At 37.3% G+C, this 144179-nt stretch overlaps 2 protein-coding genes across 7 annotated transcripts; both read left to right on the top strand.

The window, feature by feature from the left end:
• The first annotated feature begins 55506 nt into the window (after positions 1-55506).
• IL1RL1 (interleukin 1 receptor like 1) lies at positions 55507-90633 on the top strand. The gene is made up of 11 exons (XM_028516791.2): positions 55507-55612; positions 68425-68634; positions 69165-69375; positions 70383-70557; positions 70653-70815; positions 72145-72216; positions 73697-73838; positions 73922-74067; positions 76951-77097; positions 86026-86193; positions 88611-90633. Exons 2-11 carry the CDS (start codon positions 68574-68576, stop codon positions 88994-88996), a joined length of 1671 nt encoding a protein of 556 aa, XP_028372592.1. The 5' UTR covers positions 55507-55612; positions 68425-68573; the 3' UTR covers positions 88997-90633.
• A 5659-nt stretch (positions 90634-96292) lies between these two features.
• Positions 96293-142398, top strand: IL18R1 (interleukin 18 receptor 1). Of its 6 annotated transcripts, none has more exons than XM_028516197.2 (11): positions 96293-96840; positions 104544-104629; positions 107660-107903; positions 110658-110826; positions 114087-114237; positions 119736-119798; positions 126597-126717; positions 129352-129491; positions 133352-133510; positions 138136-138294; positions 140115-142398. In XM_028516197.2, exons 2-11 carry the CDS (start codon positions 104572-104574, stop codon positions 140468-140470), a joined length of 1620 nt encoding a protein of 539 aa, XP_028371998.1. In that variant the 5' UTR covers positions 96293-96840; positions 104544-104571; the 3' UTR covers positions 140471-142398. The 6 variants fall into 6 exon arrangements, with proteins under 6 accessions (XP_028371998.1, XP_035884241.1, XP_035884239.1 ...); XM_036028346.1 differs by having other exon boundaries at positions 96295-96633; positions 133349-133510; XM_028516196.2 differs by having other exon boundaries at positions 96295-96840; positions 133349-133510.
• The last annotated feature ends 1781 nt before the right edge of the window (positions 142399-144179 follow it).

Genomic DNA, 144179 nt, shown 5'->3' with positions numbered 1-144179 from the left:
CACATGGACAAAAACTAAGGGTGGGGGGTAATGGGGGGAAGGGGGGAGGGTTGGGTGGAGGGGCTGGAACGGGAGTAGGGGGGAGAAAACTGTACTTGAACAATGATTGAAATAAAAAAAAAACAAAACCCCCCCCCCAAAAAACAGTATGTTATCTTGTGTTCAGTAAAGTCAAGCAGTTGTAGGAAAGATATGCCAGAGTCACAAGGGACACTGTAAGCTACTACTTTGTTTCTCAGCCCCTGGCTCACAGGGCTGCTTAGTTGGGTCCTTTCTGGCCCAGTTTGGACTCAGGGCTGCACTGGCTTCCAGGCCCATCCAGAGGCTGGCAGTGCATGGGCACTTTGGCCTCATGTCCAGATACAATGTCCTGTCAGCCCCATGTGTGTCTTCCAAGTCCTGCCACTCCAGGTCTGGGCCCAGGGGCACTCCAAAACTCTGGCTTTCTGTTCTCCCTGCCCTAGGGTGGCCATTTCCTAAGCTCTAAGGTGCTTCATTGCCCCAGGCCTTGGCTGATACTTGTTACTGTCACTCTGTTTGTAGTTTCATAAAAGCTAGCTAAGGGTATAGACACAATTCACCCAATAAAATCTTTATGGGGATATAAAGAAATTCACTTGCTCTTAAATAAAAATACAACCCAGAGTCTCTCCTTGGTACTAGAGGAATGGTTTCCAAATGTGGGTGTAGGGAAGAATTAAGCACCTGTATGTCTTTTTCATTCTTCCCATATCCACATCTTGATGTAGGGGGTCGGGTGGATCTTGGTTCTTACAAAAGCTTAAGAATTATTGTTCCTGAGAGAGACCATCCACAGGAAACAGAGAGGAGGGCAGGATTGCAGAGTTGGGCTATTTTGGGATCCATACTGCTCTGGGGTGTCTTGATTGAGGCACCTCTTTGAGAAGTCCAAGTGAGCACTGTCCCCTGATCCTGTGGTCAGGCTTCCACTCTCTCCCCATCATTCATGCTCAGTTTTTCAAAGGCCACACCTTGCTGAGCATCACACCCTAGAGCTCTTGCTCACCCAAACTGTCTTAATTCAGAGCCATACTATGCCCATCCAACTAGTTACAGATTGTAAGGTCCATGGCAATCTCCAGTTGCCTTCTCTTAATCTGTCTTATCCCTATGTGTAAATCTCTTTATGCTTCCTGATGCTGTTGGTTTTGCAAAATAATGCACATTTTCCTTACTTATCTTTTGGACTGGGTAACCTGGTTAGGATTGCTAACAGCATTACTACTTTGGGGGCATTTTAGAAGGCTGAATTTGGAACTGATGTCTAAATGCTGCCCCTGTGGCCCTGATAGTACCTGTACAGCATGCAGAATAGCCTTTACAGGCCTCCCAGACCCATGATCTCCCTGGGTCAGGACCCATTACCTCAATGAAAGAACACTTTCTCAGGCCTATTGACCTAGTTTGTCAGGGGTGAAGAGAGAGCCTGTGTCCTTGGAGTAGTGTGGTCACTTCTCCACTTCCATGCTTCCAGTGTGGCCCAGATCCCCTTTTCTAGTCCTCCTACCTAATATGGGCACTTCATCTGCCTGTATGCTGGCAGTGAGGCCCAGTTCCTTACACTTCAGTTTGTAAGCTTATTACTACTTTATCATGGCCTGTGTCAGTCACTGGAACACCACATACCCCAGATTTCCACCCCCACAAATGATATGTTACCTATGCTTTTCTGAATCTCTAATTCTTGTTCTAATTCTCATTCAACCCAACTCTTGAAAACCTTGAAATCCTGGTTTCTCTGAAATTCATCCTTCATCTTTGGTAAAGACAAAACATGAATGGCATTTTTCAAAGAAGTTGAGGCTGACTTTATTCAAAACTATCACTGTAAGTATAGAGACCACTGCAATGGGGTTTTGCAATAGGGTAGAGAGATTGGGCTCAACTCTGAATATAGCCTGGGTAAGTAGAAGTTTATTGCCAAGGAAAAAGGTGGGGTCGATGGATGCAATAAGCATCAGGGGTTAGGGAGGTTCTAGATAAATCAGTGTAATAGAATTCTTGCTGGAGAGAGGCCAGGGTGATCAGGATTGGCTGGAGGGTGTGAAGGATCAAGAGCCTGGAATATGAAGGTGATCATGCATTGAGTGTAGGGTTCCTGTTGCAATGACTTCATGGGCCTCTTCCTGAAATGGATTTTGCAGGAAATTGCACACATGGGCCTGAAGATGTTTTGGGAGACTGACTGATGTTTGGCTAAGCAGAAAATCTGTCTTGTTTTCAACAAAATCCCCTGGATCTGAAATACCTCTGTGAATAGTTTGTTACCTTTTTGCTGCATCTTCTCTGGGACACTGCTTCCCCTGACTCCCTTCCATGGCCTAGAGCTTTTCTCCCATAACCTTCATTTCTTTGGGCTTAAAGATGTGGTTGAGCCCTCCTTGCTTATTCTGGTCCTTTCTGGATCATTCCCTATCCTTCTTCCTAAGGGATGCCTTAGGAAGGCTATGTCACCCCTTCCCCTACTCTGCCCATTGTTTCCTTGATCACTCCCTTAGCTCTCCAAAATTCTGTCTCCTGAGTCTTGGAAATTCCACTTACCACTGGTCCTGCCTCAGCCACTCATTGGACCTCTACTAGACCAATTACTGCAACTTGATCATAATCTTATTTTCAAGTCTTTCTTTCTCCTACCTTCTGCCCCTTTTCTTTCCAGCTCTTTCTTCTGACAGTCAAAATAAAATCTATTGATCTTAGCATGTCTTGAGTGCCACTAAGCCCCTTGTTTCCAGCCAAAATTCCATCTTTCTAAATCCCCCTACCTTGAGCACATCCCAATTCCTTTATTCCTTCCTTGCTTTGTTGCTCCTCCTTGGTTAGATCTAAACCTGATAATGTCCAAAGCTTGCTTCTGTGTCTACAACTGCATAGCTGATGTGTCTGATGGAAAATATACATCCAAGGTGACTTCTTTCACACAAACCTCCATAATGTCCCTATATTGCTTATTGTCCTACTCTGTTTCCTGAGTTCTTTGTCTCTCCCACTGTCCAGAAGGATGATTTTACTGTCTCTCCTTCTCTCACCCCAAACCTCTCATACTCACTCAGCTTAAGACCTGCTTCCTATTCCCCAGAGAAAATTAAAAACTGTAGACATAAACTACTGGATATGGGTATACCATATCCACCCACTCTCCAAGCATCTGGACCTCCTTTCTTTGCTTTCCCTTCTGTTATTGTGTATGGATCCATATTTCTATCAAATGTCAGCTCTCCCCTTATGTACTAGATTGGGCCCCTGTTCATCTCCTCAAGGACATTTCTTCAGCAATTCCTCCCCTGATAATGGACCGTCCTCATGGGAATATACGTGTGTGTGTGTGTGTGTGTGTGTGTGTGTAAACAAACTTTCTTCCATAAAAAAGACACTTGTCTTCTCTCTGCATGTTGCTTGCAGTTTTTCTCCATTTTATTCTTATTTATAGCAAAATTCTGAAACAGTTCTACACATTCCCCTTTAATTCCTTTTCTCCCACTCTTTCTTAAAACTGTTATAATCAGGCTGTCACACCTACTGTTCCACAAACCCCAGGTTCTCGATGTTCCCATGATTTCTGTGTTGCTAAATCCAGTGATTTATTCCAGTCTGCATCCTTTTGAAAGTTCAGCATCCTAGAGTGGTTAATCATTCTTTCTCACTTGGCTTCCAGACTCTGCAGACTCCTGATTTTCTTCCTGTCTAACTGATCTCTATTTTTCTGTTTCCAGTACTAGTTACTGTTCTTCTGTTCAACTTGTTAGTAGTTGAACTCCAAGGCTCATTCTGCCTTTTTTTCTATATTGGTGATCTCATCTATTTTAATGAATTTGTTTTTTCTCTCCCTCACTCTTTCCCTCTCTCCCTCCTTCCTCCCTTCCTTCCTCCTTCCATTTTCCTTTTTTATTTTCAGTAGTAAGAACACTTAACAAGAGATCTACCTTCTTAAACATTTAAGTGCACAATGTTGTAGAGTAGATCTCTACAACTTACACATCTTTTATAACTAAAACTTTATACCCATTGAAGAACAATGCCCCATTTTCCTATCTCCAACCACCATTCTACTTTTTGTTTCTATAAGTTTCACTATATGATCATATATATATGTGTATACATATACATACATACATATAAATATATATATATATATAACATGTATGTAATTTTGTAGAATAATGCAGTACATGTCCTTCTGCGATTGTTTTATTTCATTTGGCATAATTTCCTCCAGGTTTATTCATGTTATCATATTATCATATATGGCAAGATTTCCTTTTTTTTTGAGAGAGAGAGAGTAGGAGGAAAAGGGAGGGAGAAAAGGAGGGAGAGAAACATTGATGTGAGAGAGAAACATCAACTAGTTACCTCTCATACATGCTCCGACCTAGGACCAAATCCTCAACCTAAGCATGTGCTTTGACTGGGGATTGAACTGGTTACCTTTAGTTTTGCAGGGCGGTGCTCAACCAACTAAGCCTCACCGACCAGGGCAGGATTTTCTTTTTATTTGAAGCTGAATAATATTCCATTGTACGTATATACTGCATTTTAGCTATTGATTTATTAATAAATATTTAGGTTGTTTTATATCTTGGCTATTATGGATAATGCTGCAGTGGACACAGGAATGCAGATATATTTTTGAGATCCTAATTCTGATATTTTTGGCTATGTAAATAGCCAAAAGTGATCCAGTGGGATTGCTGGACCATATGGTAGGCATGGGACTGCATCAAGTTAAAAACCTTCTGCACAGCAAAATAAGCAATCGACAAAGTGAAAAAATGACCTATGGAATAAGAGAAAACATTTGCACACCATATATCTGGTAAGGAGTTAATATCCAAAATATATAAGGGACTCTTACAAATCAATAGTAAAACAAACAAACTTGATTTAAAAACTGGCAAAGGACTTGAATAGGTATTTCTCCAAAGAGGTATGTAAAAATCTCACTAATCATCAAGGATTGCAAGGAAATGCAATCAAGGAAATGCACATTGAAAAAGAAAAACTAGATTGAGATCATATCATACCTATTAGGATAGCTACTATCAAAACACAAATAAAAACAAAAACAAGGTGTTGTCAAGGATGTGCAGAAATTGAAACCCTGTATGCCACTAGGTAAAAATGTAAAATAGTGTAGGCACTATAAAAAATAGTATGGAAGATCCTCAATTAAAAATAGTTTCATGACTTTAGACTTTTGGCCAAGATGGAGGCATAGGCAGACAGACAGTGCCTCTTCGCACAACCAAAATAAGGACAACAGCAAATTTAAAATAAAAAAACAACCAGAATTGACCGAAAATTGAACTGTATGGAAGTCCAACAACCAAGGAGTTAAAGAAACATTCATCCAGACTGGTAGGAGGGGTGGAGACAGGCAGCCAGGCAGAGAGAACTTGCAGCAAGGCAGAGGCTGGAGGACCGGGGCAGGCAAGGCAGTGGCTAGTGAACACAGTGAGGTGGTGGCTGGGAGACAGTTCTGTCCCACATTCATATGCAGATAAATTGGGAGGAACAACTGGGGAATGAGACAGACTGCACAACCCAGGGTTCCAGCACAGGGAAATAATGCCTCAAAGCCTCTGACTGAAAACACCTGTGGGGGTTGAGGCAGCAGTGGGAGAAAATCCCAGCCTCACAGGAGGGTTCACTGGAAAGACCCACAGGGTCCTAGAATGTATACAAACATACCCACCTAGGAATCAGCACCAGAAGGGCCCAATTTGATTGTGGGTAATAGGGGAAGTGACTGAAAACGATCAGAGAGCAGAGCAAGTGGCATTTTTCCCTGTCAGACCCCTCCCTAACATACAGCATCACAACATGGCAATGGGGGTTGCCCTGCCTGGTGAACAGCTAAGTCTCTGCCCCTTACTATGTAACAGGTGCACTGAGACAAAAAAAAAATGGCCCAAATGAAAGAACAGATCAAAGCTTCAGAAAAAATATATAACTAAGTGACAAAGAGGTAGCCAATCTATCAGATGCACAGTTCAAAACACTGGTAATCAGGATGCTCACAGAATTGGTTGAATATGGTCTCAAAATAAAGGGAAAAATGACAGCTATGCTAAGTGAAATAAATGAAAATGTACAGGAACGAACAGTGACAGGAAGGAAACTGGGACTCAAATCAATGTTGTGGACCAGAGGGAAGAAAGAAATATTCAACCAGAACAGAATGAAGAAACAAGAATTCAAAAAAATGAGGAGAGGCTTAGGAACCTTCAGGGCATCTTTAAGTGTTCCAACATCCAAATCATAGGGGTTCCAGAAGGAGAAGAGGAAGAGCAAGAAATTGAAAACTTATTTGTACAAATAATAAAGGAGAACTTCTCCAATCTGGCAAAGGAAATAGACTTCCAGGAAGTCCAGGAAGCTCTGAGAGTCACAAAGAAGTTGGTCCCAAGAAGGAACACACCAAAGCACATCATAATTACATTAGCCAAGATTAAAGATAAGGGGAGAACCTAAAAAGCAGCAAGAGAAAAGGAGACACTTACTTACAAAGAAGTGCCCATAAGAATGTCAGTTGATTTCTCAAAAGAGACCTTGCAGGCAAGAAGGGGCTGGAAAGAAGTATTCCAAGTCTTGAAAGGCAAGGATCTACATCCAAGATTACTCTATCCAGCAAAGCTATCTTTTAGAATGGAAGGGCAGATAAAGTGCTTCCCAGACAAGGTCAAATTAAAGGAGTTCATCATCACCAAGCCCTTAATGTATGAAATGTTTAAGGGACTTATCTAAGAAAAAGAAGATAAAAATTATGAACAGTAAAATGACAACAAACTGACAGTTATTAACAACTAAACCTTAAAAAAAAAAACAGAAACAAAAACAAACTAAACAAACAACTAGAACAGGAACAGAATCCTAGAAATGGAGACCACATGGAGGCTTATCAACAGGGGAGTTGGAGGGAGAGAGAGGGGGAAAAGGTACAGAGAATAAGTACGAGAAATGGTAGGTAGAAAATAGACAGGGAGAGGTTAACAGTAGTATAGGAAATGTAGAAGCCAAAGAACTTATATGTACAACCCATGGACATTAACTAAAGGGGGTGAATGGGACCGTGAGGAGGTATGCAGGGTGGTGGGGGAATAAAGGGAGGAAAATGTGATAGCTGTAATAGCATAATCAATAAAATATACTTAAAAAAGTAAAAAAAATAGTTTCATGACTTTAAATAAAATGAAAATATTGATACACTCCTAAATTCATATCTCTGACATAGACCTCTCTCTTGAGCTCCAAACTGCCTCCCTAATTTTGGCAATTGAATATTTAATAAATATCTTAGGCTTAATATATTTAAAAGATACTTCCCCAAACTATCCCTACCTACACCCTTTTTTATCTCAGTTAATATCAGTTCCATCTTTTCGGGCAACCAGGATAAACTTGGGTTCTTCCCTTCTTCCTTTTTGCCCTTACATTTAAATCCAATCTAATGGCAAATTCAGTTGGCTTTACCTTCAAATCCTATTCAAAATGCAACCACTTCTCATAACCCCACCACTACCACTCTGTTTCCAATCTGGCATTTAGATGTCCCCAAATGCTCCCCCTGCTCTGCCTTTGCTTCCTTCCCCACTGTCTATCAACCAGGGTACCTTTTAATGACTGTTTAAGGTTTTGGGTCACACTCTTCAATCCTCTAAAAGCTCACTATCTCAACCAGAGCAATAGCTGAATAAAGTCCTTACAATAGCCAACATAACCTTTCCATTGAGCCCCATTCAGTTATAAAGCATTTCCTATATTTTTCTCCCTTTTCTTCCTCCCTCTCTGCTGTAGTCTCCCTGGATTCCACCCTGTGACTGGAAAATTCCAGTCACACTGCATCAAAGGTTTTGCACTGACTATTTATCCTACCTGATGGCTCTTACCCCAGCTATCTTTATGGCTTGCTCCCTTACTTTTGTTTTTGGCTCTACTCAAATGTTATCTTCCCAGTGAGGTCTTCTCTGGTTCTTTCATCTAAAATATATTACTTCCCCTGTAGGTTCAACACCCATACACATACATCCTTTCCTCACTTTTACTTTTACTGTTAATGATTCTCCTTAGTACTCTTCACCTTCCAATGTTCCATTTATTCCACTTATTTCCTTTTCACCAATCCACAAGGGCAGAGACTTTTAGTCTTTTGTTCACTAGTGTGCCTTCAGACCCTAGAATAGTGTCTGATCCTCAATAAGTTTTAATAAATGGAAAAGTAGAGGGTCTGAAATTAATCACATATATTCTATTTGGAAATCTGATTAAAGGCCTAGGTTGCTGTCTGCACCATGATTAGTGAACATCATCTTACCTTGGATGCTATTTGGAAAATATCAAAACAGAAATCTATTTAGACTGGGATTATAGGCAGAGTTCTGAAACTACTCAGTACCTTTGTGCCTCTTATCCAAGTCCTCCTTCAACACAAACTCAGCTCCAAATCCCTCTGAGTCATCTGCTTTCTTTTACTCTCTCATTCTAATATCTCCACTTGCTTTTTCTCCTACTGCTGCCTTCTGAACTAACCCTTTTCACTGACCTCTGGAATCTCTGTAGATTGATGGACTCATTCAGTCATTTCACAAATTATTTTTTGAGCTCCTATTACATTAGGATATAAAACTCAACACAGTAAATACACTTTCTGGCCTCTTGGAGCTCTTGGTCTATAAGAAAATTAAACAAATTGCATATATGAAGAGTGGCACAGTAGAAAAAATATCCTGAGCCATGGAAAATAAAAAGGGAAGTAGTTTGAGTTAAGGATTTCTGAGGAAGTCATTTAAGGTGAACTCTGAGGAAGTAACTAGGCATGGGATACTGGGAAAGTGAGAAAGGGCAGAAAGTTAAGTTTACTGTTCCAATATTAATAGAGGTTTTTGCTCTAAATTCTTCAGAGAAGATTCTTTATAGCTCCCGAACTTACCTGGGACCTGATTCTCCTCTGAGGACACCATGCCTCATTTGAAGGCTTCTTCGTGTCCCCCTTTGCATATGACTGAGGAGGGAGAGAAGACAGGGGTCATTTTCATTCCATTGCCATTTCCCAACAACCATGCCTGTTGAACTTCCACAATTTCTTTTCAACACACTGTGCTCTGTCCATGCCACCCTCAACATCTCTGAAGTCACTTTCAGTAAGTTCACTCATGACTACACTGGTTTCAGATGGAAACTTCTCTGTCCTTCTCTATAATAACATTGTGGTAGCACTTACTATGACCACCTCCTCTTTGTGAAAGTTCTCTGTCTCCACCCCCTGGCTTCTGATAGTAAGCTCTCTCCTGCTTTCCCTCCTATCACTCTTGCAATGCTTTTATTTTCCTTTGGGTGCCATCTCCACTCTTGCCCATCAGGAATTCAAAGTGCCTTTCCCAATAAGAACAAAAAGCTTTCTCTTTTTTTTCTTGTTTTTGGAATGCATACATAATGAAATTCCTATACTTGAAGGGGCTAATAATATAGCTTAAGAAATTTCTGGTTACATTTTCTTCCTTCTACGTTTTGTGCTAAAACATACAAGCCTTCCTAGAGTTACTTTGTAGAGAGACACTTTCAGGGACAGTGATATCATCTGTGCAGCATTCTCTTGCCTACTTGCTCTGCTTCCCCATTGGGGGTTCTCTTTATAATCTCTGGATCCTCCCTTGCAGACTTTGCCTCATAGTTTTTTTAGCATGTTCCCTCAGAGAACATACAATGACTGTTTTGCATTCTCTGCTATTGTGAAACCCATCCAAGGGCATTTAAAAGTTTCTACTCTGATCCTCTGGATCTAAATGTCTATAAACCACCTCATGTGTCTTTGAATGAGGATTTCCTAAACATATAATATTCCCCATCTTGAATTTAGGAGAGAGAGCAACCCCTGGCAGTTCTTTTTTTATTTAAATTTTTTAATTTTAAAAATTACTTTATTATTGTTCAATTACAGTTGTCTGCATTTTTCCCCTACCACTATCCCCCACCCCAGCCAAACCCAACTCCCTCCCTTGCTTTCATGCTCCCTCCTGGTTTTGTCCATGGGTTCTTTATAGTAGTTCCTGAAAAGCCTTCTCCCCACTGTCCCTCTGGCTATTGTGAGATTGTTCTTAATTTCAGTGTCTCTGGTTATATTTTGTTTGCTTTTTTCTTTTGTTGATTATGTTCCAGTTAAAGGTGAGATCATATGGTCTTTGTCCCTCACTGTCTGGCTTATTTCACTTAGCATAATGCTCTTCCATCCATGCAGTTCCATCCATGCAGTCGCAAAGGATAGAGTTGTCTTCCCAGTTCACTCTTGTCTTCCATTTCTCCCTTTCTTAGTTATATTCTGGGCCAAGAGCCTATCATGATTTTTTGGAACAGTTAGGTCCAGTACATTGCCCTATTCCTTTTTATAAAGGTCTATTATCCTTCAGGATTGTAACCTTTTTACTAACAAAATCACTTCCTTTTGCAGCTCAATATCAGGAGGATATTCATGTATCCTCTTTAATTTGAGAAACAAAATTTCTAACACTATACCACTTCTGACAACAAGCCAACACTTGCTCTTTTTGTTTTGTTTTGATTCATTTTTTAAATGAAATTCATTTCTTCTTTAGTATCCAAGTCAACAGCATTCTTAGACAGTGCAATTCTTTTAGAATTTCCTTTACATTTTTGAGGTTTTGTTTTGCCTTATTTTTGCTTTGTTTTAATCTCAAGCCAAAAGGGTAGCAGACCAGTAGGTCACCTATATGATAAGATTACCTATCCTCTTTATAAAGATCTTCTAATAACCCTAGAGGTTGAACCCACATGTTGTGTTTCTAAAAATCACAAACTTTAGCAGAAATTATGCAATTAATGATCCAGATTTAATATAAAGCTTCAGAGCAAAGAATCTTTCTTTGTGCTTGAGGGCTTGTGTACAGGCCTCCTGCACCCAAAAGGTAGTTCTATGAACAGTAAGTCCCTTCTGTACTGTATAAAGGGGAACAGAGTGTGGGCATCTAACTTAGTGCTGTCCCTCTACCTCTGCACCCCATGGTAATGATACCAGAACAAAAAGCTTTGTATGCACATGTGCCCTGTAGCTTTTACAATCCATACTTCTAGATAAGAAACAAATAAAGGAGAGAAAAATGGATGAGGTTTCTGCCTAAAATCTCACGATCTTCTACTCTGCTTTCCATCCTTTCAGGGATTCTACAGTCTTAGGGTACTTAAAGATCCACTAGAGGTGACACTTGCTAAAAGATTTGATTCCCAGGAATCTACTTACCCAGAGTACTGAGTACAGCTCAGATGAGTGCTGAAGCCAGTGGCTGCTGCCATGATGTCACAAGGTTTGGTATCTTCATGTTGGACATTGTCTCTCAGATGTCATTATTGTCACTAGCCTAACAATGTTCCAAATAACAGTGTGTATTGGACATTTGGGAATGTAATCCAATAGTCCTCCCACATAAGTTCTGCATGATTGATAGTAAAACCCCCAAAGTTTCAAACCTTCCTAAATGAGAAGATAGGGTACAGAGGGGAATTTTTTTTCCCTTCTAGTGTCACAATTACCTTTTAGAGGAAAGATTCCATCTAATGTGAGGAAGTTCAGTGGCAAGGATGCTGAGAAGGAGTCATAGACTAGTTGGCATGTTGACAAGGCTAATAGAAGAATTTCCCTTTTCTTTGCATTTCCTCATCAGTGCTCCTTCTTCTGTCGTCTTTAGAAGGTAGTACAATATGTGTCTAGAATGTACTCTGTTTTAACTCTGAGAATATATAGCTTATTTTCTGTATCACATTTCCAGGTTGATGAATTTGCTTACTCACTAAAACTGATTTGTAACTCCTCCCAGATCAATACTTATAGTGCTTCTCCAGTCATCCATGAACATGTACAGAGGAGCAAAAAAATGTGGGTTGTCCAATGTGCACACTCCTGGTTGCAAAATGAAGTCATGCTCTACTTTCTTATTGCACCTCTCATATTGTAAATAGGGCCCTTTTCATGGTCTATTTAGTGCTAAGATTTTTACATTTTTGTGTTTTAAGTTGGTTATTTTGCTGTTTAAGTAGGCCCCAAGGCTAATGCCAAAATGCTGTCCAGTGTTCCCAAGCACAAGAGGGCTGTGGTGTGCTTTATGGAGAAAATACATCTGTTCAATAAGCTTTATTCAGATATGACATATAGTCATATAGTCATATAGTCACAGCTGTTGGCTGTGAGTTCAATGTTATTGAGTCAGTAATCTATAGCAAGTAAAGTATCTTTTGACAGGAACACATATAAAACACAATATGTATTGATTGGTTCATGAAAATGTTATGAGCAGTGGCTTACAGAATCCTGACACTGGATATCCCCTAGGAGCAATAATTCAGTATTTGCAAATCAGTGTTTGTTGTGACTTTATAAAACAGAGCTCTTGTGAATAATGACAAGCAACTGTATTTGATTAGAATGACAGTTGTAAAGGCTGGAATTTGTTTTCTAAATTTTGTGGTATTGATGGGGTTGGTAATGCAACAATGCTACAGGCTTGGACATTCAAGGAAAATACAGTGATGACAAATATGACTGGATGAAATAATATTTTGAAGGGTTTCTAGTAGAAAAGGACCAAACTGACACTAAAAATTGCACGGATCCTCTGGTTGAGTATCAGAAGTAAAAAAGTGAGTAGAAAATGATTTGGAACTTTTGTCTTTAATTCAAGTGAATTGACTTGGAAACTTAATTTCTCCTTAAGCTTTCAGTACTAAGGGACAACTTAATTTTTGTTGTTCAAATTTGAATATTATTATATTGTCATTTGGATTTATTTTTCAATTTCTATTGATCTATATAGATATTGTATTTAGGTGTGACTTAAGACTATAAGGAGATTAAGCCATGATTTTGGGGGGCTCAGTTGCAGAAATGTATTTAATATCCTTTGCTCACCCACTCATTATAGAGAAATTTGGGGACCCAAACTGAACTGTTCTCTCCTTGGAATGGAGAAGTAGTTGGTATTTTTCTGAACAGCCTCGAAACATGAAACCAGGACTTCCTCCAATCAACCAAAGGAGGAAGTGTGTATCTCCAAAGGAGATAGTCACACCCAGGTAAGTCACAGGGCTTGACTACTAAGCCCCAAAAGTTAAGAGAACTAACAACTGGGGAATGTCAGAAAGTGCTTTATTTTCCCTTTTCATGTTTCCCAAGGGGTCTTTTATTATTGGTGAAATTGGGTGGGGTCTAACTTTCAAGCAGTTCCTCACTGAGGGGATATAGTTATTGCCCTAAAATTCTGTCAGGGTGGGCATCTTCTCAGCTCCTTTTGATCCATCCCTCTTTTCCCTGCTATCTCCCCACCTGTATATAGCAGACACAGGCTTACCTTGTCCATATGATTAGGAAGGTGAATCAGAGTCTTGTGGTTCCAAGGCATGTGCTCAAGGAAGGAGGTAGAAGGATCTGCTTCCCACCATCCAATCCAGCTTTACTGTTACAGTTGATTATATACCTTGTTCCATAACAGATGTCTTGTATTCATCACTAGCTAGAACTCAGGAGCAGAGGATTGATGTCAGAGCTTTAATAGAGCTTTAATGTCAGAGGAATGACTTTGAATGTGGTCTGAGGAGTCCAGTATCACTAGTCACAACGTATGGGGCAAACTAAGTTCGATCTGCACAAACTAAGTTCTTTAGTATCCAAAGATATTAAGTGATATCTTTGGATATCTCTGACCTGCAGGGAAGGTGGAACAACTTCACACCTTCTCCTTATCTGCTTTAATTGGCATCTGATTTAGTGCTTAATAGATACCTGAGAATTAGGACCCAACACTAGAGAAGGGAGAAGACAATGAGATGAGGCTCAGACCCCTTGGCCTTATAGGTGGGGTTGGAGTTCAGTGTGAAGGGGGAACCTGCGGAGGTCAGGTTCCCCCATTGTGAGGGAGCAGTGAGGAGTCTTATAGGACTGCAATCTGACATGTACATACACAAGAAACTGCTCCCATGGGCAAACTCACTGTGCATGAGAGCAGAGGAAATTTCTAGATTCTTGTTTTTAGGGAAGAGAAGGTTTTCCACAGACAAGAGTCTCACCATCTCACTCCCTCTTCAGGGCTGAGTGCATAAAGTGACAGACTTCTAACTCTTAGCAGAGGCTGAGATGGGGCATATAGACTACGATTTCATAATCGAGTTCTTCCTAAACATTTGTTAACATGTGGCAGGGTGGTAGGTAATTTTGATTTTTTGTTTGAGTTTTCCATTTACATATATTTGATTTGTTATGTTACAGATTATAGACATTAATGTATTACAATGTGTGCTATATATTTTACTATGTATTATGACATTTTATGGTTTATATTCATTCTTTTTATTATTATATATATCATTTTATATTCAGAGAAAAATGTTTAATTTTTAAATAAGTAGGATATAACATCTAGGATTCTGCAAAATGTAGCATTTCCATGAAGTTCTGAAAGTTTTCATATCTAACAGAAATTTAAAATTAATGAACTGAAGTTTTCAGAGAGTGATAAATGTTGGTTTCTGGGTGCCTCCACTGAAATCAAGCTAGAACTGAGCAAAGTCCTGTTCTCCAGTAATGTGGGAATCACTTATCATTATCACTTGTTTTCACACAGATGGACTCAATCATTGGACTTGAAGTTGAACCTTGGATCTCCAAATCAGTTTCTTTGTCCCTGTAGTTGCAGAGTAACTTTAATACCTTTCATCCCCATCCCCCCAAAATTACAAAGTTACTGGCTTTTACTGAAACTATCTTTTTGTATGTATTGCACTTGAAACAACAAATACTTGAGCCATGTATAAGGTAGTTCCATAACATCCTCATTCTAGATAACACTGGAACATATCAGAACCTTCTAAGGAATGATGCCTTTAAAAGGGCAGACCAGGAGTTTTCTACCATTCTTCCCTCAAATAATACTGATTTGACAACCACTCAAGGATAGGAGTGTCTTTGTGAAAGTCTGTGAGTCCAGTGGAGAAGTTCTAACACACACACACACACACACACACACACACCTGAAATTAGACACATTGAAGAACGTAAGAAGAACAGCTTTACTTTACCCACATCATGCCAGGATGTCATGGCACAGTACTAAGAGATGCCTTCTTGGCCCATGATTTTCCCCTGGGGAAAAATAAGAGAGTGTGTGTGTGTATATATATATATATATGAGAAAGCCTCAGAATCTCTAAGAGGGATGTCGGAAAATATTCTCCTTGAGAAGCCAGTCAGTAGACTGGAAGAGGTGACCAATTCTTCACATATAAAGACAATAATGCAGGATTTCAAAGATCATAAACTATCAAAAAAACACATGATACCACCAAAAGAACATGATAATTTTTCAGTTCCTGACCCCAAAGAAGTAGAGGTTTGCAATTTTCTTGATAAATAACAAAAAACTGATGTTTTAAGGAAGCTCGGTGAGCTATAAAAGACACAAAAGGATAATTCTACAAAATCAGGAAAATATGAAGTTTAACACAGAGACATAAATCATAAAAAGAATCAAATAGAATTTCTGGAGCTGAACAATACAATGTATATTATGAAAAAATGAAATAGAGAACATCAACAATAGACTTTCTAAAGGATCTGTGAAATAGAAGAAATTATCCAGTCAGAGGAGAACAAAATATAAGGAGTAAAGGAGGCCTGTGTGAACTATGAAATACCATTAAAAGAAACAATGTATGCATTATTGAAGTCCATAAAGAGAAGAGAAAGAGGAACAGGCACAAAGCTTATTTAAAAAATAATGGCTGAGAGCATTTCAAATCTAGGTAGAGATCTGGACAATGCAATTTATGAAAATAATAAATCCGAAATCTAAGATGGTGTCAGAGTAGGAAGGAGCAGATTCAGCTTCTCTCTGCTCAGGGGAGAAAATCCTGACTGATCTATGGAGTAGAGAAGCAAGCAACCAACATACTTCAGCATATGTGAAAATAAGGGACCAAGGATTGTGGCAGAACCAAAAAACCGGACCCTAAGAAGAGTGCTGCAACAAGGTAGGGTCCCGGGGACCAGCGTGTGGTCCGGGGGCTGCAGCCCCAGACCCAGTGCCCGCTGCTTGGTTTGTCACAGAGTCCTTGGGAGAGAGCTGGGACAACTGCTCCTTCCCCAGCCAAACAGGGTCTGAGTGGCACTGGGAGGAATCCAGGTGCTAGCAAACACACAAGGGCTGTGAGCACCTTTGGAGGCTGTGGACATTGGAGGGGCTGGGTCACTCAGCAGGCCCTGATCCCCGCAGTCACTGGTCTGGCTGGAGAGTTTGGTGGCGGGAAGAGCCAGGCCACTGTGTGGAGAAGCAGGCTTGAACAGGAGGAATCTCTCAAGAGGAAGGAATGAATAGACAGACACTGTTTGGGGAATTCTCCTAAAGTGATCAATTGCTCTAGCCTCCTTGCCACCCAGCCAAGGGCACACAGGCATGGGCACACAGGGAGAGCAGCCCCCCACCCCAGTCCACAGCAGTAACCCTGTGGAGAGGCCTGATTCCCAAACCCAGGGTGCTGGGCTGAGGAGCCACATTAGCTTTCCAGGCAGTGCGCACTGCTGACCCAGGAAGAAAAGCCATACCAATCACCCTCCAGTCTGCCTCAGCCAGCAAGAGCATAAAAACGAGTTTGGCCACTTTGAAACCAAGAGACTTTTTAAATTGATTCTATTTTTTAAACAATTCTTAATTTTTAAATTTTTATTGTTTTTATTCTCTTTTAATTTCTTTTTCCTCTCTTTCCTGCTTTCTTGTTTTATTCCTTCCTCCTTTCTTTCCTCCAATTTTATCTCTTCTTCCTTCCTTTGTCTGCCTTTTTTATTTTTATTTTTTAAAAATACCTACAAGTGAGACAAAACCCTGGATCTGTGAAAAGACCAAAGTTGAACCCAAAGAAGGGGCATCACAACAGCTGGGACACTGAGACAAATTTCACTCTGCTATTACAGAGAACCTGCAAGTTACTGCATATTTGTATTATTATTATTTTTCCAGTATTCTTACATCTTTTTTGATAGTATTTTTGTATCCTTCTTCTTTTTGTATAGTCTTCTTTGCTAGGCTAGATATATTGTATGACCTGACAGCTTTCCCCTGCTATCTCTTTCCATAGTGTATTGCTAATCTACTGTCTTTTAACTCACCTGTATCCCATTAGCACCCTACTTGAGGTTCTGTACTCCCTATTCTTTTACCTAGATCTCATAGATTCTGTCATATGATTGTTAACCTAATATTATTGTAAATAATTGCTGTTCTATGCAATTGTAATTACTTCACAACACCCCTCCCAGAACTTAGCTCATTTCTAAGTTTCCTGAACTCTAATACTGTAGTGGTTAACTCTATTCTCTCACACACTACACCTATTTACTATCCTTTACTCTCACCTTACCTCAGAATATGACCTGCCACAACCTCCCTGCTTTATAGATCCAACTCACAATCCTTCCTTCCCCAACAAGACACTTATGTTCTTTCCATCCTTTCTAAAAAATCAGCTAGCTGGGTGGAAGATCATGGTTAACACTATACATAGTGAAAGGATCTCCTATCTCTTCTCTACTGGTTGCTACTGTAAATATCATAGAATACGCTCTTGCTGTCGTAAACAATTTTGCCTTCCCCCTCCAACTGATGACAAAAAAGAATAGGTGGAGGCGGTGAACACCAGGATAACCCACTGGAAGAGGAAACCCAACAACAAAGGAACCACTAACAGATAACAAAAAAAGAAGGTGAAGGAGGGAGTGGTAACCACACAAACCTCAATCTAGGACCTATCTGGAAATACAACTAAACAGTAGAGACACTATCCAATACAAACACTGAACAAGAGTAAGAGAGAATTCATTAAACCTTATACACAAGGAAGAACAAGCTTCAACACAACCTGCCCTCACCAGCACAACAAAATACAAGAGGTGGTGGACAGAGTGACCCTCATTTAACCAGCTGGTGGGAAGGAACCACCAAAGAAAGACCCAACAACAATCAAAACCCAAAGGCAAACACAAAGCCAACTTAAATGACAGCCCAAGACCAGTGAGCTTGGGAGATCAAGGAAACAGCACCACTGAAACTCACTGCTATTCTACTAAAGAAGTTCACACCACAAACCCAGGGAGCCAGAAGAGAAAAATTTAAGAAGCTGAGGCTAACAAGAAGAGTATCACAAACAATGCGAAGACAAAGAAACAATCCCAAAATGAAAGGAAAGGAGGAAGCCTCAGAAAGAATGCTAAATAAAATAGAGGCAATTCAACTATCAGATATTGAATTCAAAGCAATGATCGTCAGGAAACTCAATGAGCTCACAATGAGCTACCAGAAACTACAGGGAAGCTACAATTAGCTCACTGAAAACTACACAAACAAGAAAAAGGAAATAGAAACTCACAACAAGGGCCAAGAAGAAATGAATATAATTTCTGAACTGAAGAACAGAGTAGAAGGAATGAAGAGCAGGATCAATGAAGCAGAAGATCAGATCAGCGAACTAGAGGACAAAGTAGAAGACAACACCCAGAAGACCAAGAAAAGGAAAAGAGGCTCAGAAAGAATGAAAAGGGATTAAGAGAAATGCCAGACAATATGAAATGTAATAATATCCATATACTATGGATAACAGAACAAGAAGAAGAGCAAGGGATAGAAAACCTGTTTGAAAAAGTAATAATGGAAAACTTCCCTAATCTGATGAGAGAAAAAGTCACACAGATCCAGGAAACACAGAGAGTCCCAAACAAGAGGAACCCAAAGAGGCCCACCTCAAGACACATCATAATTAAAATGGCAAAATTTCAAGATAGAGAGAGAATCTTAAAGGCAGCAAGGGAGAAACAGGAAGTAACATACAAGGGAGCCCCAGTAAGGCTAACAGCTGACTTCACTCAACGCCAGAAGAGACTTGCAAGAAATATTCCAAGTAATGAGAACCAGAGGTCTGCAACCAAGGCTACTTTACCCAGCCAGACTCTCAATCAAGATAGAAGGCCAAATAAGAAGCTTCTCAGAAAAAAAGAAGTCAAAAAGAATACACCTCCAACAAAACCAGCTTTGCAAGAGATGCTAAAGGGACTGCTTTAAGGAAGGAAAGGAAAAGAGAGAGAGAGAGAGGAACACACGTACATAAAAGGCAAAGAATAATTACCTATCAATAATAACCTTAAATGTAAACAGGTTAAATGCTCCAATCAAAAGACATAGAATAGCTGATTGGATAAGAAAACATGACCCACACGTATGCTGCCTACAACAGACCCACCTCAGGATAAAAGACCTGAACAGGCTGAAAGTGAAGGGCTGGAAACAAATCTTCCAAGCAAATGGACAGGAAAAAAAAGCTGGGGTAACAATACTCATATCAGACAAAATAGACTTCCAAAAAAGGTCCATAAAGAGAGACCCAGAAGGACATTTATAATACACAAGGGAAGAATCCACCAAGAAGACATAAATACTGTAAATATATGTGCACCCAACATAGGAGTGCCCAAATACATAAAGAAAATCTTAGAGGACTTCAACAAAGACATTGACAACAACATAACTATTGTAGGGGATTTTAACACCCCACTATCAAAAACAGACAGATCTTCTAAACAAAATATCAACAAAGATATTGTGGCATTGAACAATACCCTAGATGAAATGGGTTTTACTGATATATACAGAGCCCTCCATCCCAAAGAAGCTAAATACACATTCTTTTCAAATGTACATGGAACATTTTCAAAGATAGGCCACATGACAGGACACAAAACAAGCCTCAAGAATCTCGAAGCAATTGAAATCATACCAAGCATTTTCTCAGATCACAAGGGACTGAAGCTAGAAATCAACCCCAAGGAAAAGAACTCAAAACACTCAAGATCATGGAGATTAAATAGCATGCTATTAAACAATGAATGGGTCAAGAATGATATTAGGGAAGTAATCAAAAGGTTTCTGGAAAAAAATGAAAATGAACTCACAACAACCCAAAACTTAGGGGACACAGCCAAGGCAGTCCTGAGAGGGAAGTTCATAGCGATACAGGCCCACCTAAAAAACTTAGAAACACTTCAAACAAACAACCTAACCCTACATCTACAAGAACTCAAGGAACAACAACAAAGGCACCCCAGAGCAAGCAGAAGGAAGGAAATAACCAAGATCAGAGCAGAATTAAATGACATAGAGGCTAAAAGCAAAATTCTAAGGATCAATAAATCCAAGAGCTGGTTCTTTGAAAAGATAAATAAAATTGGCAAGCCTTCAAGCAGACTGATCAAGAAAAAAAGAGAGAAAATCCAAATAAACACAATCAGAAATGAAAGAGGAGAGATTACAACACATACCACAGAAATACAAAGCATTGTAAGCAATTACTACGAAGAACTGTATGCCAAGAAATGTGAAAACCTAGATGAAATGGACAAATTTCTAGAAAAATATAATCTTCCAAAACTCAATGGAAAAGAAGCAGAAAGCCTGAACAAACCAATAACAGCAAAAGTAATTGAAGCAGTAATCAAAAAGCTCCCAGCACACAAAAGCCCTGGACCAGATGGTTTTACAGGAGAATTCTACAAAGCATTTAAGGAAGAGCTAACCCCTATCCTCCACAGACTATCCCAAAAAATCCCAAAAGATGGGACACTCCCAAACTCTTTTCATGAGGCCATCATCATCCGAATTCCAAAACCAGATAAAGACACAACAAAGAAAGAGAACTTCAGGCCAATATCACTGATGAACATTGATGCTAAAATCCTCAACAAAATACTGGCAAACCGCAGCCAACAGTACATTAAAAATATCATACACTATGACCAAGTGGGATGCATTCCAAGGATGCAAGAATGGTACAATATTCACAAATCAGTAAATGTAATACATCACATAAACAAAAGCAAAGACAAAAACCACATGATCATATCAATAGATGCAGAAAAAGCATTTGATAACGTACAGCACCCATTCATGATAAAAACACTCAGCAAAGTGGGAATAGAGGGAGCATTCCTCAACATAATAAAGGCCATATATGAGAGACCTACAGCCAACATCAAACTCAATGGGCAAAAATTAAAATCTTTTCCACTAAGATCAGGAACAAGACAAGGCTGTCCACTTTCACCACTTCTATTCAATATAGTACTGGAAGTTTTAGCCACAACAATCAGACAAGAAAAAGAAATAAAAGGCATCCAAATCGGAAAGAAGGAAACAAAACTTGTCACTGTTTGCTGATGACATGATAGTGTACACAGAAAGTCCTATAGACTCCACCAAAAAACTGCTTGACCTAATAAATGAATTTGGCAAAACAGTGGGATTCAAAGTTAATATCCAGAAATCAAAGGCATTTCTGTACACCAACAATGAAACAGCAGAAGCAGAAATCAAGAAACAAATCCCATTTGAAATAGCAAAAAGAAAAATAAAGTACTTCAGAATAAACCTAACCAAAGAGGTAAAAGACCTGTATTCAGAAAACTACATAACACTCAGGAAAGAAATCAAGGAAGACACAAACAAATGGAAACATATACCATGTTCATGGATTGGAAGAATTAATATCATTAAAATGTCCCTACTACCCAAAGCAATTTACACATTCAATGGAATACCTATTAAAGTACCAATGGCTTATTTCACAGACATAGAACAAACACTTCAGAAATTTATTTGGAACCATAAATGACCCCGAATAGCTGCTGCAGTTTTGAGAAAGAAGAGTAAAGTAGGAGGGATCACAATACCTGACACTAAACTATACTACAAGGCCACTGTAATCAAAACAGCCTGGTACTGGCATAAAAACAGGCACATGGACCAATGGAACTGAACAGAGTGCCCAGAAGTAAACCGAAGTCTCTATGGTCAATTAATATTTGATAAAGGGGGCAGCAACATAAAATGGAATAAAAATAGTCTCTTCAACAAATGGTGTTGAGAGAAGTGGAGAGCTACATGGAAAAAAATGAAACTCGAGCACCAAGTTACACCTTATACAAAAATAAATTCAAGGTGGATAAAAGACTTAAATATAAACCGTGACACCATTAAAGTCCTAGAGGAGAACGTAGGTGGGAAAATCTCAGATGTTTCATGCAGAAACTTTTTTACTGACATGTCCCCTAAAGCAAGGGACATAAAGGAAAGAATAAACAAATGGGACCTCATCAAAATAAAAAGCTTTTGCAGAGCTAAAGAAAACAGTATCAAAATAAAAAGAGAATCAACTGTATGGGAAAACATATTTGCCAATGTACCTCAGACAAGGGTTTAATCTCCAAAATATATAAAGAACTTACACGATTATAGTCTAAGAAGACAAGGAACCCAATTATAAAATGGGCAAAGGACTTGAACAGACACTTCTCCAAGGAGGACATACAGAGGACCTGGAGAAACATGAAAAGATGCTCAGTATTGCTAGCTATCAGAGAGATGCAAATTAAAACCACAATGAGATACTACTTCACACCAGTCAGAATGGCCATCATAAACAAAGCAACAAAGAGCAAGTGTTGGAGAGGTTGTGGAGAAAAGGAAACCCTAGTGTACTGTTGGTTGGGATTGCAGACTGGTGCAACCATTATGGAAGACAGTATGGAATTTCCTCAGAAAACTAAAAATGTCCTTGCCTTTTGACCTAGCAATTCCATTGCTGGGACTATATCCTAAGAACCCTGAAACACCAATCCAAAAGAACCTATGCACCCCGATGTTCATAGCAGCACAGTTTACAATAGCTAAGTGCTGGAAGCAACCTAGGTGCCCATCAGTAAATGAATGGATCAAAAAACTATGGTACATTTGCACAATGGAATTCTATGCAGCAGAAAGAAAGAAGGAGCTCCTACTCTTTGCAACAGCGTGGATGGAGCTGGAAAGAATTATGCTAAGCGAAATAAGCCAGGCAGTGAAAGACAAATGCCATATGATCTCACCTTTAACAGGAACCTAAACAACAAAACAAAGAAACAAGCAAAATATAACCAAAGACACTGGAATAGGGAACAAGCTGACAGTGATCAGAGGGGAGAGGGGAGGGAATTTTAGGGGAAAAGGGGAAGGGTTTACAGGAAGAAGTATAAAGGACACATAGACAAAAACTAGGGTGGGCTGGAAATGGGAGGGAGATGGGGAGGGTTGTGGGTGGGTGGGGATGGGAGTAAAAGACAAAAAACTGTACTTGAACAACAATTAAAACTTTTAAAAAAGAATATTTTTCTGCACATCTATTTTAAGTACCTACTATATGCCAGACAACATGTTGTTGTTAAAGATTTCATACAACATTTGAGGAAATCTGTTGAAAGTTTACAAAGGAAAACCATTCTCATGGGATTACTGGCCAGTGGATCAAATGAAGAGATGATGTTTTACCAAAGAAGCCATTGCTGCACTGGCAAAAGCACTGAGTTGTTTTCTGTACAATGAAAAACTGTACATTAGTATCATTAACCTTGAATATAAATCTTGAAAATTTTTGTGGGATGTTTTTGTAACCAGTTTTGGGTGTCTCATATCATTGTACCTTACTATCTATCATGCATTCACAGTGATACTGTAAACATGACATCACCAGAAACATAATTCCCAGAATCATCTAACTGCCAAATCCTTGTCTCGACTGTTTTGCACAAGGACATGATCGCCTGTTGAAGTGTCAGGAGCTATAAAGAGAGTTCCCAGATTTCAAAGGGTGCATTTTCTCAAAGTGGTCCTTCTTTTGACAGAGTCTATATTTTTATATTGTTGAATGTACATGGTTACTTGTCACAATCTGAAGAGGTATTGATGGGTCTTAATTGATTATAGATTAAAATTTTCTGGATCAGCATTTTAAAAATAACTTTTTGTAACAAATAATTCTCTAAAAGATAACTGTAGCTATATAAAGGATACTAATAATTTAAAAGGAGCTAAAGAGTATGTTTGAATTATATCACCTTCTAATATAATTAGCAAAATCATATTTAATAGAATTTTTGGAATTTGTATGCAATATCTCAACACTTTCCTTCAGATTAAAATATAGATCTACTTATATTTATTACAATGCTTTTGCCAAGGATTGCATTTGACCTTCAGTTTGGGTAGCCAGTTTTTTCCCCTAATGTTGCAAATAGCACTTATCAATCATGACTCTTGCATCAGTCCTCCTCAATACAGTGACTCTAAGAAACTACTGCCAAAGGGTCAGAGGTGCCAAAAAATTGAATCTATTAGTCATTCTTAATTTTTGTCTTCCCCTTTCTTTTTTAATCAACTGATCATGTTGTAGTACAAGAACGTGTTAAGATGGTAACTTGTGAAAATATTTATTAAGGAGCTTCATGTGTGACCCTTAGAGCCATATACCTGTAACATTGGATATGGCTTATTGCTGTGAAGATGGAGATGAATGAAAATCCAGGAAAAGGCAGGAGATTGCCCTGGATATGTGTGCACATGAGAGTCTGGGGGCCAGAGTTGAGTGCCAGAAGCAGGGAGGTAGCAAGAAGTAAGATGACATCAGACTTTAAAATATGAGGAACTAGAAATAGAGAAGAAAAATAGCAAGGAAAGTTTATAGGAATAATTTAATTTAACTTTGGATGTGGTAAATTGCTTGAGCAAAAACCTCATCTGCATTTGACCTTCAAACCGCCAGAAATAAAAGCTTGGGCAGAGGAAGAAAGACCTGAAATGGAGATGTGCACCTGAAAGCCATGTACTGGGCAGGTGTAAAACCAAAAGGTAAGTGAGACCATGAGTGGGGACAGCAAGGCTGTGAAAAAAAGAACTTAGATGGAGAAAGTATATATGGTGCTCTGACTAAGGTAGGACTAGTGACCACAGGTAAATGGTGGGTAGAAAATAGTAGCAAAATGAAACACAGAGGAGAGTTTTCTGAGAAGTATGTGGTTTCTGAGAAATATAAAATGTAAGGACAGAGTTAGTCTCTTTAGAAAAGAGAGATTATAGAGTTAGACTAATAGCAGAAGAAAGAGATCTGACAAATTGCTCACTAAATTTGAGGTCATTGATGACTATAGAATGAAAACCTCGGGTTTCTTTCCGCCTTTCTTTTAGAAAAGCTTCTCATTTTTCATTATGCACCAATAACTCTATGGAAACAAATCGCATGGTAGACAATGATTATCTCCCCAAACTTCTTCTCATCTAGTGTTTCATTAGCATTTGACAATGTTGACCACTTTCCTTCAGTTCCTCTTGTTTTGGGGATTTTGAGGAGAAGCCAGTCTTGGTTTTTCTGTTAATCTTTTGTCTGCTTTTCTAGGAATCTTTAGCCTCTTTCCCCCTTCCATGCCTGTTAAATGTTAAAGTTTCCCAAAGCTCTATGCTCATCCTTTTTTACTTCTCACTTTATATGCTCTCTCTGATCCCATCTACATCTGTGGTTTAAACAATAACTTAAATACTAACAACTCTCAAGTCCATATACCCAGCCTTAATTTTTCCTTTGAGTTCATAAATTCAGTTGCCTACTTAATTTTCACTCTTACATCTCAAAGTCCCTCCCAACTCAACATTTCCAAAACCAATTCAATTTATCTTCCCCACAAAACAAACAAGCATGCCCAGGTCATCTTTTTGTGCTCCGTAGCTTAATACATGGTATATTGTTTTGCACAATCTGGATACCTCTTTTTTTTTTTTCTCACATCAATTCAAGTTTTGCTGATTTTAACTCTCAAATACTTTTTTCTTCACCTCTACTACTACCACTTAGTTCAAGCTATCCTCGGCTATCACCATCTCTATTAAAATAGGCTTATTACTGATTTTTCTATTTTGTATTAAACATTGTATTAAACATTGTATTAAAGTTCTTTGATATGTATCCCATTGAGAAGTGAGTTTTTACGTTCTGGCCACTTCAATATGGGTGCACTTGAAACTACATTGCTCTATATAGCATCATAAAAGTAACACTATGTGACTTTGGAGCTGGGTTATAAATGACAATACCACTTCACTTTGCTTGCTGGAACACTGATGCTGAAGCCCTAAAATGATGAAGTCACCATGTTGTTATGACAAGTCACATGAAGATGTCACATGCAGACATTTTGGTTGGCGCTTCTAGTCTGCGTGTTATCTTAGTCAATGCCCAGACAAGTGAGTAAACAAGACTTTTAGATGATTCCAGGTTCTGGGTGTCAATTCACCCTTGGTTTTTGAGCCTTCCCAGCTAAGACCCCAGACATTGAAAAGAAGCAGCAAACCATGCCTTTTCTCTGTCATCCACCCCAATCCACTTTTCCACACCCCAAGACTTGTCCAAGTTCTAGAGGCACTATGTCAGTCAGTATAATAAAAATGTTCTAAGCCCATAAATTTTGGGGGTAATTTTTAATGCAGCTATAGTAACTGAAACACTGACAAATTCCATTTATCTTCACATTTCTAATTTGTTCTTGACACTGCATAGCCAGAGTGACCTCTCAACTTAAAACTCTTCAATTGTGTCCCACTGCTCTTAGACAGATTAGCATTGTTAGCATGACCTCGACAAGGCATGTCCATCCTCATTTTGTAGCATGCAGCCTTAGCCCTCTGTTTTCCAGTGATACTGCCCTTTTTTTTTTTAGCTCTGTATTTCTGTGGTTCTCTTGCCATGGCCTTTTACACAGTGCCTTTAACTACAATGCTTGCCCTTTCTCTTTTTACCCTGTAATGGCAATTCATCCTGCAAGTTACAGATTAATTATGCTTCCTCAGGGAACAAGCAATGTATCTTCTTTTTCTATTTCTATTTAATATTATACTAGAGGTCCTGGACATTGTAAAAGTCATGAGATAAAATACATAAAATTGGGAAAAAAGTAAAATTGATTCTTTTTTCCAAAGAAATGAGTGTATATGGAAAAACATTTATTCAAAGAAATCTAAAACATAAAATATTTAGGGTTAATATGTGAATTTACAAAAAGATGTAAGATCAATATATGAGAATACCTGTTTTTCTATGTACTAACAGTAAAAGATAAACTATTTTTTAAGCAGAATATTATTTATAATATGTGGAAACATTTCTACTTCAAACTTAAAAATATTGCTGAGAGAAATTAAAGTAGATATAAATAAATGACGATGTATGATGTTACAGATTGAAAGTATAAATTATAATAAGATATCCATTCTTTTTAAATTGATCTACTGATGCAATACAATTTCAACCAAAATTCCCAAAGACTATTTTCCATAAATTTGCAAGCAAATTTTATAATGTATATAAAAATAAAAGCACCTAGAATAGCCAAAATAATTTTGAAAAAGAAAAAGGTTAAATGCATCTTATCTGATTTTAATACTTATTATAAAGTCATAGGAATTAAGACAGTGTGTTATCAGCATAAACACAGACAAATAAATGAGTGGCAGAGAGCTCAGAAACAGACCCACACATATATGGTTTTGATGAAGAAACGACAGTCCTTTATTGAGAAAAATACTTTAAAGAAGAGCTGGATATCTATATAGGATAAAAGTCAACCTAGATTCCTATTTTACATTATATAAAAACTTTAATTTAAAAATAAATTATAGACTAAAGGTAAAAATTAAAAGTATACTACCCCTACAGGAAAATATTGGAAAAAATGTACTTGACAGCCTTGGGGTATGCAAAGATTTCTTAGAGAGGGCCCAAAAAGCATTCACCAAAAAAGAAAAATATATTAGACTTTATCAAAATTAAAAAATGCATATGAGTATTTGTGTGGAAGCATTACTCATAATAGCCAAAGTAGAAAAAAGCCAAATGTTCATCAACTGGTAAATGGATAAACAAAATTTGGTGTATCCATGCATTGGAATGCTACCCAGCAATGGAAAAAATTAAGTATTGATAAACAGTAGAGCATGGAGGAACCCCAAAACACCATGCAAAGTGAGAGAAGTTCGTACAAAAGCTACATGTTGTATGCTTCCATTTATATTAAATGTCTACAGTAGACATATCTGCTGAGACAGAAAGCAGATATGGTTGCGTGGGGTTGAAGTAAGAATGGGGATTAATTCTAAATGGGCCTGAAGTATCTTGTTGGGGTGATGGAAATGTTTTAAAACTGGGTTATGGTAATGGCTGTACAATCTGTAACTTTATTAAAAATCATTTAATTATACACTTACGATGAGTTAATTTTGCAGAATTAAATTATACCTCAATAGAGTTGTTAAACTAATTTAAAATTTCTGTTTACTAAAAGATAGTATTAAGAAGATGAATATGCAAACCAAAGAATAGAAAAAATAGTCAGCAAAACTTATATTTGAGTAAGATCTTTATCCAAAATGTATCATGAGCTCTTATAGCTCAATAAAAGAATAGACAAAAACACTTGAGTAGGTATTTCACAAAATACTTGTTATTAAAAGACAGACAACTCAATAAAACTACTTTTCATTAAAAAGCAGACAACTCAATAAAAAACAGACAAAAACATTTGAGTAGGTATCTCACAAAAGAAGGAAGTCTGATGGCCAAAAAGCATCATAGAAGTGCTGATTATTTGTCATCTGAAAAATGCAAATTTGAAGCACCATAAGATCATTAAATACCCAGTAGAATGGCTGAAAACATGACAGCATTACATGGGTGTTGATATGGAGCAAATTTGGCTTTAAATATTGTTATTTGCAATTTAAATGGTACAATCACTATGGCAGCTACACATTTAGTTATGCATGGGTTCCCATGACCCTGAAATTCCATTTTTGGGTGTATATTCAAAAGGAATAAAAAGACATATCCACAAATAGATTTGAAAAAATATTTGAGCTACCTTTTTAATAATACCCCTAAATTAGAAACAACTCAAAGTTTATCAACAGGAGAACAAATAAATAAATTGTTATATTTATTAAACAAATATAATAAATACTATTCAGAGACAAATAGGAATGAACTTTTTCAAACCTGTGATGACATGCATAAATGTCAGAAACATTATGCTGAGCAAAAAAAGCCAGACACAAAAGAGTATTGGCTATTTGTTTTTATTTATTTGAAGTTCTAGAAAAGGCAAATTGAATCTATTGGGAAAGAAATCTGAACAGTGGTTTCCATAGCAGGGTAAGGAGGTGGGAGTGGTGGAAACTGGGGTGGAATGGTAGTCAGCTTCTAAGATAGCCCCCAATAATTCCTATATTCTGATATTTATAATTTTGTGTAATTTTCTTCCACATTATACCGGGGTTGGCTTATGTGACCAATAGAACAAGGCAAAAATGATGGCATGGTATGTATTAGTCCTGAGATTAGGTTACAGACACTGTGGATTGTCTCCTCTCTCTCTCTCTCTCTCTCTCTCTCTCTCTCTTTCTCTCTCTCTCTCCCTCCCTCCCTCCCTCCCCCTGTTCCCCATCTCCCTGTCTCTTATTGTCTACACTTACCCTGGGTCATGTCATGAGTATCCCTATGCACATGGTGAAGAACTAACCCTCTTGGCAACAACTGAGTTAGCTTGGAGGTGAATGCCCCAGTTCCAGTCAAATCCTTAGAGACTGTGGCCCTGGCCACCAGCTTAACTGAAACCTTATGAGAAAGCCTGAGACAGAACTACCTAACTAATCTATTTCCAGATTCCTGACCCCAGAATCCATGTGAGGTAATAAAACAGAATGCTTGCTGTTTTAAGTTGCAGAGTTTGGGGGGTAAATTGTTATTTGGCAAGATATAACTGATATAGGTGGTCATAGGGGAGCTTTTATGGGTACTGGAAAAGGTCTACATCTTGAACAAGGCATTGGCTATACAAGTTTAAGTGTCAAAAATCAGTACTGTACACTGAAGATCCGTGAATTTATATAAATTTTAACCCAATACAGTATATTCAGTATATAAAAATACTTAGGCTTAAGAAGTTTTTCCCGGTGTTGGAGCACATGAAGAGGTGACACTGGCTTCTTAGAGATGAATTTGCATAAAGTTTAGCATATTTCAGAAATTTTCTAGAATAATGTGTAGTTTCCAAAAAATGTAGTTCATAGATTTGCATGTAAATATTGAACAAGAGACAGCTTGGTTGGTGCTAGAAAAATATAATTATGAATGGATCCAGGGGCAAAACCTTTAGCTGACACAAGGGACACCTAAGAAGTAGATAGTATTGATCCACATGTCTTAGCCAAATTTGTAACACCTGAGCAGAATCATCAGCTCAGTTCTCTGCCTAGCAGGTCGATTGGTGAGAATGTTTCTGAAAATAGGTACCCAGTGTGAAAGCATAATTCTCAAATTGTAAATTAGAATTCTCATATGAATAGAGAGGATCTTTAAAAATTTAATTAATGGAGGAAACAACAGACTGTTTTGTCAGGACTGAGTCTATGAGGTAATGAAAAACTGGAATTTATATAAGACCTGGGAAAAGAAATGTGGAGATAATATTGCTAATTACATAAAAGAGCATAAAACATGTCTGCAATGTTATTTTATGTACCAGACAGGAACAAAAACTCATTTCACTTATCACTTTTCTACAACGTAATTTCTAACTTTACGGAGTTGCAAAACAGATGAGCTCTTATCAATTTTGAGTCCAAATTACACTTTTTTATAGAATATAATGATTTTCAGACTGGTTTATTAGAAAATGTCATAATAGTCCTGACCACTGTGGCTCAGTGGGTTGGGCGTTGTCCCATGCCCAGAAAGAAAGAAAATGTTATATTTATTTTTTGCCTCGTTTCAGTATTTCTTAAATACCAATAAACCTTGTATTTATTTTAAATTGGGGATACTCAACTCATTTTTGTATTTATTTGGTTTTCCATTGAATGAATATGTTTGGGACACTGAGTTAGCTAAGCAGAGAATATATAGGAAGTAACAGGAAGGTACCAGAATGGTCCAGGTTATGGGTGATGAATGCCTGAATAGGATGTTGGACATCTGAGGGAGATACCATGTTGTTGGTATTAATAAGATATCACACCTAGTTGAACATGAGGGAGGGGCAAAAGAGAGGATTCCAATGTGTTGAGTCAGGGAGTGCAGAGGACCATTAATGAAAACAGAGACCTTCTACACTTAAAGACAGAGAGAGGGAGTGGGAGCTGGGAAGAGAAGTCAGTGAGGCCTCAGTAGAAAGCAACAACTTGACCTAGTGCCCTTGTCTAATGGTTCAAGCATGGGCACTGGAATCATATACATTAGGGTTTAAATCTTAGCTCAGCTGTGTGCCTTCAGGCAAGTTACGTTATCTGTACAAGCCTGTTTCCTGTCTTATAAAATGAGGAAATAGTAGCTTCTTCCCTGGGTTGTCATGAAGATTATATCAAAACAGTCTGTACATGTACAACACAATGCCTGCCACATACTGGCAAGGTGGCAATGACATAGTAGTTATTATGCTCTCACAGAGATATAGCATGGAAAGGAAGGTCCAGATGATGATGTGTAAAGATGGATTAAGGAGGGTGGGGACTGAGGAAAGCCCACTGGGTTTTGTGTTTAGGATGTTACAGTGTTCACTGAGAACAATTTTAAGAGAATGCCAGGCTGGGTAACCAGATTTCAGGGTTAAGCTGTGACTGGGTAGTGAAAAGGTGGAAAAAATGAATGTAGAGATGACATTTTGGTGATGTTGAGAAGGCAAGTAAAGGGGAATGGAAAAAGCCACCCCAAAATATGCCTCTTTGGCATATGGATTATTTTGAGCTGAAAGCAGTGAAGACCCTAAAGACAGAGGAAAAGCTTTTCACCTCCCCCCTAAGCACCTAAAACAAATTAGAAAGGGGACCTCTACCAGGGAGAGAGCAATCACCAGAGACAACATTTTATGCCTGAGAGATTAATTTGCATGGCAGGGCTAACATTTGCTTACCAACCATTTGTTTCTTTTCACCTTCTTGTGAATTGTCTTTGAAGCCGTGGACTTCCCTAGTCCTTTCCTTATTCAACTGTCTAACTGATTTTGAGTCTCTTATCTTTGCAGGGCTTCTATGTGTATCCAATTATTATTTTTTCTTCTGTTACTCTGTCCTTATATTACCAATGTGGGGAGGTCTTCAGCCAAGAATGTAGAGGATAGAGGGGAAAATTGTTCTTCCTCCTACACATAAACCTAGTGCTTAGTAGATCAGGGAATGACAAGGCTGAGAAAATTCTTTGTTCTAACCTTTTTTCCTAAGAGTTGGGGAGACTGGGATATGCTTATAGACTGAAAGGAAGAGAAGAGGAAATGACAAGTGGCATAAAATTTGAGGGGATGAGAACAGAGGGTTGATAAAAATTTTTCTTCACAAGGAGGGAATAAAGAGAAGAAATGGGTGAACATAGAGATTTTTAGTTGAAAAAGTACGGTTAAGTATATATTTATTTTATCATAATAGTAAAAGAGTAGGCAAGCTGGTCTGCAGAGTCTGGCGGAGGTGTGGTGGGTGCAAGACACTTGAGGAGGATGGGAGGCTCTGATAGGGAAACCATTAAAGAATGAAACAATGAGAAGCAGGCATCAGGGCTGGTTAGGAATGGAGGAGAGGTGGGAAGTGGCCTATGTGAACAGGAATGGACTGAGGAGGAGGGTGGCTAAGGTCAGAACATAGAGCTGCTTTAGGAGGAGTGAGTAAGACCTGCGGCTGACTGGAAGGGTTGGCTAGCAGAGAACTTTCTAGAGTCTAGTTTTAACCTCAAGGATGATCAGTTTCAGATTGGTTTTAGGGTCCATCTCTGCTTAAGTTCAGCTGAGGCAGGGTGGAGATGACTATTGTTCAAAGTGTGAGAAATGGCATGTACAAAATAAAGATCTCATATATGGAAGCAAGAGAACTGGTCAGCTGTCGGGGGGGCTCTGCCTTCAGAGGCTGCCCTCCTCCCCATCCGCATGGATGAGAATAAGTCTACCAAGACATGATCTGCTTAAGGAGGAAAGGTGGCTGATCTCTCCAAGGAGAAGCTCTAAGAGCCTGTTCCTCAGTGGGCTTTTATTGGATTTATTTGCATAGGAATACAGGGCGTATAGGTAAAGCTCATCAGTCATTGTCAGGCAGTAATGGCTAAACAATAGATAATATTCAAAGAACTATGAGGGCTTATTTTGAGTCAGGGTCAGATAGCTAAAGGGCAATAAAACTTTGGGGAAACAAACTCATTTCCTGTTTGGACCCTTATCATTTAAATTGAGGATATTAGCAAAGTAGGTTTCACAGGATTTTATGCATTCTTTCTTAGGTCTGATTTTGTCAGGGAACCTGCCCTTTCCAGCACAGGGCTGCACCCACCTCTGGCATTGTTTCAGGCTTTAATTGGGCAGGGGAAGTAAGGAAGTCGAGAGATTAGGAGACTTCTTGAAGATAGAATGAGGACTCAGGCTATGTCGAAGCTGAGGGGTGAAGGCCCATCACCCCCTTTTTCTATAACCCCCAAGTTCTTCCTTGAGGGCCCCCTTTATGACCATGCCTTTCTTGGGTTGTCCCTCCTTTGAGAAATCTTACCCATCATTGGCTAACCAGTCATCCACTGGGGGACAGGCAGGGTGAAGTAAAGGGGGCAGAGGTGGCACTTCCGCCAGAGGGATAAGCTTTGTCTACTCAGTGACTTAGAGTCCCAAGGTCTCTCACTCAGCCTTAGCCATGGGGTAGTTACAGCCTCTGAAATCAGAGAGGGTGGTTCCCAAAAGTCATCCAGTGCAGGAGCTCCACACTCACCCATAGTTCAGAGGAGTTGAGGCAGAAATTACTGATGATGGGCTGACAAATCATTAACAAAAAGAACGATTCTCAAACTAAGTCTACCCCTGGCCTGCAGGAAGAATGTCCTTTGGTTCCAGAGTCAGTGAAGGAGCCACTATTCTCTGTGATTAGCTTTGCTCAAAGAGAAGTATCTGGAGAGTCTGGGGCACCAAATTGCTGTGTCAGCTGACACTTGACATAAGAGAACTCTATTGTGCTTGTAGCACCCTATGGAACCCCAGCTCCAGCGGGGACAAATGATTGAATTTCACAGTTAGGGAGTCTGGGTAGAAAGTCTGAAGATTTTTGAAGAGATTTTTGGTTTAGCATCAGAGATTTTTTACAAATTAACATTGCAGTTTGAATATCTGAAACCTCCTATGGTCATGATTTCCATTTATATCTGATGGGATTATGTTCACCCTAGAAATATTAGTATGGGGTAGGCTTAAGGAAGGGTTGTGTAGAAGTTTGCTAGGAATCTTCTTTTTTTTTTTTATAAATTATCCTAGGCAACTCAGGTTAATTTGGTCTGGAAATCACGCATTGAGAAATAGTACTCCAGGAACCCATTTCAGCTAATACCTTTTCACCTATGTGTTAGGCAGGAAAAGGAATCTATACTGACAAGCGTGACTAAGGAATAGGAAACAATTCTGTTCATCTTTCCTTATCTATGTACATTCCAACAGGGACACACACTTAAAGGAATGAATTGTGGTTGTAGTGGTGGGATGTCTTCCCAGGCTCCCTGGAATGACATTACATGGCAGAGGGACATAAAGTTACCCTTGTAAAGAACAGCATTATGTTCTGTAAGTGATGAATGGGTAAATTTTTTCTTGAACATAGAGTTTATATTGATAAAAGCTTCTCTAGTACATACATTACTTTTTTTTTTTTTAAAGCAACATCTTTTGCAGATTTAGAACTCTTCTAAAGCTCCTTTGGACCAGATAATAGATTGATAAGATAGGACCTCATGACTGCATAAGTCTACAAATTTATCAGGCTCTTTTCCTATAGGTTCTGACTCGATCCCTCCAACAGCCCTGTAAGTACTATCATTACCTTTATTTCCCAAATTTAGGTTTAGAAAGCAGGCTTTGCTCAAGGAACTGGTAGAGCTAGGGCCCAAGCCCATGTTTTCTCATTTTATCACTGAATCCTCCTGGTGCTTCACAGCAGCCCTTGACTTCATAGCTGACCTTGTAAAGGCTTCTACAGACCTGTCCTACATCAAGATGGTCTATGGGCTTCCACTGCTAACACATATGTTCTCTTTTGCTTCAAAACAGATCATAGTTCTAGTGTATGTAACTACCTAGCTAAACTTGTAGCTGATGTCTGGTTTCATGTTGAAAAAGAACATTTTTGTTCTTAGGGAACAAGTTAGGAAATATGTATCTTGACTGGGAGCAGTAACATCAGTTTTCATCATTTAGGAAAAGAGAATGAGATTTGAACTTAAACAAGTAAAACCTGGCAGTACAGCTGGCAGATGAAGGAGTCAAGTGATGCGTGGGTCACCGGCCAGCAGTGATCACGGAACGCTGTGGATGGCTCGTTGAAAAATGCGAGAAAAAACATGCACAGAGATAGACTAGTTTCTGTGGAGAAGTAGGGATTGGATGGCCACCCCCTCTAGTGGGAAGTGCACTGATTTACCATCCAAACCTGCTTTTATTGGGCTTGTTTTGCATAAGAATTCAGGTAAAGCACATTACTCATTACGAGGAAGTAAGGATCAAACAATAAATAACAAGGAACTCTGAGGGTCTATTTTGAGTCAGGGTCAAAGAGCTGTAAGACTTTTAAGGAACAAACTAACTTCCTCCTTGGACCCTTCTGATTCAACTGAGAGCATTCTAAACAAAGAAGGTTTCACAGGAATTTACGTGTTCTTTCTTAGGCCTGATCACCTGGGGAATCCACCCTTTTCAGCACAGAGCAGCACCACCCTGTCATTGTTTCAGGCTTAGGTGGAGCAAGGGAAGTGAGGCAACCAAGAGATAAGATTTTCTCCCAGAGGATGAGGACTCAGGCTCTGTCAAAGCCGAGGAGCGAGGGTCCATCACCCCCTTTTGCTGTAGCCCCCAAAGTCCTTTCTTGGGGGCCTCCCACGTGATTGTGCCTGTCTGAGGTTGTTCCCCCCTTGGGGAATCTTACCCGTCATTGGCTAACCGACCAAGCTTTGGGGTTCAGTTATGAATGAAGCAGCAGAAGCAGCACTCCTGCCAGGGAGATAAGCTTTTCTCCTTGCTGGCTTATGGTTCCAAGGGCGTTCCCTCAGCTTTAGCCTAGGTGGGGGTTACAGCTTCTGATACCAGGCAGGGCAGTTCCCAACAGCCAAGAGAAGGGACACTAAAGATGTCAGGAGGGAAAAGAGGAGAAAAAGGAGCACAAAGGAATGTGGGAAGAGACAAAAGAGAAAGGAAGGAAGCCAGGGAAGAGGAGTGATTTCTTTTAGGACAGAGGGTTGGGGTGGGGCCATGTAACCCACCATATGGCCAGTGGGGAGTTTCTAAGATGGATAGTTCTGATTGGCTCAGCTGCTGCTTAGGGAAAGTCTCTACATGGAGAGAGATTATGATATGGAAGGGTCACATGTTTCACATTTCCAGTTGTGATAACATCTGAAAGAGGCATTGTTTGTCAAAAGAGCTTTCAAACTGTCTTTATAGTGACCGTTGGAGAAACACTGTCAAAATAGATTTTTGCAGTCTGAAGAGAAAGAGTACCTACTCAGTTATACGATGCATACAGGCTCCCTAGGGTCAACAATGAAAGATTCTACAATGGGACAATTGCTTTAAAGGAACATGGTGCATGGCTGAGCTGTTAGGGCAGGCAGTGCAGCCCCAGTGGTAAATGCTGGTGACTTAGCCTATCTCCAAGTGATAGGAAGTAGGGTGGACAGCCCAAACCTATGCATGTCCTTTACTGCTCTGTTGGATAATTTTTAAGTGCCTTTGAGAGCAGTTTTATGAGAGAGAAAAGACTATCGATGCATTTATTTTGTTTTTAAAATTAATATTTAAATTATCAAAGTTAGAAATAAAAATCTAGTTTATTATGGGTGAAAGTTCAGCTTAAAAATAGTTTATAAGTCTAACACATTTTCATAAAATTTAACACTAAGTTATTCCACACCAGCCAGGGCTCATATAAGTTACCTCTTATATATTTAACTTCTCTTAGAATTTTCAGAGTTACATATAAACTTACATGCTATATATCAAATTAATAAGGATTCTACTTAGAATTGCCCAGTCTGAATCAATTATTCAATTATACCCTTTAAAATCAAATTATAGGACTGTTATTCTAATAGGTCAAGTACTTAGGCATTTCGAGTACATAATTTCAAATATTTAGATTCCTTAACACACACAAAAAATTATTCTATGGTCTTGATTCTCATTACATGGATGTGTACATATCTTTCTTCCCAGGTCTAAATGCCATTGAGTTCAAAATGAGTCCTGCGTTGTTAGTACCTCAAAACTCTTGTGTGTGTTATGTGCCAGTGAGTCAGCTCCAACTCCCAGTGACTATGAATGAGTGACTAGCACAATGCTTTCCTCTCAACAGCCCTGCTCAGCTCCTCTAGACTAATGTCTATGGCTTCTTCTATGGAGTCAATCCATCTCACCTTTGGTCTTTCTCTTTTCCTGTTGCCTTTTATTTTCCCAAGCATCACTGTCTTTTCTAAAGAACCTCACCTTCTTATGTTATGCCTGAACTCTTAATGAATATTAAAACATGACCCAGTTACTTACTGGTCACAAATCCATGATCATTCTCACAAATTATTTGTACAAAAATATGTAAAATAAAGTGCAGGTACTTCTCTTTCAGCATGTGTGTTTTGCCTTTTAAACAATCCATTTGAATATTACATAATTTCCTGAGCTCAATTGTTGCATTAAAATACTTAGTATGGTCACATAGAGACAGCTAAGAGCCATGATACTGCTGCCTGAGCAAGCAAAATGAGGAAAGCTGCTTCTCTTGCAGAGTGATGTCTGGGAGTGTTACAAGTTAAGGAAGCATGCAAGGTTTTCTGGTGAGGATTAAATGAGGTTATCTGTAAAGTTAGCTAGCAGAGATTCTAGTAAATGACAAATATTAAAAAAGCTACTTGGAAAAGGAATAGACTGATGAGAAAATCAGAGCAAATTTGAAAGTAGTTTTAATTCCCTGTTAGGATCAGCTCTTTTATCTCTGTCCTTATCTTTACTCTTCCACACGTGACTAGAAGAGACTTACAAACATTCCTTAGGCAAGCTCTACTTAATATTTGTTAGACATGACCAACATCGCTTAGTCATGATGGGTTTTTGTTTTGTTTTTTTATTTTATTTTTTTGCTTTAGTCTGGATGTAAAAAAAGAGACCAAAAATAGAGTACCTTAAATAAAACACACATTTATTTCTCTCCCATGTATCAGTGTACTTATGGGTAGTCGGGGGCTCTGGGAATGGTACTTTGGTCTGCTCCATGAAGTTACTCAGAACCCTGGATTACTTCCAGCTTGCTGCTATGTTGGTGTGCTCTTCATCCTTAAGGTTGGAACTGGCTCACTGTTGACTCATTCTACAGAGCTAGATGCTTGCCATATAGAAGTTAGCCAAAAACCTTGGTATTTCTTAGAAAATATAACATTGGTATTAATAGAAATATTTAGTTTAAAATTTTATTCTGCTGCTGTTTAAGCTTCAAGATACAGTTTTAGTTGCAGAAGTAATAATTATTTTATATTTAGGTAAAAGGTCCTATCCATGTGCTATATGATTGGAGAAGTAATTTCTTCTTCAAAATGGTCCCTCTATATGAATTTCCACCATTAACTATGGTTCAATTCTTCAAATTTTTCTTACTGCTATTATGGAGAAAGTGCATGTAAGTTCTAACTTAATAGTATAATCTATGCTCCAGAATTGTTCTACAGACATTTGGGAATAATGCCTTAGGTTTGAAAACGAAATCAGCAGTTATTAAGGATTTATTATTGCCAGACATGCTGCTAGCTTTTTAAAAACATTATAGTCATATTTATACCATCTAACAACTTTGTATCATCTCTTTGTTACAGATGAAGCACATGTGACTTAGCATTTAGGTGACTTCCTCTAGGTTAGACAGTCCTCTTGGATGGAGCAGTTGCCCTAGGGGAAAAAAGGAAAAGCAAAAGACAGGAGTCAAATACTTTGAGTAAAGAGATCTGGCTCAGTAGCATTGTTGGGTCTGTCCTTGAATTTTTTATAAAATAACTGTGTGGTTTTTGACATACCCTGTAGCATCACCAGGCTTTATTGTCAAATGAGGGAATTGGGTTTAGATATTCTTTAAATTATCTTTTGTTCAGTATTTCTACCCAGTTTTCTCAACATCGATTTCTACCAAGTATTTTGAATAAATACTAGCTGATAAAACCTATTTTACCAAGAAGGTTATCTGATGGCCTTTTAGCTGAGTTCCTAAAACTGCAGCACTGTCTTTTTGGTAGGTTTTTAAAAGTGTTCAAAATATCCTGTTTCATTATCACAGTTTCCCTTTTGTGTCAGGTGTAAAAAGGGTGGTGTTGAAAAACTCAGAAGCTTTCAGCTCATGTCACCAGACTGTTGGCAGCCCTGGTAAAAGAGACACAATTCTTCCTATTTTATTTGTTCTTCTAATCAACTATGGTTCCTGAAAAGTTAATTCCTTTATTCAGGAGCTGAACATAAAAAACCTTCCCAATCTTTACCAATTTGGTAAATAAAAAATACAGTAATTGTTTTAATGCATCTTTATCTTTAATATAACTTTATTTATTATTATTATTTATTATTGTTCAAACACAGTTGTCTCCATTTCCCCCCCATATTTTCCCCCACCCCAGCCATCCCCACCTCTCTCCCCTGATCCTACTACCCCTTGGTTTTGTCCATGTGACCTTTATAGTTGTTCTTGAAAACCCTTCCTCCTTTTGCCCCCATTATTCCCTCCTACCTCCTCTCTGGTTACTGTCAGTTTGTTATTTATTTCAAGGTCTCTGGTTATATTTTGCTGCTCATTTGGATTGCTGATTAGGTTCCACTCATAGGTGAGATCATATGGTACTTTTCTTTTACCTAAAAGTACATTTTATATGTGATAGTTCAAAACATTTATATGCCCTTATGGGTCACTTGCATTTTTCCCTTCCAAATTGTCAGGTTTACTGATTTTTAAAAAAATATTAATTTTTTACTGACCAGGAAGGTCTCTGACAGACACATACAATGAAACTTTTTTTCTAGATTTCATTTTTCTTTTAATTTGTTTTATTTATTTATTTATTTATATCTAGATCAGAAACAATAACACCTTTCATTCTAGGAAGTCTTATATTTGGGGAGATACTGTTATTCCCAAAGTCTTATTGACATATAAAATTTAAAAAAATTATGTGCTGGTAGCTATATATTTTCTTTGATGCTTTCTGTGCATTTTATGTTTATGTTGTTTCCATGAATATAGGAATTGCCTGTTACTCTATTTTGTTATTTTAATATAACATATGACAGAATACAGAACATGTATAATAAATGTTCCTCAAATAAATAAAAGGTACAGCATGAACAACTGTCTTATTTGCATATTTTCTCAAGGGTCATCTTATGAGTAGCTAGGATCCATGGCCATCTCTGCTCTTGGCCAGAGTGGACTTGAACAACCTGAAATAGGGGTAGTTGGCAACTGGTAACTGGATTTAAATTACACCAGGAAACTGAAAACTGGAGTTTGTAAACTGTTTATAAATAATCACAGGAGATTATGGAAGGAAGAATTTCCCACAATGAGAAACAATAAAACTCATATGCCATTACTGAATCATGTAGTGTTGCCATAATTTCTTTTTCTTTTTTTTTAAGGTTTTATTTATTTATTTTTAGAGAGAGAAGGGAGGGGGAGAGAGAGAGAGAGAGAGAAACATCAATGTGTGGTTGTTGGGGGTTATGGCCTGCAACCCAGGAATGTACCCTGTCTGGGAATCGAACCTGCGACACTTTGGTTCGCAGCCCACGCTCAATCCACTGAGCTATGCCAGCCAGGGCTAATTTCTTTTTCTTGAGTCTTTAAAATAAGGGGATTCTTTGTCTAAATTAGGTCATGTTGTCTGGAATTAAAAGATATGTTGAAAGCTACTTACGTGTATCTGGAACAGATCCTTCTGTCCACATGCAAATGTCAGAGTTAAAATTCAGAATCTTCCCAATCAATGCCTCACTGAGAATGTCTTTAAAAATGAAAGGGTATATGTATGTGTGTGTGTGCAGAAAAAGAGAAGCACTCCTGGTATAAATAGGGATATCTGAAGGTTATCTTTTACTTTAGGGTATTGCCTTTTAACTCTTGTGATTTCCTTTTTGTGGGGCTATAGTCTTGACTTTTGGGTAGCAGAAACTTGGGTTCTTATGTTTTAGGACCTGCCTTTGTAGTAATAGAGGTCTATTTTCCTAGACTGGAGACTGAAGTATTCATCATCACTACCATGTAGACATATAAGAACAACTACTCATAAATTAAAGTCAGAAACATATTTGTTTAATGTGTGTTCACAAATAAAACATTTTATTGTAGCCAAATAGGAAATTCAGAGGAGTGATAAGAGGAAAGCAAAAATTATTTGTAGTACTACTCAGGCAGATAAGTGAAACCTGAGGGCAAATGAGTCTGGGGCTCCTGCTGCCTCTCACAGCTCAACCAAAAAGCAAAAATAGGGATTAGATTATAATTGTGCTTTTATTAATATCAGAGGCCAGCAATCTGAAAAGGTAGAGGGTAAAAACCCTAACCACCTTGAGTTTTCAGAAGCAAGTTTATATAGGGGAAACATGAGAATGTGAGAGGGGGAAATTTCTAAGGGAAGTGCAAAAGAGGAGTAGCGAAGCTTCCTCCCACACTTTCTTCCCCTGTTCTGGTGTTCTCTTTCCATTTGCATTAGCATTCTGCTCTTCCCTGGACACCTGTGGTTTATGGCCTGCAAAGCTCTGTGTTCTCTAGTTAGGGATGAGATGTATATACCATTTGCTCTCTTGTGTCCTTGGTTAGGAGAGATAAGGTCTTGTGATTTACCACCTGGCTGTAAATTGTTCAAACTGTTTGGCCATGTTTAATTTTCTTGTCTCAGTTTTCCCATTCCACTTGCCCAGGAATTTCCCTACCTTCTTACTACCCTGTCTCATAATCATTGCCAAGATTCTGGAGTTACTATTTCATAGAAATGTCTGTGTTTGTGTACATGTATGCATGTGTGCACATAAGTACTTGCAGGTGTGTGTGTTGACAACAATGAATTAAGATTCTAACCTATATTCCATTTTAAACCTGCTTTTTTACAGCTTTTTTGAGGTATAATTAACATATAATGAGCTGTATATATTTAAATTGCACAATCTGGTAAGTTTAGATGTATGTATAAACCTTTGAACCCATTACCCCAATCAAGATAATGAATATATTTATTAGCCCACAAATTTTCCACGTATTTTCTTGAAATCCTCCCTCTCTCCTCTCCTACCCAATCCCCAAGTCTCTGCTAATCTTTTTTCAGTCATCACAAATTAGTTTTAATTTCCTAGAATTTTATATAAATGGAATCATACAGCACATGTGTTCTGTCTGGCTGCTTTCAGCATAATTATTTTGAAATTCATTCATGCTGTTGTGTTACAGAACACACAAGGGGGGCCTGGGATGATATACTATTATTGAAAGAAGGCCCCGGGTCCGTTATGTCCGCCGCCAGGGGAAAGACGTCTCTCAATGCCAGAGATTTGTGAAAAGGAAAGAAAATGTTTATTTAATGCTATACTAACTTAAAGTAGTGACCTAATGTCTTCACCCAAATCCCAAAGTCCCTTAAAAACACCCACAAACAGACAGTCCTTCCTTCCTTCCCCCTTTGCCCAGTCCAGAGTACCGTATCTCAGGAAAGGAAATAGAAGTCCATGACTTAGGCAGTCCTCTGGTTCTTTCCAGTTAGAACTCCATCTCGACTGGGAGACCTCCCTGGATTCCCGGCACCCTCGGCTGAGTCACCAGGATCTCTGCTAAAACCAGGTGGTGGTTCCCCCTTCTAAAGCTGTGGGGGTCCCCACTCTGCCAGGCATGTGGTCCTCTCTCTCTCAGGGCTGCAGGAAGGGAGAGTCCCCACTCTGCCAAAACTGCATGGTTCTCTCCTCCAAGGCTGCCGCGTGGTTCTCCCTCTCTCAGGGCTGCAGGAGTCTCCACTCTGTCAAGGCCGCGTGGTTTCTCCCCTCAGGGCTGCGCATGGCTCTCCTTCTTAAAGCAGCACGGTTCTCCTTCTCAATGGCTGTGCATAGCTCTCTTCCTCTGGGCTGCACATTGCTCTTCTTAAAGCAGCCTGGTTCTCCTCCTCAATGGCTGTACATGGCTCTCTACTCCATCGAGTCTGCGTGGTTCTTCCCTCAATGGCCGCCAAATCTGGGTTTTAAATCTCCACGGCCAATCTTCCTCTGCAGCCCCATTTCCGACTCCTCCCACACTCGGCTTCACATGCCAGAACTCTTGTTCTTCTAGCTTTACTGGGCTGCCATCATGAGTCTGGGCAGGTGTGGCCCCATGTCCTGGAGCCAATCTTCTCTGAGCTCCCACGCAGGCGCTATAACTCAGGGGACCTGCCCTCCCCAGTCTGGGTGGGGAAGTTACTTCTGTTCCCCTGGCTTAGAGCTGATCACGGCTACTTAACATATCCATGCAACCAGCCAAAGGCCATAGATATGCTAAATGACCAACCCAGAGGTTAGCTGCAAGGCTGTTGCTATGCAAAACAGCTCTCAATGGCCCTGCTCCATTTGTCCCTTCCCCCAACCCACACCCTGGGGTGGGGGATGGAGACCTCTTAAAATCTCCTGGACACCTTAAGTTCTGGACCCCATTTCAAATGCCTATTTGGGGCCCCCCTCTTGGCTGCACCCTGTAACAGTTGCATGTATAAATATGTCATTCTTTTTATTGTTCATTATATCTCCTTATTTTTTAAATATCTGTAGGAACTTTGTGGTGTCAATTTTTTCACTCTAATAATTGTATTATTGTGTCTTCTCTCTCCCCACCTTGCTCCCAATGTGGCTTTAACTTCTCAATAAATCAACTTTTGGTTTTATTGGTTTTTCTTTCTTGTTTTTGTGTTCCATTACATTTTTTGCATTGATTTGTATTCCTTTCTTTTGCTTGCTTTGAATTTCCTTTTTTTTTCTTTTTTTAATTGCTTAAGGTGGTAGCCAATGTAAGGGTCAGCCAAGAGGGGGCCCCCAAATAGGGATTTGTAATGGGGTCCAGAACTCAGGGTGTCCAGGAAATATTAGAAAAATATGTACATATATGACATCCTCACCCCCACAAGTCTGAGCTGGGGGATGGGACACATGGAGCAGGGCCATTGAGAGCTGTTTTGCATAGCAACAGCTTTGCAGCTAACCTCTGGCATGGTCATTTAACATATCTATAGCCTTTAACTGGTTTCATAGATATGTTAAATAGCTGTGGCCATGCTTTGAGCCAGAGGGTAAGGAGTGTCTTCAACCCAAGATATAACTGGGAAGCAACTCCCCCTGGTCACAGCACCTGCGTGAGAGCTTGGAGATGATTGGCTTCATGCCATGGGGCCCTGCGTGCTTGGACTTACTATGGCAGCCCAGTAAAGCTGGATGAATACGGGATTGCTGGCAGATGTTATTGATTATGGGAGGAGTTGGAAATGGGGCTGCAGAGGAAGATTGGCTTGGGGATTTAAACTGAGACTGGGCTTGGGCATCTTGTTGGGACCATGTGGCTTTGGTGTAGTGGGGGCCACATGGCTTTGGAAGTGCTCCCTTTTTGCTATGTGGATGGTGCAGGGAGCCTGAATCATGGACTTCTACTTCTTTCCTGAGATACGGTACCCCAGACCAGGCAGAGGAAAAAGGAAGGACCATGTGTGTTTGTGGGTATTCTAAAGAACTTTAGTCTGTATACTTTTAAATAAATAATAATTCCTTTCCTTTTCACCAATCTCTGGTATTGAGAGATGTCTTTCCTTTGGTGGCAGGCAAAGTGAACCTAGTATGGCAGAGGAACCCCCGGAGAAAAAGAGGGGTCGTTTTGGTAATAGTATATTGTTCACCCCCCTGGGTCTGTTCTGCAATGATAAGATTATTGATTTGTGGTCTTTATTCTTTTCTGATATAGACATTTACTGTTGTAAATATCCCTGTAAGTACTACTTTAGTCCTGCCTCACAAATTTTGATATGTTGTATTTTTGCTCTTAGTTCAAAATACTTTTTAATTTCCCATTTGATTTCTTCTTTGATCCATGGGTTATTTAGAAGTGCATTATTTAGTTTCTAAACAATCAAACATATCTTTCTGTTGATTTCTGATTTAATTCTGTGTATCTTTTGTATGCCTTGAACTCTTTAAATTTATTAAGAGAATTTAGGGACTGGAATATGGTTTATTATGATCCATGTGCATTGAGAAGAATTCTGCTATTTGGTAGAAAGTTCTGTAAATGTCAATTAGATCAAATTGGTTGACAATGTTTTCCAAGTTTGATATTTTCTTACAGATATTCTGCCTATTTATTCTATTAGTTACTAAAACAGATATTGGAATATCTGACTGTAATTCAGAATTTCTCCATTTATCCTTGAAATTTTATCAGTTTTTCTTCATGCACTTTGAAGCTCTACAATCAGAAGCATAAACATCTAAAGTTGTTACACAAGGGCGGGGAAAGTAGGTTTACAGTTGTTCATGGACAATATATAATACAAGAATAAATAATAATACAAGAATAAACTCTATTTTGTACTCACAACTTTAAACTTAGTTTTCCCCACTCCTATATATTCTTAATCTATTTAATTATAAAATGACCTCCTTTATTCCTGATAATATATTTTTGCTTCAACTCTACTTTGTCTGATATTAATATAGCTACCTCAACTATGTCTGGATTGATATTAACATAGTATACCATTGACCTTTTACTTTTAACTTATTTTTGTTATCTTTAAAGTTAAATACATGTACCTACATTCTCTGCCTTTTAGTTGGTGTGTTCAGATCATTTACATTTAATGTGCTTATTGATATAGTTAGGTTTAAAAGTTTCAACTTATTATTTGTTTTCTATTTGAGCTAACTGTTCTTTGTTTAACTTATTTTTTCTGACTTATTTTTGACTAATTGCATATTTTTTATGATGCCAGTTTTTCTCCTTTGTAAGTCCATTCACTGTAACTGTATTGTGTTATTTTAGCAGTTCTTTATGGTTCATAGTATACATTTTGAATAGCACAGTCTACCTTCAAGCGATATTTTACCAGTTCACTTACAGAATAAGAGCTTTATAGAAGTATACTTCCAATTCTCCTTCCCTGGCTTTTGTGTTGTTGTTATATATATTATTTCTGCATGTATTATAAACCCAGCATTACAGTATAATTATTGTTCTTTGAAAGAATAAGTTATCTTCTAAGTGATTTCAATAGTAAAAAGAAGAACTCTTTATTCTTACCCACTTAATATTTCTGATTCTGCATTTCTTCATGTACACTTAGATTTTTATCTGGTATTATTTCTTTCTGTTTGAAGAACTTACCTTTAAAATGTCTCAGAGTACTTATCTGTTGTTGATGAGATTTTAAAGCTGTTTTATGTCTGAAAAAGTAGTTCATATTTATTTTTGAACAATATTTTTGAGAAAAGAATTTTAAAGTGACTTTTTCTTTCAATATTTTAAAGATTTTGTTCCACTGTCTTCTTGCTTGCATTGTTTCTGATGAGTAAAATATAACTTTTACCTTTATTGCTTTGTAGTAATAAGATTCCCCCCCATGACTTTTAAGAGTTTTTCTTTATCACTGATTTTGAATAATTTAATTATGATGTATCTTGGGATAGTTTTCTTCATGTTTTTAATGCTTGAGTTTCACTGAACTTCTTGGACCTGAAAGTTTTATAATATTCATCAAACTTGTTACCTTTGGTGTCATTTCCTCACATAACTTTTTCTGTCCCCTTTGAGTATCTTTAGAGACTCAAATTACCACTTGCATTTTTATACAATGCATACAATGCATTTTTATTTCATCTGAAATATTTTAGTTTTTATCTGTAGAAGTTCCCTTTGGGTCTTTTTTATATCTACCATGTCTTTGCTTAACACATTCAATCTTTCATGTAGCTTTTTCAACACATGAAGTCTAAATATAATAGCTGCTTTACTGCTCTTTTCTATTAATTCTATCATCTCTGTCAATTCTGGGTCAGGTTTAATTGAATGACTTTTCACTAAGGATAGTTATTTTCCAGCCTCTTTGCATGCTTGATAATTTTTATTTGAATGCTGGACAATGTTAATTTTAACTTGCTGGGTATGGGTCATTTTGTATTCCTTTCACTATTCTTCAATTATGCTCTGGATCACTGTTAAGTTGCACTGAAGCAGTTTGATAATTTTGGGTCCTCTTTTTATGTTATCTTATGTATAACCAGAATGGAAGTTAGTCTACTATTGAGACAAAACCTTTTTAAGTAGCCTATTTGATGACTCATGAATTATAATAATTTCCATTTTAGGTAGTAAGAATAGATATTATTTCTGGCTCTGTATAAGTGGTGATGATTACTCAATCTAATCTTTTTTGGGCATTTGTTTCCTTGGCTTCAGATAATTTTCTCAGAAGTTTGGGCCAATCAGTATTCAACTGAGTGATTAAAGCATCCTCTGTCAATCTCTGTACGTAGTGCTCTTCTTCTTGCTGGTCCTCTGCTCTCTATAGTTACTGTGGCCTTCCCAGACTTTCAGCTCTGACTGCTCAATTCAGACTGACCACTGGGCTCTATCTCCTTCTTCTTCCAGTGTGACAGCTTAGAAACTAAACTCTCCAGAGAGTGAGCTGGGAATTGTGGGGTGTCTCATTTGCTTCCAATCTGTCAGAGTTCATTATTATTTATTATCTGTTGTCAGTAATTGAAAGTTGTTGGTTCATATATTTGTCCAGTTTTTAGTTGTTTTAGGCAAAAGGTAAATCTTGTCCCTGTTACTTCATCTTGGCTGGAAGTTGAATCTCAAAACTTGCTCTTTAACATTTAAAATATGTCACGAACATTTTCTGTTTCCTTAAATATTATTACTCTACATCATTTTGATGACTGTGGAGTATTTCATTAGTTTGAACCACCATAAATTATTTAATCAGTTCATTTTATTTAGTTTTGTTATTCCACTATTTATAACATTGTCTGTGAGAAGCTGAATAGTTTTGAACATCCATGATTTCCTTAAATATATTAACAGAAGGGGAATTACCAAGTTAAAGATTATTATGATTCAAATTTCCAAATTATCCTCTAAAAAGGTTGTACCAGCTTATATATTTATTATTTCCCTATATCTTTTGCCAGTATTGGATATTAAAATTTTGTAAACCTTCTTACAAATTGGTAAATAAAATGGTACTTTACTCTTCAATTTGTATTTCTTGATTACTTTTGATGCGTAACATTTTTAATTAGTTTATTAAAAATTTATATTCTCTCTTTTAAATTGCCTGATTATATCATTTGCCTATTTTAAAAATTAAATTACTTTTTCTGTTATTGATTTATAAAATATGCTTGTATAGAAAGTATATGTGTGGGTGTATGTAAAGAAACTATGTATATAAGCTATATATAAATATATGCTATATTTCAAATATTTCCCCAGCCTTTTGCTTGATGTTTATAGTATATTCAGAAGTAATGAAATTGATTTTATTTTTGCTATTATGGTTTTTACCTATATAGCTGTGCTTAGAAAGCCCATATTAATCTCAGTCATAACCAAATAAACATTTTATCCTATTTGCTTATGGCTTTTTTATTTTACTTCAAATCTCTAATCTATTTGGAATTTATTTTTTTCATAAATTGAACTTTATTTTTCAACTACTTTAATATTTTATAATGCTTATATTAACATTTTTATGTTTATATAAATTTTAAATGGTTTTAACACCATTTACTTAAAACTTATTCTTTCCGCTAGATTTGATACACTGTTTTAAAATTATTTTATGATAAATTCTTTCAAATGTTTACATCTGTTTCTAGAATTTTCTATTCAGATCCATTAATCGGTCTCTCTCCCGTGGCTGTTTCATATTATTTAATTCAGTACTGAAATTTTATGGGTTAACAGTAGGTCCCAAAGAGAATATTTGGAAAACTAAATTACCCATTTCCTTAGCCTCTTACTTGTTTTCACATTTGCCTGGCTGGCCTCAGGTATTCCTGGAAAGTTGAGAAATAGTTCAGATACTGGGTAATAGGCCAGGCTTCACTTCCATAATATGTACCTAGGTTCAAATTCCAGTTCCCCACTGACTGGCAGGGTAACTCAGCAAATTCATTCCCTTATGCATGGCCCAGTTTCCTTATCTGAAAAGTAGGGGTAGTAACAGTCTCTATCTTAAAAATTTGTTATGATGATGATGATTATTATGGTGTGGGAACCAGTGCCTAGCACACATGAACACTCAGTTAAAAGTTAGTTTTACTACTTATATTTATTCTTCAAATTTAATTTTAGAATTATTTTGTCAAACACCAAAAAATTTATTAAGATTTTTATTATTGAGACTTCTCCAGAAACATGATGTGACTTTCTAATTACTTGTTTTCTTCTAACCCTCTTTTATATCTTATTGTTTTGTGTGTGTGTATCATGTATACATATAATACATACATATATATATTTGCACAGTAATATTCACATATACCTTCTTAGAAATAATGCTGACAGTAAATATGTAGACATATTTAAAATTGTTACCTCTGAGTATTAGAGAAAATAGTGAGAAATACCTCAGATTTCTTTGCTGAATATTTCTTATATACTCAGAAATACATGATTTTAAAATGACTCTTTTACCTCAATATTCTGGTGCTTTGAACTTCAGACCTAATGGTAGCACCTGTTAGGTATTTTGTGCTACATATTACACAAATATATCAGCAAATAAATTTTTTTAAATGTGTCATCAATTAAGGAAGTTGATTTCAGGAGAATTAGACAGGATCTTGAAGAAAAACAATTTCAAGTGGATGACTAATGTGACTTCCTAAAAATGCAAGTTTCATTCTGAAGTCTATATTTTCTGGAACTGTTTCAGAATATCTAGACTTGATCTAGGGTAATAATCTGTCATAAATATTTATAGGACTAGAGAATTTCAGCAAATAAAGATCACGTTTAAAGTCTTACCAATCCCAGATGAAAGCCTCTAGATTTCTAGGTTTTAGAAGACCTAGGGCAATGAAGGAAAAAGTTGGTATTTATTTAAATAGAAGGAAAGAATGAGAATGCAACCTACAGATTGGCCTTTCTTCTTAAGCTTTTACAATGTTAAAAGGAGTGGGATGTGAATGAAATACAAGAAAATGAAAGCTACCAACCATATGGGGAAATATCGAGAACATAACCTACAGATTAAATTTTCTTCTTATGCTCTCACTGTGTTAGAAGCCAAAGCATTTGTTTCAGATTCCAGGGCACAAAGGCCATGATAAGAGGATGGCATCACATCACAATAAAAACATTTTTGTCTACCCATTTGGAACCGCTGCCCAAGGTCTAGCTCCAGCTCCCACCCCCTTCTCCCCCTAACCCTTGCCATTCTTATTGCAACTTCTGCTGCCTGCTTGTTGGGCTCTTAGCCACATGGTGCATCATCTCACTATCCATAGAAACCTATCTCATGAGACCTCTCAGATGCCATTGCTAACCAGTATTGATGTGAGTCAGACCCTAGATTAAAGGTAGCATAATGGAATGTTGTTTTATATAATCAAACTAATTTGTTTCATTCTTATACAGGGCAAAGATCTGATGAATATATAGAATGATTATGTAGAAGAGAAGAGACTTTATCTGATTAGGCTGAAAGAGTGCTTTTAAAAACCTTTTAACAATCTAAGATAGAAGTTTCCTCTGATAACAGAAATTCAAAAGATACAGCAGAAACAGTTTCCTGACAACAGATAGCAAAAGGCCTATTCAGCAGCAGTAGGAGTTGAATTTCTGACTACTTTGTAAGGGAAATACAATACAAAACACCCATGGAGATCAAGTTGTTCTGTACTTGCAAGGACCTCTGACTTCTACATCTTTGTGGATAAATCCACAAGGAAAATAGTTGTAGAATATTATTGTCAACTATGTTACTTATTGCTAGGTAACAAATTATTCTACAATTTAGCTTAAATGAAAGAATAAGCATTTATTATCTCATACATTTTCTGTGGGCCCAGAATCTGAGTGCCTTAGCTGGGTTGTTCTATTTCAGGATCTTTCGTGAAGTTGTGGTCAAGCTGTTGGCCATATGGAACTGGAGAACTTGCTCCAGCCTCACTCAGGCACTAGAAGCATTTCACAGGTTCAGGGTGAGACAGAGGCCTAGATGGTAGCTAGGGGCCTTTTATAATCTAATCTTGGAAGCAACTTATCCAATAATTTTTTTGTCATGTATGTCTACCTGATAGAATTTGAGAGGACACTACACAAGGATATGATAAATGGGAAGCAAAGGTCATTGGAGGCTATCTTAGGGGCTAGCTGCCAAACCTACTAAAGGTGCTTTTCATTGGGGCTTTACAATTTGTAGCTACCTATTCTTTGGTTTAAACTAGGGCTCAAGTCTTGTTACTCCTTGAACCTTGTTAAAATATGGAGAGACCTAAATGTATTTTATAGAAACCAATGACTTAATGTTTTCCTTTTTTTTTTCTCGGAGCAGGAGAGGACGTGTGTGTTTGTGTGTGTGATGAGAGGGAAAGTGGTAAAGAACATAAAAATGTTATTTTTCAGATCAAAATTATTTTTTTTCTTTTAGTTCACCATGTGGCTTCAATATAATTCTTCTTTCTCAACTCTCAAATCAAACACCTCTGCTAACTTTCAGCTAAATAAGGAACATTTGAAAACTTTGGAATAGAAGTAAGAGGGAAGGGGGAAAAGTACTAGCTTCCATGCTTGGTTTTCATTTTTTTAATTTCTCAAAGTGTGAGGGGAAGAGTACTGAATCTAAAGTATTTGATTTGACTTATATAAATTCTATTAAAATAAGTAGAAGCCAATTATTGAGGCAAACAGCTTCAGGAAAATCAAGAAAAACCAAGTAAACTCCTGGAAATAGAAAGATTTTTACTGATTATGGAATCATAAATATGAATTAACCTGCTATGGTATGTCTGTAAAATAAGATTGAGTTTTTATTTCCTCTTAAATATGAAGAGAGCAAAGGTGCAGAATTAAGGGTAAGGTAGAGACATATACAAGGCTGGTGTTATAAAGAAGTAAAGTTTCTGGTTATATATTGGATTTGTTTAGAATTTTCTGAGTTAAAACATTTATTATACAGTTTTCGTTACTTGGTAGATACTGAGATTCATCTATAAGCCATTAGATACTTGTATGTATAAGGCTTTTAGGAGATTTTTTTTTTCAAGAAACTTTACTTGATAGAGTAAGGCAGCAAGTCTTAAGAGTCAACATATACAATCAGTTGTAGTAACCTGGTAAGAGGTGGGAAAGTACTAGAAGAGGGAAAAGGGTACTCATGGGGAAGTAAAGGTGAACCAATGGCAGATGTGACAGAAAGAAAAAAGAAATTTATAGTATGTAGCCTCAGCTTTGTTCTAAAAGGAGTCTAGCCTTTATAGCTGCTCTGCACCTTGGTGGATCTGGGGTGTGCCTATCTGGAACAGGCTTGAGGGAGAAGTGAAAGGCTTCTGAGTTCCTCTGGGAGGGGAGTGGTGGTGAGGAGTAGTAATATAGAGAGGAAGAAAGAGAGAGCTTTGTCAGATGGTAGGAGGCCATGAATGCTTCCATATGCCACATTTTAGAACTATTTGGTATGACTAGATTTCTTGTGAAAACTGGAGAAGAAGCTGAGTTCTGGGCTGATGCTGAGCAAAACAGAAAGTGGACTCCTGGGCACAGAAGCCTGAGACAGAGGAGACCTTGAGATAATGAGCCCCAGAAATTAATAGATATCATTGAGATGACTTTAGGTTGTCATTTGGATGTGGAATAGTCGTGAGTTGGAACCAATTTTTCCTAATTCTCCAATGTGTAATGAAGACCAGCTAACCTCTTGGTTTTTGAAATTCAGTAAGATTTTTGACATTATCAGAGCTCATTTTGGTTTGGATACAGAGTTAATGTGTCCTCTTCATGTGGGCAGAACCCACATGGAAACATACAAACAAGCACTGTATACATGTGCAAAAGCACACACACCACACTCCCCACACCCCAAACACCTTTCTTCTCTTTGAGCAGCACCAATCTGTTGTTTCTACTTCAGATAAACAAATTTGGCCAATTTATACCTTTCCTTTTACATTATCAGATGTCACAGGTGTTCTGCTTCAATATAGAAGAATTGCCTTCCAATGGTCTGGGCACTTTTGTTTAGGATAGTCATCTCCAAGGGGTATAGTTATCTTTGGTGGGTGTTGTCCAAGGGCAAATTGTACTTAGAGGGCACCATCAAAGATCTTCAGGCCAAGGGGAGATACTCAAAGGGGCTGGGCTGTGGGCCCTCCCAGGCTCACCCAGTCTCTCCCTGCCAGTTGGGTGTATCAGTAGGAGGCTCTGAGTTACATTTTGTAGATACCTTGCAGGTAGGAAGATTATTAAAGAGAAACTTCCTGAAGTTGCTCCTGGATGCTGAGGTTCCTCTATCTTCCTTCCTTCTTTACTACTAAACTTGATGGATCTTGACAGATGCTGGCCTCCCTGAATGTCACCAAACATCTTGAACTGTTTACAGAAACATTGAAAAATGCCATTAATCATCTTGATGACTATCAAGTACATAAGTGACAATGCTGAGAGACTCTTTGGAAGATAAATTAACCAGCAGAATTGGTCCAGGTTTTTAAATACCATTCTTGTGCCCTGGCCAGCGTGGCTCAGCTGGTTGAATCGTTGTCCAGTAATTGGAAGGTTGGGGGTTTGATTCCTAGTCAGGGCACATACCTAGGTTTTGGGTTTGATCCTAGGTCTGGGAGCTTATTATCCTCATTCTGAACACACACAGGAGGCAACCAATTGATGATACTCACAGAGATGTTTCTCTCTCTCCCTTCCTTTCTGAAAGCAGTGAAAAATTGTCCTCAGATGACAATAGAAAAATAAATGAATACTGCTGTCTTAACACTCATGTGATGATAAAGGGTATTTAGAGATCTGGAGTTAAGGTAGAACCATAGCTCAAACATGTCAGAGATATTTTTAAAATTTCACTCTTTTTTAAATTTTTTAATTTCCAGCAAAGCTATTATTTATTATTTTTTAATTTAAATTATTTTATTGTTGTTTAATTACAGTTGTCTGTATTTTCTCTTCACCCCTCCCCCCTAACATTTCACTCTTGAATAAAGACTACTTTGTAGTCTTTCAATAACTTACCCTAATTTTTAAAATATTGAGATTGTTGCAAATATCTAACTTCAAGTAAAAATTTTCAGATTTGTAAAATGCTACCTCCCTTTTTTTATATGCTTAAGTTGCTAGAGGTCAGAAGTGGGTCTTATAGTTTTCTTATATCTTGCACAGCATCTGACGGACACCTCAGTAAGTGTTCTATAAGCCTGTTTGGTTTATTGTTTAAGTACATTTCTCCAGTTCTCTAACAGTGAAGTGATAGACAACCTCATGGAAAAGTATCCTTTACATAAAGGTTGTGGAGTGATTAGATTCTGCTGTAGATTTTCAGCAGAGAAGGCGATTTGGCTTTCTTGGTCTTGATGCAAATATGAATAAAAATAAAGTTTGAAGTTTGTTTTATAAATGTAATTGTGGTGGGTGGAATAGATTGAATGTATGAAAGCTCCAAAAGCCACCACTATTCATTAATATGGTTGATCCCTGACATAGATTATTTACTTAATATTGATAACAATATCCTTGCACAAGAGATTTAGAGAGGTTAGGGAATTTGCTCTAAGTCACATAGGTAGTAAGAGGAAAATCAGATTTTTGTCAAAAGATCATGTTCTTTCTATTATATTAGAGAGTTCATTTTTTTTTTGAAAAAAAAACACATAAATGACTCAAGCTGGTTTATCCAGAATTTTAATAATTGTAAGGTGTCCACAATGTGATTATAACCATGGGAGATAAGCCATCAGGTGGCACATATAGAAAGAACCCAGTTTGGAAGCTTTGGGTTCTGGCTTCACCCTCACTGGCTGTTACCTCAGGGAAGGGAATCATTCAGCCCCTCTGAGTCTCTGAGTGCACAGGAGAGCATGCACAAGATCCCTGCTCACAGAGCAGAGCACACACTAAGCACCCAGTGTGTATCAGAGTTTTCAAAACATGAGCATTGAGGTGCCCACAGTAAAACTTGCTGCAGAGATGTGCACATTCCCCAAGAGCTGCAGCTTTCAGGAAGTGACAACTACAGACTACTTTCAGGGCATTGAGTGACCTGCCACCTAGATGGAATCAGGGAGGTTTTCCTGAGAAAGTCACCTACCTACAGGGAAGTAAAATACGGTTAACATTACATATAATAATCTATTGTAATAATATTAAAATTGAGAATAAGCTTCGTTAAAGATTTTTCAAATGAGAATGTGGTGAAAACTGAAGTTGACATTTGTGAACAGTGCAGCTTATCAGTTTCATCTTATCAGTAACCTAGTTCCTGTGTCCTCACTGATAAGAAAAATGGGAGGATTTTAAAGAAGGCTGGCTATTGTTTTTAGCATAGAGCTATAAGAGATTGATTTTTAGAGTTAATAAACTCTGATGGTAAGAAGTTGAGAAAGAAAGAGCTCAGGTACCACTCACTGATGGTAAGTGCCTTTGGGGTGTTTTTCACAAATACTTTTATCTCAAAAAGAATGGGATTTAAAAATAAAAAATTAGGTTAAAAATAGTAATTCCTATTAATTTTTTTGTTTGTGAAAAAATAGTATTACCAGTGGGAAAACCAAGTTACAGACTGAAGAAGTCCCTTGGAGCCACATTTGTATAACCTGGAACTTTGGTCTTAGGTATTGGAAAATGTCTGGTGGGTGGTGGGGAAGGAACGGCCCTTGCAGTATATATACAGAGTGCTCATATTCCAGAGTCATTCTTCTGGAATCCACTAAAACCCACAAGTGGAATCTACTCATATGGTGGGGAAAGAAAAAGAATTTAGTAAGTAAGGAGCTGCTGGGCAAAAGGGTGAGGGAGAGGTGTGTGTTGTGAGGGACAGGGTTTAGAATCATTCAGGAGAAGGAAATTCAAGGTGAAAATGAGAGTCTGAAGGAGGTGGGCTGATAAAGGTCAGTCATTTTGAGGGCTGAGTTGGGGAATAGTGGGTAGTGAGTAAATAAGTGACCTAAGTTTACATTTAAAAAAATATATTTTATTGATTATGCTATTATTGGTAAATACCTATTTTATTAGATGGCTCCATTTTTTTTTTAATCTCTCTCTAAAGACAGCTCAACAAAATGTGTAGAGTCGCTTATTGCAGAGCTGGCCTCCAGCCTCATCCACTGATTGTTGGTTTTAACTCCTAATTTCCTCTAGTAACAGAGAAATGAAGGTTCTGCTTGCCTCTAGCTGTGCAACAATTTTTTTACTACCTCTGGAGACCAAACTATTCATGTGTAATTACCCTCCCCCAAGATCTCAATAGGGACATTGCTATCCCTTTTTTTCTATTCTATGTAGACTATTTGAGACAGAAAGCTTTAGACTTAGGCAGAGCTGCAAAACATCCCTGCTCATAAACTTAATTTGATTCACAACCATAAGCAACTCAACTAACCTCTTTAATTCTTATATTTCCTGCCTATAAAACCAGCATATTACTACTAATACCAAGCTCAGAGGGTGATTTCCAAGTTTAAAGCTGATTGCAAACACTTAACAATGTCAGCTCTCATTGTTGTCATTATTTTTTTCCTTTCCTGCTCTGGGAACTCTTATCTCTGTGCCCTGCAGACAGGCTGTGTGGCTGGTGATTTTAACTTTACATAATTCTCAGCAGGACATCAGTTCTCTCTTTTCTTGAACAGGTTGTTTCAAGGAAGAGATTGGTTCCAAAATATTTTTCTAATTGGATGTCTTGATGTATGGAGCAGATGTGGTTCAAGCATTTCTGGGATGTGTTTGGTTTTCAGATACCTGCTTTTTCAGTAGGGAAACTCTTTATCTAGGTTCTTCAAAATATTTGTTTTATATTTGTGAGGGTCTATATTTTTTTGGTCACCCCTCTGCATTTCCCAGTTTTCTGTGAATGAAAGACAAGTGCAAAAGAAAGGTCCTCCAAAGTCTTGGGTGACACTGATATGCAAGGGCAAATGCAACCTAGTGAGTAGAACACAATGCAGAAGTCTCCCAGCACTGGTGATGCCAAGATTGTGTAAGTGTACACATGTGTGAGCATGTGTGAAGGAAGTATGGCCCTAGTTCAGGGTGGAGGGAAAGGTCCCTCTGGTCTGGAACAAACTCTGACAGCAAGCAAGTCCAGTTCCCAGAAAGAGGAAGGAAAAAGACTAAGCAGGTTGTCTGGATTCTAAACAAGGGTCTTAAATATTTAGTTCTTTATTTTACTGTGGTAAAATCTCTTAACATGAGATATATCTGAACACATTTTAAAAATATACAGTATAGTATTGTTAACTACATTTACTAAATTGTTAACTGTTATTAACATATTGTACAGCAGATATCTAGAAATTATGCATTTTGCTTAACAGAAATTTTATGTCTGTTGATTACCTGCTCATTTTACTCTCCCTGCCCAGCCCCTAGAAAACACCATTCCACTCTTTGTTTCTATGTATATCATTGTTTTAGATACCTTAGATAAGTAAAATCATGCAGTATTTGTCCTTCTATGACTATTTATTTCACTTAGAATAGTAATCTTAAGGTTTGGGCTGAATGACGTTCCCCTATATGTATATACTACACCTTCTTAGACACTCATCTTTTAATGAACATTTAGGTTGTTTTTACATCTTCGCTATTGTAAATAGTGCTGCAATGAACACAAGAGTGCTAATATCTCTTTGAGATCCTAGTTTCAATTCTTTTGAATAAATACCCAGAAGTTGGATTGCTGAGTAATATGGTATTTCTACTTTTAACTTTTTCAGAACACTTCATACTCTTTTCCATAGCCATTGTGCTATTTTGCATTCTCATCAAACGTGTATAAGGGTTCCTTTTTCTCTACAATCCTGCCAATAGTTGTTATCATTTTTTTTTTTTTGTTTTTGATAATAGCCATCCTGACAGGTATAGGGTAGTATCTCACTGTGATTTTGATTTACATTTCTCTGGTGGTATGTGATGATGAGCACTTTATAATTTACCTGTTGTTCACTTGTGTATCTTCTTTGGGAAAACTTCTATGTATAAATCATTTAGCTCATTTTTATGTATATGCCCTGACTGGAGATTGAACCCACAACCTTGATGCCTCAGGATACATTCTAACCAAGTGGACTACCTGGCCAGTAGACCATATTTAAAATTTGGTTATTATTATTATTATTATTATTATTATTGCTATTGAGTTATATGAAGTCCTTATATATTTGGAAATCAATTCCTTATCAGATATATGGCTTGTAAGTATTTTCTTCCATTTTATAGGTTGCCTTTTTATTCTGTTGATTATTCCTTTGCTGAGCAGAGTCTTTTTAGTTTGATGCAGTTCCACTGTTTATTTTTTTCCTTTTATCCATTTTTCTATGTTCCTGGTAGTATATCCATGAAATCATTGCCAAGACTAACAACATAAAGCTTTCCCCTACATTTTCTTTTAGAATTTTTACTGAGGATTGAGCTTAAACATAGGGGAGAATGGAGAAATGGGGTGATGAAGGGGACTTGGGTAAGAGATGGGGAGGTTCCAGCTTGTTTGGGACAAAATTGTCTTTAACACACTTGTAATAACATAGCAGTAACAACAACAATAATTATTTACTGAGAGTCTGCTATGTGCCAGACCCTGTGCCAAGTGCTTTCCATACACAATATGTAAATATCCTGCTGTTCTTATGATAATTCTGTGAAGTAGGGGTGAAATTCAAACCTGGCTGACTCAAATTTTTCTGTGTGTCCAACTACTACTCCATGCTAATGTGGGTGAGAGTTTGGACTCACAACAGCAGAGACTGAATATGAGTAAGGGAATGGTTGGGTTGGATTGGTGGAATTGGCTTTGGGGCCATGTATGGCTGAGCCTCAGGTGAAAAGGGAAGTGCACTGGTGGAAAAACACAAATGGAGATGGCATCCACTAAAATATAATTGAGATTTTGGTGAGAGCTTATAAATTCTTCCCAAGGTGGATGGCTAACTTTTTTTTTTTATTGCTGTTCAAGTACAGTTGTCTCAATTTCCACACCTCCCCCCACCACTGCCTCCTGCCTCACCCACCCCCACCTCCTACCCTCAATCCTAACCTCCTTTGGCTTTGTTCATCTGTCCCTTATTCATGTTCCTTGAAGACCCTTCCCCAACTTTCCCCCATTATCCCCTCTCCCCTTTCCTCTGATCACTGTCAGTTTGTTCTTTATTTCAATGTCTCTAGTTATATTTTGCTTGCTTGTTTGGTTTGTTGATTAGTTTCCATTTATAGGTGAGATCATATGGTATTTTTCTGTCACTACCTGGCTTATTTCACTTAGCACAATAACTTTGAATTTCAACAACTGCAGACCTTACCCAAGACCACGTGTGTCTTTTGACAACCTCCTTAAGCACAATTTAAGTGCATGTTGAGTGCCCATTTGAGTTCACTCTAAGCTGGGAATCTAGACTTCCCTACATCTTCTCTCAGAAGCCTTGTAATAAAAACAATGAAGGAACTGAGGGTTGAGTCACTATGCATGGGAGCCTCTACCATCTTGGCCTCACTAAACATAACCAAGGCTCCTAGGATGGCAGCGTATTCATGTCGACAGAGAACAGGATGATCCCAATGCATTTCAGGGTCCTGGATGCTCTCCCTACTCTTCACTGTCTCTGACTACCTCCAGGATCAATCAGCACTTTCTAGAATCTTCTTCACCCTGGGTCCTTAGTTGGTCAAAAATCATTAGCTACTCTCTGTTGGAAGCTTGTCTTACTCTACACTGGTCCTCAGTTCACCATCTGAGCTGGAATCTTAAACTTTAAATAAAATCAAAGAATCTCTAGACTCCCACATGCAGGAAAGATGAGTTTCCTTGGGTTTACTACTCATCATGAGCATAGAGGTAAAGACAGACTTCAGTTGTGAATTCCCTCATCTTTTTCGTTCTTTCTGAGTAAAACTCTGAAAGATTCTGGGATGGAATGTTCAAAATTGCTTATCTTCATTTCAATTATTTTGAGTATTGTTTCCTGGAAACTTAAGCATTTTCCTTCCAACAAGTCTCTGTTAGATCATTGCTGATGTAAACACCAATTTTCAAAAGGCATCAGAGAAGTTAATTGTAGTGCAATTTCTAGTAAATTAGCCTCCATGCAAAGTGATTAATCTTTTGAAAATGTGGTATACATTAAGCTTCATAAAACTAAGACATCCTTAAATAATGGTAACCAAACATATGACCTTAGCGTGGGTTTGCAGTATTTGAGTAAATTAGAGGTTTAATTCAAACATGTCTCCTTTTGGTTTTTCATTTCCTCTGTGTTCTTTAGGATATTCTTGTTGCTACTTTAATTATCCTCCTTTTTTAGCCTGTCAATAATGACTTGGGCCTTGTGCTTCTGGCCTCAGGGTCAAATCCAAGGCTTACTCACCCATCTACTATTTCTATTTTCACCTTTATAATTAAAGCATCCTTAAATCTAACTTTACTATAAACAAAAGGATTCAATTAAGTAAAAATATATTTGGAGAGAAAATTAATTAATTCTCATGCTATGGAACAATAGACTATTCATTAATTTTTTCATTCAAAAAGTATTTATTGAGGATCTCCCCTAGGGATACATAAGCAAACAAAACAGAAAATATATATGTGATGCATAAGTCAAGCATTTAGTATGTTAGAAGGCTATCAAAGCCATGGAAAAATAGAGCAGGATGCAAGAATTTGGTAGTGTAACCTCATTTGAGGAGGAGTGGAGACCTCATGAGACAGGAGGTAATGGAGTGAGACAGACAGATGTCGCACAGATGAAAAGAATCCCAGACAGAACATAGAGCTGGTGCCAGTGCTCTGCAGTGGGGGCAAGCTTGGGATGTGTGGGGAAGAGGGAGGAGAAAAGTGTACATGGAATGGAGTGAGGATGGAGGGAATAGAAGGATGGAGGGCAATAAGAGATGAGGGGTGGCAGACCACAAGGGTTTTTGTCCATCATATAGAATTGGTTTCTATTGAGTGAAAGGTGATTTTGATCAGAAGAATGATTAAAAGTATCTTCCTGGTTTCTTCTTTGAAAATAGATTATAGGAACAAAAGAAGAACCAAAGAGATAAATTCAGAGGCTATTGCAATAATCCAGGCAAGAGATGGTGGTAGCTTGGATCTGTAGTGAGGATTACAGCAAGTGGTTACATGGTTGAGTTCTGAATATATTTGGAAGTAGATTCAATGGGACTTGCTGAAGGATTGCATTAGATGTACTGGAGAGAAGAGGTGTAAGAATATCCTCATGGGTTTTGATCTGTGTAGCTGTAAAGATGGGGTTTCCATCAACAAACATGGTAAAGGCTATTGGAAGAGCAGTTTTGTTTATGGGAAGAACAGAACTTTTGAGCAGTCTAGAATACAGAGAAGTGAAAGGAAGTGTCAAGTAGACAAGGAATATCTGAGTCTAAAGTTAAAAGGAAGAGTCTGGACAGCAGGTTTAACTCTGAGAGTATAATCAGCATACGGATGATGTTTAAAAACAGGAAACTGGATGACATAATATGGGGAATGCATGTAAATAGACAAGAAGTTCAAAGACCGAACTATGAAGTGGTTGGGGAAAAAAGAGATATAAAGAGCAGCCAGCAGGGTTTTGAAGAAAGATAGCAGAGAAATTGCTCAACTGTGACAGCAGCTGCCCAGAGCTCAATGTAAGGTCAATATTGAGGACTGACATTGGCTTTAGCAGTTACATGGAAGCAACTGGTGACACTGACAGCAATATAATACCATTATAATCTTAACTAGTTATTAACACATTGAAATGTAAAGAAACAAGTAATGTAGTGTTCCCAAAGTGGATTCAGAGTCTATAAAATTGTTTGCAAAACAATCAAGCAAACAAACAAAAGAAGAAAGAAAAACAAAAGAAAAGATTCTAAGTTAAAAACTTATTTTAACTCATGCTAAATTCTTAACATTTCTGTAGTGTTTTATATAGACAGATACAAATTTATCTTTTAGGGAAAGATGAATACCTCTCCCCAGGAAAGTTTTATAGGGAAAACAGTTCTCTTTTGTTCTCTTGTGGTATATCTTTTCACTCTTGAAGATTTCATCTAGTTCTAGGGGTTTAATTTCCTCTGCCTTACTATGTCTTCTGAACTTCAGAAGCAAATATCCCACTGATGACTTGACATTTCCTGTTGTATGTCTAACAGATATATCAAGCTGAGTATGTCCAAAATGATCTAATCTTACCCCCAAGCCTGTTCCACCTCTAATCTCCCCATTTCAGTAAATAACAATCCCCTTTGCTCAGTTTCTCAGGCCAAAACTTTGGGTCTTTGGTCATTGTCTCATACTTTATATTTTATCCATCAAGAAATTCTATCAGTAATACCTCAAATTATATCTAAAATCCAGCCTGTCTTACCACCTGCACTTCCACACCCTGGTCCAAGTCACCATCTCTTTCACCTGGATGAACACATAGCATCCTAACTTGTTTCCTTCTTTATTTGTTGTCCTCCTGAAAAGTATTTTCAACACGCAGTGTTCTTGCTTAAACCTATGTCAGGCCATGCCATTCATTGGCTTGAACTCTTCTAGTGGTTTTCATCTCACAGAATTGATGGCAAAGTGCTTAAGATGATTCATAAGGGCATGCATGATTTGGTCACCAAATGTCTCCAACCTGCTCTTTGTTTTCTACTATTTCTCCTTTCATTGAAGCCATGTGACACCCTGCTGCTCTTTAAACATCCAGGAATACTTCTCCTTTAGGGCCTCCATATTGCCTTTCCCTTCTGCCTGGGCTGTGCTTTGGCTGTTTATTAAATTTACCACCTTTCTAGTGAGCTGTCCCAGGTCACTTACCTAAAAGTGTACCTCTCCAACTCTGCTTTCTTCCCTCTTCTGTTTTCTTTTCCTTTCTAAATATGTCACCATCTAAATATTTTATAAATATTTTAAATTTATTTGTGCTTTATTGTCCTTCCTTTCCATTAGGCTATAAATTGCATGTTTAGAGGTGTTTTTGTCTTTGTTCTGTTTGGTACATTGGTATCCCCAGGATGAAAAACAGTGATGGACACCTAAGAAAAAAGTCCTCATTGGATGTTTGGTTTCAGCATTTGGCTCTTATAAGGCCAGCTGATGCAGAATTGATATGTACGATGATACTGATTATCAAAACCCTGAAATATTTTCTTACTGTTGAGTCAATAGTCTCTACCTCAGGAGCTCCCAATATCCTCCACTGCCTTTCCTTTGGACTTCTTCACAATGCAGAAACTGCAGGATCAGGCCCAGCTCTCTGGCAGTGGCTGGTGTCCTTATACATAGCCAATGCCTATGGTGTGTCGCTTCTTTCAAGTATTTCATGTGTCATATTTTCTCTCAGAAAAAACTACAAAAGGCTGGCTGATTGCTTTTTGTCTCAGAGGGAACAATTAAAATAAATTCAGAGGGATAATTATCAAAAGTTTTTTCTGAAAAAACAGACTGAAGAACTTGTTCTGGATAACTTATTCTCAGAATCATTTACAAAAATAACTGACAGTGTCCTCTAGATTATTTCTTATCGAAAGTTTGATGATAAAATTTGACAAGGCCTGTAGTGGTGATTTGTCATGGTATCTCATAAATGAATCTGGGTCTCTTGAATGAGATTTGATGATTATACTCACTCATGTAATCACCATCCCAATCAACATAGAAAATATTTCTTCTTCTAAGAAAGTTTCTTTCTACCCCCTTCCAATCAAATCCCCATGATCTCAACTACACATGTGATTTTTCCAGCATGATAAGTGCATTATCCTGTCATTGGACTTGTGTAAGTGTAATATGCAGTTAGGTATTCTTCTGTGTTTGGTTTCTTTTGCTTAGCATAACTTTTTGGAAAGGAGAGGCAGGGCTTAGTTAAGTTTTTATTTGCAACATGCCAAAACTTACAGCACATGATATTTTTGAGATATTTTCATGTTATATCAACAATTCCTTTCTTTTTATTGCTGAGCAGTTTTCAATGACTTTTCTTAATGCATTCTCCTGTTGATAGACATTTGGATTCTTTTCTGTTTTCAGAACTATGAATATAGCATTTATGAATATTCTGTTATAAATGTCTTATAGACACATGCTTTTAATTCTATTGGATATATCCTAGAAGTGGAATTGTTAAGTGACAGAATAGATGTTCTATAACTTTTTATTTTGTTCACCAGTTTACGAAGATATAAATGTACATGAAATGTAATGAATACATTTTAAGTGTACAATTCAATACAGTTTGACAGATATATGCCCTATGAAAACATCTTTTCAATTAAAATGTCATCCCATAAATTTATCTTATCTTTCTCTTCAGTTAATTGACCCACCTAATCATCTGTCCCAAGTGATCACTCAGCATAATGTTTCTGAAATTCATCCATGTTTCATGAACCAGTGGTTCATTTTTTATTGATGATTAGCATTTCATAGTATGAATATAAATTAGTTTATTCATTTATGTGGTAATGGTCATCAAGTTTCTACAAACATTTTTGTATAAGTGGTTTTGTGAGCAGAAGATTTTATGTCTTTTAGGTAAACCCTTAGGAGAAGAATTCCTGAGTTACATAGTAAGTATTTATCATAAACTTCCATCTATTTTCCTAAGTTGTTTATCATTTTCCACTCCCACCTGTAATATAGGGAGTTCTAGTTGTTTCAACATCCTCATCAACACCTGGTCTTGTCAGTCTTTATAATTTTAGTCATAAAGTAGAATCACACTGTGATTTTAATTATTTGCATTTCTTTAGTGACTAATGTATTTGAGCATCTTTTTCATGTATTTCTTGGATACTGATATATTTTCATTTGTGAAATCTCAGTTTATTTCATTATTTAACGAAGCTATTTTGTCTTTGTGATATTATGTATAAAAGTTATTTATCCCTGGCTGGGGAGCTCAGTGGATTGAGCGCGAGCTGGGAACCAAAGTGTCCCAGGTTCAATTCCCAGCCAGGGTACATTCCTGGGTTGCAGGCCAGAACCCCCAGCAACCGCACATTGATGTTTCTCTCTCTCTCCCCTCCCTTCCCTCTCTAAAAAATAAATAAATAAAATCTTTTTTAAAAAGTGAAGTTCTTTAAAAAAAGTTATTTATAAATTATACATACATATCTTTCATCAGATGTATAAATTTTAAGTATTTTGTCTGACTCTGTGACTTGGCCTATTCAAATTTTAATTATGTTTTTTGAGGACCAGAAGTTCTTAATTTTGATGAAGTCCAAGTTATTTATTTTCCTGTCATGATTAATGACTTTGTATCCAGTCCAAGAAATATTTGTCCTATTTCAAGTTATAAAGATTTTCTACTATGTAATTTACTATATATATAATCCATTTTGATTTTATTTTTGTGTATATAATGAGATAAAGATATTTTTCCATATATATAGCCAGTTTTTCCATCATCATTTGTTGAAAGCACTTTTTTTTCCCCATAGACTTATGTTGGTACTATTATTAAACAAATCAACTTATTGCCTACTTTGAGTTTATTTCTATACTTCTGATCCTTTGATTTGTATGTTGATCTTTATGTCAATACAACCCTAGTTTCATTATCATAACTTTATATTAAGTCTTAAAGTCATGTTGTGTAAGTTCTCCAATTTTATTCTTATTTTTAAGCTATTCTAAGTATGTTGGTTTTCCATGTAACTTTTATAATTCTCACAGAGAAATTATAGTTGATGATTCTAATACTGGAAAAATAAAGACTCAACTGATCAAGACTAATTAAGATGTGCAGGAACTAAATGAAAGATGTCAAATGCAGACCACAGCAATAGATGCTATGGAATTTACATGGGAGAGATTACCCAGGTCACAAAAAATTAGTCTCAAAGGGATCTTAGCTATAATTCAGTCATTTCACATATGCAAACACTTAAGACCAATGGCTGGTTTTCTTGCAGCCAGCACTTTTGTTTTTCCCTCCTGCCTGTCCTCAGTCCATAGCACTCATTCTGATCTGCTTGATGGTCACTTTCTTCTTGGCCCCTAACTTTTCCATGGGGTCTTTTGATGGTGATTTAGGCCTTATTTTACCATAAAGTAGAACAGAAGAGACAGGATTTTTTTTTTTTTTAAGATTTTATTTATTTATTTTTAGGGAGGGAAAGGAGGGAGAGAGAGAGAGAGAGAGAGAGAAAAACATCAATGTGTGGTTGCTGGTGGTTATGGCCTGCAACCCAGGAATGTACCCTGGCTGGGAATCGAACCTGGGACACTTTGGTTCCCAGCCCGCGCTCAATCCACTGAGCTACGCCAACCAGGGCTCGAGACAGGGTTTTAAGGGAGAATGTAAAAGCATGGTAGAAGATACATGGTATCTCTTTAGGTCCATATATAAAACCTTTTTTTTCCCAGGCCAATAACTCTACCACTTAATTAGTTGTAATGGCTCATTCAACAAACATTTTTGAGCAACTACCTTGTGTAGCCTCTGTTTCAGGCATATGAGTTATATCACTGGATAAACTGACTAAAATATCTTTTCTTTTGGAGCTCATACTTACAGAAAACAGAATATAAACAATAAACAACTGGCATAAGTAGAATGTTAGAAGGTTATGAGTGCTCTAGAAAAAAAACAGAGCAAGGCAAAGAGAGATAGAATGTGGAAGGGGGCATTACAATATAAAATGGATTGATCAGACACTTAAACAAATACCTGTATACCAATGTCTATAGCAGAACTATTCACAATAGTAAAAGATAAAAGCAACCCAAATGTCCATTAATAGATGAATAAATAAACAAATTGGTATATACATATACCATAATGTCATTCAACCATCGAAAGTAGTAAAGTACTGATACATGTTTCAACATGGGAAAACCTTGAAAACACTATGTTAATAAATGAGGCAAATCAGATGCAAAAGGCACTTATTGTGAGTCCATATATGAAAATATGAAATCTCATATATGGAATTTTCAAAAAAGGTAAATCCATAGAGACACAAAGCAGATTGTGGTTGTTAGGAGACAGGGGAATGAAGAAATGGGGAAGTGACTATTAAGTGGTATGGAGTTTTATTTGGGTTGATGAAAATGTTTTGGAACTAGATAGAGGTGGTAGTTTCAAAACAATGTGAATGTACTAAACGGTACTGAATTGTCAGTTTAAAATGGTTATTTTTATGTTACGCAATTTTTTTACCTCAATAAAAAAATATCAGAAGGAAAAACAGTAAAGACAATTGTGTAATCGAAGCAGTGACTTTGAAGAGGTGACAGGGGTCACCCTGTGGCTACCTGGAACGAGCCATACAAACAGAAGGAAGAACAAGTGCAGAGGAGGACTGGGTCTGGTGCATCTAAGGATTGTCAAGGAGAACCTAGGATTGTGGTGGAGGAGTCAGAGAGGTGATGGCTGGCCTCAGATTTCAAGAGTGTTCATAGATGCTGTAGGGTGTTTGCTTTTCTTTTGGGTGAGGTGGAAGGACATTGGGGGCCTATATGATTTGACCTGGATTTTAGCAGCATATCTGGAGGTATGAATACAGAGGACCCTCTGTATTCAGAAGAGTCTAAAGAGAAGCAGCAGTGGAAGCAGTGATAAACTTATTAAAATCCAGGAGAGAGGTGATGGTGACTCAGGCAAAAAAGGTGGCAATGCAGGTGGAGATAAGTAGATGTAGGTAGTATGTATTTTAAAGGTGAAACCCATAGAATTTTTCATGTCAGATATGTGAAGAAAAGAAGAGTCAGCTGTGTATGAAGAGTTTTGCCTTGAGCAGCTGGAAGGATGGCATTGTCACCATTCAGATAAGAAAGACTGTGGAAGAAGTTGCTTTCTTGGGGGTGGGGAGGGAGGGAGAGAGATTTGCAGGAGAGCAGAAGTTTGGTTCTGGGGACATTACGTCTTTGTTAATTCCAGTTAATTTTGAATATGTACCAGTTTCTTCTAGTTTTTTGAAAGGAAGAATTGGATGAGGCTCAAAGGTGGATGAAGGGAAGGAGCTGAGAGATGAGTACTCCTAGAGTTTGGAGTGTGGCAAAGAAGAATAAAAAAACATGTCCTTTGCCCAGGGTGGCACAGAACAGTACTGGGCCCACAGCCTTTTCCTGAGGCCCAGACCACTCTGTCTGATACCTCACACAGGATCTGAAATCCTGCTGTTATAAATATTATGCACAATAAGCACCTGTTGAATGATTAATTCTCCTGGGTGTTATTAAGCAAGTTAAATTCATGGTTATAAACATCTTGCTTGTGATTCTGCATGTTTTATTTTTCAGTAAAGACACTGACAGCCCTTTCCAATGATAAATCTTAAAGAGCACCATCAACCTCGTTGGAGAGACCTTCACTGTCATATGTCACAGAGCCGACTTGAATAATCTCAACAATCAGTTGCCAACACTTGCTCTAGACTGATACATTGAGAATGAGACTCTGGGTCTTGGCAGTTCTAACAGTTCTTATACATTTCACAGTTGCTACATTTAGTAAGTATTGCTTCTCAACTATAATTTAAAATTTTTTTAGTTAAGTAACTTCAAGAACATGTGCTTTGTTTTAAATAGCTTGTTTATAGTTGTTCCAGTTAAACTGTAACCTGGAAAAATCACTTATGCTCTACAGCCATTCTCCATCACAAATCTAAGAAAATCAATTCCTCATAAATATACCTTAATTTTAGTTTTATATATTCAAGTATGTTAACATTTAACAGGGTGATTGCCCATAGGAGGCATCATAAAAGTTGATTGAAAACATACTTTGTATAGTTAGACATGGCTGCTTTTCTACTGCAGCAGTTTGGGGGATCTGGCTTCAAATTAGTTCACTAATTTGTGGTACCCATTAGAACATTTCATACAAGATCTTAATCATTTACTTATTCTTTTCAGTTGAAATATCACAAAGTATGGCCCATTTCTCAATTTAATCCTAGAGAGGAATATCCTAGAATATAGGAACTATAATCTTTATATGATAATTTCAGGGTCATATTCATATGTTTTTTTATTTGCAGACAAGTCATCCTGGGGCCTGGAAAATGAGGCTTTAATTGTGATGTGTCCTAGACAAGGAAAATCTCAAAACCCTGTAGTATGGTTTTACTCAAAAACCAACAAAAGTGTTACTACTCAAAAAGAGAGTCGTGTATTTGCCTCAGGGGAACGTCTTAAGCTTCTCCCAGCCAAAGTTGAGGATTCTGGAATTTATACTTGCATTATCCGAAGGTAGTAGCGGCCACCATAATCTTTAGATTTTCTCTTTTCTGTAAGAATTGATCATCTGAGCTGCCCTCACTTTTCTTCCCTTTCCTAGACTTCTCTGGTACCACTGAATCTACGAAGTCATTTGACTAAAAGAGTACTTCTAGGAACACCATCAGGTTGGGGTGTAGGTGATTATGAACTAACTATTTGAATGGATAACTGCAGGGATTCATCTGTAGCCCAGTTAGAAAAGACCTAGTTTTCCTAGTGATCAAGAAAACTGAGACCAGTCACCCAGTTTGACTGGAAGTGAGATTTAAGCAGCACAAAGAACAGTAACCTATGCCCTGAGCATCAAGGAGGCCTATGGTTGGTACAAAAGAATAATTACCAGTGCCTTACATCTGAGAGGTCAGCTAAAGAAGGTTAGGTGAGATTGCATGCCTATAAATTACTCTACATACAAACTGTTAAATGTTTTGATTTTGTACCTGTTTTTGGTACATAGAAAATGTCAGGTGAACTACATAAAAAGGCAGGATGTGTATAATTAGGTGGCTAGGTTCTGAGGTCAGACAAGTTTCAGTTTGAAATTCATGCTGTCACTAGTTAGCTGTGTGTTGCCTGAAAGTTACTCCTGTGTCCTTTAATTTCCTCATCTGTAAACTTCATATATTAATATAACTCAGTTAAAATCATTGTGGGAATAAATGAGGTATTGTTAATATCATGAATGGTACATAGTAAATTCTCTATAAATGCTAATTATCTTTATTATATTGGGTTATTGGCATTACAGTAGATGTATGAAAAAATGGTGAGGGAGTCTTTTTTAGGGGCTGTTGTAAGGGTTATGTTTTATCTCAAGTTTAATCAAAGTATTTAAAATCCTAGATTTTAATGATTATTTTTAAATGAGACAAAGCCACTATCATTTTACAGAGAAAAACAATAATTAGTAAAAGATTTGGATAAAGTCATTGCATAATGCTAAATAACTTTCAAAAAATTGTTTGACTTTTTAATAGTCCCACCTTCATTAAGACTGGATATGTGAATGTCACTATATATAAAAAACAACCAGATTGCAGTATTCCAGATGACATGATATATTCAACAACCTCTGGATCAGAAAAAAATTCCAAAATATTTTGTCCTACCATTTACCTCTACAATTGGACAGCACCTGTTGAGTGGTTTAAGGTAGAAGAAATTTGGAGAAAATAAATGAAAATTACACAAAATAGATGGAAGTAAAGAATTACTGCAAATGGCATGGCATTTTTTTTACATTTCAGAATTGTAAAGCTCTTCGAGGATCAAGGTACTATACACATAAGACATATTTGCTTATTGACAATGCAACTAGCAAGGACACAGGTGATTATACATGCAGATTTATGCACAATGAAAATGGAGCCAGTTACAATGTGACAGCAACCAGATCATTCACAGTTCATGGTAAGCTACTGAATTTAACAAAATAGAATATTTGCTAAAAGATAAGGTGGGAGGAATAGAGCCCTTCTTGTTGATTTTCCTGTACTTCATCCTCCTGCCAATAATTCCTCCTGCCTCATTTTTGTTTGCACATTATCTACTATGCCACTATAAAAATTTAAGAAATTTCAGAGGGAGATTGTGCAGCTAATTCAAAAGCATGCATTCTCTCCTTTTTTACCTAATTTTTCAAAGATATTGTGATCTGAATACTAATATAACTTTTTTAACTGGCAGACAACTCTTTGAAGAGCAAGATTAACTTTTCTTCTCCCAATTTCTTGGCAAAGATTCTGTAAATAGAAAAAAGTCCATTTGATCTCCACTATAACTCACTGGATTAGAAGTTGAGTGAGGAACTTTATAAAGATACATAGGCATTACTGAGTGGTTTTCAATCCTGATTTGCAATACTTTCAACATCCTTAAAGACCTCAAGTAGGCCACTTAATTCTATTTTTTTTAATTTACTTTAAGTTCTATAAAAGCCCATTCATGGGAAAGACTTCACAATCAAGAGTATCACATCTACAAAGAGTCAGGGTCTTCTTAGACTAGCTTGAACAATGGATATAGAGGAAGCAGCGCCTCTGTGTATGGTAGATTTCTGAGGGCAAAGCAACAGTGGAGAAAAGTTTTGCTTGGAGTTTTTCAAAGCTCCACTGCCGTAAAATGAACATCAGCAGACCACATTTCTATTAATGTCTCTCACTGATTCACAGCAAAATTCACAAGGGTTCTTAATCATAGTATCCTAACATCAATGGGAACCAAGGGCTGTGGGAATGCACCAGTGGTCCAGAGAGTCCCTTTTCATAGTCTTTAGGCATCAGGACCATAGGAAATTAACATTTCTGAATAGTGTGGGCCAGTGTGGTAGAAAGCTGTGAGCAGAAGTGTGAAGATATGTGTTTTTCATTCTCATGTGTCTTTTGAACTCTTCTTCCTGTAGCATTATCCCCTTTCTGTAGCATTGTAGTTTTCTAACAATTGTAAGGTCATACAATTAATTTAATGTGTTGGACTAGGTTTTGTTTAATGAAATAAAAGAGATTAGAAAATATCAAAGAGCATCCTAGGTATAGTAAGACAAAATACCACTTTAAAGTTTTTGTTTCATTTGTGTGTGTCTGCATCTGTGTGTGTGTACGTATTTATTGTTGTCATTGTCAGAAAATTTGAGAAACATTGTTATGAAATAGGATAGAAATATGAAAATATAGGTTTTACATTGATGATCATAAAAATTCTGTTTTGATATTTATATTCTCTATTTGTTTTTGATTTAAGAGGAGAAAAGCTTTTCTTTGTTTCCAGTAATTATAGCACCACCACAAAATGAAACAAAGGATGTGGAAATCGGTAAGAAAGCTTTAAAAATGCTGTTAATGTTGCCTGGAAAATACTTCCCTCTGACCCTTGGTCTGAATTCCCCAAGTAGAGATCAAGCAATGAGGATAGAGGATCTTGAGGGTTCAATGAGATGTCAAGGGTAGAAACACTTGCCTTGAGCACTTGCACATTTCAGGAATATGTGGTCATAGCAATATACAGCATTTACACTTGTACTGCACTTTGTAACTCATGTGCCATTGCCACTTCTATCCATGAGGTAGAAATTGTTCCCACTTTAAACTTGTGGATACTTAGGCTCAGACAGGATGGATGACATGTGCAAGGCTGTAAATAATCAATGACAGAAGGATGAGAATCCAGACTTTCTGACTCTATCCATCTCTTCCTTTCTTGGTTCCTTACTAGAGGTGTGATACAATTCAAAGTTTTAGCATGTGGACTATACTCTCATGACCTAGTCTTCACCTGCAACCTGGCCAATGTACGCCTGTTAACCCATGTGCCCCATGTTCTCATCATACTGACTATCTCATGGCTCTTATGCTGACATGCAACATTTCCTCATTCTTGCTTGCTTTTGCCCATGTTGTTCCCCCCTCCCTTCTCTCAACACTCAGTGCAAATATCACCTCCTCTGTGAAATCCCTCCATACCACCCTCCTTTACTGCCTGAGAGCATGATCAGAGCCTCTTTTTTATTGGAGTCCAAGGCCACCATATATACCTGTGCAGTGTGGCAGCTCGGTTCCTTGCAATGATTTCTTCTCCTGTGTTTCCACATCACTTGTCAATCTTTCTACCAGTATGTGAAAATATCTTGTGTTCTAATTGTTAATGTTTATACCCTTGTCTCCTTTGGGGAGATGCTGAGCCCCTTATCCCACTTCAGACACCCAATTGTAGAACTGGGAGCTCAGGGCTCACAAGGGGGTGGCTCAATGCACATACTTGTGCTTCCAGCTTCAGGAATGCAGCCTCATACTTCAGGTTGGAAAGAAGCAAGTCTCAAATTAAAGGAGTTGGAAAAGAGAAGGAGGGTTCTTGCTGGACAATTAAATACTAGGATGGTAGCCTGGTCAGGGAAAACAGTTTTACTTGTTAGAAAGAGATAAAACATGTATTCAAAAGGAGGAGAAATGTGTGAAGGAGAGCAGTTAAAAAGAAATTCTAATTTATAGTAAAGAGTAATACTACATTATAATGTGGGATTGGTGAAGCTTGAGTCATCTGTCTCTTTGGTTTCCTCTCCCAGTGAGAAAGGAGAGGGGAGTTGAGCTTCAAACCTAATTTTGAGTGAAATAAAGATAATAGAGGAGAGGAGGAGGCAAAAAAAAGGGGCATACAAAAGTGAAGGTGCTAAAAATGGGGACGGGAAACAACAATCAATTCCTGGCACACACTAGGTGATCAGCAATTATTTTGCATTAAATTAAATACTATTTGCAGAATTTAATTTTACTGGTGAATTTCTTTACTTCTCTTCTAGGAAAAACAGCAAACATTATTTGCTCTGCTTGCTTTGGGAAAGGCTCTCAGCTCATGTCTGCCGTCCAGTGGCAGGTTAATGGAAGCATAATTGGGAACTCCGGTGAAGCAAGAATTCAAGAGGAGCAAGAGCAAAATCAAAGGTATTCTCACACTGAAGTTAAAACACCTCCCACACAATTGCAACTGCTGAGTAAGCACTGAAAGTAACCAGTTGCCTTCTTAGTTCTAGCAATGAGCTGACTTGTCGAAGCACCATTTTAAGAATAGCTGATGTAAGAGAAGAGGATTTGTTGCTGAAGTATGACTGCCTGGCCAGGAATTTTTATGGCTTGAGAAGGCACACCATAATACTAAGGAGGAAAAAGCCAAGTAAGGAGTGTTTCTGAGACTTTGGTCACCTGAGTTCCTTGTGTGAGTTATAAGCTGAAATCATTTTCTTAGAGAATGAGATGTTGCCTTATGGTTCCAGGAGGATACATCAAAACAGAGGAAGTGGGCCAACAAATAAAATGTGCTTCTCCTCTTGAGAACACTGGCCTTCTGCAGTAACGTCTCCTCAGACTGTTTCTGTTTGTCTGTTTGCCTCACTATTGCTTTACTTCTTTCTTCTACTTCTCCCCTCTCCTGCCCTCCTCCTCTTCCTTCCTCTTCTTCCTCCTCCTCCCCTTGTGCCCCCCTCTCAATCCTCCTGCTGGTTCCTCTTTAATACCCATCTGCTTCCTTGGTCTTCCTTTTGCTTTCTCATTTCATTAGACCTCTCTGTCTCATTGTATGTTAAAGAAAACACACCAACAGCAAACTATGGACATGTTCTTTTGTTACCTTTTATAGCACATTATTAACATGTCCCCTTTTATAATGTATTTTTTTGTCATAAAAAACAAATATTTTGTTAGTGAAGCTGGTAAAGTGAATGGAAAAATGAAATGTTTAATTTCTGCCCATTCCAGTAAGAAAATCTGATTCCTATGCACTGCCTACATTTCCATTTTAGAAATGTTCTCTGGTTACCTGTGTACTGGAACTGTTTTCATGTTAAATGTAATCAGTGATTTTGTTCATTCTAGTTTATTTACATTTGGTATCTTTCACCTATTTTTCTTCAAATCAACATGGTTATAGTGTTTCAACAACTGGTAAATTAAACAAAATTTTTTGCTATTGTTATCAGATTGTCACAATAAATTCCTTTATTTCTAATCATAGAATAAAAGAAATCACAGCATTGTCTTCAATTTTAAAAACAAAAACTTAAAAAGTCTATCTCTCCATATTACTAAATATTATTCAATACATATTTGATACTCATAATAATAGTATACATTTATTTATTATTTCCTATGCACCAGGACCTAATTATTTTTCATTGAATTTCTTATTTTTTTAAATCAATATTCCATGAGAAAGAGACTTACTATCAGGTATTTTTAAAGAAGAGGAATTTGGGGCAAAGAGGGGTTGAATAAGTTGCCAAATATTAGAGTTATAAAGGCAAGATTCAAAAACAGGCAGTGTTTTCCTATTTATAAGCACTTCCAGAAAGTGTTTAGTGTTCAGTCATCATGTAAAAAATTACTTATACATGTATAAAGTCATTAACATTTATGAAGATATTGAACTTGAACTTCCTTCAATGTCTTGGGTTAACTTCTTTCCTTCATTTGAAAATAACCAGCCACATCCATAGTTACTTCACAACAATCTCCACAAGAAGTATAGATTTCCAGGATGCATCCAGATAGGAATTTTTGAAAAAGTGCGCTGAGGAGGAATCCTGTTGAAATGATGTTCTTAGGGAGTATTTAGCATTTAAATTGATGACAGTTCAGACAGTAAGCTCTGTCAATCTGCCTCACTCCCCCCGCCCCCAACCCCAGCCCACCTTCCAGCTTTGAATCACTTCATTTTGGTCATTCTTGATCTCATAGTGCTGCATACTCAGGTATCAATTGGAGAAATATTTAACATGGGCCAGTCCTTTTTTATCTCAAACCTGGGAGCCCATGCTTTGAGATTTGAGATGAAAATCAAAAGACAACAATATAACTAATTCTCATTTGAGATTCTTCTCATGTGCATCATTAAGTGGGACTATTTGTAAAATGTGATAGCAATTCTAAAGAATCAAGTAAACTTAAAACAGCCAAAAAGTATTAATGAGCTCAGTTCTTATGTTCAGTTTGTATTGCAATACATACCTGTTACAAGTTCTTGAAGATGGGAAGTTAATAATACAAGTTATTGCATATGTGAAGGAACAAGCACAGGATAAACTTCAGTGATGGCTAAAGAATGTTCACCATAGAGAAGGAAGGGGTATGTGTGGGACTGGAATCTTGCAATTTGACTTCTCTGTCAGATAGCTTTAGAGGCTTAAATGGCTCATGTTTCTTCTCCACTTCCCCAGGTCACCAACTCCAGATTCAACAAGTTCCAAGGACTTGTTAATTCTTTCTCCTTAGTACCCCCAATATTGGGCTTGTCCATTCCTTTTTCATTATTAGATGAGTTTGTGCCCTTTTCAGCTCTCACTCCAAGCACTCCCGCCCATTCTACTCCAAGTCCCTTTCCACAGAAACAAACCTTCCACTGCCATCAGATTAATTTTACTTTAAAACCAAGTAAATTGTTAACACCTCACTCAACAGTCTTCAATAGCTTTCATGACCTTCAGAATAAAGGCTAAATACCTTAGCTGGAGCCTCAGTTCTGGCCAAAACCTAGCCCTGACCTACTTTTGTTACTGATTCTTCCATTAATTCCCCAAATTGGATCACTCCAGTTACTCAGAAAACACACCGCCATCTTTGCCCTTGGGTTCACAGTATTTTCTCTTGCCAGAAGTAAGCCATTTTCTTTTTTGCAGCAATGTGAATCTTACCTGTTCTTCAGAGACCTCCTCCTGCAGGAAGCCCTCATTGCCCAGTCTAGCACAGAGTGAGCATTCATTCTAAAAACCTCTGACAGTCAAAACCATGCCTTTATTTCCTATCTCAGTTAGGTTTACATGTGTCTCTGTGTCTTATACACTCCAAGAATTTCCTACAATACCTTGCCTGGTGCCTTACACATAATATGGGCTCGATAACTGTTCATTGACTGATTCTTAGAGCAGCATGACAGTTCCAAGTCAGCATCTGTTAATGAATCCCTTGTACCCCCAGTAGAAGCCAGCATCCATATATTTGTTTATTTTACTTTGTTTTCATAATAATGATGATCATTTTCTGTCCTCCCTCTATCTTTGAATAGTTGATCGTCAAAGCACCTACTACATACTTGCAGGATTTGGCATATTGTTAATGCTAATCAATATCATGATGATAATGCTGAAAGTGTTCTGGATTGAGGCTGTTCTGCTCTGGAGGGACATAGCTAGACCTTACAAAACTAGAAATGGTAAGTAGCAAGTTTCAAGTTCTTTAAAAGAAAAGGTCCTATAATGGCTGTTGGTCACTTGTCACAATCTCGTAATAGCTGTGCTACAAAATCCAGCTCCCTTTTGCTTACCAGCATATAATTAGTAAATCTTTGAGTTCACTCAGAGGCTGTTCTTTGTCCTGCCTTGTCACTTCTTGTGGCTCTAAGATGCATCTCAACAATTCAAACTTCCTCCCTAGTAGGATTGCTTCTAACTGAAGCCCAGTGACAGACTGCCCCAAGCCCAGAAAGGTTTACACATTTTGGAAAATGTATATTGGTAAACAGTGTGGAATTCAAAACATTAACTATATTGTTCCGAATTTCCAAATGTGAAGAGGTTAAGTCCATTGTAATACAGGAACCATGACCCATAGAGTCTCACCTATGCACATGAAAGAAGACAGTTCTGCCTGCTAAATGGGAACACTGTTCTTTCATTTGGAGACAGATAGAGCTTAGATATTCCATATAGTCCAATCCACTAAAGCGAATTATTGGATTTGTTGTAAATTTAGATCCCTTAAAATTTTCCACTATCTTGCCAGTATTAGCCTTTAACATTTTCATTTCCCTAGGAGAAGCATGGGGAAAACAAAAGATAAAATTGAGATTGTTCTCAACACAGAATACCTTATCCACGACTTGTTCATTTTACATTCTTTTAAAAAAATTTTTTTTATTGATGTTCGAATATAATTGTCTCCATTTTCCCACTACTAATTCCTGCTTCATACCCATCCCCACCTCCCACCCTCAATCCTACCACCCTTTGGCTTTGTCTATGGGTCCTTTATACATATTCATTTATGACCCTTTCCCGTCTTTCCCACGTTATTTCCTTCTCCTCTCCCCTCTGGTTACTGTCAGTTTGTTGTTAATTTCAGTGTCTCTGGTTATATTTTGCTTGCTTGTTTGTTTTCTTATTTAGGTTATTTTGTTATTTAGGTTCTCACTTATAGGTGAGATCATATGGTATTTGTCTTTCACTGCCTAGCTTACTACACTTAGCATAATGCTCTCCAGTTCCATCCATGTTTTCACAAAAGGTAGGAGCTTCTTCTTTCTGCTATGTAGTTAGTATTCCTTTGTGTAAATGTACCATAGTTTATTTATCCACTCATTTACTAATGGGTACCTAGGCTGCTTTCAGCACTTGGCTATTGTAAATTGTGCTGCTATGAACTTTGGGGTACATAGGTTCTTTTGAATTAGTGTTTCAGGGTTCTTAGGGTATAATCCCACCAGTAGAATTGCTGGGTCAAAAGGCAATTCCACTTTTAGTTTTCTGAGGAAATTCCATACTGTTTTCCACAGTGGCTACACCAGTTTACATTCCCACCAACAGTGTACTAGGGTTTCCTTTTCTCCACAACCTCCCCAGCATTTCTTGTTTGTTGATTTGTTTACCATGGCCTTGCTAATTGGTTGATTGGTGTGTAGTGGTTTCTCATTGTGGTTTTAATTTGCATCTCTCTGATGGCTAGTGATGAAGAGCATCGTTTCATATGTCTCTGGGCCCTATGTATGTCCTTGGAGACGTGTCTGTTCAGGTCCTTTGTCCATTTTTTCATTGGATTGTTTGTATTCCTGGAGTGGAGTTGTGTGCGTTTGTTACATATTTTGGAGATCAAGCTCTTGTTTGAGGTGCCATTGGCAAATATATTTTCCCATACACTTGGTTCCTTTTTTGTTTTGCTAATGTTTTCTTTAGCCATCCAGAAGCTTTTTATTTTGATGAAGTCCCATTTGTTTATTCTTTCCTTTATGTCCTGTGCTCTAGCGGACATACTAGTGAAAATATTGCTTCATGGAACATCTGAGATTTTCCTGCTTATGTTCTCCTCTAGAACTTTTAAGGTATCACTACTTATAGTTAAGTCTTTTGTCCATCTTGAGTTTATTTTTGTGTATGGTGTAAGTTCATGGTCGAGTTTCAATTTTTTCAATGTACCTGTACAGGTCTCCCAATAGCATTTGTTGAAGTGGCTATTCTTATTCCATTTTATGTTTTTATCCCCTTGTCTAATGCTAATTGACCATAGAGACATGGGTTTATTTCTGGCCTCTGTATTCTGTTCCATTGATCTATGTGTCTGTTCTTATGCCCATACCAGAGTGTTTTGATTACTGTGACCTTGTAATATAGTTTGATGTCAGGTATGGTGATCCCTTCTACTTTGTTCTTCTTTCTCAAAATTGCTGCAGCTATTTGGAGTCATTTAGGTTCCATACACATTTTTGAAATGTTTGTTCCATATCTGTAAAATATGCCATTGGTATTTTAATAGGGATTGCATTGAATCTATAAATTGCTTTGGGTAGTATGGACATTTTGATAATATTTATTCTTCCAATCAATGAACATGGTACATGCTTCCATCTTTTTGTGTATTCCTTAATTTCTTTCTTCAGTGCTGTATAGTTTTCTACACAACCTAAGGAGGTAAAATACCTCCTTAGTTAGGTTTATTCCTAGGTACTTTATTTTTCATGTTGCTATAGCAAATGGAATTCTTTTCCAGATTTTTGTTTCTGATATTTCATTGTTGTTGTAGAAAAATGCCTTCAATTTCTGAATATTGACTTTGTATCCCTCTGTTTTACCAAATTCACTTATTACATCTAGTAGTTTTTTTGGTGGAGTCTATAGGTTTTCTATGTACACTATCATGTCATCTGCAGACAATGACAGTTATGCTTCCTCTTTTCTAATTTGGATACCTTTTATTTCTTCTTGTCTGTTTTCTGTGGCTAGGACTTTCCATACTATGTTGAATAGAAGTGGTGAAAGTGGACAACCTTGTCTTGTTCCTGATCTTAGTGGGAAAGATTTTAGTTTTTGCCTATTCAGTATGATATTGGCTGCAGGTTTCTAATATATGGCCTCTATTATGTTGAGGAATGCTCCCTCTATTCCCACTTTGCTAAGTGTTTTTATCATAAATGGGTGCTATATCTTATCAAATGCTTTTTCCGCATCTATTCATATGATCATGTGATTTTTGTCTTCCCCTTTGTTTATGTGATGTATTTATTTTATTGATTCATGAATATTGTACCATCCTTGCATCCTTGGGATGAATCCCACTTGGTCATTGCATATAGTCTTTTTAATATATTGCTGGATGTGGTTTGCCAATATTTTGTTGAGGATTTTAGCATCTATGTTCATCAGTGATACTGGCCTATAGTTTTCTTTCTTTTTTATGTCTTTACTTGGTTTTGGGATTAGGATGATGCTGGCTTCATAAAAAGAGTTTGGGAGTCTTCCATCTTCTTGGGAAGTAGCCTGTGAAGGATAGGGATTAGCTCTTCCTCAAATGGAAGGAAGGAAATTCCACAAAGTAGAATTCTCCTGTGAAACTGTCTGGTCCAGAGCTTTTATTTGTTGGGAGTTTTTGGATTACTGCTTCAATTTTGTTAGCTGTTATTGGTCTGTTCAGGCTTTCTGCTTGTTCTTCAGTCAGTTTTGGAAGATTATATTTTTCTAGAAATTTGTCCATTTTGCCTAGGTTTTCAAATTTCTTGGCATATAATTCTTCATAGTAATTTCTTACAATCCTGTGTATTTCTGTGGCATCAGTTGTAGTCTCTTCTCTTTTGTTTCTGATTGTGTTTATTTGGGTCCTCTCTCTTTTTCTCTTGATGAGTTTGCTTAAGTTTTGTTGATTTTGTTTATCTTTTCAAAGAACAAGCTCCTGGATTTATTGATCCTTAGAATTGTTCCTTTAGTCTCTATATCATTTAATTTTGCTCTGATCATGATTTTTCCTTCTACTTGCTCTGGGCTGTCTTTGCTGTTCCTCCAGTTCTTGTAGATTTAGGTATAGGTTGTTTATTTGAAATGTTTCTATCTTTTTTAGGTAGGCCTGTATTGCTGTGAACTTCCATCTCAGGACTTCCTTTACTGTGTCCCATAAGTTTTGGACTGTAGTGAGTTCATTGTCATTTATTTCCAGAAACTTTTTGATTTCTTTTGTAATCTCATTCTTAACCCATTCATTGTTTAATAGCACGCTCTTCAATCTCCATGAGTCTGAGTGTTTTTCGTTTTTTTCCTTTGGGTTGGTTTCTAGTTTCAGTAACTTGTAGTAAAAAAAAAATCCATGATATGATTTCAATGTTCTTGAATTTTTTGAGGCTTGTTTTGTTTCCTATCATGTGGTCTATCTTTGAAAATGTTCCATGTGCATTTGAAAATAATGTGCATTTTTTTTTCATTGGGATGAAAGGTTCTATGTGTATAATAGTTAAGTCCATTTGATCTAGGGCATTGTTCAGTTCTGCAATATCCTTCTTGATATTTTGTTTGGAAGATCTATCCATTTTTGACAGTGGGGTGTTAAAATCCCCTAGTATAAGTGTGTTGCTGTCTATATCTTTCTTGAAGTTCTCTAAAATGTTTCTTATCTATTTGGGTTCTCTTATGTTGGGTACATGGATGTGTATATTGTTTATGTCTTCTTGATGGTTTCTTCCCTTGAATATTAATGCAATATCCTTTTGTGTCTCTTTTTATGGCCTTTGTTTTGAAGTCTATTTTGTCAGATATAAGTATGTCTACCTCAGCTTTTTTTCCTGTCCATTTGCATAGAATGTTTTTTCCAGCCCTTCACCTTCAGTCTGTGTAGATCTTTTGTTTTGAGGTGGATCTCTTGTAGGCAGCATGTGTAAGGGTCATGTTTCATCCATTTAGCTACCCTATGTCTTTTGACTAGAACATTTAATCCATTTATATTTAAGGTTATTATTGATAAGTACTTATTGCCATTTTACTCCCTTTGTACCTTTGTTCCTTTCTCTCTCACTGTTTCTCTTCCTCTTCTTAAAGCAGTCCCTTTAGCATATCTTGCAGTGCTGTGTTGGTGGAGATATATTCTTTTAGCTTTCTTTTGTCTGGGAAGCTCCTTATTTTGCCTTCCATTTTAATTGAGAGACTTGCTGGATAGAGTAGTCTTGTTTGCTAGCCTTTGTTTTTCATTAATTGGAATATTCCTTGTCAATCTCTTCTGGCCTGTAGCATTTCCATTGAGAAGTCAGCTGCTAGTCTTATCAGAGCTCCCCTGTATGTTATTTCCTGTTTCTCCCTTGCTGTCTTTAAGATTCTCTCTTTGTCTTTAAATTTTGCCATTTTAATTATGCTGTGTCTTGCAGTGGGCCTCTTTGGGTTCCCCTTGATTGGGGCCCTCTCTGCTTCCTGAACCTGTGTGGCTTTTTCTCTCATCAAATTAGGGAAATTTTTCATCATTACTTTTTCAAACAGGTTTTCTATCACTTGCTCCTCTTCTCCTCCTTCTGGTACCCCTATTGTATGGATATTATTCCATTTCATGTTGTCCTGCATTACTCTTAACCCTTTTTCATTCTTTTTCAATCTTTTTTCTTTTTCTTGCTGTTTTTGGGAGTTTTTTCTACTTTGTCCTCCATCTCACTGATTTGATTCTCTGCTTCATCAAGCCTGCGTTTGATTCTTTCTATTGTGTTCTTTAATTCAGGAATTGTAGCCTTCATTTCTTCTGTGCCCTTGTTGATTTTTTCTACGTTTTTTTTTTTTATGCTGATATAGTTTGCAGTAAGTTCCTCACAATTTCCTCATAGTTTTTGGTAATTCTCTCTGAGTTCATTGAGCTTCCTTATGACCATTGTTTTGAACTCAATATCTGATAGCTGACTTGCCTGTATTTCATTTAGCATTCTTTCTGGGGAGTCTTCCTTTCCTTTTGATTGAGAGTTGTTTCTTTGTCTTCCCATTGTTTCTGGTTTTCTGTATGTAATTGGGTTTTGATTGTTGTTAAGTTGTTCTTTCATGGGTCTTTCCCTGCTGCTGGTTGACTGAGGGTCACTTCGCCTACCATGTCTTGTGTGCTATTGTCAGGTGCTGCCTGAACAAAACCACAGAGCCCAAGAAACAAATCCACACTCACAAGAATATCTCCCCCCAATCCCACTATCAATAGCAAATGAACCAGTAGTGATGAAGTTGTAATGAGATTAAGACTTTCTCTGTAAGAAAAGAGAGTGGATATGAGATGACCCACTGAAAGAGAAATGATTTTGAGAAGGTAGAGGGAGGAGCACTAATCAGAGTTGGGGATTGGAGCAATGGAATGAAAGTATGTAAAGTATATCTCATGAATAAAGAAAGGGAATGAAGAGTATAGAAGTATGAGAAGGGAAACATGTGTAGTATGAAGTTTAAACATAAATTAAAATGGTATAAAATAAAATAAAGTGGGTGAGAGAGAAAGAAAAAGGAGGAAAAATATTAAATAATTAATAAAAATATAGCAGCCAAACTGGAGAGAAAGATCCAGTGAAGTACTATTAACAACAAGTGACCTAAAGTTAATGTAAGTGGTATGGGAATAAGAGGGGGAAAAAGAAAAAAAGAAAATTCTAAGAGATGTTTAGAGGAATGGAAAGTGATTTTGTAATGACAGAGGGAAAGGAAATACTAAGAGGAACAAAAAGCAGAATAAGTGAGGGAAAATTAAAGTTTGGGATGTAAAGGAAAGGAAGAGAAAAAAGAGAATAGAGAGAAATAAAAGGGCAGGATGTAAGAGAAAGAGAAGAAAGAAAAAAATAAAGAGAGAAAATACAGGCTAAGATGGCATTATTAAAATTTGCCCCCCCCCCCCCAAAAAAAAATATGGCCCTGGCTGGAGTAGCTCAGTGGATTGAGCTCGGGCTGCGAACCAAAGTGTCACAGGTTCGATTCCCAGTCAGGGTACATGTCTGGGTTGCAGGCCATGACACCCAGCAACCGCACATTGATGTTTCACTCTCTCTCTCTTTCTCCTTCCTTCCCTCTCTAAAAAATAAATAAATAAAATCTTTAAAAAAAAACCTAAAAAAAAAGTACTAGGAGAGGGGTCCAGTATAACTTGTTATTTGAAAAACAGAATTAGTGAAGCTCTAGAGATAACCTTGAAAAAACAATGCAACAACTACTATGCTACCCACAATCAAGTAGCAAAGTTTGTTAAAAGTGTAGAGAGAAAATGTGTATTTCAGGAACTGGGCAAAAGGATGTGAAATGACCCTTGGCAAGAGAGTTCATTTTGAGTGTCTGGATGGGGGAGAAATAGTAAGAGTGTGGAATGGAAACAAGTTGTAGCTAGAAAGAAAACCAAATTTGAAATGAAAATATTGCAAGGAAAGAGGAAGGTAAAATGGGCTAAGAGCAGGCAGGGGCAAAATATGTGAATTGAAATATAGTGTAGTATAAAATCTAGTAACTTATTATATATAAACTCACTGGACAATAAATGAATGTTATAATATGTAGGAAAGAAAACATCACAAATCATGAAGAAAAACACAGTGGTTTTTGTCTGGGTAGCCTCTTGTATTTACCTCTTGTATCTGTCTCAGGTGATGTCAGCTGTTGACCCTGTCTGACTTTAGGCAGCCTGTTCCAGACTTCCAATGATCTGCTATCACTGGCTGTCTCCTTCAATTGTTAATCTGGTCACTCTGTATTCAGCAGTCAGATTTAAGCTCTATGCTGGATCCCCTCCATAGTGGGTCTATTGTTTCCCCTCAGGCTGTTGCTGCTCAGAGAGGAGTGGTCTGCCTAAGCAGGATGGTTGCTGCTTATGGGGGTGGGCTCAGTACTGGTGGCTACTTTCTCAGTTCTCTCTCCAAAGCCTCCATCCCGTCTCTCCTCAAGTCTCTCTAGTCCACTCTGTCCCACCTTTGCTAGTGATCTACTGTCTCTGGCTGTCTCCTTCGGTTGTTCATCTGGTCACTAAGACTCAGCAGTCAGGCTTAAGCAACAAAGGGCCAGGGCAGAGACCCTCCTGAGGTTGGGGCTATTATTTCCCCTCAGGCTACTGCCACTCAGAGGGGAGTGATCTGCCTGAGCACAAAAGCTGCTGCCATCTGGGGGATGACTCTTCCTTGGGATTCCGACAGCTACTCTCTCAGTTCTTTCCCCAAGGCTTTATACTCCCTACCCCTTAGCCCCCACCTTGTCTCTCCTCAGGCATCTCCAACCCACTCTGTCCCCACATTTGCTGGTGCCCCCAGGTAAGTGGCTGCAAATGAAGATTTGTGTGTTGGCCCTTTAAATGCCCCTTGTGTCTCCAACTGTCTATCTCTGTCAAAGAGCAACCCTGCCACTTTTCACAACTGGTTGTTATCTGTGTACTTTTTGGGCTCTGGTGGTCTAGGCTGGGAATCTGAGCTTAGGGTTTAGACCCCAATCTTTTCTGGGGTATCCAACTGGCTGCTTTATCCCACCAGTGCTGCCACCTGTGGGTATCCAAGCAGCCCTCTCGAGCCTCCACTGCACTCCCTATCAGATGGGTTGTGCCGAAGCTGGTTCTGTATGTCTGAAGTTACATACTTCTCTCTGGCTATTGCTCAGTTGTTTCTTCTGAGTGGTTTCTCCACAATTGAGTTGTAATTCCAGATTGGTCCTGGGAGATCAGTGTGACTTCTATTCATTCTTCTACCATCTTTCTTCTCCTTATTTTACTTCTTTTCATAATAATAATGATCACTTTTTTGTCCTCCCTTTATCCTTTGAATAGTTGATCATCAAAGCACCTACTACATACTTGCAGGATTTGGTATATTGTTAGTGCTAGGCAATATCATGATGATATTGTGAACAACACTTGTTAATACAGTCTGATTAAATGTAACAATATGGTTTGAACTAACCTGTACAGGTTCTTCCCTGTTCTGTACCATTCAGTCTGGGGCAATAAAAGGGAGAACTTTGGGATTAAGATCAATTTTCTGATGATATTTTGTGGTCATAGACTATTATCATCATCTCTAGATTCTAGAATATTTGGGGTGCTGGAATATCATCACTACTAGCCATAAAACTTGGTGATAAATAATAATTTTTATAGAACCAAGTAATAAAGTTGTACTTACTCTCATTTTCAGATGGGAAGATCTATGATGCTTATGTTATCTATCCATGGAACCACAAAGATAGTCCAGAAGCAACCAGTTCTGTTGACTACTTTGTTCACCAGATTCTGCCTGATGTTCTTGAAAATAAATGTGGCTATAACTTATGCATTCATGGGAGAGATTTGCTACCTGGAGAAGGTAACACTATCAACATACATCAGGGACAGAAATTCACTTCATCAGAAGGCTAAGCAACGGGTGATCTTATCCCTGCATTGGATAATGACTTAGAATCATTTTTCTAGGCTTTGAGACCAGAGATTTTAAATATTTCTCCAGAAAAATGAGATACTTAATCCTTGCTTCTCCTGTCCCTTTGTTGCCTCTTCACAGTAGTGTCAGTGATGTGAAGACAGGATAAGGCATCCTTAGTATGTGAATTTAGCAGGGCACTGCCCCTACTTTATTTCCCATGTCCACTAGTAGGATTACTCAATATTTCTTAATTCTCTATAGAAGATTAGAGTCTACAACCAAAGAATTCTGTTCTAACATCCAGAGGCAATTTAAAATGTTTATAGTGTTATATGACTTTCCTTATGTTGGTGAAACATTTGCAAATTTATATTCTTACAAGAACAACTAAAACTGTGTCTCCTGTTTCTTAATATTGCCAGCTGATTTTATGTACTTTTACAAGTTGTTTCACAATTCTAGCACTTCAGTAGTCATTCTTATCTTCCCTCTATATTTATGACACATGCCTATGAGCTCTCCTTATCCTTCTCAAATTCCTCAGACACCAGGAAGCATTTGGAATATGAATGAGGGAGGGACATTAGGAACATAAGTCCAATAAAGTTAATGTTTAGTAAACCGTGGGTTTAAACTGGCATTCCTACTGAAAGGAAGGATTCACATGCCTATGGATTAAAAGGAACACACAACAGGTGAATTTGGTTTATACTGGAATATTCAAGCAATGTTAATAACCTACTAATGGCTTGGGAGACTCATAAAATGTATAATTCAGGAAACTGTAATCTAAGTAATCGAGGGTCTCTTCTTTTCCAGCTATCCCCACTGGCTACCATGAGAGCAGAGAGTCATGAGTCATGGCACTCAAATGCTCTTTTCATATTACACATCTGCTCAAGAAGTTGCAGAGACTCTAGCTATTAGTGATGTCACACTATTTCTAGTTGTACCTCTTCCCAGTCAAACAAGAATGCTAGCTCACTGAGGCTCAAGCTTATGCCGCCTTTCTGGTGTTGTTTTTCATTTGGAAAGGTTTTTCACTTCACCCTCCTCAAGTATATCCTCGGATTACCTCAATTGAAGTAAAATAAAATCCAACAAAACAACACCAGACTTTACTTTTCCTGTAGGAAAAAGTTTTTGTCTGACTGATGCAGTATATTTCTTCCCATGCTAGTTACCTTCTATCTGTTCCTTCAAATCTACTCTGTAACCCCTTTTACCCAGTGGCCCTGGGTGGCTGGTCATTATGGAATTTGTCCTCCTTTGCTCTCTGCTGCATGTTGGTTTTGGCCAAAGGGAGGCACTGTCAGGAGTTCTGGAGAGGAGGGGGCACATCCTTTGCCCCTTCTGGGTGAAGTTGCCAGGGTAGTTGCACTTCTCTCTCCTGGATCAGGGTTTCTGTCAGTTGGCCTTCCTTAGGCCTTTATACTCCTTGGATTTCATAACTGCTTCCTCCCTTGCACAGTGGAGGGTATAATGTCTCCCTGATATTACCAGTTGTGGGATTCTGCACCATCTCTTATTGATTTCCCTGAGCTCTGCCCACATCATGAGAACTTTTGTAAATTTCTCATTTCATTAAACTCTTTCATCAGTCCTTTAGAATGTGCCAAGTTTTTGTTAGCATCCTGACTGACCCAAGGGGGCTCTATTGGGCTCTATTTAACATTTACTTCCTTATTTCAGACTAAATAAATAGGTCATCTTTTAGCCACCAGTCTCTAAGGATAACTGCAGTTGTTTTGTTCATGGTTGGGTTTCCTTAATCATGCTGTCACCTCCTGGCAGTGATATCTGGGCATTTTACATGTTTTTCTGAGTCTGCTTAGAAGTTAGTTAAAATCACTATGGAGCTGATGCTTTATAAACACTGACTTGCCAAAGGGATCCATCTCCCTTAAGATTTTTCTTGTCCAGATTAAAGCATCTTCTAAAACAGAATGGGGGAAGATGAAGAGGATCTAGGACTTCCTAGAGACATTAGTTAGTTGAGAAGAACAAGGGTTCCTCCATTTGCACTCTTTAATATGAGAGTGAAAATTCTGAACGCTTTGAAAACTTGTAAACTAATCTTTAAAAAGATAATATGTAGCTAATGAGCCTGAATTTAACTGGAAGTATCTTGCTTTAGTTAGGACTGACATGCCTGGGAAAGAACAGGGCCTTGGCCCTTACCTCACAGTGAAAGGGGTAAGATATAACATTTCTCCTTTTCCAAAGAAGTGAATTGATAGTGTCAAGATCTTACACCAGATTATAACAATCACAATTTTTAAAAGTTTCAAAACATTTATGATCAAAGCATTAGACTTAAAAATGTAACAACAGGAAATCTTCATGTCTTTGATTACTAGATATGGCTACTGCAGTGGAAACCAACATCCGAAAAAGTCGGCGGTACATTTTTATCCTGACGCCTCAGATTGTATATGGCAAGGAGTTTACCTATGAGCAGGAGATCGCCTTGCACCGTGCCCTCATCCAGGATGACTCCAAGGCAATTCTGATTGAAATGGAGGCTCTGAGTGAGCCAGGTAGACTGCAGCTTGCTGGGCTTCCAGATTCCCTCCAGCACCTGGTAAAAATGCAGGGTACCATCAAGTGGAGGGAAGACCATGTGGCCAACAAGCGGTCCCTGAACTCCAGATTCTGGAAGCATGTGAGGTACCACATGCCTGTACCAAACAGACTTCCAAGAAAGACCTGCATTCTGGCTTCTTCAAATGCACAGGAGCAGTAGGGACTATGTGGGTGTGTCAATGCACCAGACTTTGTAACTGGGGCTTCTCCTACTTGCATTATACCACTGTGCTAGACAGTGAGAGTTGGGCCTTGAGAAGTAGGAAGGGCAAGAGAATTTTTATCTTGAAACTTTACTTCCATTTTCCTGATTCTGTATGATTACAAAATGCTTCCAAATTTTTATCCTCAATCCCCTTCTCTCTATCCAACCTTTCCTCCCCTTTCTCCTTTGCTGGTCTTTCTCCACTGTGGTCTGTGATCTTTTCACTGTGATCTTTTCCTCTTTTTCTTTCTGATTGCCCTCTCCTTATGCCTTATCAATATTCTACATTTTGAATATCAAATTCAAAGTTTTAGAGTTCAACTTTTATGTTAGCTGGAAGAACACTCAGATTCCTTTGCCCAGAACACTGGTAGTAAATCTTGCTTCACATGCCAGAATTTATTATATTTTATTTGATCAGGGCTTAGTTTTATCATCTCAATATTGCCTATTTTGTTGGAGTACCTTACTCAATCGCCGTTATAATCTAGTTCGCTTCAGTTTTAAAATTTATTTCATATATTGTTATTTTTATTAGAAATCTTTTTCTCACTATAAAAATTATAGAATAGAAGGTATAAAACAAGAAAATAGCAAAAATAATTCATGGATCTATAATCCTAAGATTATATATTTGCTTTTAAAAAATAATTCATATTTAAACATACCATTTATATACTGAGATTACATAGTGTGTAGTTTTTATATTTTTTATACCTAACATCATGATAAAGCATTTGACATGTCATTTAGATTTTAACATTTTAAAATATTTGTACTGTTCTATCTTGTGCTTGTGCTACAGTGGCCTTGTAATGATAGCTGTCATTATAATAATCTGCAATGACCATATCAATATATCTTATATCTTTCAATTAAAAAAATTTTTAATTTCAGAAACTTCATTTGTTGCCATATTTCTGTGAAATTAATAGGACATTTTGACAGAACTGTTTTTGATAAACTAAAGCTAATTTGTACAGCCTAGGCTGTTCCTGTCAGAACATCCCTGGAGTTCACTCACCGGCCCTCAGGGGCCACAGAGCTCATCAGTGGACCCAGAGCTAAGGCAGAGTGTCCCCTCAGCAGGGAGTCCTGTCAGAGTACAGATTCTGCAAGTCGATGGAGGCTCTACCCTCAGTTAACCTGCTTAATAAATGGTATGATTTTGTATTTAACTGGCCCCCAACCCTCCTTCCCTGCAAAATACTATACTGCAGACCCTTGACAAGAAGTGTAATCTTGAACTCACTGCATTCAATACCATGCAAGATCTTGTCTGAAAAGAAACCTTATTTCTCAAAAGTTGCCTAAAGGAATTATAGTTACCCATCTCTCTAGATACCCTATAATCTAAATCTACACTTCTTGGATTAGGATTGCTGGGTAAAGTGGAAAACATCAGTGAAAGTTCAATTCAGAGAATGAAATTTCATATGAAATTGATCTGAAATTCAAATTTTCCTGGGCATCCTGTATCTTTATTTGCTAAATCTTCTTACCCTTCTCTGGTAGATTATCATACTTTTATGTGTGACATTTGATTTTTTTGTTGTTCAAGTACATTTGTCTCCATTTTCATCACATCATGCCCTGCCGCCCCACCCATCCCCACTTCCCACCCTTGGACCCACTCCCTTTGGCTTTGTCCATGTGTCCCTCATACATGTTCCTCAATGCCCCCCCATTATCCTCTATTGATTTTTTTTATTACTCAAAAATTAGCCAATGAAAAGGATGTGGTATAGTTGATTGGTTAACATCTTTTAGAATAAACCAGCTATGTAATCATGAGCAAGTTAAATTATCTAAAACTTAGTTACCTTAGGTAAAATGAGAATGATCATAACAAAAACTCTTTGTATTTCTGTGCTAATCAAATGAAAAAAAAGTACTAGTATTTGCTTCAGAGTAAGAAAGGAATAAATAGCGGCAGTTGTTATGATACTTCATGATGTATCTTGTAACATGGATTGTATTCCATGTCCTCTCTCAGTGATGACCTCAAAAGAATCATCTCTCTCCAGCCCCACTATCAGAATAGATGTGCCTTCATTTCTGCTTCTCCACCCGCCTCGAATGACAGGTGTGTTATTGATTTATGGACACAAGGCATATTGGACCTGATTTTATTTCCCTTTTTACATTAGTTTCTTTTTTTTTTTAAAGATTTTATTTATTTATTTTTAGAGAAGGAAGGGAGGGAGAAAGAGAGAGAGAGAGAAACATCAATGTGCGGTTGCTGGGGGCCCTGGCCTACAACCCAGGTATGTGGCCTGACTGGGAATCAAACCTGCGACACTTTGGTTCGCAGCCCACGCTCAATCCACTGAGCTACGGCAGCCAGGGCTACATTAGTTTCTTAAAAGCACAGAGCCAAATTTGTGATCTTTCTACAGCAAGTATATAGGATATCATAATAAGGAATGTATAATAATCTCTTCCCTGTCTCCATAATTCTTTTGTTTTCTATTTGACCCACATTTCTTATCTTTAAATATATATATATTAGCTTTTTAAAAAGTTTTAATTGCTGTTCCAGTACAGCTTTCTGTCTTTTACTCCCATCCCAGCCTATCCCCCCAGTCCTCCCCACTTCCCTCCCCTTTCCACCCCACTGCCTAGTTTTTGTCTATGTGTCCTTTATACTTGTTCCTGTACCCTTTTCCCCTGAAATTTCCTCCCCTCTCCCTTCTGGTCACTGTTAGCCTGTTCTCTATTTCAGTCTTTGGTTATATTTTGCTTGTTTGTTTTGTTGTTTAGGTTCCTAATAAAGGTGAGATCGTATGGTATTTAAATATATTTTTAACTCTTTACATTATAAGCTCCTTTGCAAGTATTTAGCAAACATGTACATTTTATAAACATATGCTGAGTATCTCTCTGGAAGGGGCACGGAGAAGAAGGGCTATAAAGGGAAATATGCAGGTAAGGCACAGTCCTTCCTTACTTTAGGGATTTAGAGTACACTGTGGGAGCTTGGAAGGAAGAGGGAAACACTCCAGAGACACCCAGAAGGGCTAGACTTGGGGGAAACTGACATTGCTGTACTCTTTTCTTCATCATTCATTTTCCTAAATTTATATACCACTTCCCAGGTCACCTAGGCTATCTGGGCTTCAGTTTCTGCAACTGAAAAATGGGAGGATGGAAAAGAAGACCTCTGAGGGCTTTCTCAGCTCCTACAACTCATGGCTTCAAAGTACACACTCAGAGAGAGGTCAGGGACCTGTCAGGCTACCTGGCTTCTCAGACCAGCAGCACCAGCCTCTCTATTTCGTCATTTGCGTGGTGAGAGTAATGAGCGCTTCACCTACTACACTAGGTAGTGTGAATAAAATGAATTCAGCCACAACCTGTTAAGTGTCTGTATTATAATTATGGTGAAAAGTTTTGTGAATTATACAAACACAAAGAATTATTTCTAATTGAGTTAAATTTGCATACAATAAAATTCAGATCCTAAGTTTTTACAATTACACATCTGCGTAGTTATCACGCCAAACAAGATAGAAATATTTTCATTACCTTATAAAGTTTCCTCCTACCTCTAAGGCAGACACTGTTTTGATTCCTGTCTCCATGGATTAGATTTGTCACATCTTGAAATTCACATCAGTAAAGTCAGACATCATTGTGACTCGAGACTTCTATACAATGAACACAATTTCTGAGATTCACCCATATTTTGTATTTGTGAGTAGTTTGTTTCTTTGTATTACTGAGTTGGTTTCCATGGTATGCCTACCCAACAGATTGTCTAACCATTTCTCTGTTGATGGATATATGGGTTTTCCCTTTTATAGCTATCATGAATATGGCTACTTGTGGACATATATTTTGGTTTTTTTTTTTTTATTTTATTTATTTATTTTTTAGAGAGGGAAGGGAGGGAGGGAGAGAGAGAGAGAGAGAGAGAGAGAGAGAGAGAGAGAGAGAGGGAGAGGGAGAGAGAGAGAAACAGAGAGAGAAACATCAATGTACGGTTGCTGGGGGTTATGGCCTGCAACCCAGGAATGTACCCTGGCTGGGAATCGAACCTGGGACACTTTGGTTCCCAGCCCGCGCTCAATCCACTGAGCTACGCCAGCCAGGGCAAAGGGGAGGGGTTTGGTTCAATTCCTAGGAGTGGTCATGATATATATCTAAAATTTTAAGAAATTGATAAACTGCTTTGCAATCTAATTGTACCATTTTACATTTCCTGAAGTTACATCTGAGACCTCTGTTACTCTACCTCCTCACCAATAATTGGTACTGTCAGTTTTCCTCTTATTTTAGTTACTTTAGTGGATGTTAAATGGATCTCATGATTTTAATTACAGTTCTCTGATGATCAATGATGCTGAGCCTTGTTCATGTTTCTGTTGGTCATTCAAACATCATACTCTGAAGGTAAAATCTTTTGCACATTTTTAAATTGTGTTGGCTTCTGTGAATATATTGTTGATGTATAGAGATTATTTTATATTCTGGATACAAGGTCCTCTTCAGGTAGATGTAAGATGAGATATTTTCCAGGCTTATCTATTCATTTTTAGAATGGTGCAATTGATTATCAGACATTTTTAATTGTGATGATATCCAATTTCTCAATTTCTCTTTCATGGTCAGTGCTTTCTGTATCCCAGCAAATAATTTTTTTGTTTACCCACTCCAAGGTTATGGAGATAGTCTCCTATGTATTTTTAGGAAATATTTATGATTCCAGCTTTAAAAAAAATTCCTCACCTGAGGATTTTTCAGTTTAATTTTAGAGGAAGGGAGAGAGGAAAAATATTGATTTGTGTGAGAGAAACATCAGTTGGTTGCCTCCTGTATGTACCCTGACCTGGGATCGAACCTGCAAACTTTCAGTGTATGGGCGATGCTCAAACCAACTGAGCTCTCTAGCCAGGGCTGCAGTTCCAGATTTTAGGCTTAGGTCCATGATGCATGGTAAATTAATATTTGTACATAGAATGAGGTAAGGGCCAAAGTTCACTTTTTTTTCTATAGAGATATCCAGCTGTTCAGCAACATTTGTGAAAGACTTTTCTTTACCCATTGAATTGAAATAATGCTTTGGTCAAAAACCAATAGATTATGTATGTATGGGTCTATTATCTACTTTATTATTTTCTGTTTATAGGTTCATGCAAATATCATACTGACTACTGTTGCTTTATTATAAAACTTCAAGTCATTGTAAGTCCTTTAACTTTGTTTTCTCAAGATTCTTTTGATTATTCTAGATTATTTTCACATAAATTTTAGAAACAGCTTTACGATTTCTTTGAAAATTCTTTCTGAGAGTTAGATTGGGATTGCATGAAATATATGGACTCTATAACCTATGGAGCCCATAAACCATAAACTCTGTAGTTTGTGGAAAATAGGTATTTTAACAATGAGTTTGCCAATCCATAAACATGGAATATTCCTTCATTTACTTAGCAGTGTTTTGTAGATTTCACAGTAGATATCTTGTACATATTTCAAAGGATTTATGCTTTCATATTTGATTTTTTGTGCTATTTTAAATCATATTTCTAACAAATTTCACTTTCCAAATCTCTACTAAAACTGTATGAAATTATAATTGAGTTTTGTATGTTGACCTCATATTCCATGTGTGGAGAGCAGGACAGAATTAAGATGGTATCAGTCCAGTCAACTAAGATGGCATTGAGGGAAGCCATATTTAGAGCATGCACAGTAGAGCAATGACTGAGAGGTATGATGCAAACCCTCTGTAGTACAATGTGGTAGACAACATGTGTTTATCTGAAGGGTAGCACCACCATCTCAGAGCATGGACAGTAGACTGACATAATCAACATGTGCTTATCAAGGTGGCACAAAACAACATGTGTTAATCAGAGGCTAATCCAACATTGTATCATACAACAGTATAAAAGCAAAAGCTTTCTAATAGACAGCTCAGATAGTAGAGAGAAGCTGAGATAGCTGAAAGGATCTGAGACTCTGAGAGACACTCCACTGCTCCAATTGACCCTGCTGTAGCTCACTCTAAAGCCACCATAGTAGACTCTGCCTTGCAAGATACCGACCAGCTGACTCCTGGAACTGGACCTGATCTGAACTCTTGGGATTCAGGTTCATTATCAGCCAATTCTCCTGTGAAATATTATTGCTGATTGTTTCTGAGTGATTATTTTTATCAGGTTATTATAGATTTGGATTGAATCTGCATTACTAAAAGCTGACTGAATAGCATAGTCACCTGTGATGACTCACTGTTACTCCATGGCATTGGTGTTGTCTGTAGGGCTGGTGACATTATGGGTGACCAGGCACCTCCGGTCTGTGACAAGGGCTGGAGGCTGGCTTATAGGAAAGACTATAGCATAAACACTTGTAAGGTTAGAGTATTGCTCATGACTCCATTATCTTATTTATTGTTTGCAGGGATTTTTTTTGTAGATTTCAAAGGATGATCTATATAAAATTATGCCCTCTTTCAAAACCAGTAATTTTACTTCTTTCTTTCCCATCTTGATGATTTCTATTTTTATTTTTTTACTTAATATAAATCGATTGTCCTAGGAGAGAGCTGTCCTTATCTTGTTCCCCATTTCAGTAAAAAAAAGTGTTTTATTATTAATTAGAAAATTATCTGTTAGTTTCTTATAGATGTTCATTATCAGATGAAGAATGTTCCTTTCTACTTGCCGTTTTCTGAGCATTTTTACTCAAGAAAGACTTTTATCAAATACTTTTCTTATTGTATTTATCAAGATATAATTATATTTATTTTTATTATATTAATTATATTAACATTATATATGATATTTATCATATTAATACTGTGAATTATTTTCATGGGATATACAAATAAAAACCACTGTCTCATTAAATTCTTTCCCTGTAAGTCACGGTTTCAGTCTTCATTTTTGTTTGAAAGAGCCAACTGCAGACCAGCCTAAAAATGTACCCTGAGTTCTACCACGCTATGAAAATTTAGAAAAACACTTTTGCCTCAAGCGTTCTTTTCTTCTAAGCAATTTAAATCCTTAATTCCACACATCTGCAGCCTCTCTCAATTGCTTCCCAATAAAGAATCCCCCCCATCCCTCAGGCTAAGCTGAGGGCTCAGGACCCGAGGTGCCTGAGACATACCTGCTCCTCACCTTTTGCTTACCTAAAACTGTGCTGTGTCTTTGAGAGTCTTCCTTGGCTCCTTTTCTGTCCCCAGTCCTTTCCATCCACTTCCCTTCAGTACTGGCGCAGGTTGACTTGACTCCTCATTTTACTCTGCTGCTCACAGCTCTGGGGCCTGAAGGGGGCGTAGGGGAAGCACCAGCGCCCTTCGCCACTACCCAGACTTGCAAGTCACCAGCCACTACCACAGGTCCAGAGTTCCAGGCGCCCGCCGCGAATCCCAGGAACCAGGGCACAGGCGCAGGATTCTCCAGCTGCACCACGAGCCCCGCGGTCCAGTGGCTCAGGGCACTCCAGGCCTGGCACGCGGGTGGAAGATCCCAGACCCCAAACCACCACCCCTGGACCTGAGCAGTGCCCCACCGCGCCACACCACGCCTCCGCCCGCCGCTTCTCAGCCAGAGGCTTTTTATTTCTTCTAACTTTCTGTAAGGTTTCTCTGTTCATCATTCTCCAGCACCTTTATCTGTTCCATCCCAGTCGCAGTCCCTTTCTCTCTCACTTCTTGATTCGCACTGCTAGAAAGGCAGCCCCTTTCTGTTTCCCAAGTGCTTTCTGAACTGCTTCCCGTGTGGCCACCAGTGTGAGGGAGGGACAACCGCCTCCGCCTCAGCCTCTGCGACACCCGTTGAAAGGTAAGGACGAAGCGCTGCTGCCACCTGTATTACTCTGTCGTCCTCTGTCGTCCGCTGGGCAAATATTCTAAAAACAAAATCAGTTTAAGAATGGATCAAGGGAAGAGAATGAGATGAATGAAGTTTGTCAGGTATGGTGGGATTGCCTAATCATGAAGTTGTCTAATAACTGTGATGCACTTGGCTCGAGGGTTCTAACTCCGGGAGGCACCTTAGATTATAGGCAAACGTTTTACAGTCAGGAAAATTTTAGGTGTGAATCTGAGATGTATGATTTAGTAGCTTGATGCCTTTGGATGAATCACTGAATCTTTTTGTGCCTTGGGTTCACCCCCTTTTATTAAGCATAATAAGAGTACCTACTTAATTTGGTTTGTAGGAAGATTAAGTAAAAATAATGCACCCACATGATTTTTACAGTGTCAAATAAAAAATAAGTGCTCAATAAATGAAAACTCTCACTTTAGCTGTTCTAACTTTCCCAGAAAAAAAGTTGGGAATGTTTTTTACCTCTAAAACAATACTGTTATATAATATATATTATAGTATATAGTAATATTTTTACTATAAGTTATAATAATATATAATATGTGTAAATATTAGTATACATGTGTATGCACACACCCATTCTTACACACAGATGAATAACATGTGAAAACATCATTAATTTTGCCTGATGCTATAGTAATTGGAAGTAATTGGAAGGCTATACCTGATGGTATAGTAATTGGATGGTATAGTAATTGGTATAACATTGTGGTGCAGCCTTGGATACAGGCTGTTGGGGCAGTAGGCATTGAAGCTCTTCTTTGACAAAGCTACCATTGCGCTAAGCTGCAAGGACTGCAAGAACCTGGCAGATGGGAGAAGTGGGCAGGCTGGTCCAGGTACCAGGACCAGCACATACATAGGTGGAGGTGAGGAAGCATCAGTATAATAATGGGCATTTGTTTGACAAAGACTTTGAGGGGGGAATGATTCTCCTGGATTTACAGATGAGTAACTTAATTCAACATAAATGCTTTTCTCCTTAGTGTGGAAGTGTGCATGCACGCATGTACATGTATGTACATGTGTATGCGTGTCCAAGGTAATTTTTTCCTCTTTGCATTTGGTTATTTATTTGTTTTGGAAGGGCATTTGGTCCTTCCATTCTAAAGCATAGCTTTGCTAGATAGAGTAATCTTGGATGTAGGATGTAGGATAATCTCAAAAGCTAAATAAAACACTTATGCATTGAACACTGTAGAGAAAGAATTATGTTTCAAAAGCACCAGTGTTATGATTTTCATGAAGAAAGTTTATCTTAGCAGATGCTCAATTATGTTTTGCTAATGAGTGATTTACATTCTAAGAATAATTTACATCTATTTATGTGTAAGTCAGCATAACTCTCTATAATCAGGACTTAATCATTTCACCTAGTCAAGTCTCAGGTTCCTGGCCAGAAAGAACTTTGGCCCTGGTCTCAGTTGGTTGGGTGTTGTCCTGCAAACCAAAATGACCCAGGTTTGATTTCAACTCAGGGCACATGCCTGGGCTGAGGGCTCGGTCCCCAGTCAGAGTGTGTGCAAGAAGCAACTCATCAATATTTCTCTCTCACATCAATGTCTCTTTCTCTCTTTCTTCCTTCCTTCCCCTCTCTCTAGAATCAATAAAAAGAAAAAAATTTTTAAAAGAACTTTTAAAAATACATTTTATTGATTATGCTATTACAGTTGTCCCATTTTCACCTCTTTATTCCCCTTCACCCTGCACATCCCCTCCCACCCACATTCCCACCCTTTAGTTCATGTCCCTGGGTTGTACATATAAGTTCTTTGGCTTCTATATTTTCCATACTATTCTTTACCTCCCATTGTCTATTTTCTACTTACTATTTATGCTACTTATTCTCTGTAACTTCCCCCATCTTTCCTTTCCCACTTCCCCGCTGATAATCCTCCATGCGATCATTTCTGTGATTCTGTTCCTGTTCTAGTTTTTTGCTTAGTTTTTTTTTTCTTTGTAGGTTCAGTTGTTAATAGCTGTGAGTTTCTTGTCATTTTAGTGTTCATATTTTTTATCTCCTTTTCTTAGATAAGTCCCTTTAACATTTCATATAATAAGGGCTTGGTGATGATGAACTCCTTTACCTTGACCTTATCTGGGAAGCACTTTATCTGCCCTTCCATTCTAAAGGATAGCTTTGCTAGATAGAGTAATTTTGGATGTAAGTCCTTGCCTTTCATGATTTGGAATACTTCTTTCCAACCCCTTCTTGCTTGTAAGGTTTCTTTTGAGAAATCAGCTGATAGTCTAATGGGAACTCCTTTGTAGGTAACTCTCTCCTTTCCTCTTGCTGCTTTTAAGATTTTCTCTTTCTCTTTAATCTTGGCTAATGTAATTATGATGTGCCCTGGTGTGTTCCTCCTTGGGTCCAACTTCTTTAGGACTCTGAGCTTCCTGGACTTCCTGGAAGTCTATTTTCTTTGCCAGATTGGGGAAGTTCTCCTTCATTATTTGTTCAAGTAAGTTTTCATTTTCTTGATCTTCCTTTTCTCCTTCTGCAACCCCTATGATTTGGATGTTGGAATGTTTAAAGATGTCCTGGAGGTTCCTAAGCCTCTCCTCATTTTTTTGAATTTTTGGTTCTTCATTCTGTTCTGGTTGAATGTTTCTTTTTTCCTTCTGGTCTACACCATTGATGTGAGTCCCAGTTTCCTTCCTGTTACTCTTGGTTCCCTGTACATTTTCCTTTATTTCACTTAGCATAGCCTTCATTTTTTCCTCTAATTTGAGACCATAGTCAACCAATTCTGTGAGCATTTTGATTACCAGTGTTCTGAACTGTGCATCTGATAGGTTGGCCATCTCTTCATCGCTTAGTTGTATTTTGTCTGGAGCTTTGATCTGTTCTTTCATTTGGGTCATTTTTTTTTCTCCACCTGCCTGTTACATAGTAAGGGGCAGAGCCTTAGTTGTTCCCTGGGGTGGGGCAACCTACATTGCCATGTTGAGATGCTGTATGTGGTGGAGGGATCTGTGAGGGAACAATGCCACTTGCTCTGCTCTCTGCTAGTTTTCAGCCACTTCCCCTGCTACCCACAATCAAATTGGGCCCTTCTGGTGCTGATTCCTAGGTGGGTATGTTTGTATACATTCTAGGACCCTGTGGGTCTTTCCAGTGAACCCTCCTGTGAGGCTGGGAGTTTCTCCAGCTGTCACCTCAACCCCCACAGTTGTTTTCTGTCAGAGGCTTTGAGACTTTATTTCCCTGTACTGTAACCCTGGGTTGCATGGTCTATCTTGGTCCCCAGTTGTTCCTCCCAGTTTATCTGCATGTGAATGTGAGACTGCCCAGTCCTCCAACCACTGCCTTGCTGTGAGTCCTCTCCATCTGGCTGCCTATCTTGGTTGCCCATCTCTGCCCCGCCTACTGGTCTAGATGAATGTTTCTTCTCTAACTCCTTGGTTGTCGGACTTCCACACAGTTCTATTTAGTGGCAGTTCTGGTTGTTTTTTGTTTCTCAATTTGTTGTTGTCCTTCTTTTGGTTGGTCCTTCTATGAGGAGGCACAGTGTGTCTACCTACACCTCCATCTTGGCTGGAAATCTCAAAAAAAAAAAGAACTTTGAAGTGGCTTAGAAACTATGGGTTTCTATAAATTATTCTTCCTCTAGAGAATGGTCCTGTTACTCAGGGTGGTGTCCATAAACAAGGAGAGTGGGGCAGAATCAGGGGCTGAGGTGGTTACTACTGGGACACTCTGGAGGTTCCTTGGGCTGTATTACCTTGGGGGTCTGAGACAGCGGCCTGCTTGTAGCTGACCCTCACCTAAAGTCACATTTTTGGAAGGGAACCTTTTTCATTTAGAGAACATTTCATGTCATTTAGTGACGTAGAGGAAGTTTGTGACTGTTCTTTGTATGTATGTGTATGTGTGTATGCACATGCATACCTATATGTATATACATATACATACATATATAAGCCATAGAATCCATATATCTAAAATATTATTAAATACATATTTAATGTATATTAAATTTATTTTTACATTTATAGAGAAGTGCCCTAGATCAGTGTCTCCCTACCTTGGCTGCATATTAAAATCACCTAAAGGATTTTTACAAATCAGGATGCCCAGGCTGTACTCCAGTTGTCTGGATGGAACCCAGGCATCATTATTGTCTTTCATGCTCCAAGTGAGAATGAGTGCCCTAGATGTCACATCATTTGTTAAAACATACTTTTCAAGGTGTCATGATTAAGAAGCATTTCATAGAAGATTATACAGATGTAAGATTGGATCAGATGCTCACCTAAGACTCTCAAATGCATATTATTTTTGCCTTCATTAATTTAAGGCCTTCATTAATTCAGTAAAGAAACAAGCAATCAGACATAAAATGATAAAATGTCAGTTAGTGAAAGGTGCTATAAACAGAAAAAGCAAACAACATGGGAGGGAGAGAAGAAAGACAGAGAAGTGTGTGTGTACATGCACACATACTGGTATGTATTCACACTTGAGCAAAGATGTTCTTTTTGATTTTTTAATAGAACACTCAGGAAGGACTGTGTTATAACGGTGGTATCACCAAACTGTAAAGGGAAGACAGGACTATTTAACTCACTGTAGAGAAGTAATTAGTAGCTATTTGGGAAAAACAAGTGAAGTTGACCTGATCTACATACCAGACAGGAACATTATATGTTAATAGATAAAAAAATGAAATGTAAAAAAAAAAACAAGCCATAACAATGAAGAAAATACAGATAACTATCTGGCTGACTACTGAGGGGAAAGGAATGCTCTAAATGTTAAAGTAATGGAAAAATCAGAAAGCAAAGGAATTGACAGAGCAAGGATTTGACTGCATAAATATATAATCTTCCATATGTTAAAAAGATCAAAAGAGGAATTAAAAGGTAAACTAAACAACAGGTTGTAAAAAATACTAAACATCTAAAAATGGAACAAAAGGCATAAAAATAGTTCATACACATGGAAAGAAAAACAGCCAAAAAATACATGACTAATATTTTGCTTTCTTTACACCAATAGAAATTTAGGTTAAAAAAGCTATTAGATACATTGTACTAATTCGAATATCTAATAAAATTTAAAGAATGAGAATGCTTAATGCTTCCTTGGGTGTGGTTGGTATATGCCATCTTGCACTGTTTAGGAGGTATGAATTATTACAACATTTCTGGAGTGCTGTTTGGCAGTATGTATTTATCATGTTTAAAATGTATTCTTTGTATTGTCATGTAGTTGGCATCAAGAAAATAATAAGAAATATTTAAATTGATATTTATTATTTTCCAGATACTTTGTATAATAATTCATGGAACTGTCACACCAGCTCTGGATGGTAGTATTGTTATTTCCTTTCATGGATAAATAAGTTAAGAAACATAGGAGAAAGTTACTTGTTTAACTTTATTCAGCTGCTAAAGAGTAGAGTGAGAATTTAAATCTAGCCAGTCTGGCAATAGACACCCTGACTTGACTCACATGAGAAGGTGGCTATGGGGGTTTTATAATAAAATACATGCTATAAATTATAATTTACCCATGTGAAGGAATATTATATGACAATTAAAATGATGATGACAAAGATTTTTGTGATGAGGAAAAATGCTCACTTATGAAGTTGGGAATACAGTATATGAAATTACTTAAACAGCATCTTAGATATTTGAAAATATATAAAATTCAAGAAAACATTCTAAAATATTATGCATGTTGATATTATATTCTTCTTTTCAGTCTTCATTTTATATATTTGCTACAATTGGCATACATTGCTTTAGATATAAGAAAACTTTTCAAAATAAAGAAGAAAGAAATTAAAATATTATGTAAAGGGAAAAATGTTATCAATATCAAACATAACACTAAAAAATCCTCAGAATTTCTACATGCAAGAAATTTAATATTTGTATTTCTAACATATACTTTATAATTAAGGTATCTATGATATTTCTCAGAATAACTTTTCTTTTGGAAATAAATTTCATAATTTTATATCTTCATCTTTTAAATCCATAATAAGTATGTCAATAATTTTATATATACATATACATAGAGCAGTACAAAATCAGCTAATTTGTATACTGGAATCTTCACATGTTTCATATTGAAAGTCAGAGTTAAATCATCAGAATGATGAGTTATCTCATAATAACTTCATCTCTTAGCACACCTTGAAAATTAAAACAAAACAAAACACTCAAACCAATAAACCAGTAATGATCTTTACAAGGTTGTGTCAATCTTAACCAGAGGAAATAACACTTTTTATTCTACCCTAGATAAGAGAATAGATAGTTAATAGTAAAATGTGTGTGAATGTGTGTGTGGGGGGGTTGATTTCAAACCACAGAAGTATTCTAATTTCGTTATGAACAGTTGGTACTTTTCATACATACTTATCCCTTTTGTCTCTACATTATTGATTATTATCTCCTAGAAACTACAACAAATGTTTGGTGATGTTATTTATAAAGTTTGATGTAAATGGTTTGGCAACTTAGTCATTAAGTTTTATCTGGGATTTGTCCCTTTTTTTTTTTAGTATGTAATTGGTAAGATAATTATTTTGGGCTGAGTGGCTACTTTAATCACCCAGTAATGTTGAAGATAATCATTCTTACCATCTCCATCTTGGAATGAGCAAACAGATTTTGAGACTTTTAAGTAACTTGCCTAAGGTTGCATAGCTTGTCAAGGTGCAATCTGGAATGCCGACCCAGGTATATATGTCCCAGAAACCAACTTCTTTCCATGATGCTGTGCTTCCTCAATTCTGCAAACCTAGGTGTCTGGTATAAAAGTAAAATGGACCTGAACAACAATAAAATAAAAAAGTAGCATGGCATTGTTTATGAAGAATTCAGACCTGGTATATGAGCCCCAATGAACACTTCTCACCTATTCTAAATAGGTCTTCTAAATTTGTAATTAGTAGGATAAAAGTTGGGTTGGAGTCAGATTGAAATTCAACACAGATTTGAGTTCATTGAGTCTGTTTCTGTCTGGAGTATATGCAATTCCCACTTTGTCTCTCCCTTTTCCTAAAATAAACACATATGGGCATGTGAGTGTGGAATCATGCACATATCCACATGGCTATTTCTCATTAAGAAGTATTGATGAGCGCTTGCTAAGTGCTAAGCGTTGTGCTGGACTTTCGTGATGCAATTATGCAAAAAGTATACTTAGTTCCTAACTTATGAAACTTACATTCTGAAGCAAGAAGATGGATGAGAGAAATAATTACTGGATCTCTCTCTCTCTCCCTCCCTCCTATAGGAGTCTGTCAAACATATCTCAGTATATTGCAGATTGTCTATTCATAGAATAACAATTTCCTACAAATACTGTTGTCCTCAACTTTGTTCTTGGAGGCAACCTTTAGTAGACCAGGCCTAAAAAACACCTGGCTCTCTTGTATTAGAAAACTGCATTACTAGGGATTTCTTCTGGATGCTGAAATCCATTACCTTGAAATTTTGTTAATTGTATTTGGCTGAAAGATTCAAGAAGAATTGGTGACCACATTAAGGGATATGAAAGTATCCTGTACCATTTCTAAAGAATATCCTGTACCATTTCTTCTGTGTGCCAGAAGATTTTTAAAACATCTTCATAAGACAGGTATACTTTTATTTGAAAGTTTTAGCTGAACCTGTCTTATTCTGTTTTCCAGAAAAGCTTGTAGAAGTAGAATCCTAAATATGCATTGTGGACAACTACCCCTGACACTTTTGGTACTTATGTTTATAAGCACCTCAGGTAAGTAATATTCACAAACATATGTCATTGGTAGTCTAGAGGGAATATCAAGGTTTTGAATTTTTTATGTGGAAGTGACCATTGAGGTTGCTGAATTCATTAAAATTAGTGATTTTAAATTTACTTTAGAGGGTTGCCATATTTTTGGTGTCTGGCATAGAGAATAAAAATTCATAGTGATGAGATCAAATAATGAATCACATGGGTTTACTGAAATGGAAAAGATTTGGCCTTCTGAATTTATGTAGAGAAAGCAGGATGTAAAACTTACATCCTGAAATAAGTTACATTTGTCTGAGATGAAAATCTGCTTTATGCTGTTTAAAACCAAATAGGTAACATCTGTCTTTATTACTGATTTTCAAAAAATTTTACACAACTTATTTCCTTCCCAAAATGAAGGCAAAGATCCCTTTTAATTCATGAAATGCAGGGCAGGATGTAAGTGGAAATACCTTGTAGATCTTGAGAAAAATTTGAGAGTTAAAACAACTATACTTCTTAGGGTAGGGAAGACAAAAAGGTTTTATACCAGGTCAAATACCAATTTTAATTTATTAGCAGTGACTACTTGATGACTTTTATTGAGAAAAATTCTGAGGCCTCATCGGGATTCTTTGGAGCAGAGTTCTATGATGGATTAGCAAGGTTTGTTCCTGGCTTTTGGAGAGAAAGCAGGGCAACAAATATTGATCTGCCTGATTCTATTATCTAGGAAAAGGAAACATGTGAACCCATATCCTCTACTTCAAGAATGGTTGTTGAGATGGTGGAGTGAAGCTACTGATATTTTCAAGTACTGATACAGGTTCAATTTGGGGATATATTTACTTAAATGGATCTATGTATTGTTGAGATCCACACAATGCAATACTATCCAGATATTGAAGAAGGTAGATTTGCTCTTCAGAATAATATGTAATGATCTGTCAGAAACTGCTGAGTGCAAAAGCAAGGTGTAGGACGGTGTGCATCATGGATCTTCCACTCTGTAGATATACACTAATAACCTTGCTCCTAGGTTACAATAAAAACATGTTTCAGGTTCAGAAATAACCATACAATCTATTTCATTAGGTTGCTAAGGTCCCAGCTCTCTGTCCTTTAGGTGTTTGAAGAGCACCTTCCATGGAGGGTTTACTCTAGGACAGGTGTCCCCAACCTCTGGGCTGCATACAGCTAGTACTGGTCCAGCCCATTTAGGAGCCAGGCCATGGAGCCGGAGGTGAACTTGAATGTAATGTGCTTGAATCATCCCCAAACCATCACTCCATCCCTGGTCTGTGAAAAATTTTCTTCCAGAAAACTTGTCCCTGGTGCCAAAAAGATTGGGGACTGCTATTCTAGGAAGCCATGACCATATTCTACATGTAGGGTTCATTTAACCCAGTTAAAGCTAGATGACAACATCCCATTATGTCCAAACTCAAGACAATTTGTGGGAGTGTCTTTTGTATAGATTCCATATACCTTGAACTCAACATTTCTACAATAAAAATCACTTTTTAGTCAACAAATGCTGTAATGTTAAACATGAGTTGATATCTGTAGCCATTAGCTGCCTGGAGAATGGGACTTTTCAACTGACAACCATCTACCCCTGGGGAGAATGTATTCCAGGTTAAGCTTCTTCAAATGATAACTACCTCTAAAGAGAAATGAGTCATATATATGTCTATCAAAAACACAGGATGGGTGTTTATAAAAGCCTTTTAAAGATTTGCCAAGGCCTGGAAATAACCCAATGTTCAGCATCAAAAGAATGGATAAACAGTCAAATGCCAGCACAATTGATACTACAATATGTAACTATGAAAAACAGAACTAATCATTGCTGCATGCAGCCACATTGATGCCTACATAGACATAATGATACATGAAAGAATCCAGAGCATGTATTCTATGGTTTGCTTACTTTTTTATATGTATATATGTATCTCTAAAACAGAAAAAATTAAAATGTTAATAGTCTGCCATCTCTTTGGGTGTCAATTAAAGCTAACACCCAGATTTATACATGTATCACACCTTCCATGTTGAAATACTGAAATGTAAAATAGAGATTCTATAACGAACACCACACATAAAGTTTATCCTCCTGTGCTTTGCGTATAATAGCTTTAAATGTTTTGAAAGAATGCTTCTACCATCTGAACCACTTCCTCTTTACATTGTGGTTAACAACATTGAGATAAAACCTGACTGTTTTTTTCAGAAATAAACCCTAACTACAGAAAAGACAGTTTCCCTATGCCCTCAGGGAAATGCTCTACTCAATTTAAGGATTATCATTCTCAAAATGAGTTTAAAGGGCATCTTGGAGTCACCCAAGGACAGAATATAGGAAAGGTCCATTTATTTATGCTGACTTTGAATTATCGGAAATACGAAAGGAGGGGAATGATGACCCTGTGTAACTGAAGGGGTCTGATAAATTTTGAAATCCAGAGTTCCTGGGTTAGCTGAAAGACAGAGGTGGGGGGTATGGAGAGAGGGGGGGGGAGAAAGAGAGAGACTGAAACTCAAAGAGGGGGAGTGACAGATAACCAAGTATGGAGTAATATGAATTAATTCTTTATTAGCTACATGGTAGAGAGAGAGTAAATTTGCATGCACTCTAAGCTACATGGAAGCATCTTTAACCACCTCCATACCTACCTGGGGAATGGATAACTGCGTAGACTGTCAGAGTGCAAGATAGGTGAGACTTATGATGTAAATGAAAATCTCTGAAGTCTCTAGGTTATTGTTTTCTTTTCCGTGGAGACTTCTCTGCCAGGGATGTTTTTGGAAAGGCACGGCAACACTGTGTCTTTTGTGGCTTCCCTTACAAGGAAGTTGTCATGTGTAACATTTTCTTTTAAAAGATTACATTACATTTATCTCTCTTCTAGCTATGGTAGATTAAGAGTTTGGGAGAAGCTGTTGAAAGCTTTGTCCTCATTTATGTTCAGAAAGTGCTGTAGTGTTGGAAAATTGTCTATGTTACTCTGTGTTTGATTTTTTTTATTTTTCTAATTTTTTTTTAAGAAACCTGTACTCTACGTCCTCATATTACTGCTGTTGAAGGGGAACCTTTCTATTTGAAATATTGCTTATCTTCATCTGAGCATGAGAATGAGCCAACCACCATAAAATGGTACAAAAGCAATGAATCACATGGACTTGTTGAGTTAAGCTCAAGCAGTTCACCCAGAATTACTTTGCATGATTATGTTCTGGAGTTTTGGCCAGTTGAGTTGGATGACAGTGGATATTACTTTTTCCAAATGGGGTAAGTGTCCTTTCTCTTTGTGTTAGTGTATTTCAAAGCACTCCATAACTTTGTTCAGCAAATCAAGTATACAGTAATCTGGAAGGTAAGATAACCCATAAATTTTTCTCCCCAACCTGGAATAAATGCTTCATTATTGAAAGACTAAATTTCATGTTACCCCTGTGTTTATATTCTTAGTGATCTTAACAAAATGAAAATAATGAAAGGAGATTACCTTTAAATGATTTCTTTTAGGAGATTTTTACCAAAGATAAGTGAAGATTGAATGAAATTCATTTTAAAATTCAGCTGTTCCTATTGTCTAGCACTACTGGTCAAGTGAAACAAATGGCTAGGGCTTCATGATATGAACATGTAGTGAAGGGGGGCATGTCTACTTCCTGGGTGATGTCCTCAGTCTGGACAGCGGGGTTGGAATTGGTATGAATACATCTTAGTCTACTTTTCAAGGGTTTGTTGAGGGCCAGGTGGCGGTGCTAGTGAAGGATTTGTATGTGTGGCAGCCAGTCACAAAGCTATAACGAGAGCCAGTGGGAGAGGGAAGCACAAAGTTTCTTTGCACAGTCTTCTCATGACAACCCAAGACTGTCAGGATGCTCAGAATCAGAGTCATAGTTCCATGAAATGAGAACCACTAAGTAAATGTATCAATAATTATTACTGAACTTCGTCTTTGTTTTATTTTAATTGGTGTTCAAGTACAGTTTTCTGCCTTTTCCTTGGTTGTTTCCTTGGTTTCTTTTCATATGTTGTTTGATAAAATAGGGAAGGAGTAACGGGGAGAAGGAATTTTCTATGTGATGGACTGTTAGCAAGAACATAGATGATAGGGTTATCTGGTACTTTTGTGTTATATATGTACTTATCTATCTGTGCATGTATGTATTTTACAGATATTTGAGACCAACTTGTAGAAAATAGCTCAGGTTCAGGAGAATGGTTATGATGTCTAATTCAGTAGGTTTTTTCATGAGCACCCCTGAAGCGAGTTCTGATCATTATCAACAGTATTGTTAAAAGTAAAGTGAGATATCATAGTGAAACCTTAATATCACTCTTATGGTTTTACTGAATGAGGTCACTTTGGTTTGTTTTTATATATAGGAACTCCCAGGAGTCTGAAAGAAAATCAAGAACTCTTTTTTCAATCAATGGATTTTATTTATTTTATTTTATTTTTTTTTATTTTTTAAGATTTTATTTATTTATTTTTAGAGAGGGAAGGGAGAGAGAAAGAGAGAGAGAGAGAGAGAGAGAGGGAAACAAACATCAATGTGCGGTTGCTGGGGGTCATGGCCTACAACCCAGGCATGTACCCTGGCTGGGAATCGAACCTGCGACACTTTAGTTCTCAGCCTGCACTCAATCCACTGAGCTATGCCAGCCAGGACTTGGATTTTATAATGAATTTTTAGAACAGAAGATTCCAGAAATGGGGCACAACTGAGTCTTTTTTACATTAAGATAGAATGAATATTCCCTTTGGGGTAGAGAGAAAGAACCTCTCCCTAATCTTGATTGAAAAAAGGCATGATGTAAATGAACAAAGTATTCAGGGCAGGGCAGAGAAAGCAAACTGAGGGGAAGAGCCAGTCATCTACTACCATTCCTTGTAGACAGATAGGGGCAGAGGGCATTAACTGTCTCTGATATGGAAGATAGAGAATACATCCTGCACTAGGAAAAAAGTGGGATCATGAGACAGAAGTAGGTTATCAAAAGTGTGCAGGGACAAGGAAGAGGCTGGGAGAGGAGGGGAAAACAAAGGTGGCTTACTGAGGCTAAGATGATAAACTCTGAAGGGTACTGGAGACTGATGAATAAGATGAGACTAAAGTAATGATGGAAAGAGCAGCCTTAACAATGGTTTTGAAAAAACAAAAGGTAGCCTGCATGAGAGCAGGTAGTTTTGGACACCTGGGAACCTTGAAGATACAGACTTTTTAAAATATAGTGCCACCCTGTGTTTGTGTGTATGTGTGTACACATGTGTCTGTGTGTACTAATTTAGGTGAGCAAGGCTTTGAGGTTACATGTGAGATTCATCAGTGACCAGACCCTACTCCTGGAATTGTCTCCTTAGAACCTATTTCCTTAATTTTTCAGGATTCTATTGCAAGGATCAAGTATCTCTGGAGACAAACACACTAATCCTGTAGGGAAAATCACTTTGTCAGATCAAAGTTTAAAGAGGAAATCCACCAAGAAGGGAGTGGATACAGGAGAGTTTTTGATGAAACAGTAAAGAAATAAAGGCAAAGAAAAAAAAGCACCTGTGAAGCCTTTGTCATGTTCTAGGATGACAAGCAGCAACATTGACTTAGTAAGGGGTGTGAGAAAAGTGGGCTAGAGTTTCTTAAATCCCTTCCATGTGTCATCAGGTGTGGTTCTTGCAACCAGGATCACTGGCCCTGACAGGGATGTGGATGGTCACTGCTTTGGATCCCTTGGCCTTAGCTTCACACCAGTCTTTGAGATCCTCCTAGCACACAGCATGCTGCCTTTTTCAGCATTCTGGGGCAGTGCCTTGGATGTGGAGACATTCTTCCAGTTAGTATATGTTGAGTGTTAGGACTCAGGATTGCAGAGGTAGAAGGCAATATGGCCTGATAAGTTGGGAATATGCATGCACTTCATTCTTTGTAAACAACTTGACAGAAAGACTGGAAATATATCTTTTTCCAGTACAGCAAGGCCCAAGTCAGAGAAAAACATTACAGTGTTTAATATCTTTAAACCTTTATTTCATAGAAATGATACTCATGAATGGAGATTAAATGTCATCAGAAGAAATAAACACAGCTGTTTTGCTGAAAAACAAGTAATTAGTATAACTGTGGAAGTTAAACGAGCTTTGCAAATACCCTGCGGTGAACATAGTTACTATAAAAAACTAGTCAACAGAACGTTGTTATATAAGGTAATGCTTTTAAAATATTTTAACTTAAGACTTGGTAGAAAAGACAAAATTCCAAAATGAGGGTCTGGTGGCTATGGAGCATTTTGTTCTTATAACATGTGAGTTGTGTGACCTTACACAGCCAGTGGCTATCTCTGAGTGGGTGCCCTCTAGGGTTGCTGTAAGGAGTTCTGTACACAAGGCATGGAACACAGCTCTTGACCGATATTAATGTTCCATAAATGATAATGGCTTCCTCTCTTTTATCCATCCTTCATTTTTCTTCTTTTTTAATAAATTAATTTTTAGGAATACTAATTTAAAGATTTTCATTTTCTTATACCACATATATTTAAAATTTTTAATTCTATTATATATTTTTTATTATATTACTTCATTTTATAAAATTGGAAGATAGAAAAATGAATAATGAAGGTGGAAATCATAATTTCACCAGCCAGAGACTGTTCTCTTTTTTTTTCTGCATAAACATCTACTTTTAAAAAGTGGTATTATTTAATGGCTTGTTTTGTTCCTTTTTTTTTCTTTGTTCACTAAAAAGTATATTGTGATCATTCCTCCACATCTTTAAACATTCTTTCAACCATGGGATTCCCTTGTGTGTATACTTGTATTTGACTAATCCCCTGTCATTGAACATTTGTTAGTTTCTACTTTTGGCTATTATTTATAAGGCTAAAACTCTTAGCATGTACATATGATTTTATCATCTAACCAAATCCCTAAAAGTACAATTATTGGATCAAAGGCTATAGGCATGTTTATGGCTTTTGCTACACATCAAACTCCTCTCTAGAAGTAGACCAGTTTAAAGCCCTCTTTCCCTATGCAGCCATTACTGGAAGGAATACTCTAGAACATGCAAAACTTCTGTAACCCTTAGTGTGTTTCCCTGTATTTCTTTTCTTAATAATAAATTAAACATTTGTATATATTTGTTGCCTCTTGATATTACTTTTTTGTGGATTGTCTACTTTCTTCTGTTGATGCACCTTTTACTTGAGTTGTAAGAACTCTTTTAGACAATACTATAGAGATTGTACACACATATTTATAATATATGCACTCACATGTATATTACATATATACATACAATTATGCACTCACATGTATATTATATATACAGATTTATATATACACTCACACATATATTACATACATGCCTATATATACTCATGTGTATATTATATATACACATGCACACATATACTTATGTATAATATATATCCACATGTGTTTATACACTCACATGCATATCATACACACATGCATTTATACACACATATACACATGCATTTATACACACATGTATATTACACATGCACATACATATATATATACTCATATATTTTTATATATGCAAGCATTTATATGCTCAATGTATACAAATATAATATATAAAAATATATAAATAATATGTATGTACTCACACAAGACAAATTATATTCTTCCCTTAGAAGAACAAACCTGAAAAACATGACTTAGTTGTGGAAACTTTGAAGAGCTATGAGAGAGGGTGGTCTGAACAGAATACCTTGGGAAAGTTGAAACTCTGATCCTTTTGCTTGAACACTGTTTAGTTGTGATTTTTCAAGGACTGCTCTCATGCAAAGTATTTTCTAAATGTCTTGAGTCAGTCCCCGGTTGACTTGACTCCATTTCCTGTCAAAACTGTACATGTTTGACAGTATATATAAATTTGAGGTCATTATAACAGGTTTTAATAAATCCCAACCTGTAGATAGTTTAATTTAGAAAACAAATGGATAAAGGATATTTTTTTAAATCATTGTTCAAGTACAGTTTTCTCCCCCCTACTCCCATTCCAGCCCACCCACCCAACTCTCCCCCCTTCCCTCCCATTACCCCCCACCCCTAGTTTTTGTCCGTGTGTCCTCCGAATTTGTTCCTGTAAACCCTACCCATTCCCCCCTGAAATTCCCTCTTCTCTCCCCTCTAGTCACTGTCAGACTATCCCCTATTTCAGTGTCTTTGGTTATATTTTGCTAGTTTTTTTGGTTTTGTTTTGTTTTGTTGTTTAGATTCCTGTTAAAGGTGATATCATGTAGTATTTGTCTTTCACTGCCTGGCTTGTTTCGCTTAGCATAATGCTTTCCAGCTCCATCCATGATAAAGGATATTTTTAGCTAGAGAGTTGACCTCAGGTTTAAGTATTTATAGCCTATTTACAGATCATGACCTACCTGAGGAGAGGGGAGCAAGAAAGCTAAATTAGTAAACAATTGATTGGAAAAATGAAGAGTCTTTGATATTTTAATGGCTTGGAAAAATCAGTCTGGGTTTATAAAAAATTGGGGTATACAGAAACAATTTACTGATATGAGGTACACATGTAGAAGCTTCACAAGCCCGTTCTAAACCACCTCAAGGCCTGGCCCTGTTGCTACCAGCTATGGCAGATTTAAGAGGGAATTCTGTGGGCAGTAGTTTCTCCTCATTCGGCATTTGCAGGAACAATGGCATCAGGATTAGCAGTTTATTTCCCATTTTCCCCATCTGGTTCTTGGATTGCTTCATAACCTATCTGTGGGTGATTGATGGCTGGATTGAAGAAAGTGTCTTTTTGTTTTTATCAATTCCTGTGACTTAGGTGGAAATTTGAGAGAGGTGTTTGTGTGTCTATAGATTTGAGTATTCTTGATGCATTTCTAATCAATCCACTGTCTTCTGGTAGAACACATCATGTGAGTGAGTAGTCTGCTAAGTGCTCAGTTCTGTGGATAACTCTGCTCTCATACTCACCATCCACCCCCAGGATAGTGTTAGATTGAAAGTGTTATGAAATGGAATTGTGTAGAAAGTTTTGACCCAAGCAGAGATTTTTTTTTGTAGTATGTTGTTGTCTTTCTCCCTCTCCCTCTCTCCTTTCTTCTTTCTTTCACTCTGTCCCTTCATCTCTCTTTTTTCCCTGTTCCCCTTCTTTTCTCTCTCCCCCTTCCCCCACTTTGTCTCTGTAAAAGAGAGTTTAAAAGAAAATGATGAAAGCAGCTATAGTGTTCCCAACATTCTACTCCCTATCATGTAATATTAATAATTATAGTGATCATAACAGTAATGGGACTATATTTTGTTTTTCCAGTAAAGGCAGTGCTGAATCACTGGGACATTTACTCAGAAATTGCTGGTTTTCTTTTAGTTTCCCTTTTTTCTCTGAAGATCTTTAACTTTAAAATTTGAATTATTGTAATATGATACTTATTTTACTTAAAATATTTTAACTTGTTATTCTTATAAAACAGAACTGTGAAAAGATAGAGAAGAATAAAAACCCATCCTTTCGGAAGAATGCAGAGCTCAATGATCGGGGATATTACACCTGCATATTTTTCCTTTATCATAATGGAAAATTATTTAATGTCACCAACACCTTCAATATAACAATAGTTGGAGGTAAGAGAAATTTTAGAATTGGGAGGAACCAAATGTATCTTAGTAAAACAGATTATTTTCTTCTAAAGTAGTACAGGAAGCTAGAGGCAACTTAGTTGGAGTTGGGACCACATTATTAGTTCAAATAAAAGGGTCAAAACCATTTTGGCATTATTCACTATGCTTAAAGATTTTTTTTGGGGGGGGCAGTAATTAAAAGTCCATAAAGATCAACCTCCCATGAATCAGCTATCTTATTTGGTGTTTGAATATATTGTGGGGGCATTTACTATTAAGCATATGCTTTCACTCAATAAATATTCATTGAAAATGTCTGCATATAATAAACTACTGAACACTGGGAGGGAAGGGAAGCAGGGAAATATGAGATGAGGTAAATAATACACTCTTCTCAAAGAATTTGATTATAGTCAGGAGAGGTGATAAGCCACATAGAGGTACCATAGTACAGTTGACCCTTGAACCACATAGGGGTTAGGGATGCTGGTCGCTTTCCCTCACTGCTCCCCAACACATACTGTGAAAAATCTGGGTATAGATTTTGGCTTTCCCCAAACTTAACTATTAATAGCTAGCTCTTGATAAGAAGCCTTACTGATAACATATATTTTGTATGTTATATGCATTGTTCTCTATTCTTACAATGAAGGTACAGAAAAATGTTAAGAAAATCATAAAGAAGAAATACGTTTATAGCAGTTATTGAAAAAAATCTGCATATAAGTGGTCACGTGCAGTTCAAACCTGCGTTTATGAACCTGAAATCGTCTATGAGGGAGTCCAGTGTGAGAACAGGTTCAGGAGGTGCTGTCCGAGCTGGGTCTTAGAGACTGACCATAGTAGATGGCAGGAGGGCATGCTTGGGACAGAGCACTCTGAAAAGAGAATGTAATGGGCACAGGTGTGGTAGTGTAAAGGGACTGTACATTTTGGGCTGACAGCTATTAATCTGGTTTATCATGAACCCAGACTCTACATAATGGAAAAACTGAAGCCTGGGTTTTAGAGTGATGGAGACCCTAGAGGTAATTTAATTAAACCTCACTCTGAAGATTTCCTTCATATGGTATCACTGGATCATGCAGTCACTTTTTGAGAACTACCATGGAAATTACCAAATTATACAGGTACAGATTTTAATATTTGATTGTTAAGAGTCATTTTTCCCATTGAGTCTAGTATGCCTTCATGAAGCTTCTCTTTAGTAACTCCACAGATTAAGCCTGGTCTCCTCTTAAAATGACAGCTCCTTCAAGTATTTGAAGATAGGTGGCTTAGGATATTTATCCTAAACATTCTTTTCCACAATCTAGTAAAACTCTTGTGAAGACTCATTCAACAAAATGGTGGGCTCACAGTTACTAGAGCTACTTTGCTTTGGCATCATTTTTTCCTGTTCATTTTATCCATCCACATACAAAGCTATAGTCTATATATTTCTAATGGGTAAATTACCAAAAACTTAAGTGTCTTCAAAAACACAAATTTACTATTTAATGGTTCTGAGGGTCAGAAGTCTGAAAATGTGTTCTCTGGGTTAAAACTGAAGTTTTAGCAGGATTGCGTTCCTTCTGGAGATTTTAGAAGAAAGTAGGTTTCCTAGTCTTTTCCAGCTTCTAGGGACCACCTGCATTCATTAGCTCCTGCCACTTTTCCGTCTTCAAAGCCAACAGTGTAACATCTTAAGATTTCTCTCTTACCTTTGCTTCCAGTGATTACATTTCTTTTTCTTACTGTGATCCATCTTCTTCCCTCTTATGAGGACTGGTATAATTACATTGGTGTTAGGAACTTCCCTGCTTGGTTTCAGAAGCTGTAACCCTCCATGGCTAAGGGGGAGTAAAAAGGCCTTAGGGACATAAGCCACTAAGGAGACAAAAACTTATCCCCTCTCTCATATCCCCCTGCTTGGCCAGGGAAGATGACTGGTTAGCCAATGATGGGTAAGATTCTTCAAGAAAAGAACAACCTAAGATAGGCATAGTCATGAAGGGACCATCAGGGAAGGACTTAGGGGACTATAGAAACGGGGTGATGGACCCTCACCTCTCAGCTTTGTCATAGTCTGAGTCCTTATTCTATCTGTAAGAAGTCTCCTAATCTTTTGGCTGCCTTAATCCCCTGCCTGACTTAAACCTGAAACAATGCCAGAGGCAGGTGCAGCCCTGTGCAGGAACAGGCGGTTCCCTGGGGTGATCATGCCTAAGAAAGAATGCATAAAATGCAATGAAACCTGCTTTGCTAAGAATACCCTCAATTTAAATGTTAAGGGTCCAAGCATAAAATGAGTTTGTTTCCCAAAGTTTTATGGCTCTTGTTGACACTCTATCAATCTGACCCTGATTCAGAATAAGCTCTTATAGTTCTTTGAATGTTATCTGTTTCTTGATCATTACTGCCCAACAATGATTGATGAGCAATTTATGAACTTTATATATACTCCCTGTATTCCTATGCAAACTAAACCTAATAAAAGCCCATTGAGAGAGAGGCTCCAGGCCTTTCACCTCTGAGAGACTGGTCAGTTTTTCCTCCCCAAGCAGATCATGTCTTGGTAGACTTACTCTCATCTGCAGTGGCTGGGGGTGCTCTGTGGGATGGAGCCCCCACACACATTGGGCCCACCTAGATAATTCATGATACTTTCCTCATTCAAAAGTCTTTGATTTAGTCATATTGCAAGGTCACTTTTGCCATGTGAGGTTTAACATTCACAAGATTTTGGGATTAGAATATGAATGACTTTTTCAGGTGGGGGGGGCATTTTTCCAGGTTATGGGGCATAACCTGGGAATCCCATAACTAAATTCTGAAACTCAAATATCTTATGTAATATGATGTATATACACACACACACACATCTCACATCTCCTGAATTCTTCCATTTTATATTAATATATATATGAAATATATATTTATATAAGTATATAAATATAAACATGAAACTATATTTTCATATATGTGTATATTTTATATATTCATATATATTTTCATATATTCATATGTGCATATGAATGTATGTATACATATTCTTTAATCTCATATAAATCTCTAGTTGCTTGACACTTCTACTGCCAATACTCTTACCCCATCTATCTTTGCTTTTTGCCCATCAGCTCCTCTCTTGTTTCTCTCTGGAAGGAATAAGAACATCCATTATCAAAAGAGCACTTCCTATAGACCAGAAACTGTACCAAATACTTCAACTGAATCATTTCATACAATCCTCACAATAGCCCTGTGAGCTTGTGAGTTTGGGTGAATTAAATATTTATCTGTGCCTCAGATACCTCAAGTGAAATGGAACAGTGCAGGTACCTCCTTCTTTGGGCTGCTTGCACACTGAGTGAGTAAATGTGTATACAGCATTGAGAATGGTGCCAGGGACAGGGCAAGCTCGACTGTTATCATGGTCTCATATTGCCTCGCATTCCCACTCCCTGCTGTATGTGCTATTTTTCTGCCTTATACCCATCTTATTTATTTTGTCTTCTTGGAGGAGGCCAACTGTATCTTTCAGGACTCAGCTCAAATGTCTCTCCTCCTCTGTGTTCCCATGGCTTTTGTTCATATTTCTGATTGCTGTCAGAATTTGGGTCATGTGTCTATCTCTGGCAGAAGATTGCGAAGCTCTTGGAAAGAAAGGCTTGAACTGAATTCTCTTCCTCATTTTGCAACTCCCATACTTGTGCTTGGCACTTGGTACATAATAAGTGCTCATTACATGTCTGTTGAGTGAATTACTGGGCCAGCAACACTTCCTTCCATTGTGCCTCATTCAACAAGAAGTCTAGACTTTTAACAACCCTGTCCACTTCCCTTTGGATCTGGTGAAGTTTCCATCATTCTTTTAAACTGTAGAGTTTAGAGTTGAAGTCAATAATTAAGAGGTATCATGGCCTATGCTGAGGACAATGGGACTCTGAGCTCACACCTACTCCATGTTGTGTCTTTATTACAGTTCACCTGCTATGGATGTGGATCTCTCAGCTACCACGTGGTGAACACAATTGCCTTGAATTACAGTTCTCTTGACTCTCTCCTGGCATCTTCATTTCTTAATCTCTTTCTCTGGTTGATCTGGTGATGTCTCCTCCTACTGCTGACAGTTTGTGTGCTTTAATTTAGGAGCATACTCTGAGGTTCTTTTCTTCCTTCTGTTACCTTAAATAGGATTGTACCCTTCACTTTACACCAGACGTACAAACGTGGTGCTGCTCTGAGTTCTCAATGATACATTTCAAGTTTTAGAGATGGATCCAGAGGAAGATAATCAGTAGCAATTTTCCCCATTACACAAAACTATTTTTTCCTTTCCTATTCCTCAGTGCTCTCAGACCTGAGTCAGTTTTTTTTGGATCCATTTCACCTCTTCCTGCCTGCCTACCTGAGTTTCAGACTTTCCCAGTGAGTCTAAATCTTAAAGGAACTGGGACATGCTGAGGTTTCACTGCCCTAGTTTCATTCTCCAGTTCTTGCCCACACAGTGCTCTACTCCCCTTTCCACTCTTGACTTGGTAGCCCTATGCTTTCTGAGGGAGTTAGGTGTGGGTGCCATACAAAAGCTCCTGAGTCATGTTTTATTCCTCACAATCAGGCATATTCTCCTTGTTTAGCACCTGCAAGCCCCATGAAGGCTGCTCTGGGTGTTAGTTTTATGCAAATGCCCCCCAAACACCAGATGTACCAGCAGGGAGAGTGCAGGTCATGAAAAAAGTTGCCAGTGCTGATAATAGGAGCAACACAAACTTGAATATGTAGCAGTGTCAATGTATGACCACACTTGCTTTCAGTGTTGTACAATTACTTGACACCTTAGTTTGTATTATAGCATTCAGTGATGGGCTGTTGGGGTATTATTTACCTGCTAAGCATTATGAGATGGGGACAAAGGTGCAAAATATTTATGCACCTCGAGTTGGGGGTCACTGAAGAAGAAAAATAGAGCTGAGCCTGAAGTTGAGGGCACCCTTACAGGGCCAGGACTAAGGTGAGGCATCCAGGGCACACAATTGAAGGGCCCTTCCCTCAGTGTCCTGTGATGGGAGGGTTGCCACCTGAGAGTGAGTTCCTTGCCTACCCCATATGAGTTTTATTCTTGCACCCAAGATTTGAGGCAGGCATATGGAAGGAATAAGGCAGAATAGAAAGGTACTTCCCAGAGACTTTGCATCTTCTAAGTCCTGCAGGTTTGGTTGTCTCCCTGGATGAATGTCTTCTTCTTGCTTTTAGCTGTGGTGAGCAGAAGCCACAGATTGGAAATGAGGGAAAACTAAATTCAATGTGCTTTTTCTAGCAGTATAAACTTTGAAGTTGATGGAAAGTGAAACGACAAACAATATTCACTGCAACCATTATGTAATGCAAATATGACTAAATTGGATATAAAGTGATGACTGTTAGAATCTTCATTACATAGAATAAGTGTATTATAACAAATGTTTGTTTTAGAGAAGCTCAGAATAATACTAATGCACTTTTCTTTTTTTCACTTTTAGGTTATAGTAATATAATCCCAGTTCTTCTTGGACCAAAGCTTAATCACATTGGAGTGGAATTAGGTATATTTTGACATACATATTTTCTGCATTTATGAATGGGGAAAAATGGAGTCTTCTAAGGCTAAATCAGATTCATTATTGACCAATGTTGTATGCATAACATCTTCCATATTTAGTGAAGAGCATTACAAAGCCAGAAAAGCCTGTCATTGTTTGAATGTTCCCATTTTTATAATAGTTAAAATGAACAACCTGGAAGTGCCTATGGTTTGTAGAGTAGGATTTTAGTCACATTGTTTGTGGTTTTTCTCTAAATAGTCTCCATGGTCATTTTTGAAAGTGAAAACTCAGTAAGAATACTTTGGAGAAGTTATTCAGGCTTTCATGGTTTGAATATTTGATTAATGAATTTACTTTGAATCAATGGACTGAATTGGCTGTACAATCGGGAATTGTCTAGAGAGGTCTTGATGAATCAACATGTCCTTTCAAAAAGAAAAGGAAGGAAGGAAGGACGGAGGGAAAAGAAGAAATTTTCCAGAGGTTAGGAGGGAGGGGGGTAATAGGAAAAAGAAGGGGAACATGCAAGAAGGACCCATGGACAGGGACAATGGGGTGGGAATTGTCAATTAAAAAATTCACATATGTCAAACCAAACTTGTGTCATATTATTGAAATATGTTATTGAATTAAATCATCCAGCAACTCTGAGGGTTATTATCTCCATTTTATCATTTAAATGACTGAAACTCATAAAGGTTAAGTAATTTTCTAAGATTAAACCACTGAACAGCGTCAGAAGTGGGATTCAAGTGTCTGTTGATTTTTCCAAAGCCCACACCTTTTGACTGCAGCTGGTCCTAGTTGTTTATGACAGGTATACTCAATGTAGCTTGGATACATTACCATTTATATTTGTGGTTTTCCTCCTTTCTATTTTTTACTGACTTCTGAACTTATCTATTAATTGTCTCATTTTGGGTTTAATTTGCATTTCATTTTTCACTTGTCAACATGGAGAGATGAGAAATAAAATACAGTTATCTTCTCTTGCAGTATGTGCATTTTAAGCTCCAAATTTTCTTATCACTCTTGTAGTTTTTTCTTTCCCATAAGTGTTGGTACAACATACTTTCATTACTATTTATTCAAAACATTTAAAAAACTTTCTCTTATGATTTCCTCTTTCATTTATAAATTGTGTTTCTTACTGTCCAAATAGTTGGGAGGTTTTTGTAGCTTTTTTCTGTGATTGCTGTCCAGTTTAGTTCCATTATGGTCCAAGATTGTACACTGTATCATTTCAATCTGTTCAAATTTGTAGTGATTTGCTTTGGGATCAGAATATGGTATATTCAATGAATGTTCCAAGTACATTAGAAAGAAATGTGCATTCTGCAAACTTTGGTTTTATTATTCTATAAATGTCAATTAGGTGAAGCTCATAAAAGATATTGGTTAAATAATCTATATCCTTACTAATCTTTTGTTTGTTTTCTTTATTTTTTAAAGTTTTATTTATTTATAGACAGAGGTGAAAGAAGGGAGAAAGAGGGAGAGAAACAACAATATGTGGTTGCCTCTCGTGTGACACCTACTGGGGATCTGGCCTGCAACCCAGGCATATGCCCTGACTGGGAATTGAACTGGTGACCCTTTGGTTCACAGGCCAGTCCTCAATCCACTGAGCCACACCAGCCAGGGTAGCTTTCTGTATCGATTGTTGAGAGAGATGTTAATGTCTAAAACTATGATGGTCGATTTATCTGTATATCCTTTATTTCTGTTTAATATTGCTTTATATATGTTGAGGTTATCTTATGGGCACACATGAATTGATGCCTGTTGAACTGACACTTTATCATTATGAAATTCCTATCTTTATCTATCATTATACTTCTTCCCTGCCTATTCTGTCTGATACTAGATAGACCCACCAGTTTTCTTTTGTTTAGGATTGACTGACATGTTTTATTTTTATATATCCTTTTACTTTGATTATTTATTTATCTTTATATAAAATTCACCTGACATAAACTGCACCTATTTGGATCTTTTTACTTATTTATTTTTTAATTTTTGAATATTTTAAAAATTATATTTCATTAATTATGTTATTATAGTTGTCCCAATTTATCCCCCTTTGCCCCCCTCTACCCAGCACCCACCACTCCCTCAAGCAATCCTCCCACCATTGGTCATGTCCATGGATCATGTGCATAAGTTCTTCTTTGGCTATTCCATTTCCTATACTGTAATTTACATCCCCATGGCTATTCTGTGACTACCTATTTGTACTTCTTAATCCCCTCACCTAATCACTCCCCTCTCCCATTTGGCAACCATCAAAGCACTCTCTGTATCCATGATTCTGTCTCTGTTCTTCTTGTTTGCTTAGTTTATTTTTTATATTCACTTGTTGATAGATATATATTTATTACCATTTTATTGTTCATTGTTTTGATCTTCTTTTTCTTAAATAAGTCTCTTTAACATTTCCTATAATAATGGTTTGGTGATGATGAAATCCTTTCATTTTTTCTTGTCTGGGAAGCTCTTTCTCTGCCTTTCGATTCTAAATGATAGCTTTGCTGGGTAGAGCAATCTTGGCTGTAGGTCCCTGCTTTACATGACTTTGAATATTTCCTGCCAATCCCTTCTAGCCTACAAAGTTCCTTTTGATAAGTCAGCTGACAGTCTTATGGAAATTCCCCTGTAGGTAACTAACTTCTTTTCTCTTGCTGTTTTTAAGATTCTCTCTTTATCTTTAATCTTGGCATTTTAATTATGATGTGTCTTGGAGTAGGTCTCTTTGCATCTGTTTTGTTTGGGACTCTCTGTGCTTCCTGGACTTGCATGTGTATTTCCTTCACCAAATTGAGGAAATTCTCTTTCACTGTTTTTTTTCACATAGATTTCCAATTTCTTGCTCCTTCTTTTCTATTGGCCCCTCTATGATGCAAATGTTGGTTTGCTTGAAGTTGTCCCAGAGACTGGTTGCACTGTTCTTATTTTGGGATTCTTTTTTCTTCTTGTTCTGATTGGTTGTTTTTTGCTTCCTTATGTTCCAAATCATTGATTTGATTCTTGGCTCCACCCACTCTACTGTTGTTTCCTTGTAAATTGTTGTTTATTTCAGTTAGTGTATCCTTTGTTTCTGACTGGATTGTTTTTATGCTGTTGACATCCTCACTAAGTTCCTTGAGCATCCTTATAAGCAATGTTTTAAACTCTGCATCTTATAGATTGCTTATCTCCATTACGTTTAGCTCTTCTTCTGGAGTTTTGATCTGCTGTTTCATTAGGGCCATGTTTCTTTGTCTTCTCATTTTGGCAGCTTCCCTGTGTTTGTTTCTATGTATTAGGTAGAGCTTTTATGACTCCATGTCTTGGTAGTATGGCCTATTATAGTAAGTGTTCTGCAGGGAACAGTGGCACAGCCTCCCCTATCACCCAGGTGGGTACTTGAGGTGTGCCCTCTGTGTGAGCTGAGTATACATTCCTCTTGTAGTTGAACCTTGCTTGCTGTTGACAGATCAGTGTGAAGGATTTACCCAGGTCAGTCAGATGCAAAGATTGTATGTTACCATTTACCACTATCCTTTGCCCTCCGTGGAGGATCAGCTATGCAGGCGCAGGGTGGTGGTGTTCCAACATGGTCTGCAGTTGTCCATTGGTTGTGCTTGGTCAGCCCTCACCTGTGTTTTGTCCAGGGCCACCTTGTCTGGCTATAAAGCAATCTGAGATAGCTGTTACTTCTGTTGGGCTTGGAGATTCCCTGGTGATGCCAGGCTGTGAACCTAAGCTGGCTGCTGCTAGTGCCTGGGGCTCACTGAGGCCAGTAGCTGACTGACTGAGAACATTTAGAAAGTTGTGCAGCATGAACCAAGACCAGCCATTCATATGGAAAAGCAGTTTTAGTGGGCCCATAAGTTGGGTGGGGCAGTCTGTGGGGATCTCCAAGGCAGGACAGTGTTAGCCAGATTGATGGAATCTCAGATATGGCAGCAGCTTGCCAGCTCTGTGGCTTAGTGGCTCTGTAGTGGGATGGTTTAGAAAAGGGACAACAGCCTCTGCTCATCTGGATGCCAGACACATGAGTTTCTCCAGTATGCTGGTTCCTTTCAAGCTGCTACCCCAGTGCTGGATCTCAGAGGGAGTGAGTCTACATAGGTGAGTCTGTTTGTGGCCTCTTTAAGAGGAACTTCTTAGGGTTCCAGAAGTTTCTTCCACTAACTCAATCCCCACTGGGTTTTGCAGCCAGAAGTTATGGGGACTTATCTTCCTTGCACTGGAATCTGGGCTGGCGGTCCTGATGTGGTGGTGCTGGGACTCCTCGCTCCTGAGATATACCTCCCAAATTTATCCACCACATGTGGGTGTGGGACCAGCCTGTTACACATATCAGCGTCTCCTACCAATGTGGGTGGATGTGGTTTCTTTAATTCCGTAGTTGTCAGACTTCCATTCAACCTGATTTCTGATGGTTTTGAGTGGTGCCCTGTATTTTAGTTATAATTTTGATGTGGTTGTGTGAAGAGGCGAGCCATATCTGTGTATGCAACCATTTTCACTGACGTGGGTCTTTTTTAAAAACCCAGTCTTTATAGTAGTGTTTAGCTCATTGACATTTGATGAGTTACTGATATAGCTAGTTTGAAGCCTCTCATCTTGCTACTTGTTTTCTAGTATCTCATTTGTTCATTTTATTCCTCCTTTTTTTTGTATTACTAAGGTATTTTCTTTATTTAATCTGCTTTGTTTTCCTTTTAGCTATTCCTTTTTGTATCCTTTATTAGTAATTCTCCTTGAGATGACAACATATTTTCTTCTATTACTACAATGAGACAGATGAACCTATTAGTACCTTTACAACTTCACAAACATGAAAATCTTACAACAGTTTCATTCATCCTCCTACATCACTTGTGCTATTATTTTATATATTTCTCTTCTGCATATGCTATAAAACTTATAAGACATTGACATTATTATCATTATACACAACCAATTTTTTATATTTACCCAATTATTAATATTTGTTCCTTCTTGTATTATTTATTTGTTTATGTATTTCCTTGCTTTCATCTGGGATAATTTTTCTTGAGTCTGAAAAATTTCCTTTGCTATTTCTTGTAGTGCAATTATATTGGCAATTAATTCTTTCAGTTGTTGTTTACCTGGAAACATCTTTACTTGTCAGTTTTAAAGACTATTTTCAATAACTTTAATAAGTTTATACTGGTGCTTTTTACCCTGAGATTTAAAAATGTCCTGGTTTGCATAGTTTCTGTTGAAAAAGAGGCCTTTAGTAGTTGTTGCTTCACTTAAAAAATTAAGAAATATGCAAAGACAAAAATAGAGATACTATTCAATATAAGAATAGATAGTAGAAGCAGACTCAGAGATGATCTGGATGCTTGATTTCTGGTTGCTTTCAAAACTTTTTCTTCCTCATCAACTTTGATGTGTTTAGGTATGGTTTTCTCTCATTTATTCTACCTTGGCTTCTACTGGGCTTTTTGAGTCTGAGGGTGGATAAATTTAATCAGTTTTGAGGAAATTATTTGCCATTATGTCTGCTTGTTTCCTCTTCCTCTTTCTTCTCTCTTCTTCTGGATCTCTAATTATATGGATTAAATATCAATATGTTCTACATATTTCTTATGCTCTGTTCTGTTTTTTAAATTTTTTCCCTCTGTGGTTTAGTTTTAGTCTCAGCCTGAAATAAAGCTAAAAAATTCTGCCTTCCTTTATGCCCAAGTTGCTGTTAAAATCATCAAGTTCTTAAATTTATATTTACTTTTTAGTTAACAAATATTCATTTGATTCTATTTAAGCGGATGACTGTTCTTTGTGGAAAATGTTCATCTTTTCATCTATTTGCATCAACTTATTTTAATAGTTATTCCAAGCTCTTTATCTGCTAAATCGAGCATCCAGATCATCTCTGAGTCTGCTTCTACTATCTATTCTTATATTGAATATTATCTCTATTTTTGTCTTTGCATATTTCTTAATTTTTTAATTGGTGCCAATCTTCATGTAACTAAAATAACCAAAGTGATGAAGTTTGTATTATTTTTTTAAAGAGTGTTTGTCTTTCCTCTGTTAGGCAAGTAGTGTGAGGGGTAGATAATCCCAATCCATTTAGGAACAGCTAGGTGGTAGCCAGAATGCAGTTTGTTAGAATCAATCTGCCTTCATCTCTGATAGCTGGAGGGAGACTTCAGTCCTATGTTTATTGCAGGTCTTTTCCTCTAGTGGATCTTACTCTCCTGAGTACCATGAGACCATAAGAGAAAATTGTTAAGCCTTTTAGCAGCCTCCTATGCTGCTCAAGTCCTTAGCAATATTCCCGCAAGCCTATGTAGCTCTCAAAATCTCTACTTTTTTTTTCTTTTTGAGATCTCTGTGTTGTTGAAACCAAGCAAAATTCCTCCAATGAGTAAAACGACTGCTCCCTCAACTCATCTAGAAAGGCTTTATCCTAACTGCATTTCAGTTCAACTGTCTCTCTTTACTTTCCCTGAACTTTGATGTCTTTAATTTTTGCTAACTTAAATTTTTGTGACTTATCCATTTTGTTTTTCTAGAAGCTGCAGTGGGATAATTTATTTAAACATAAACATTTGAAAAGAAGTCAACTCATACTTTGGTGATGCCTATAATTGATACCTGATTCCTCTGCTTTATAAAAATTCTAGTATTTAAAATAAAGTGTATCTGTTCTCTTTCTGCAGTGTAGCACTATATTAGCATTATATATTATATTAAGATATATTGATTATATTAAGTTAAACCATTCAGAAATCTGAGTTTCTAAAATCAGAACATTGGTTGTCCACTTTTACCTAGGAAAAGATGTACAGCTCAACTGCTCTGCTTTGCTGAATGAAAAGGATCTGATTTATTGGAACATCCAGAAAGAAAATGGAGAGAATCCTAATGTACATGAAGAGAAAGAAATAAGAATTAAGTATGTCTATATAATAAATGATGTATATCATAGTATATATAAATATCAGTGTATCATATATACTTGATATAAAAATATCCAGACTCCTGAAGAGCTATGGGATGTTTGGGATAAGTATAAATTATAATTATAATTTATGTTTTATAATTATAATTCCCATACTTTATATTGATGGATTATGCAGAAATTCATTGCTGAGATCTAAAGAAAGAAATTCAATGAGGTTCTTTAGCATCACCTTGCAAAAGCAGCTTTTGGTCAGCCAGGGTTGATGAAGAGATGGGGATTGTACCTAAGCATCTTAAAAGGAGTGATAACGTAGACTACAGTTGTTTTGGATTTTGAAAATTCTGGTAAGTGCTTTATTTTTACTAATGAGCCATAATAAAGATCAGGATGGGAGACTGTGACATGTATAAGTTAATCTGGGTCCTTTGTATGCAGTAGGCATTCCTACCTGTATTGCCCATGCATCACTGTGAGACCAGCTGGGAGTCTGTAAGTGCAGAATGACTCAGTGCATTTCCCTGCAGGGACTTGGGTGCAACCAAGGCCAAAGGCAGGCTGTCTCCTGCTACCTGTCCAGATCTACATCTTCTACTGACACACATGCCTTTCATCATTCACTATAAGAAACTTGAGAAATAAGGAAATAGTCATTGACACGGTAATGTATATATTTTGGGAATTTCTTTCATGGGCAAAGGACACACTGACATAGATACTAGCTCCTGCTCTTTAGAATAGTTTGTAGTTAGAACATTTTTTTACAGTGACTATCATTTTTAAAGTAATTAAAAGAGCATTGATAAATTTTATCAAGTATGAAAGGGTTTCCAGATATTGTCTCAAGCAAATACTAATTTAAATTACCAGTCACCTGAATTAACATTGAACATAGTAAGTATTGCAACATCTTCTTGTCAGAATCCATTCATGGAAATTAGAAACACAATAAGAATGGGTAGAAAAAGCAAACAGGGCAATGATTAGATATAAATATCTAGGAGGCAATGTTGGTGCAAAGTGTTCCAAATGACATATACTGATATTTAAATAACCTGTATTCTTCCATTAAGAAATGGTGAGACTTATTTAAAAAACATGCTAAGTCTATGGTCATTTAAATTTTTCTGAATGACTTTGGGTCATTACTATAATTATTAATGTACTGATACACTCAAGTTCTAGTAAGCAGTGATCCTAAGATTTCTATCACCTTAGCTGCACTTTTGAGGGGTTTTTTGCTTTTTATACTTTAAAAAATATTCTTCATCATCCTGCTATCAGTTCTTGTTGACACTTGTTTACAGGCTGCTCACCCAGGGGCAGGTACATGATGATCAGTGCTCAGTGAGCACTGGTTCAGCTGAATTGTGTGGCCATCCTGCCATTGTATCTTTTCAGAATCTGTCTTCCACTGGAGTTATGCATTTTTGAATTTCTGCCTTCTAGTGCTCTATTGTTAATTTTTGGAGAGGTAGAAAACTAACCTACCAAACTTATTAAAAAAATAAAGCCTAACTTAAGCTAAGAGAGTGAGGTGGTCTTTTTTATAATTGGGTATACAAGGTTTTTGTCATTTGTTTTGGCTTCTCAGTGGCCTTGTGTGCTTCACATCTGGATTTCTCAGTGATGTAAGATAGTTGATATTCTGTATTGGTGATTTCTGTACAGAACAGTGTTCTAAAATGTATTTGAGATGGTTGGAGGCTACAATGGGTACTGTGTCCCAGGTACCAGAGATGCCTGCTTCTAGGGATATCAGGGATGACTCCATCTGGGAGTAGTGGATGACCCAGAGCTGTCAGAACCTGTTGCTGCAGAGGAAGCAGGTATCATGAGCATTAGTCTTTCATTCAATAATAGGAATATTTGGATTCTTTAAGAAGAGAAAGAAAACTTCTCTTCTTCCAGGGGTTATCTCAGTCATTTCCTCACACTCACTGAGCAACTTAATTAGTGTTCCTCATCTTTCTGGGGGAGTATCTGAGGATAATGTTGTTTTTTTTTTTTTTTTAAATTCCTTAGAAATAGACTTTTAAAAAAGACTTTATTTAATTTTTATTTTTAGAGAGGAAAGGGAGGGAGAAAGAGAGAGAGAGAGAAACATCAATGTGGGGTTGCTGGGGGCTGTGGCCTGCAACCCAGGCATTCCCATTCCCTGACTGGGAATTGAACCTGTGACACTTTGGTTCGTAGCCCGTGCTCAACCCACTGAGCTACACCAGCCAGGGCAGGATAATGTTGTTTTAAAACTTATTTTAAATGCTGAACAAATAAAAGTGATCTTTAGTAGTGCAAAAACTTGATATGAATCTGTATCTATGCTGAATAACTTGCAGTCTTGTATTTTTAATTTACCATAATTTTCTTTCAGGCACTTTAATTCTAGGTAGTTCATAATACCTTCCCCAGATGGTTCAGGAGAGCTGTTTCCATTGGGCCCAATGCTTCATGGAAGATTGGCAGGTTCCCTGTGGTGATACTTTAAAAGTTCCCACCAGAAAGGGAGAATCTGATGAGTCACAAAGCTGCTGCCTTTGAGTACTTGCACATGTGAAATCTTCTCTCATGGATAATGTTGCTGGCAGTGAACAAAACCTAGTGCTAAATTATGTTCCTCTCTTACAGGACTTCAGAAGGCAAATGGCATGCTTCAAAAACATTGAGAATTGAAAATATTAATGAAATAAATCTAAATTTTTTATATAATTGCACTGTGGCCAGCGAGGGGGACATAGACACTAAAAGCTTCATCTTGCTAAAAAAAGGTATCAGAAAGTTTTATTTTTGGAAGTCTGCTGAAATTTTGAATGTTGCTTCTGAGAGACTCCTCAAAGATCATCATGTCCTCATTTTATACATCTGAAACCAGGCTTCTGAGAGGTGAACACCTTGTGTGATAGGTGTTCAGGGCAGAACTGGTGCTCAGCCCATGCTGGAACCCCTTGTGCCCAGATTACAAGTAGAAAATGTATAATTTTGCCCTCAGTAATATGCCAGTTCCTATGCAGAAACCAGGGCCAGAGCAGGGAGGCAGGTAGAGTTTGGAGACAGATGCACAGGTGTATGAAGGTCATGGGAGGCACTAAGGGCAACACTGGCACAGCCAGACAATCAGAGGAAAGCGTGTAATTGAGTGGAGGTTAAGGCCAAAGATACTGGGAGTAATTGCTGCCTTCAGCCTACCTTAGCTGGGCACTGGGCACAGGGGGCCTTTGGGTGTGGTCATTTGCTCGGTAACAACTAACTGGGGCCTCCCTTCCTTGGGCCAGTTCCTGAATGTGGCAAGTGGACAACTGGTGACTCTGATCAGAGGACTCTTAAAATTTTTCAGTGTGTACCTGGTGGAGCTTTCTAGAGTCACCTACCTCCATCCTCGACCAAATAATATAACCCAGATCCTTTAGTGCAGTAGCTGCTTAGAAATGGCTGTGTTTGGACTAAAAAACTATGCTTTCCAGTTATTAGTACTCATTCACTACTCATTCCCAGGCTGGAGCATCCATCCCTGAATATGCAGGGAAGGGCTAGGCTCTGAGAGAGATAGAGAGGTATACAGAGAAACAAAGATGAGAGAGAGAGAGAGAGAGAGAAACATGAGTGTATGTGTTAAATCTTGGCCTCGGTGAGAAACTGAAGAAGTGAGGGAGAGAGGACCTAAGGCCAGAAGCTCCCTCTCTAGGTGTGAAATCCTTGTTACCATTTGCTCACCTAGAATACCTCTTCTAATAGTGTAGCACATGCACTGATAGTAATAGCTAGCATTCTTTTTGTGTTTGTTATATAACAGGCTGTGTGCTAAGTTGTTACCATCATTTACCTGATCTTTACAAGCTTTTACAGGTAAAGAAAGTGAAGAAACTCACCCTATGCCATACAACAAGTAAAGATATCAAAACTCAGACTTGATTAGCTCTGAAATTAACTGATTTGCTTGCTTCTCTTACCTTCTGTAGGAATTATCACAGATGTTCTCCCCCCTCATGTGGACATATATGCCTTGGTCCATGCACATGTAAGGGAGAGACTGTCAAATCCATTATTTTCACTTGATCCATTGTCTTGCCTGGATCTTCGATGACTGCTATTCACCAAGCCATCTTCCCTCTGTTAGTGCTTGACTGTTCTGTCCCTCCCTTAGAGGTTTCTACTCTGATCATGTCTCCTTTTGCTGTGCTCACCACTTTCATCTGGGTTATAGGGTCTTCCACTCCACCATTCTACCTGCAGGAGTGTATGTGCCAGTGTGAAAGTATGTGTTTGTGTATTTGTGTGGCACACACAGGGATAGGCAGACCTCTCAAAGATGCAGGAACCCCAGGGTCTGGAATTATTTCAGAGCTTACTTATTAAGAAAATATGGTGGCTTAATTATATCCTAGTAGTTAATTTTATGGGAAAGATCATTCCTAAAATTTGTGTAAAGATTTCAAGAGCTTTATGCGTGTTCATACTCTGCCCTAGAACTCCCTCTACCTTTAGAATCTACTCTAGGAGAATAATCAGAAACTTTCATAAAGGTTTATGCATAAGTTCATTCCAGCATTATATATATTAATAAAAATTGCAATCATTCTAAATATTGAGATATTATGAATTATAATTTTAAAGACCTAATGAACTGCTCAGAATATAATGTTATACAATAAAGAGTGATACTCATATGCCTTCAATTAAGTCAATATTTTTAGGGAAAATAACCCAAAAGGAAATATACTATCATGTTAGCTGTGTCTATTACCACATTGTGGATGGTTGTTAAAAATTATTTTATCCTTTTTACTCTTTCATGTTATTTCATACTTTCCATAGTGAGCATCAACTGAATAATTCTAAGAAATTTTTTTTGCAAAGGACACTTTCATAAAAAATGTTACAAAATTATTAGAGCTGTATGCCAGATGCTTTGTTAACTACTTATATGCCCTATCTCATCTAATCATCCCTCCAAAATCAACCTTATAAATGAAGCAGAAATTATTATTATGTTCATGTTACAGGGTAAGATACTAACAGCTAAGGGCATCAGTGACATTTCCTAGTGTGGAGGGCACTGGCCAGCAGTATCCATCCCTGCTACAGATGCTTGTTGAAACACAAGAAAAACATACACAGGGACAACTGAGTCCTGTGGGGAAATAGGGATGAAACAGCCACTTTCTCTAGTGGAGAGCACCCCGTTCTCCTGCCCAAGCAGGTTTTTATTAAGAATACAGACACATTGTGGATTACAGTCTGGCAGGGAAGATAAAAAAGGAATAGGTGTTTTCAAAGGGTCTGACAGAACTCTCGCTGGGATTCTGGGCTGAGAGTTTGTGTTTTATCACTTAAAAAGACTACAGGGTCTAAAAGCTAGTCCCATTTCCTGCCCGTGCCTTCATATTCTAATTCAATAGCATCCTCCAGCAAGCAGATCTCACAGGATCTTGTATATTCTATGTCCCAGGCCTGATTATCCTGGGGTTCCACTGACTCTGGTATGGACTAGAGCCCCTGTTATTTCCACAGGCCTGAGTTGGGCAGAGGAGACAAAGGCAGCCAGGAGACTTGGATTTCTCATAACTAAGAACAAGGACTCAGGCTTTGACAAAGCCGAGGAGGCAGGGGTTGATGTCGATCACCCCTTCATTTCCACAGCCCCAAATCTCTTCCCAGAGGTCTCCACGTGATCATGCCTGTCTTAGATGATCCCCCCCCATGGGAAATCTTACCCGTCATTGGCTAACTGATCAAGCATAGGAGGCCAGGCACAGAACAGGCAGTGTTCATGCCAGGGAAATAAGTTTTGTCTCCTTAGTGGCTCCTGGTTCAGAGGTCTCTTACTCAGCCTTAGTCGTGGGGGGTTACAGCTTCCTGAGACTAGGCAGGGTGGGCCCCAACATCCTAGGACACAAAATAACTGATAGAGCTAGGCTGAGAGCCTGGATGATCTCAGTTAAGTGATTGCTTTCTCAAGATGATTCACCTTAATTTATGTTTAAAACCTGTTCTCTGAAATCCATCTTTGGGTCCCTCCCTTTGTATTTCACTCTAGTGCTATATAACCCTAGAGATCTGACTTCCACAGATAGACATAGACAACATTACAATGCTTTCAGTTCAGGTGTCTGAATAGCCTTGTGCACATCTTTATTCTTTAAAAAATGCAAGTAGAGCAGGCTTACAGTTGCTGGAGGGGAAGTGAAGGGATAGAACTAAAAAAAGAAAAAAACTCATGGACACAGACAACATTGTGGGGATTTCCAGACAACAGTAGGGGTTGGGGGAGGAAGAAGATGGTAAAGGGGGGACAAATGGTAATGGATGGAGACCTGACTTGGGGTGATTAACACACAATACAGTATACAGATAATGCAGTATAGATTTGTGCACCTAAAATCTATGTAAGTTTATTAACCAAAGTCACCCCAGTAAGTTTAATAAAAAGAAAAAAAATAAATATAAAATGGGAGTAGAAAGATCATTGCCCCAAAATAAAGACGGGAATGTAGAATAACTCAATGGAACATGTTGGGTAGACAACTGGATTAGTATTAATGGTAAAAACTGATATCTGCAGCATGATGGTGAAAGACAATGGTAAAACTTCTTTGATTAATTATTCTTATTTTATTTTTCTTTCTAGCAGAACTGGATGATATCCCAGACCATGTCTTCACTAGAGGAATAATCATAGCTATTTTGATCTCAGGGGCAGTCGTGTGCCTAATGATTGTGGTTGTCACTTATAGAGTTGACTTGGCTCTATTTTGTAGACATTTCATGAGAAGAGATGAAACATTAACAGGTAACAAATATCATAATGTTGGGATTTCTTATCCTATGGTTTCATTAGGAAACCTAATAAAAAAAACAAACTTCATCTTATTTTGATTATATTGTTGACTTAATATGTGTTACAGGTTTTCCATAGGAAAAATTGCTCTTAATGTATAATCCATTATGGATATTGTCTATGCTATCTTTTTTTTGTGCTTACTTATATGCTGCCAAAAATTGTTCTCTAAATGTTTCATGTATTATGTCATATCCTACTAAATGCTCTATGAGATGCTTGATCCCAGGAACTCAATGTCATTGTTCATGCACCATCTGGGCACCTTATACAGTGGGTTCACTCCATAGAGATCATTTAAATTGAATTGAATTGAATTGTATTATGGTTCATTATTTTAATCTGGCAAAGGAGGCTGCATGATGTACTTTAAGGAACCCTGAACTAGAAGCTAAATGACCTGGGTTCTAGTCTACCAGATCTGCCTGTTTTTACCTACTACTATTGGATCTGGTGAATCTATATCTCAGGTCCCCTATCTTTTAAAGTTTCAATATAATTACTGAATTTAAAAAATCAATCTAATCCATTGTACTTGCTTTTGCTTTTGTGTGTATGTGCACACACATCTGTGTATGTGTGTGTGTGTGTGTAGGACACACATATTTCAAAGCACAAGCACAAAAAAATCTAAGAAATTATACAGTAGAAAGTTTCCTACCAGCCTATCCATATCTGTGTACCCATGATGTACCCATCATCCCCTGGTAGTACATCCAAACAAATATGAATCTTATCCCACTTTTGTTTAAAAAACAAGTCTTGTGTAATATACACTATTCTGAACTTTGCTTTACTATACCTTGGATACTCTGCCATAATGAGAGTTTATAAAATCTCTCATTTTCTTTACAATTTTATTTCTTTGGATAAAACCCTACAGAGTTTTATTTCTATGGATATACCACTGTTTATTTAGTCACCTTTTGATGGGCATTTGGGTTATATTACAACATTTTGTTATTATAGAAATGATGTGACAAATAGCTTTGTACAGTGATTGTTTCATATGTATGCAATATAATTGAAGGAAAAATTCCCCAAAGTGTAATTGCTGGACATACCAAGCATAGATATAGTTTTTATTTTGAAAGATAGTGCCCATTTGCCCTTCATAGGACTGTATTGCCTACAACTCTCAAATGATAGGAGTAACTTTTCCCAGAGTCTTACCTACAACGTTTTGGATATGTGACAATCTGGCTGGTTAAAAAAGTTGTATTTCAATGTAATTCTCATTTGCATTTCACATGCTCTTGCAAGAGCATGAGCAACTTTTTATTTGGTTAAGACTCATTTTTATTTCCTTTCTCAAAGTAGCATCCATTACTTTGCCCATTTTTTAAATTGGGCTGTTGGCTTTTTTTCTTGTGTATTTTGAGGATTAATTTACATTTTAAGGAAGTTAGCCTACCGTCTATAATATGAGATGCAAATATTGTTTCCCGGTTGTAATTTGTCATTTGACTTTGCTTATGTCACACATTCTCTAATGTATTCAAATTTATTCTTTCTTTTATGGTTTCTGGATTTGTGGTCATAAGCAGAAAGGCCCTCCTAACCTCAAGTTATAAATAAATTCTTACATTTTTTGAGATTTTTCCAGGTTCATTTTCACATTTACAACTTTTAATTTACTAATATAAAGTTAGCAAAGTTAGTTAATTTGGATTTGAGTCTGCACATGTGTGTGATTTTGCTGAGGAAAGAAGCTCCAACAAAGTGGAGGGTTTGTTTTTGTTATTTTATTACTGGGTCTCTACTTGCATAGATCAGTGCATATCTCAAAATGGGTGTTCACTAATGTCTCTTTATGATTTTCAACTAAGATTTTGTTTATCCTTGTAGTTGTGTTTGGCCCAATTCACAGAAATTTTTTTAATTCACATGTCTTAGCTCTCAATGTGGCTGTGCATAGAAATATTTAGAGATGTGCTCCACAGCAGCTGTACTTAGATTGTGGCCCATGGACAGAACTCATTTGTGAAAAAGTAAAGATGGAGATACAAGTACAAAAAATTAAAACTTGTACATTATAGCAATTTTATATTGCTGCACTATCCAACAATGTGTTCAGTTATTGGTTTATGAAGGATTGGAAATGAAAGAAATCAATCAACCAAAAAAGCTAAAACCAACTTAAAATGTCATTATTTGCTACAGAATTTGAGAAGCACTAGTCTGAATGACTCTCTGTAGTCCCAAAAACCCATTTACATGTTGGTTTTATTTATACAGAATCAAGGAAAAATTATTAGCTTTCAAATTACTTTTTGTTTGGACACTGTGTCCATTATTGAAGCCAGCAAAGATTCCATTAATTGGGTTGAAAAATAAATTATAATATGAATTAGCCTATTTGCTAAGCCAACAAAAGAACTGCTTGAAAAAATGAATTTGAAAGCTAATTAATAGTTGAAAAACTAATTTTACATGGGTAAGAGTAAAGCTGTATCACATGTATATCACAATATAAATTGGACTAAATTATCTTTCCAATTTATTACAATTAGTTAAATATGATTATGAAAAAATATGCCTTTCCAGAAGTGTACTTATTTATTTTTTTACATCTTGATGCCTGTTTTAATCACTGAAATAATTATTGTATTAATGAAAGCACTCACTCTTATATTAATAAACACCTGTATTTCACAGCAATCTAATAGAATTTTCCAGGGTACCTAGTTACTGATTATGTTAAGAACTGGCTCTATTTTTACCAACTTTAAACCTATCTTTGATATGTATGTTAATTCTGCACTTTCACCCAAGCATCCTGTCATTCACATGCATGCAATTATGTAAAGCAATTGTTTTAAATCAGCAGTAGGTTCTGACTCAGATTGCTTAATGAGAGTGTTATAAGTAGAACTGAAGAAGTTTTTGCCAGAAATAGTGTTATGTGAGCCTGGATGCTGTTAAAGAAATTGAGTCAGATTTTGAGTGTAAATGATGTGGCACCACAAAAATATGGATCTAGAATGGTTTCGTTATATTCAATTTTAATAAAAGATCCAATAATATTTAGTCTTATATCAAACTCGTTAATCACAATAATGGACCCAAGAATACATCTAACTCCTCTATCATCTAACCAATTGCCATGGGATATAGATAAAACATTCCCTCTACCACTTTCCATTCTTCCTCTCTTGTCCCAATTAGCATATATCACATTATTTAGGACCTGACTCAAAATTTCCTTCTTTTGGAAAGCATGTGCAAGATCACTCCTTATTCTCTGACAAGATTATTTGATTTGTTTGGTTTGTGTTACACTCTCTTGTGTCTGCCAATGTGTTATTTGTAAACTTTTCAAATTGTTGCATTGTGTGTTACCTCTTCTCAGATATATTGGATGAAAGTAAAAAAAATGCATATAATTTTTTAGTAACCCAGTTAGTAGAATCCCTTTGTTATTTAGATAACACATTACTCTTGAATTTGTGCCTTTAGCCATTTGGATACTGAATACTGCTTCATTATTAGGAATAAAATAGGGGAAGATGCTATCATCAATGAAAACCTTTCAATAGACTAGAATTCATTGTATTTTTATTTATTATATAAATATAAATAATATTTTAAAACATCATAGCATGTGTTTTTATAGCATATTGTTTCAATTGCCTCTATTGTTATTTCCCACTCTTCAGTGTAAGCACTCAACTTTGTTGGTGTTTTTTCTTAATTTAAATTTCATTTTCATTTACAGTTTACATTCAGTATTATTTTCTATCAGTTTCAAGTGTACAGCATAGTAGTTAGACAATCATATACTTTACAAAGTATTCTCCCTAGTACTTCAAGTACTAACATGTCACTATAAATAGTTATAATATTATTGACTATGTTTCCTATGCTGTACTTTACATCCCTGTGACTATTTTGTAACTACCAATTTTATCAACATTTTTGAGGGGGTCATTTTGAGGGTAAACACTGAGGGTGGTAGAATTAAATGATATAAGTCGAATAAGCCAAGGTGAAATTTGCTTTCCAATGCTAGAACAAGGACATATTTGGGTTACTTTATCCTCTATTGTCTTCTAATTCCTTTATTTCTCAAATCTATGACTTATATTTCTTTCTATTTCTCTTTGGTGTCAAAAAGTAGGAGTCTTGATGTATATGCTTACAAGTAAAAACATTTGATAATTGCTCAAATAGTATATAAGGTTTGAGGATGCTATGCTTGTCTTTAATAATTTAAGTTATTCCTTGTTTTTGACATTTAAAAATTCAGAAATAAAGAATAATGCATAAAGAATAATCATGGAAGCAAATAATATTTGAGGAAACTTGGGAATTACCTAAACATTGTTTTGTTTTTTAATTTGCTTTCTATCATAAGTATTTTCTTCATTTTTTCAACAGCTTATTGAAGTATAATTAATATACAAAGAACTGCACATATTTAATGTGTACAGTTTGATGAGTGTGGACACACAGATGCTATACTTAACTTTTATTTTTCAATATTTCCATTCCCATTTTTCACAACTTTCACTCAAATTAAAACTTAAACTTTCATTTACATACCAATTAAAGGAATAATATGTCTTTCATCCTAGATGGAAAGACATATGATGCTTTTGTGTCTTACCTAAAAGAATGTCATCCTGAGAATGGAGAGGAACATGCCTTCGCTGTGGAGATTCTGCCCAGGGTGTTGGAGAAACATTTTGGGTATAAATTATGCATATATGAAAGGGATGTAGTGCCTGGGAGAGGTAAGAAAGGGAAAGCCAAATAGAAAACTAGTGGATATACTTTCTTTTCATAAGATGAATAGCTTAGCCTAACCCTGTTTGGCTTAAAAACAATTATAAATGACCTTCTGGCCAGAAATAACCAGCTAAATCAGTGTAGTGATTAGCGAGAAAACAAACTAACTGCACTGCTCCCATTAGTGGCCCCTTTAGGACCCTGTCTCTTCATTGCACTTCCCAGTTCTTTAAAATTTTGGAAAGGGACCAAGCATTTCATTTTTAGAACCAGCTCCAGAACTGGCATTATTGTGAAGCATTTATTTAGAAATGCTCTATAGTTAAGAACACCTGTTTTGATGATATTTTGTGCAGCAGAACCAGACCCTCATTTAATACATGACCCTTTAAACACAAAAAAACACTACTCTTTATTATGCTGACATTGGTGGGAAAACTAAAGTAAGAAATAGGAAAATTGGAAAAAATAAAAGGAGATTGGTGTTTTATATAATTATGAAAGTCAATTTTAAATTAATATATAAATACAAATGACCATAACAAATTTCTTGCAGCAAAGTACAATGAAAATCAAAGATATTTACTAACATGTCCATGTTTTCTCTGAAGTCTTTAATAGCAAACATTTGAAAGCTGGTGCCATGAGTGCTGATGCATTTCAAATCCTATGATGTCTTCATTGGTACCATACTTTATTAACTTATCCAACGTTTACTGAATTCATCCTTGTGCCAAATTCTTAACAAGGCATTGAAGATGTGGCAGTAAATTAAGAAATGATTGTGCTTTTTCCCTCTAATCATACAAATTAGAAAGGAAAATATTACAAATTAGAAAGAGAAAATATATTACTGTTTAATTATAAATAACTTCTCAAAAGAAATAATATGCCAAATTGTCAGATGCTTATAATACTGTGATATTTTTGTCAACTCTATCTAAGAATTTAGGAATCATTATTGCTTGCCTTTACATCAGTTTTAATATTTTACCATTATTTTCTAGCAGTCATTTTGAAAAAGATTTTTCTTCTTAGTTCCTAAATAAAGAATGTTTGTTTTCAGTTATAATATGTTTTGGTTGAAAATCTCTATGAAAAGGGATAGAGGTCTAGAACAGAGGTTGACAGTCTACTACCCATGGGTCACCAGGGACCTGCCACCCTCACTGACAGCCACAAGCATTTGCTTACATGTTGTCTGTGGCTGCTTTTTAAATTACAACAGCACAGGTGAGTTGTGGCAAAAGCTATATGACCTGCAAAACCTAAAATATTTACTTTCAGGCCCTTTACAGAAAAAGTTTGTCAACTTCTGGTCTAAAATAATGGCATTTCTTAAAAATTTTAAAATTCCTATTTTAGCATGCTCCATCATACACATGGGAAGGCAAGGCAGTGTAATAGTTAGAAATAAGTACTACAAAACAAGACCATGTGGGTTCAGGTTCTGGTTCTGCCATTTACTAGCTGTGTGACTCCGGGATAGTTACTTAACTACTCTGTGCTTTGACTTCTTCCTCTGTAAAAAATGGGGGTATACTTTCTTTATAGAGTAATTATGATAATTAGATGAGTTAATATACATAAAACATTTAGTAAGGGGTGTGGCACAGGGTAAGTACTAAGTAAGTTTTCATTATTATTGTTACCTAGATAATTGCTTTTAATAGTCATATCAAATTGAGAATAAATGGTTTGTCTTAAGGAAAAACTTGTGAATTTCAGAGTTAAATAATAAAAATTAGACTGTGCAAAATGATTTCTATTTCATGCTCACCCTTTTAGTTTTCTTAAATTAATATTTCACATCTTGCATTTTCAGCTGTTGTTGATGAAATCCACTCCTTGATAGAGCAAAGCCGAAGACTAATCATTGTCCTAAGTAAAAGTTACATGTCTAATGAAGTCAGATATGAACTTGAAAGTGGACTCCATGAGGCACTGGTGGAAAGGAAAATTAAAATAATCCTAATTGAATTTACACCCATCAGTGACCTCACATTCTTGCCCCAATCATTAAAACTTTTGAAATCTCACAGAGTTCTGAAGTGGAAGGCTGATAAATCTCTGTCTTATAACTCAAGGTTCTGGAAAAATCTTGTTTATCTGATGCCTGCTAAAACAGCCAAGCCGTGGAGAGATGAATCTGAAGTCTTGCCCATGCTTTCACAGTCCTGATCTGCAGAAAAGCTGAATGTAATAAAGAACTCCTGATACTCTGGAGACTGAGTCGATGAGCCTGTTTATAACCAAGGGCATTATTCAAAATATTTAACCCTATGAAAATCCTACTCATAGTCTGAAGATGGAATGTCTTTAGATTGCCAGGGATAATACTGAACATTGAGCTGTGGTTGTGTGTTCCCAGAAGGCCCTGGAATAAAAAAGCAAGAGCCTCCTGTTTTTCCCTCTTCCCTAACTGGATGTTGAGGCTGGGGACTATGCAAAATAACTTATGCCTTACAAAAGGGCACATCTTTAAGATGCTAACAATTGAACTATAGGATTTTAAATTTATGAAGTGGAATTTTCTGTGAGCCAGCAGGTGAAATAGTAACTGGAATGGTGCTGTCACCATCACTCTATAGCTAGTTACCTAGCTCTAAACATTGTGGACAGTCCCTGGGATGTGGGGGATCACTGACAGGGCTGCGTGCACAGTAGAGGAGTTAGGTTTGAGCCTGCTATAATAGAGCCAATGCCTCAGGATGTGTTTAGTGTATGTCTTCCATGACGACAGGCATGGTTCTTGAAACTCCACTGAGGCACTGCACAGGGCATGCTTACTTAAGTCTATTTGTGGGAACTTCTTAAAAGTGACCCAAAACAACTTTTTATTTTTCTTGAGAAATACAAATTTTAATTCAAATGATTCTCCAGGTCTTTCAAAAGTGGTCAAAAACATTTGTTGACTTTACATAAATGTTTATAAACAATATGGTTGCCAGATCATATTAGCCACCAACCAATAAAAAATTATAGTTATTTGCTTGAGTTTTAAAAAGTCATACCTTTAAAATGCCTGTAGGGTGGATGCAACATAGCATGATGATTTTGTGTGTGAGCTGTACAGCCAAAATGCTTGAGTTCAAATCCTGGGTTTACTTCTTTCTTCTGTGACCTCTGGAACATTTTCTAATGGATCTGTACCTCACTTTCCTCATCTGTAAATTAGAGTTTATAATAATTATACCTACTTCAAAGGAGGTCTAAATGAATAAAGCACCTATGACAGTTCTTGGCTGAGACTTAATATTCTTTAACTGTTATTACCATTTTTATTATTATCATTAGTTATTACTTAGATCAAATTTTTAGCAGTGCAGTAAAATAAATGCCAGGAAGCAGGAAAGCAAAGAGATATGGAGAAGAAGGCAGTTATGCCTGAGGACATTAATTGTATATGGAGAGAAGTGTATAGGAGAGGTATACCAATAGGTTCAAGGATATTTCTTCATTGGACAGGAGCAACTTTTGACATTGGAAGACATATATCTGTCTTGCTACTGTGAGCCTAGCCTTCTTGATAGCCTCAGCAATGATGTCTATGTAGGACAATCACTGAGTGAGTGATAAGGATCAGCCTTAAAGAGAAAGGAAAGTGTTGGTTAAGTTTGGAAGGCTGGTTAGAACATATTCATGCAGTGTGAATGTTCCAAAAAAGCTTAGAGAGAGACTGTTCAAAACAGCTATAACATTGCTGAAAATTAAGGAATGATATTTTCATGAGATTTCAATGTCAGAAAGTGATTCAATTTTTGTAGTGCTTCCAATTCTGTGTTCTAGTTTTATGGCTAGAAAAAGTAAAATAATTAAATTACTAACATGTTTTATATGTGAAAATATATGATCAGGAGAAATTTTATTGCAATCATCATAGTCTCTACTACAGAGAATAATTATGCTTTTCTCTTGTACTATGCATGCTTTAAAATATAATATGTATATTTTTATTAAATATCTTAAATGTGTATGTTAAATATATGTTTTAAAATGTATTAATGAACTACTGGTCTAGTGACTTCAGTTTTGAAATATCTAATGTCTGTTTCATTTTAAGATTCTAATCCCATTGTCAATGTAAATTCTCATCTGTTTTAATAAGATATGAGTCATCCTACCTCTATCTTTTTTTTTTAGTATCAGATTACTTTGTGCCTACCTTCTTCATTTTATCTTGTTTTGAAGCAAAAGAATTCCCTTTCTTACAAGACCACTCAATACTCAGCACAAGTACTAGGTTTTCATATGCTAGTTAACTTTTATTGATGGAATGAGATCATTCTCTTTTATGGCTTCAGATGTCTTTAAATTGTGGAATCCATTTGAGAGAATCAGTGAATATCAACTCTCTAAGATGTGTAAAGAAGTACCTCATGTATATCTATTATATACTGGCAGCATTTGTTAGATTAAAGTTTTATACTCTCTTAAAGCAGAGAGAGATCTTATTGCCCACATATTCCAAACCCAGGATCTTGAGACACAGTAAGTCCAGGGACTTGAATCAGATCGCCTAACTTGCTAGTGTGACAAGGCTGGGGCAGAAAGATATACTGTGTTCTGTCTTTGTAATTTCCTGTTGAACCGTGAGACATCAGGCAAAGTTTTGGAGGCTGTGGGCCCTTTCTTGGGGAGACACCTTATTCTAGGGTGGTCTTGGCCATCATCCTGCAGAGAGGATGCAGGACTGTTTAGGCTGGCTCAGAGGAAAAAAAAATGAGTACAAAGAACTTCCAGGTTTTCTTCTAGGCTACAAGGGTAGAGATGGAGGAATAAAATTGCACTCAAGACCTCCACAGTATGAAGGTGTACACTTGAAAAGATCAGTGTACAGGGCTGAATTGAAACATAGCTTTAAAAAACTCAGAGAAAATAATTTGCCACTTTGGCCTGAAGCACAGTTCTGAGGGAGAAGGCCCAGCAGCTGAGAGAAGCCATCATTTTGAGTACAAAGAATGACCAAGCCACAAATCTAACAGGAAACAGGATGTGTGTGTGCTATGGGCAGGACACAGGGACCTTCTAGCCCCACCTGGATGCCACATTGAGAGTGATCATAGTCCAAGCTGGGAGCTGTGAAAACAGCATCTAGAATTCTGTGCGTGACCTGTGAGAACCAGCTTTTATCTCATGGCCTGATTTGTGGATGCACACACATGCCTGGGGAGGCAATGCCGCATGTTACACCTGATACAGCTTGATGTTGTGAGAAATATTCTTCATATGAAAGGTTAAGACTGACAACAAAACAGAGCTATGAGGAAATAGAGATAAGTCAAAGGAAAAACATTTAAAAACAAACATTAGTATTCTCAGAGAAATAAAAAATGATGTTATATTACAGCATGATGAAGTGGAGTTGAAGATTAAAATGTTAAGTAACTGAAATGGAAAACAAGCTCCCAGTGTTGGAGGCTGGTGAGGTGTCACTAAGAATATAAAAGAAAAAGCTAAGCAAATTGCAAATAAATATGAAAAATTGGAATATTAGCCTAAGTTAAAGTAATAGAATACTGATAAAATGAGAATAAGAAGACACCCTATACATTTAGAATATAGAAATAAAAAGAACTATTTTAGAAACAATTAAGGAAACTCTCAAAATTGACGGATATGAATTTCCAGATTGAAAGCACTACCAATTACTGAGCAAAATGAGTAAAGAAATGTCCTTAAAATTGGAAATAAAAATAATTTTATTGCTACTTAGAGTTGTATATTCAACCAAACAATTATTCAAATATGAGGACAAAATAGAGATTTTTTTTTAGACATACAAGGTAGAACAAAAGTAGGTTTACAATTATTTGTATGACAAACAATATAATAATTAGTAAATAAATAATACAAGAATGAACATTGTGTTTTGCATACAATGGTAAAC

Source organism: Phyllostomus discolor, chromosome 6 (genome assembly GCF_004126475.2).
Source record: "Phyllostomus discolor isolate MPI-MPIP mPhyDis1 chromosome 6, mPhyDis1.pri.v3, whole genome shotgun sequence".
In the NCBI taxonomy this organism is placed as follows: domain Eukaryota; kingdom Metazoa; phylum Chordata; class Mammalia; order Chiroptera; family Phyllostomidae; genus Phyllostomus; species Phyllostomus discolor.
The sequence above is the reverse complement of the archived record's forward strand: the minus strand, read 5'-3'. Positions and strand labels throughout refer to the sequence as shown.

What these genes read in the sequence shown, in the direction of transcription:
- IL1RL1 (XM_028516791.2), top strand. Translation starts at nt 68,574, where the DNA reads ATGAGACTCTGGGTCTTGGCAGTTCTAACAGTTCTTATACATTTCACA. An exon ending in CAGATCATTCACAGTTCATG is followed by an intron (nt 70,816 to 72,144) that starts GTAAGCTACTGA and finishes TTTTGATTTAAG; the next exon opens with AGGAGAAAAGCTTTTCTTTG. An exon ending in AACAAAGGATGTGGAAATCG is followed by an intron (nt 72,217 to 73,696) that starts GTAAGAAAGCTT and finishes CTTCTCTTCTAG; the next exon opens with GAAAAACAGCAAACATTATT.
- IL18R1 (XM_036028346.1), top strand. Translation starts at nt 104,572, where the DNA reads ATGCATTGTGGACAACTACCCCTGACACTTTTGGTACTTATGTTTATA. An exon ending in TCACATTGGAGTGGAATTAG is followed by an intron (nt 119,799 to 126,596) that starts GTATATTTTGAC and finishes ACTTTTACCTAG; the next exon opens with GAAAAGATGTACAGCTCAAC. An exon ending in AAGAGATGAAACATTAACAG is followed by an intron (nt 133,511 to 138,135) that starts GTAACAAATATC and finishes CTTTCATCCTAG; the next exon opens with ATGGAAAGACATATGATGCT.